The sequence below is a fragment of the Caloenas nicobarica genome, chromosome 8 (assembly GCF_036013445.1).
Source record: "Caloenas nicobarica isolate bCalNic1 chromosome 8, bCalNic1.hap1, whole genome shotgun sequence".
NCBI lineage: Eukaryota > Metazoa > Chordata > Aves > Columbiformes > Columbidae > Caloenas > Caloenas nicobarica.
This window is the reverse complement of record NC_088252.1, coordinates 16,059,169-16,177,981: the sequence shown is the minus strand read 5'-3', so window position 1 is coordinate 16,177,981 and position 118,813 is coordinate 16,059,169. Positions and strand designations below refer to the sequence as shown.

At 45.4% G+C, this 118,813-nt stretch overlaps 3 protein-coding genes across 6 annotated transcripts; 1 reads left to right on the top strand and 2 right to left on the bottom strand.

Annotated features, from left to right (window-relative positions):
* Positions 1-3,006: 3,006 nt before the first annotated feature.
* ATP13A3 (ATPase 13A3) lies at positions 3,007-61,496 on the bottom strand. Of its 4 annotated transcripts, none has more exons than XM_065639752.1 (34): positions 61,406-61,496; positions 60,149-60,202; positions 39,244-39,337; positions 37,142-37,315; positions 36,154-36,324; positions 35,769-35,839; positions 31,526-31,606; positions 29,693-29,762; positions 28,661-28,795; positions 27,850-27,922; positions 26,990-27,121; positions 25,797-25,976; positions 22,826-22,983; positions 22,002-22,190; positions 21,022-21,083; positions 20,281-20,431; positions 19,694-19,810; positions 18,634-18,651; positions 18,389-18,542; positions 18,182-18,302; positions 16,870-16,994; positions 15,765-15,943; positions 15,176-15,298; positions 15,012-15,091; positions 14,292-14,334; positions 14,085-14,194; positions 13,134-13,230; positions 12,442-12,514; positions 11,445-11,622; positions 10,595-10,782; positions 10,116-10,204; positions 9,837-9,917; positions 5,847-5,936; positions 3,007-4,110 (listed from the first exon to the last, which is right to left on the bottom strand). In XM_065639752.1, exons 2-34 carry the CDS (start codon positions 60,184-60,186, stop codon positions 3,913-3,915), a joined length of 3,843 nt encoding a protein of 1,280 aa, XP_065495824.1. In that variant the 5' UTR covers positions 60,187-60,202; positions 61,406-61,496; the 3' UTR covers positions 3,007-3,912. The 4 variants fall into 4 exon arrangements, with proteins under 4 accessions (XP_065495824.1, XP_065495825.1, XP_065495827.1 ...); XM_065639753.1 differs by having other exon boundaries at positions 26,990-27,115; XM_065639755.1 differs by lacking the exon at positions 31,526-31,606.
* Positions 61,497-77,310: 15,814 nt separating this feature from the next.
* On the bottom strand, positions 77,311-89,565 carry LSG1 (large 60S subunit nuclear export GTPase 1). The gene is made up of 14 exons (XM_065639606.1): positions 89,318-89,565; positions 89,118-89,235; positions 88,751-88,871; positions 88,104-88,190; positions 87,153-87,239; positions 84,948-85,008; positions 84,057-84,233; positions 82,436-82,858; positions 82,031-82,132; positions 81,071-81,214; positions 80,641-80,764; positions 79,937-80,016; positions 79,560-79,733; positions 77,311-78,221 (listed from the first exon to the last, which is right to left on the bottom strand). The coding sequence occupies exons 1-14, from the start codon at positions 89,396-89,398 to the stop codon at positions 78,042-78,044; spliced, it is 1,959 nt and encodes a 652-aa protein (XP_065495678.1). The 5' UTR covers positions 89,399-89,565; the 3' UTR covers positions 77,311-78,041.
* Positions 89,566-98,052: 8,487 nt separating this feature from the next.
* Positions 98,053-100,053, top strand: FAM43A (family with sequence similarity 43 member A). Its single transcript, XM_065640054.1, has one exon. The coding sequence runs from the start codon at positions 98,197-98,199 to the stop codon at positions 99,283-99,285; it is 1,089 nt and encodes a 362-aa protein (XP_065496126.1). The 5' UTR covers positions 98,053-98,196; the 3' UTR covers positions 99,286-100,053.
* The last annotated feature ends 18,760 nt before the right edge of the window (positions 100,054-118,813 follow it).

Sequence of the window (118,813 nt, the reverse complement as noted above, 5' to 3'; positions counted from 1 at the left end):
AGTTTGTTGAAAATAGCTTTAAAAACCTGAAGCTTTACTGTATAAAATCAACATATTCAAGACTCTAAAAATTGTCAAAACCCCACAGCTTGTCCTTAGACATACAAAAACCTAAGTTTACAATTCAGAATTTCATGGGAGAAATCCTACAGAACTTTAGCTCTCTCATTTTGTGATGACCAACAAAAGCGTTAAAAATTTGCAGCATAAAAAGGACTCCACATCTGCTCAGTATTATACTGTATACACACATACAGTACAGGATTATTTACCCAATTTGGGATGACTGTTCAGCACAACCTTCATGAAGAAAGAAAAAAATAAATAGAATTAAAAATCCAACAATTTTTTAAAAGTGCAGCAGTAAGAGCTTCCAATTTAAAGTTACGATGAATGTGGACAGTTAGTTCTGTGGGTGTTTTAGCTGCTTCTGCTCAAGCATTATTCGCAGCATTTTCTTTTTACAGTAGATTTAGTCATATAGTACATGAAACTAGAGTTACTGCTAATTGAGTCTGAAGGGAAGAGGAAAAAAAAAACTTTAAAAATAACCCTGAGGGATATACAATTTACTGATCTTGCAATTTATTTCTAAAAAGTAACATTTATTATTTAGCAATTGCTTTTCTGGATAGACCAGTCATTTAAGTATGTGCATAAATAATATTTAAAAATCAGTAATATTTACAAATCCTAACACATCAAAGTAAAATATCTACAGATTAAAGTCTGCATACACAAATAATTTAATAATAAATCAAACTCCTCAATGTAAGGCCAAAATATACAGCAGGAAGAAAATGTCTACCAGGTATCTAGTGGAGGAGCTCACTAAATTGGTTTGTTCACCTGAATTTAGACTTCCAAGATGAACATTAAAGAGATCTTTTCTCTACAAACTGAATTTCATCTTACTTCAAAGCAGAAACTGAATACGCTAGTGCAGATCTAGTTTGCTGCATTTCTGAAAACCAGAAAAACTAAACTGCTCAAAAAGAGAAAAATTATAGATGGCCCAACTCGGCTCTTGGGCAGGAAGGCATAAATCCCAATAATTGCAGAAGATGCAAAAGCTCATTTTGTGGCTGAACTTGCAACAACAAGAAGGATTCTCAGAAAGGCTGATTTATTTTTCTTGACTAAGCATCAGAAGCAAATAGGTCAGAGCTCAAGCATGCAACCTCAAGAACATTTACTTACTCTGAACACATACCTTGAGGAAACCAGCTTTCACTTGCAAAATACCCAAGTTTAATGGGCTCGTGACCCATTAGTCACTCAATCAAGTGGAGACACTCGGCAATTTCAGTTTTAGTAAGAGTTCCCTAAAATGTTCTCCAAAGACAAGCCCACCTTAATACGCTGTTTCCTCCTCACTTTCTAGATAAGTCTAATAAACCAGAGTAAGATTGAAAGAGTAGCTTCAGAAACCAAAGAGAGAAATTATCAGTTCAGGGAAAGTATTAAGCAAAAGCATATAAAAAAGGGAAAGACACAAATATTTTCTTTCATTTCTGATGGAACAACCAAGCTAAAATGGCCAATGAAATGGAAAGCAAAAGCTTATGCGTTTAAGGATAAGTCACAGCTCCCAGGTCCAAGATGCATAGCTTCACAACAATTTTCAACTAAAATATTATTTTTCTTTAAATTTGAATGTTACTTACGCAGCTAAGAATTATTCTTCATCAATTATTCCATGCTACAAAGATCTTGTAAAATCAACATCGCCAGAAATTAGCCAACAGATTTAAGTTCATGATTAATTGATTTATCCAAGTCCACAACTGCAGACCCGTTAAAAGCTACCGATGCTGTTCGATGTTTATGACCATAAGAAGCCACGATCATAAGACTTTTACATTGCTCTGTTGAATGAGTGCTAAGAAAACCACTTCCCCCTTCCTCCTGCTCCACTCCTCAAAAACAAACAACAACAACAAAATCAGGAAAAGAGTTGACGGCTGGACTGGAGGATAGTACAACATATGCATATTGTTTATGAGGAGCAAGTACTAATAACTTAAACACCCAAGTTCTAGGAAAAAGTCTTCCGAACCATTTAGCACCACTTTTAAATTCCCTGTTGGCACAGTGTGTTCAACGCTGCAGAAACCACAACCTGAGCAGTGGGGGCCACTGTCCTTCTGCCTCACAGAACAGAGCAAGGGAATTAGGCCTGACCTGAAAAACTGCCCGTATTAAAACAATGCTGGAAAGGAATTGTCTCCACAGGAATTTAAAAAAATAAAAATTGAAAAAAACCAAACCAAAACACAACCCACAAACACAAAACCTCAAATTCCATCATCAGAATACACACACTTCAAAATGACCCCGGCTAACCAGAAAGTTTGGGGCCCTCCTTCCATGACTACTCTAAAGGACTCGTCTTCCTTCTCCAAAGGATCTCTACAGAATTGTGACTTCTCCAGATCCCCTCCCAAAGCTGGGAGGACTCTGAACCAGTCAGTTGCATCTGGTCAAAACAGACTGATCAAGAGGCGGTATTTTATTATCTTCCCAAAGACAAGAAGACTTTTCTGAAAGTTTAGCAAGTTGAAGATGGCTTGGAGATACGTTTGTTTTGTGTTGGTTTTTTTTAATAAAAGTTTTAAGCTTTGAACATGAAGATGATGCCTGCCTCTATATCTTTGCAGACCTATTTTTCTAGTGGTCTTGTGTTTTGCCACCGCCTAATGGCAAAATGATGTATCACTACCCCAAGTGCTTAAGCAGCATTATTGGTGACGCAAGCGTTTTTTCTTTTTTTTTTTTTTTCTTCCTCAATACATAAAATCCACATAAGCCTTAGAGGTCTGCAGCAAGACAGATTTTAGCTCATCTATTTAATCTTAATTTTGTTTCATACAGCTACATATAATGCTTAAGACACTGGCAGAATCTTTGAAATGCGTAAGTTCTTAACATGCACAAATCCCAAGCGTGGGCATTTGAAAATATCCTCCCTCCCACCCCCACTTCCCTTGCAGCAGTAACTCTGGCCTTACTACTTCAAGGTATACAGGAAAATTATCTTAAGATTTACAAAAAAACCTGGTCCACAAAGGGATAATCCAACCCTTCTGCTGGAAAAAGCAAGGTCTGTGGAGAAATGCATAGCTAAATGTAATAAAACATGAGACAGAAGAAAGTGTTAAGATTCTCTAGCCTTCCTTATCCAAAAACTTTAGAGTGTAGCCAAGTGCCTCCTCTGGAGGCCACCTAAGCCCTTCCTTGGGGTTTAGCTAGAACAGAAGCAAAAAACCCACTTGAAAGCAATGTGCTTTCTTCTTAAGGACAGAGCATATTGCTTCTACAGCATTTCTAACTCCTGCTGTGGCAGACTAAAGAACTAAACTTAAAACCCAAACATGACACCTGGAAACACTCCTTACTAGCAGGGACAAACTTAAGAGGTACACACACCAAAATTTTAGAACCGTTCTGAGGCACAAAGCTTTTTGACAGTGAATATTAAAGAAAAAAAAAGGCATGACAAGGTTAACATGTGCCTCCAGAACTACCATGAAAGCATCACATCATAGGGTTTACATGAACATGTGCTCGGGTAAGCAGGTTAGAACAATGATTGAGATACTCCAGACAAAGAAAGTGAACCTGTTTTAACTGCCCTGCAGTTTAAACCTTCAAATACATCTCATTTAGGAATAATGAAATTCGAAAGAATGTGGAAGGAAACGCCATCATTTTTGTTCTGCCTAAGGTAACCTACATTTTTAAAATGTATAGCCGTAAGATGTCTGGCTCTGAACTTCGTATTCCGAGAGACAACACAGTTGGAAACATCTGCATTCAAATTTGACATTTAGTACATCGCAATTTCAAATAAAGCCTTACAATTACATTCTTCTGAACACTACTAAAGACACATGCCACCAAGATCCACTGCTACGTTACAGTGATGATTTGATATGAACCATTTTCTTGGGATGGTACTTTTGCTTCTGTTGTTGTTCTGGGTTTTGGTGGCCATTCTGGATCAACCAGCAGTTCCTGAGCTAGATGCATATACTTGGCTTTTGGTGTCCTCTCTCTACAACCAAACAGGGAAGAAAGGAAACAGGCTCCACAGCGAACCACAGACTCCTGCAGAAGTGAACAGATTTGAAAACTGGATTACCATGAGAACAAATTAATATAACTAAAAACACAGTAAATCTCTAGAAGAAAAACTATTATTTTAGTTTCTAATTTATTATTTCCTTGTCACATTGGACCTAGAAAGTACAGTACAGAAATTCATCTGTTATATCATCTCTTCTATACTATGGTAGCAATAACATTTTAAAAACATTAAGAAAAAACAAGAATTCTGCATTGTTGTAACATCGAAGGTCACCAACAGCTTTATTGCATATTTTATAATAGTTTCAATAAACACAGATATAACAGGCACCATTAAACGATGTTACTATTGAAGAATAAAAGCCTGGTCTAGAAAAAGAAGAAACTTCTTCTCAGTGAGGGTAACAGACACTGGAACAGGCTGCCCAGGGGGGTCGTGGAGTCTCCTTCTCTGCAGACATTCAAACCCGCCTGGACACCTTCCTGTGATAACCTCATCCGGGTGTTCCTGCTCCGGCAGGGGGATTGGACTGGATGATCTTTTGAGGTCCCTTCCAACCCCTAACATTCTGTGATTCTGTGAAAAAGCAGTTAAATTCACAGAGTCTCAAATCACTTTTTAAGCAATGACTTGTTTAACTGAAGGCAGCCAACCAGCTAAAAGTGGCTGATTTTAACTTGCTGATACTGTGAAACCTAAGTCCTACACACATTAATAATTAAAACAAACACAAATTATTGAACTTAAGTCTTCCTTCCTGTTTTTCCTCTCCCAGTCCCAAATGCATGCAGCTTAACCAGCTGGGTAAGAGAAGCACCATTCCTCATTCTCAAGACAGAACCAATCCCTCTCGTGTCCCAGAAAGCATCCAAAGTCTGCAGGGCTGACATTTTAATGCAGATCAATTCTATGGTTTTCTTCATGCTCTGAATTTCTATCAGTTGGTGAACTGAACCAAACACGAGCCTTAAGCAGAACTTCCATTCTTCAGTGAACACAAAGCAATTTGTTCTTGAACAGTCTCAAAAGGTCAAGCCTAAATCTCAAGTGAATACGTTTAATAAAATTTAGTGCTGATCAATAAACCATTGTAATTCTATCAGGAACAAATGTACAACCAGCTACAAGTAATAAGCTGACAGGCTTAAAAAAAGAGCTAGTTTTAATGGCATTTGCATAGATTTCCTTCACGTATTAATGACAGAGAGGCAGACCAGACCAAGATTCATGGTCAACCAAACAGCAGAAGTTAAATCCTTCCGTCTCCTAAACCATCTGAAGTAGTAACAACATACTTTCATTTGCCATTTTGTTTCATTTCATTTGTACATGTTAATTACTGCTCTCAGACGATGATCTAAAACTCTAAACCAAAATAATTTCATAAAGAACTGGATTAGACCCAGCAATTCTGCTTCCAAGCAAATCAAGATGTTTCCAGTCCTAGCATGACTCCTGACATCACAAACAAAATTTGCTAATGTGCAAACTGAAGATGAAGTGAGAAAAGTCTTAAAAGCAATTCTCTGGGTTTGCTTGGCAGTTCTTGTATACAGAGCTAAATTCTTTAAGAGTCAATAAGGAAAAAAAAAATTCAAAACCAGAAGCCTTTCCTTTTAATATTCTAGTTACAGAAATCTAATTTAAACAGTCCTAAGATTGAGATAAGAGAACAGATACTTATAGATCATAAAAAGACAAATCTGAATTCATCTGCATGCACTCAAATGATGACAGCAAAAGACTAGTCTCCAACCTGAGGCGGCTGGGGTATGGTGAGGCGATATTCTCCTTGTTTGTCTCGATTGAACACAACCTTCCAAAGGATCATATCAAGGAGGACATTCTGTGAGACATTGTAGTGAGCAGGAAGAATTAAAGAAACTAGCGATCATTAGTGTGCACATTACAAATAAAACCTGAAATACTGTGTTAGGCATAACTAATTCAGTGCCAGGTAAAAAGGAGAGTTTACATTACTTGTCAGTACTTAAGTGATAAACATTTTCATTCTTAAAGTGCTCACATGAAATTTCAGAATATGAACATGTACTTTAAACCAATAGCAACAATGACCAAAACTGCATCCACAGATACCGGTAAAAATCATAAATACACATTTTAAATGTGTTTCAATACTCTAAAACACCTGTGAAGCACCACAGACATGAATGCTTAAAGCGGTTTCCCGTCAAACCATCTTTAACGCGATAGTGTACTTCATGCTGGAGCTATGCTTTGTTTGTAGGCTGTTTTAAACCAGTGACATTCCCAGAAAACCTCCAGCGGGGTGGCAAAGCTGAGCCACCAGCAGGAAGCCTGAAGGAATTCTGCAGGAGTTGTTCCAGATTTTGGAAAAGAGGGCAGAAGTTGCACAGTATGTTCGGCACATCTGGTTATTTTCGTACAGCTGTGTGGGCGGACTCGAGAACCTCGAACAAATCCGGCAACACAGGTGTGAACCTGCATCTTCCGTGGCCTTGAGCCTACAACTCTGATCTTTGGCCAGATTCCATTTTGAACATCTGACCAATGCCTGCCATTGAGAAATGGGAGCTGATTAGCCAGACGTTTATAAAAGATTTTATAATGCTTATGATTTTATTATATATCCAAATTTTATAGTGCTTTTATACGGCATTTGCCAACAAACCTTCAGCTTGTTAGATGTTCATTTTTGAAGCCAGTCTGGTTTAAGTATGACTATACCAGGCATCAAGGCTAAGGAGGAACATCTGCTGGGATCTGCCTTTGTTGTGCAATATATTCTATCATCTGGTAGGAAGAATATGCGTATTTGGTGAACCTAGTCTGGCACCCGCATGGAAGGAGCAACAGTTTTACACAGCATTTCAGAAAACACGTCTGGGACACAGTCAGAAACTATTCCTGTCGTGGAAGCAATGAAGAAACTACATATGGGTAGTAGTGTGACACAAAAGCATCAAACTGGCAAGTGTGACAAAAGAAGATATCCAATCCCTCACGTATCTCATTATTCCGAGACATTTAATAAGGCAATTACTGAGGGATTAGTTTCAGCAGTACAAACTCTAGGTGACACACATACAGAGCACCTTGTTAAAATAAGGGGATGCCAGCAGCAGCTTTTCCTAGATACTTAGAATATGACCTGTGGTACCCAGTAACGCTGTAGTGAAAAGAGTAGGGAGGAGCAAATCCAGCCAGGCACACAAGGACAGAAAGGCGATGAGCTGCACTGGAACCGAATGATCCCTGTGGTCCCTTCCAACCGAGTATTCTATGAATGAAATAGCCTGTGATTTCTACACAACGCACTGGGCCCAATGAGTCGGCACCACACCAAAAAGCTTCAGGGAGCCTCAGGTCATGCTGCTGGAGTTGGACAAACAGAGTTCAAATGGAGGGACAAAAGCAGGTTGAAATTATGGAAGGTGAAGCGTGTATCATAAAACAAGGATTGGGATTTGAGATCACTAGCCAATGCTTCTGTTGGACGTGCTGTACAGCAAGACAACTTATCTCTGCCTAAGCAAAGCACTCAACTAGCAGTGAAAGTGGAAGAAACAGGTTTTAAACCAAAGCAGAACATCCCAAACAATTAATATCAAGAAAACTAAATTCTATAGGTTACTTCTGCTCGACTGCTAAAGTATGGGCAACAAGATAAATAGGAAAAGCCTGTCTAAAAGGAACGTGACAAATCACCCTACCAGTTTTGGTAATGACAGGTAAGTGAGTAAAGTGTTCAGAGATGCTAACGCAAACCTGCATAGGAAAAAGAGTGGGGTGGGGTTCGAAATACTGAGTGAAAGCAAATGCTCTACACTAATTATATTGCTTAGGTTACACTTAGTAGAAATTCAGAAGTTTACAAATTGATGTGGCAACCAACAAGGCCCAGGAGTGGAACCTTATGAACATTTAAACCAGAGAACCATCTGTCCTTGAGAGTACCTGGACTGACACACTGTACAGACTTTCTACCAGATCTCTTACACTTCCAGAACAGAAACATCACCAGGTTGTATAAAAAGTTAGAAAGATCACTGGCAGAACAAAGCAATTTTTCAGCAGAAGGTAGAGTTTATTTCACTCAGTAACATTTATCACTGGGCTGAAAATTGTAACCACCACCTATTTACACTCCACGTATCAACAAAAAGCTCAATTCCAGGGAATAATCTTAGTGCTTCAAAAAAAAAAATCTTAGTGCTCAAAAAAAGTTGAATTCCCAGAGATGGTAATAAAAATGTCAAAACTGACTAGAAAAAGTCAACAGGAAAAAATATTTCTCTCTAGGTTTGCTTTAAATTTATTGGAAGACAAAAAAGCCACAATTTTACAGCTTCAGCACAACTATTTTGTTTCAGTAGTAAAGATATCAATATACATAAAATTTAACTTTCAACAAAAAGGAGGCAAAAAGATAAAACTATTAAGAGTTTAGTAGTACAAAAGAACAAAATAATTAAAGGGCATAAAGGAAAACATCACAAGCAGCATTAGAGTAAATATAAGACAAGGTAAGAAAGGCACAGGATCTTAGGAGAGGATAAACTTGTTAACAAGGCAAAAGCCAAAGAAATTAGCATCTACTGCCATGTTTTGGAAAAGTCAAATTATTACCTATCATGTGAAAGCACTGAAAAACATGTTCCACTAGGCAGCAACATAATAGAATATATTGCAAATTCTATTTGGAACAATATTGTGAACACAAAGCCTTGATAATTTCGATCAAAGTATATAAAAAATTTGTTTTTATTTTTACTAAGTCACAAATAAAAGGGAAAAAAACTAGTCAACTGGAAAGAATATTAATGGCATAGTAATCTTCAAAGGCCAAAATGGTATGACCCAAGCAAACATTATGCTGGTTACTTTCATGGCGATCCGTCATACATTAATGGAAATACTTACTAGAAGCTGCAGAAAATGTTATTCAGTAAAACCAGGTAATTGTAGTGTGCAAGGGCTAGATAATGTTGAAAGGCTTTTTCAACTTGTGGAAAAAAAAAAAAGTGACTAATGGCTGCAACCAAAACCAAAATGTATTCAGGTTGGAAAAAAGTCATCAATTTAACAGGGAGAAGAACTAACCACAGGAATAAATTACTGACTTTGGATCCAGACTCCTTCTGGAAAATGCATCTGTCAAACTTTGATTCGTGGTAACAACACATGGGTACCTGGATGAAAGGAAGGGTCTGTTTCTGCCCACACTAACCCTGGAATCACAGCAGAAGAGGTCAAAATCCAGAGTGAATGACTCTGAACAAGCTCAGGGCTGGAAAAAGCAGATCTGCACGAACATCTGTACTTCTGGACTTGGATCAGATTAGATGAACAAGTTATATAGACCTGCATTATTCTGAACAATAGGCTATGCATATGATCCAATTGAATGAAGACAGGCTCTCCCAAGGATTTCATATAGCTCTTTCCTATGTAATGTTATTCTGAACTGAATTAACACAGCAAATAAATGCTGAGAGTATTGTCCTATGTAATAGTTGAAATAATGTATGTCTTTCAATTTTTTCCATCTTTTTAATTAAAAAAAGTTTAAAAATTATTCCTTTAACACAGAAATCCTTGATACCTTAAATCTAGCCTACAAGGACATTTTTAGGAATACAGTCTTAACAGTGGCCACTTACACTGGCATGCTGTGAAGAGAGACCTTCTAAACAAAAGATAAACACATACCCTGAAAAAACACATTCAACAGATAAGCATTTTTTCCATTTGATTTTCTTACCTCCATCAGCACAGATACAATTGCATTGAGAATAACAATGATCAGAATTCTTAGGCGCCACTCATATGGCACACACACGAGCTGTGAGAAAAAGTTGCCAGAGGTTAGCAACACACATACGAAGTGAACACACATTCAAGACAGCCTCAGAGTTATACATTCTCCCTTCCCCCCAACAGAGATGTGAAGTTAATGCTCTAAAGGGCCCAAGCTTGCCCAAAAGGCAGCCCATCCGTTACCCCAGGAAGTACAGACACCCGCACATCTGCTGAATCTTACCTCAAGAAATGTGTCAATAGATTCAACACGATGCAACATGATGAAAAATATGAAGACGTAAAGAACTATCACAGATATAACAAATAGAACTGTAAAAGAAGAAAAGGTATTTTAATCAGACCATCTCACAATCAGTTTTAGATAGTTGTCCCACATATCACAGATTTTGGCAACACAAATTGCACTGATAGCCATGAAGAGACAGAAGGCCAAACTCAATTTCTCACTGTCTCACTTGTGGAGCTAAAATTTATACACACATATACTTTTCCAAACAAAGCAACCATTAACACAAATTTCTCCATACAGTTTAATACTTTCCTATTTCTAACTCTGATTATCAGAGAATAGTTGTACTATGTTCTCCCAGCAACACTATTACTGCTGAAGTGGCACAACAGAATTCTGAGCCATGAATAAACAAGCGTGCAGTCACTTGGAGTTTTACTTAGAACTGTATACACTAAGAAAGGACTTACAATTTTTGTAGCATGGTTGTCTAAAGGGCTTTCCTTTAGAAAAGACAATTGCCACTATGAGGTACTGAAAACTGGATATAAAAAACAAAGTTGTGTTTTCATAATTTTTAATGTTATGTTCATCATGAAGAGTCTCATTCCCACCACCTGCAGAGCTGGTGTTTGTGGCATCCAATACATTACACGCACTACAACATAAAAAAAAGACATTTAACAGTGAGTTAAGGAGAAGATGAAAACAAGGCCTACTTAATAACAAAAGTAGTGACAGAACAAATTGCTACAGTAGTAAAAAAAGTTCATGCTTGAAAACCTATTTCAAGTAGTAAGAAATAACTCAAAACTGTGGCAGGGAGGCAGCGATTTCTGTGAATTCTGAGCTTTAAGTTCTTTCATGCTTCCAGCTTGTAAGTTAACTACATGAACTGTTTAGAAGCTATCACTGTACATACACTTTAAAGACAGGTAAGAAAATATTGCAATCTAAAACATCTCTTCGTTTTCACAACTATGAATTTGATTTACTGGAACTCTACCGGAAAACAAAACTTTATAATATAGAAGAGTTAAAATAAGTCTGAATCGTTAATTTAAAATTTTGATCTCAATTGTCCCAAGGTCGAGGAGTCTTCAAGACCACAGAGTCTGGCTTCGACCTAGTTTTGCATTTCAGCCATTGGTAACTCCTATGTATTAGTATGCTTTTCACAAAAAAATTCAGCTAACAAGCTGCCACACAGAAGCTTCATTTACAACGTCCCCAAAGGGGGGTCAATAAAGAAGAGAGCAATTATTGCCTCCAGCTTTCCAGTCATCAGTGTATCCTGCACGGAGCCACTGAAACACTTACTCAGAGTCCGGTGTCCAAGGCTCATACCAGGATTGCTGTTTAACCCAAAAAAACCCGAAGATTTGGAAAGAAAAGCTGATGATGATCTGAGACAAAACGGAACACAGAAGTGGACCTGAGATAAGCCCTGATGGGGGCCTCCGCGCAACAAGCTCCTTCCAAGCAGGGTTCAGACTCACTGCAAAGAGAAAGAAAAACAAATTACACATTACATCATTATGGTTTTCAAGAATTATCCTGTTCCCATTTTGTGGAATTAGAATGGCTTGCTCATGACATCACTTTAAAAACTAGTCCAGAACTGCAAGTATGAAACCACCTTGAAAAGATTATATACCGTGCTAGAATAATGTCACAGTGCCTTCTACAGGCTGGTGACCCCAGCAGCACAGGTCAGCAGGGGACAATAACAGAAGCCATGAGACTTAAGGAATTAGTAGTGTCTGGCCAAATTCCCTGTGTCTGGCACAAGGACTTACAGCTCGACTCCTCAGTTTTGGTCTGCCACTGCTTCAAAGTAGCAGTTTCTAATAAACCTGAAAATTTTACTGTTAGACAGTAAACTGAGTGGTAGGTTCATATGTGGAATCAAATGTTTCACTAGAGAATAGTTTTCAAGTATAACATCTTGTGGACAGAAGTGCAACTAAAAATGCAAGAAATCAAAACATTTGAGAAAGATGATATTGGGAAAACTCCTATTTTGATTGCAAAACCAGTTTCCCCATGTCAGTAGATATTTATAACTTCCTGTACTGTTAAGAACTACTTTTCACAACCTGCTTTTCGTATGAGGACATTTCACAAACTTTAGATTAATCTAATTCAGTACACAGTGGTTTGGCTTTTTTAATGCATGTGCTCTAGTACTTGTAACATCTTAACTGTATGTCACAGTGCTTACTCCAAACAGCATGTAATTAGCTATTAAAGAAAATCTGACCAAGCAAAAACTGCTTTATAAAAGCCAGCACTGGTAATTCAACACAATACTTACTAGTGAAGACAACCACCAAAATGATTGCCAAATCAATGAAGAGAAACTGGAAATCTCCCAAATTGCTCAGGATCTAGACAGAAATCACAACTGAAACATCGGTAATTTCTTCACACCAAGAAACACCCTACAGTGACACTTCTATGGCATTAATTCTTTAAATTTCACTCTATAAATGAGACAGTCTCTTGTCAAACTGGCTTCTTTTATCTGCAGGAGTCTTGAATACTCTACAGTTCATAGATGAATTCTTGAAGTATCAAGGTATGAAACAATTTTGAGTTTCAAGAAGCATAAGCTATTAGTAATTGAAATTTGTAATCAAACTTATATTACTGAATCTTACAAACCAATGAAATAATAGCTTAGGCCCAGTTCTCTAAACACCATAATCTTAATACATGGTCATACAGTTGTCAAAATTTCCACCTCGAAGGTCCTTTACTACTTTGCATGTTTAACTTACTCAGAATACAAATTAAAATACAGGATTTCTACCACACACCATATTGTGAAACCAATCATATTAACAAGAAATACTACACTTTTCCCCCCCTCCTAACTCAACACTTGCAAGTTGCTCTCTTTTCAATCTTTACATAAAAGGAAAGCATTGCTCTTTATTTAAAGTTAGGTTGTTTTAAAATGCTGTCAGTTTTTAAATAATGCTTAAGCACTTACAGAACACTTACAGAATATAGCAGAGTAACACTGATGTACTGGATAATGCTGTATAATGCCATGAATTTAAATACACAGAAAGATGTTATTAAAGCAGCACGGCCTTCCCTGTCAAAACAAATGCAATCACGTAACTAGAAAGCCTTCTGTGCATGCAGTTAAATTCTGCTTAGAAAAACGTTAGCTGCAATTAAACGCATCAACAAACCCTTTGAGGGACAGTAGGCTGAAGACATACAGAGAAAAAAGGGGTCAGAATGGTACATATTCGAGTACATCAAAGTTGTGAGCATTCCTTTTGAACCGAGCCACCACCTTACTTCAGTGTTCTTTGGACTTTATGTGGTTTTCCAACAGAGGTTTTAAAATGAAGGTCTGCTTGCAAAAGCTTCTATAAAGCGCTAGTTTACATCTTGGATTGATTGAACATGCAGCCAGCCACAGAGCTGCTGACTTCAGAGATGTTTCTGATTGTGCATTACTTCATCAGTTCCACACAGACTTAACTAGATTCTTCTCTGGCTGACCTTTATCCAAAATTACCACCTAACTTCTAACTCCTGAATCAGAAGTTGGTCAAACCCTATTTAGAAAATTTGTTTTCTACTTCATATGGTGCCGATCAGTTAACCGAAGAATTTTACGGCTTGCAATTACACACAGCCTTTATGGAAACTAGCATAGTCACTAAGACATCAAATCGCATGCTAATGTGTAGAAGCTTGCTTATGCTCTAAAAAATTAACTTTACATCGACAAAACAGTTTATAACAAAATATTGAACTATGTCATGCTATGGCAAGCCTTTGCTCAGAGTACCTTCAGTAAAGAAAGAGAACTACTAATGGCTCGTATGGCTTGTTGTTTAATTCAAACTGGCCTCCTACAGCAAACGTATACTAATATAGGGTATGCAAAATGAGTTACACGGATGCATTTAAGCGCACAGTAAGTTGCATTACCTGATCAGCTTTGGCACGCAGGAAATACTAGGTGTCCTGGAAGTGAACGGTGATGCCACAGAAGCCTCAAGTTCAGACAAAGATATACCACCATGTGCCCTCTTTAGTGCCTGCCAGGTAGCATTGAAATAGAGAACATTTTAAGACTTGCTTTCAGCTGTAAAATTTAACTGAACAGTTCTGTATGGAAAATAAAAATATACTTACACCACAGTCATTTGCTCCATCTCCACACATGCCCACATAGTAACTATAAAAACCAAACAGATGTCAGTATTCTGGACCATTCCCTAATCATAGTCTACTTAGCTCATTTCCTTAAACACTTCTATATTGTTTGACTTATTCAGGGTTTGCATAATAATGAGTGATTGTTAATGCTGAAAGCAATTACTGTTGCCATTATACATGTAAGGAAGTAGACAGAAAAGTAACATGACTTAGCCAGGTGAATCAAACCAATCCGTTTATCAGCCCTCCATCATTCCGAGGTGGTCTAAAGCATCCCTGCTCTGGGAAAAGAGACTTCCGTACCATTTTGTGCGGCTGCAAGGCCTGACACCAACAGACAGTGATGTACTGACCACACGTGAACAGGAGTCATCCCATTAATTCTTCTTTAACACACAAGAGACATTTGACAGATTTGTTTATTAGGCCAAGCAACAAGATTTATGAAACTTGTTAGTCAGTTTAGTTATTCATCATTTATAACTCCATGAAAAGTCTGAAGCTTTCACAAGCAGCCAGCAGATGGTACTACTCTCACTCCTGCTCAGCTAAGAGGCTGATTTACCAACTCAAGGAATTTATATTAGCCCAGTCTCTTTCATTTGGCAAAACAGCTATCAGCATACATAATTTCTTCCTCCTATCACACCAAACGCTGTCAACCCTCCTGCTTTCTATGCTTACGCAAATACTTACTCTACATTTTGTAAAGCTTCCACCAACTGAGTTTTCTGATCAGGAGCCATGCGAGCGAACACAGTGCCATGTAACACAAGCTGGAAGACAGAATATTTCTTAATGCTTACAGGGAAAAGTCTCTTCATCACCAAAAGTGCCCCACAGTCAAATGAAATGCTCACCTTGGGTACCAGGTCCTGAAAATGCTCCAAAATCACTGCAAATGACTTTCCATTCATTGCAAAATGGTATTTGGTCATCTGGAGATCCTCAAGGCTTTCATGGACCAATTTAACTGGAATATCCTGCCAAAAATAGTTTAATACTCTAGCTGCAGTGTATTTACACAGATACCTTGTAATTTCAAGCTAATACTCAGAGGGGTACTCCTAGAGATCCCACACGAGAGGAGGCTTCCAAGAATGTTACTTGAAAGAAAACCTCATACAATGAAAATACTTATTAAGTAATAAGAAAATGTGGTTTAATGTTTCAACAACAAGCAGCTAGAGCAGTCTTAACAGCTTAAAATGTGCGAAAAAACCTGTCTCCTGCATAACTAAAATGTCAAATGTTTTAGCACAGTTGAAAAACTAGCTCCCCTAGCTGTTTTACTACTCTTTGGTATTGAGAGATCTGAAAGTTAACTAGTAAATCAATTTTTATTTGACACTTAACAGTAGATTTGCTATCTAACAGATTAAGATAAAAAGAAACTCAACAGTGAAACTAACTGCTTACACTCCAACAGCCTAAGAATGCTCATATTACCTCTGAGTTTATGGCTGGTGATGAACTAGTGCATTTTGCGAGGGTATCTGCATAATGCCAGTTGATCCTGGCAGCCTGCCCGTCCTTTGGAGGTAGTGCTTCAGCAATAATGACCTTATCCTGAGGTAGAATCATTCCACAGTCTCTGGCCACAGAGATAGCAGTTAACATGTTATCCCCTGTTAAACAATCGCATTTAAAAAGTTTCACTTAGAAAAGGATCGATAGCATACACTGATATTCCACATAAGAGAAAAACTAACAAAGCCAGTTTTAAATGAGGAAGAGGACTGCCTAATGGATCAGTGACAGCCTCAGGGCAAACCAAGCCTAAAGACAAAATTCAAGGTCTAACCCGTTAAACCCCTCCTCTGCACTAACATCACTAGAAACTTTGTATGCTTCTTTCAGCCATAAAGATCTCTTAATTGACCAAATCTTAGTATATATTGAAAATTGGGCAGAAAACATGCAGCCATTTAAAATACTGCTTTTTAAACATGGTCACACAACATGCAAACACTGAGTTGCATTACCAGCCTATCAAAACATTATTCCAAAGTTGAAATACCTGTGATTTAAAAAACAAACATGCATACTACATGGGAAATATTGAGTAGATACCTAGCCCACTTACGGGGACATAAGACATTCTGAAAAAAAAAAAAAGGAATACAAAGCAACTTATAATTCAAAATGGTAGGGACCCTCGGGAGGCCATCTAGTCCAACCAGCTCAAAGCAGGGTCAGTCATAAGATCAGACCAGGACTTTGACTTGGTCTGATTTGAAAGACCTCTAAGGTTTTTCATCCTGCAATTCAGTATAAAGTAACTTGTGTACAGAGCTAGGGAGAGGAAGCTACAAAGTAGAATTAATCCCTATACTGGTTTCTGATGTCTGACTTTCCAAAGCAACCTTCACCCAAAAAGAAACAGACTGGTGTCTGAATATTCTCACGACAGTTTCTAAACTTCCCTATTGCTATAAATACAGTGTAATCCCAGCCTATTGACACTAAAATTTGACTTAATATACTATAATTAAAAATAAGACCAAAAAGAGACGGATTTTTATCTTTCAAGTATGAATGTTTACACGCTAACCTGTAACCATGACAGTGCGAATGTTGGCTTTATGCAATTCTTCAAGTACAGCAGGGGTTTCTTGCTTTAGCTTATTTTGCATTATAATCAACCCCAAAAAATCCATGTTACTTTCAATAGCATCTCTGTAGAAAAGGAGGCAAGGAAGAGAACATTAAAATTACAATTGTTAGATGGAGATTAAGAGCTTGATTTTTCTGTTTATCAAAGTAAAGAGAAACTGTTTATTTTTAACCATGAAAAGTGAAAAATTTGCTTTATAAAAAGTGACCTGAGAGACATCATCATTCACAATTATTTGTACTTATTTCCCTTGTTTTAGCTGAAAACCAGTATGAGAAAATGTTGTTTCTTCATAGTGCAATTTTTAATTTCTTCCATGAGAACTCTTTCTAAAAGAAATTCCATTCTCAAAAAGATTATTACTAGAAGAAATGTTCCGAAGCTAACTGCATTCTCAGCCAAATTTTAAGATTTGTTTAGAATGCACATCTCTAATTTCCAAATTAGCCGAACCTTAATGTAAAAGCTACTAAACTATGTTACCAATGCTAGTAAGATTAATAGACATCAGCTAATTGAGTAAAGCAACTAATTAACTTTGGTTTACACGGAAGTCAGTATATTTACAGGTCTTGGGTATTACACTGCTGCTATAGATTTTTACACTTTAAATTGGAAAACCCATTTCTCTGCTTTGCAAAAAGTTCATCTTGTACACAGAGCTGATAGAATAGAGTCAAAGCTGGCACTTTCAGACACTACGGAAAACATGCCATTATCTACAAAACTAGGACCAGCTGAAAAACAATTAACAGGAAATACTACTCTTCCAAGTTAGAAACCTTTCTACCTTCCAAAACATTGACAAGCTTTGCCATGAGAAAATGGACATGCTGCCTATAGCAGATGAAGAAACTAAATCGAACATGCACTAGAGGTTTCCACTATGTGCCATTATCTTTAATAGACACAGATTATATACGAGCATGTTGAAGTAACAATGAAATCAGATGATGTTTTCTGCCATGCAAGAATAAATTAAACACCATAAAATTAATATTACAGTTCATTTCAAGCTTAAGGGTGTTCCTCAGAATTCACATCTATTGCAGAAAAACATCCTTTTCTTAAATTTCTAAGTATTGTCCAGGGTACAAATAAAGAATTCAAAGAACTACATATGACAAGACAGAAGAAAGCTAAAGAAGAGTAGTAACTGATTTAACCATAAATAAACATTACATAATTCATCCAAAACATGCAGCTTTTAAAGCCAAGTTACTTATTAAAAAAGTGAAGTCACCCTTACCTATTAATAGTCTGGACTTTGTGCCATGTAAGCTTAGACTCCAGTTTTCTGTGAGCAAGAGCAATAACGCGGAAGCCCTGCTTAGTGTATTCTTCCAGGACACACTCAAAGTCAGCAGGAACTTTAAAAAGGTCAAGTTTAGAGTTATTAAAATTATTCGTATTACAGCTGAGCTACACAAGAAATAAAGAGAGTTTGTTCCATTACCTGTTTCCTGCTTACACAAGTTGGCGATCACTTCAGGGGCACCTTTCATGTAAGCATCCATTCTCTTCTCCCCTAGAACTCTCGCTATTACACACATCCGTTGCAAAACTGAAGAAAATGGAAACTGGCGCACAATTCCAATCTCGTAACTGGTCTGTGTCATACAGGAAGGAAGGAAGAAAAGGGTTATATCCATGTTCATTCTAAGAAAAGAGGTAGATGCTTAATTGCAAAAACATACTTACCGAAAGCTCAAACAATTCCTAAAAAAAAAAAAAAAAAGAAAAAAGAACATTTACTGTAAATATTTTAAAATATTTTTTCAGTTATAAACTATTTCAACATAAATCAGTAAACAGCTCCACATAGCACTCAATATTAAGTATTTGCAATGGATTTCATAAAAGCTGAATATACTGCATCTGTTTAGTATCCTTTAGGTGAGACATAGTAGAACTTTAGAGCTTGATTTCCTGATTAGAATTTGCAAGACCTTTCACAGTCCAACCTATGTCTGTTTAGCCTATGTAAATGATTAAAGTACTATGGCATTTCAGAACGAGACCATGATTATTAAGCATATCCCAAAAACATCATGTAATAAGTTTCAAGAATGTTCACGCCAACTATCGCACAGTAATTACTGCTGTGCATGTACACCAAGTTCTGAACAAAAAAAGATGCTTCTATCTACTATATAATACGACTCATGCAGAAGAACCAACTTGCTGTACCTGCTCACTACTCTGCTCCGTGATAACCTGGATATACAGTCACATGCTCAAATTTCCTCTCCTGAAGTATTAAAAAAATACTTCAAAATACAGATAGGAGAAAATTTTAAGTCTGCCAAGTACATTTTATTTTTAACTCGGCACTTAATTAAAGCATATAACCCTAAGGTACAGCAGTGGCAAGAATTCCATGCTGTGCAGTGACGCAAACAAATGACTGTTTTAACTGAAACTGCAAGGTGAGCACCCCATAGCACTTCATGAGCACAATAAGAATCTGGTAATGATACTAGTATTAAAATATGTAAGCTCAAAAGGCATTACAGCACTTTAGAATTAGTCCATAAGGGTAATAATGCTGACAAGTCAATCTGCTCATGTTGAAAGTGGCATATACTGAACTACGACCTCCAACAAGAGTTTAAACACGTCTGTTCTATCTTTGCCATCAAAAACCACAGAGTTTTGATCCTGTTTGAATTACATCAGCCAGAACACAACATAAGGTAACATGTATTTGTTTAACATGAAGGATTACTTTAAGTCAAATAATTGCTTTGAATTTTTATACCATTTCTTGATTTGTTGCTTGCTTGGACTCTGGGAAAAGTTGTTTGGAAGGTCGAACCACTGTTGGCATTATTTGATTATGAAGGGCTGTTTCCTCTTCAGTTGCTTCTTCTAAAATCTGTATTAAAAATAATCAACTAATTTATACATTTATTAACTTCGATTTTCTCATAATGTAATTTTCAGAAAAAAAACCCCACAGGCTTGGAAGTCAGCCCAAGGTGTGATGATCTTTCTAAACAAGATTTCCTACAAGAATTAAATGTCTTAATGTAGCAGTTAACTTAAGATCCACTTAGCTATTTCACACGTTTATTATATGCATCGAAACCTTGCCACACACAACATCAGAAAGCAGTAAATTCTCTCTTCAGATTCTTTCGGTTCTATGAATTGCTGCACACAACACGGTTTAGAAACATTTTCATACTAATACTTGCTTTGACACACAGGCATTGTGAAAGCCCACTGGTCTACAGTTACAGCTTGGAACAGCATTTAATGGCTGCTCTTGCATGTAACAGCATAGGAGATTTCAGATTACTGATCTTAAAAACATTGCTTGTCTTGAAACAAGCAGACACTTACCCATCCTATTGCTTCAAACATCTTCAAATCAAGTGGATCCCCAGAAAGTACCCCTTCAATTTTTGTAAGGGAATGACAAGTTGCCATGCAAGCAACAAACTCAGACTTGAGCAAGCTCTCACTGCAAGCCCTCTCTTCCGGCAAAAGGAAACTAAAACAATGAAGTAATAACATACTTAGCACTATAATTATTTATTATGAGCCAATTCAAAAGGTTTGTTTAGATTAACAGAAGCAAATTGACTGTACAAGTCTCTTCACTTGTATTTTCACACATCACAGAAAACAGATTAAGACACTGTGCTGGTATCTTCAGAAACAGTAACAAATTCTGACTCCTTCAAAAACTCTGTGTTAATTCACTGTCTCATTTGATTCCTCATACAGAGACCTCTTATCACTTTGTACTTATCTCAATTAGCTAAGCTAATTCATTTTAGCAGTCCAAAAAGTCATCAATTAGGAGGACAGGATTAAGGAAACATGTTACACTTTAACTGCATCATTTCTGTAGTATGAACCTAATGAGGTCTCAGACTCTAACAAATTAAATTCCACCTCAGCCTCATGAGAGTTTTAACTTTCCTAACACCTAAACCATATTTTCAGTTGTGTTCTTACACCTCATTACAGAAATGCAAACATATTTGAGCTCATATTGAATTTTCTATCCTATTCTGCTGAAGCTGTTGAAACACAATTAAATATCATATTTGCTGCCAGCCCTGAGCTTATCCTTACCGAGCATTTTCCACCCGTTGAATTCCCCAAAGATCCAAGCCATCCTCAGTAAGTGTGCCAGTCTGAAAAATGGCAAGAAGAAAAAGCCTTCAGAAACAAGTTATCCTCAGGTAAAGCAGAAATTAACACCTAATTAACCAAATTACACCTGAACAATATATTTTATCTTGTTTTCACTCAAAAATCGAGACTTTGGGACAGGAAATACGATCTGCCCCTCGCTTTTTGCTAGTAACTAAGTTCCAACTCTGTTAAGTAACTTTAAAAAAATCATTCAAAGCAATCACACACCTCCTTGCAGAAAGGACAAATGAAACAGACTCTGAAAATCCAAAGATGATAACTCAACATCTCTATATTCAGGGGTCGGGGGTAACAGAAAAAAGGTGTGAAACCCTCAGTACTACTTTCTTACATAGCTAAAACAGTAACTGGAATATATTTACAAGGGAAATAATAAATTTAGTGTGGGTACTTAAGATTTTAGACAAAAAAATCTAAGGATGAAAATGAATTTTATCTAAGAACTAGCTAAAAGCAAAGGATTCTGGCCTGTGTCATTACTGTCTTTCACTCATGTTTCTGTTAAAAAAAATAACAACATGCTGGTTTGGCTTTTCATTGAAACAAATGAAAATGAGAAAGAACTCTGACTTCACACTTCGACTTTCCAGAAGCCTGTGTACCAAGTACAACCCTTAACAGACCCCCAACTCTCACATTTCTGAGATACCAGTAATAGGTTAGGACTTGGGAGTCTTTGAGATAAGAAAGCAGCTCTGTATTGTAACAACTTTTCAGCACAGACTAAATTAACGGAGTTAACAGGTGGCAAACACTGAATACCTGGAAGCTAACAGGACAAAAATGATGTTATATGAAAGTAATGAATTTTCCTGTAGCTGCTAGTTTATAAAAATTCCTGTTTATAAACCAATACCTCTCCAGGTGGCAACACCAAGTTTCAAAATTCACCTAACCTTATCAAAACACACAAGATTCAGCTGGCCACAAATATTTATCCTTTGCGGGCTGATGCAGAAGATGCCAATTTTTTTCAACCTCCTTTGTGCATAAACGATGCCAGCAGTCATGGCAGCAGGGAGCGCTGGAGGCACCGTGATAGTGATAATGTCAAGAGACTCAATGATGATGGTATGAGCTGGAACCTGCAATAAAGTTCAGAGTTAACAAACAAGAACTCACTACTTAAAGATTCACTATCCCACTGAAACATTACATCACTGTTACCAAATCCAAAATCCACACATTGCTCTCCCCAGTACAGCACGTTCTGGATTGCCCAGAAACCCAGCACAATCTTCACCCATCAGCAGCAGCCATGATAATCCAGTCCTAAATTATCCACAACCCATAACTTCGAGTTTTCACTTTTCACCCTGCAAATATATTACTTTAAAACAATGACTGAATAATGCAAACCTTTTGGAGAGAAAAAATTTCTTGGCAAAGATTTTTTGCCTGCAGCATGTTTTAGATGTGCTGTATCTTATTTCTTCCAACTTGATATCAGTCAGGTGGTAATCTTGAATATAATCAAGATAAAAGTCTAGCAATTGGGTCAGTAGAAATTGATGTAAACTTGAATTTCACTGCAATATATTCAAAATCTTTGTTGAATTTTGTTTCCAGTAAGCTTGCCTTTCTAGTTCCACCGATACAAAATAAAGCAAAGAAATTTTCACTTAAAATCAAATTGTTTCTCATTATCTGAAGTGTGTTGGAAATCATGATCAACCCTTTACTAAAATACGGCAGTTCTGGTCAAGAAATGAAAACATACCTTATTTAAGATGCTATTGATAACCGTGTAAAGAAATCCAATGCCTGCCACCACTACCAGAGACAGGAGAAACAAATAGGCATCTCTGTAGAGTTTAAAATCAGTTGGCTTTGGATATAGAATGGAACGAACAAGCTGTCCTTTAGCAGTACTAAAGCCTATAAATAAAAAGGAGTCAGCTATTGAAAGCATGAACAAGAGCAAAGCTATTAAAATGTATTAAAAACCTCAGTGAAACCCTTAAGCTACTGATTTCATTAAGACTGTTTCTCAATATACAGTAACAGATGTTTTGCAATACTTTAATTAAGGTGTTTCAAAAATGTATGTGCACATCACACTAAGTGTTTCTCTCCCATGGCAAGGACCTGCAGCTGCTGCAAATGCTCTTCTACAGCAGCAGTAAACCCTCAAACGGTTTGGCCTGGACAAGTCTGTTGTATGGCATGCTGTCTCTCACAGCACAAAGCTAGTGGGTATACTTATTAGTTGTCTAATTAAGCCCGTCCTCGCAAAAAGCACATGAAGTTACTCACAGAGTCCAACCTTAAGTACTTAAATGGCAAGTCTTTGTAAGCTCCCTTGACAGTCAGAAAGATTCAGAAAAAACCTGCAGTGCACAGAGTCATCTTCTGGAGAAACCCACCTCTTGATTGCTTGTTGACATCTAAACAGTAGACTAGACTTCTACGGGTCTTAGAATCAGAGAACCAGCACATAGCCTGAGATCCTCCTTGAACCCTTGCCTCAACACCACTGCCCAATTCTGTAGGCCTGAAATATCTTGTATCTGCCTAGACTTCAAAGTCTTATTATTACAATCCCAAAATCAACGTCCACACTGATACTTGGCTTACAAGATTCCACCAGAAGGAAGCAGCTATTGCACCAGTCTTAAAGAGCATGAGTCCGTCACAAGAGGAACAAGGTACGAAGCCTCCAGGCTATTTGCTACTGCAGAATACAAACTATGGGCCTGTTCAGAGAAGTTCAACATATCAGCAGGTACTTAAGTATTTACTCAAAAATGCTTTGTAATTCGACACAGCAGTCAAAAAAAAAAATCAGAACTACTTTTAGGATTTTTTAAAATGGTTTTGCATAAGGTTCTGTAGCCACAGAGGCTAGGATGCACCATGGTAAAACAATAAATGAAAACCTCATGTGGTGTCTTCAGAACACACTGGACAGACAGACAGCTCCAGCAAACTGTTGTCTAAAAAAATTACCAGTTTTGAACTCTTTATAATTACAATAGGAGCCAAAATGACACACACACTAACACATCCATGAACTGAGCTTCAGAAGCAAATTTAGTTCACTGGTATTTTATGTATATTTCACCTGTAACATCAAACATTTCAGAGTTAAGCCTTTAACATGAGGAGTCTGTGAGTACAGCCCCAGCAGATCAATCCTATATCCTGATTTATGACAAAGACATGTCTTTGCATACAACCGTATGCAATTCTGCTCTCAAAGAATTCTTTTAAGGAATACATTTTCTAGTATCTTCAATTTTGTGGTATACCACTCCCTCAGATAAAGGCATTTTTACTTGTATCTCACTAGGTAAGAATTACTTTAGTTCCTACTATCAGACACCTTAGGAGTGACAAGCTACAAGCACTGTGACATCTATCCGGTTCTGTAGAGTGGAAAATTCCCTGCTTGCCTAAAAGCCATCCCTATAAACCAAACAGGAGAACAGAGGGGAGTTTATATCCCTTGGCCCCTCTCTCTATATATAGTCATAGCAGGAAAAGTGTTCTTGTTCATATGTGAAATCTGAACAAGGTCCACAGACCTAAATTCATCCTGTTTCCAACACAGGAGCTAACTCTGACCTGTCATGGGCAAAGAGCGGATTAAAAAAATGACTTCAGATGTCAGGGCAGTAAGACTCAGTGTGTTGGAAGCAATTGCAGTTCTCCTTGTAAGAGTTCCAGACCACAGTTTCAGACTAGAATAAAAGCATTATCCTTCCCGTGGAGTAGAAGAAATAAGTCTTCAGCAGTTAATTTCTGTTGCGGTTTGGGCCACCTATCTGTATAGACACATCAGGCTGTGCACATGAAATTGATTTTTTAAGAAACAAAAGAAGTTGAGATGGATATTATTAAAGGAGAGTTGAGTTCAAGGGAAGGGAAAAATTTTTCTTTGAAAGAAAAGTTAATAAAAGCCTCTAGAAAGACATTAATAAATTTGATTAAAAAATCAAAACACTTACTGCTACAACAGACTAACAGAAGGTGAAGAGAAGACACTACAGAAAGAAGAGGCTAATTAGCATGAAGTTACTTGTTGGAAAACTTGCTTTAAGTAGTATTCTAGTCAATGAGTCAGATTTATTCTATTCAATTCTATTGTAGCTTGGATGATAGCTTACATTTGTCTATTTTGCGGTGGTTTTCTTAAGATCATATTTGTAAAGCAGAATCCCACAGCTACAGTCTGCAATTGTTTTTAATAGAACATCTGTATCATTTAAACCAAACCTTTAACATATTAGCATGAGTAAGCACTTCTGTAGAAAAGCCTAGATCAAACACATTTTTTAAGCAAATGTTATGTGCTTTAGCAAAACTATGGGCAAAGAATATCTGCCATTGCCAATGACTCCACTAAAACAAGCCATTCCCCACTACCCGCCCAATCTAATGGGATGCCAAACCTTTTCAAAGAGGGATACGTAGTTCAACCAACATGGCGTAAAATACATCTCAAGGACCTGAAAATGCATTCAGGTAAGTTTTATATTGATGCTAAAGACTGATTCACTTTCTTGCTTGCCAGTTCTCCAGGCTACCAGCTAGTTCTATTATTGTCGTAAGACATTTATCAAACAATTTGGAGTATACTCATTTATCCAAGCGCAGCAACATTGAACACAATATTCCAAAGTAATAGTTGACATACACCTACAAAAATCAGTAGTATGTTAAAAAGTGACAAACTTAACAATCGATACCTGTTCTCACTACTAGAGCTTTGACCAATTCTCCAGTATAAAAACGGGTTTGAATGACATTGGTTCCACAGAACAGAGTATGCCGTTTGTGCACTTCTGGACTGTATATTTCATCTCCCGTTGCTTTTGGATCTTCTGAAGGATTTGGTAGGTTAATCTTTGTGACAGGAACACTTTCACCTTACATGAAAAAAGAGTCTCTAAGCAAGATCCAACAAGAACAGCCATTTTTTCCTTCATAATTGCAAGTATAATAGAACAATATAATCACACTTCATCAGCGCAGAAGCAGACTTATGGAAGAAGTCATCTTCCTTTCGACATGGTATTAGGTACTCTCACTCATTAGCCTCAGCTCACCAGATTCCTTAGCCAAATTCTACTTAACTCTGTTATTCATCAATACAGCTTTTGTGCCTCTTACAGCAAATCAGATAGGTGTAAAAAATGGTTCATAGAAAGAAAACAGGACAAGCTTTCTTCTCTTGCTGCAAGGCATCACCCCATCTTTACTCAGAAAAACTAGAAGCTGAAGAAAATTATTCTCAGCTTCTTTGGTGATGAAGTGCACTCAGGCTAGGGCTGCAATCAATTTTTATCAGTTGCTAGCAGCAGCAAGAGGCTCAAGTATAGGCAAAGAATTGAACATGATAAAACACAACCTCTGAACTACCATTTTCTAAATGCTGTCAGTCTGGACAGATTATCCTACAAGTAACAAAACGTCCATCCTATTTACTGAAGCTGTCCTTCAATACATCAGGTCCCTAGTTTCAGAGTATGCAGACACAACCTGAGATAATAATTTCTGTTTTTCAATACAGCGAATATTCTACTCACTACCTTCATTCCTGGAAAGAGCTAAAAAGTTTGGCCAAAAATTTTCTGAAGAAACATATTGCAGAACTCAATCTGCACTGAGAACACCAAGTCAAGAGGCAAGAAAAACTATCAAGAAGAAAGCTTTTCGACAAGAAACCATCACTCATTTTTGGAGTTGCCAAGCAGTTTCAGGCAGCTGTTGCAGATAAGCAGGAAACAAGTACGTAAGTACTTCAGAGCACATGTGATTGCAAGAACATACATGTTTCAAGCAAAACAAACATATCCACTTCAGCTAGAACAAGTTAAGCTTGCACACAGGTATAAATTAGTACATTTAGCCATGTAAAACTGTATAAAGTTTACATTACCTGTTAACATACTTTCATTTACAATGCAAGTACCACTGAGAAGTACTGCATCACAGGGCATAATTGTCCCATTAGATGGAATCAACATAATATCTCCAGGCACGAGGTCGGTGGAAAGGATTTCTTCTATTTCTGAGTGTTAAAACACAAACAAGTTTACCTGAAAATAGCCACCATCTACAAAACCTGATAAAGATCCTCATGGCCAAGATCACACGCCATTTTATTAATGGCATTATGAGAAGTTTTTTAAAAGATATAGAAAAAAGCCACTGATAAACCAAATTCCATCACAGATTAAACTCTAGAGCACATGGATATAGTTCAGCAGAACTAAAGAAATAAATCAATCTTGTACAAAAGATATTAACAATTAACTACAGTATAACTTCAGTATAAAGACACGAGTCCAACACAAATGCATGTCTTACAAAACACTATCACACACCACAACTTGTCTTCAACTACTGTATTATCTAAATGAGCAGAAGTCCAGAAATCAATTTGGAGCCCCTGCTGGGTAATAAATTGTAATGGAAACCCACCACAGGCACATCTTTAAGCCAAGAAAGAAACTACAATGACAGTTACATATGTGGAGTGGTAGATAATGAGAAACAGGAATAGAGCAAGCACTTAATCCAGAACAAACCTGATACTCACTAAAAACACCATCTAGAAGGGTAATCCTGAACAGATGATTATCCCATCCACATGCCACTTCTCCTTTTCCCATGCACTTTTGCTAAGAAATGCAAGCATTTCAAGCTGATCGAAACAAGAACTACTGAACACCAACTTTGCACTCGCACTTAATGAATGATTTCAATTCAAACCGCCAAACAGTCTGCAAAATTTACCTTGGTTTCCTCTGCAGACAGAAACCCTGACAATGCTGTGAGCTGCTACCATGTCATGTAACATAACATATTGCTGCAAAGGGGAGAGAACAGTTTGTTATTTAAAAGCACATCTTTTCTTCTAAATGCACATTCTATCTCTACAAGTAGAAAGGATGAGATTCCTTACTAACATTCTTTTACAGAAAATGTTACTCAAAACATTCTCTTGAACTTTTAGGAAACTTACGGGCAAAAAAAGTTTCAGTGCATCCACCTGTACAGGTTCCTACTTTCAGCATTCTGGAAGCAAAGATACACTGCTACGCAAAATGTTATAAAAACATTTGATCATTACACACATAAGTAAAAACTGCAGTAGTTATATGAACTTGGATTGAGGTTAAGAGGGTTTTTTTGTCTCAGGTCTGAATTCAGAGACTGCAGTTTAAGGATAATTACTACTTTGATTTCCATCAGCTCAGTTTTCAGAGAAAAAGGCATCACTAATTTAACAACTCAGCAAGACACAATGCAAGATGGAATCACTACTGTCAATACAACCTGGTAAACAGACTTGTGTTCGGGTTCTATTTAAGGGAGGTTTCTGTTATGTGAGGTCAACCTACTGATTCAACAGCACAGAAAGTCAACAGAGAACAGTCTCAGAGAGAACTGTAAATTGAAATTCTTTCAGATCAAAGAGGGAAACCCATAACTATTGCATCTGTATACCTCTCAAAAATTTCTTAAAGATTTGTAGGCAATTTCACATCAAAATAAACCAATCGGTAAAAAGCTGAAAAGATGCACCTGTTTTCTTTGAACTTACCTTTCTAATGGTGTAGAGTGAGCTAACAATGGATATTACAGACATGATCACAATTGCTAATGCATAGTAGAGATATTCATCAGTGATCCACAATATCACACTGAACAACTGAAAAATGTAAAAAGGGTTGAGAACCTAGAAGGGTGACAAAACATTGAAGTTACACCAAAAGTTACAAGCATTCTGTGTCAGAAGTCAGAATCGCCCTCCTCCATAAAGGAGATAAACCTTTCAGTTCTTCATGCATTATTTTTGTCTGTTTGGCAAACTGATCCCTCTTTTTCACTACTTCCTCAACCCCTCAAAAGCACTAGAATACTACACAAATACAAACTTTAAGATTGCGTGCATTTTCCCCTACAGCTCAAACCAAAATGAATGGAACATCTCATGCACCTTCAGTTACAACTCTTAAATTAGTTTGGATGTTATTATCTATTTCTTAACTATAATTATTTCTTATTAACTAATAATATATTGATAGTGCATTTACATTAATAACATCTTAAGTTCTTACTCTGTTAGTTCAGGTTGGAGAGTTTCTTTGTTCAAAAGTTTCTACCATGCATGACTCCAGCAAATTGATTAAAAGTCAGTTATTCAAATCTACCTCATACAAGGAAAATGGAACAAATCCAACAAAAGTATAAGCAAGAACACATTTGATTTTATGTGTATGTTGTAATGTATAAACCCTGGGCAGATACTGTAGAAAACTAGTGGTTGTTTCATGTCTGAATTTAACAACAAAATTAAATAAGACGCATACCCTCTCAAAGAATCCTGACACTTTTTCTAATGTCCTTGCTAAGGCACCAGGTTGTGAACTCTGAAGAGGCCACAGCTGAAGCCTCTTAAGTCTGAAGAGCTCAAAAAATAAAGGTCCATATCATTTTGCTTTACAGTGCTGGGCTTTGGGAGATGGTTTCTGTTTCACATTATTTGAAAACCAGTCTAATAATCATTGTATTTAAAGTCACTTTGAATGATGATACTTTTTTTTTTTTTAGTTTGTTAGGGAAAAGATCTTACCTCCTTAATCAGAAGCTTAAAAATGGAAGGCACTTTCACAGCAATTTCATTTACCCCATAGAAAACTTTTCTGCATTAAAAAAAAACAGCAGTCAGTTAAAATTTGTATTAGAAATCTTATTCAGTTCAAAGTAATTCCATGAATGAGAAAGTATAAAGTATTAATCTGTGGCCCTCTTTGTTTATCGTACTGTTTCAAAAGGTGTTTATTAGAAAACATTTACCCAGTGAGATGTTCCAATACAAAGACAATTATTTTATAGTTCAATTTAAACTGTAACTTAGTTTTTAGGTTCCTTCATAGTAAGATTTCCCTGTAAACTGTGTCTAGGTCCAACATTGTTAAACATGTCATTCTCATTAACTTAAAATCAAACAGGTATTAACTCATATCCTGCAGTAACACTGTTTTCATGGTTCTGCATCTTAATTTTACTCTTAGCATGAAGGCAAGTCATGAACGGGGGAGCAAGAAATTAACCTCTGATGGGATCTGAGCTGGTTAAATGACAGTGACATAACAAAGCACTTAAAGGATGTTCTCAAGGAAAAGGTTTTTATTGTAGGAAAAGACACAAATTGACAGAAAATGGAATGATGAGCAAGCAGATGCTTCCATATTTTAAACTCCAAGAAGGTCTCACTTGCAAAAAAAGAGGCAAGAATGCAACAGAACCCAAACTATTCTAGTTTGGGTAGTGTATCGATAAATTAGAATACCAATCATTAAGTACTTATCTACATTTTCACGGTATATATTCCGTCTTGCTGTTCACGTGAGAGAACTAAGAAATCACTCAACTATGTACCATTAAAGTTATATTTAAAGGTTTTTTTCTAGACTAAGTTCTTATCTACCTGTGCACTTCAGGTGAGTCCCTTGAAAGGCATATTTACTCCATTAGTCTAAAATAGCATGTTAAAGAATTAGTATTTTTCCCCAGTTATTTCTTGTCAACCAGCATTAAAACAAAAGGTGAGGAATGCATTTAGCCTCAAGCAACCACAGACCAATCCACAGAAGCTATGGGACACAATCACGATACTAACTAAGCTTTTAATATTAAAGCCAAAGCATAAGACCTGGGAAGTTTCAGCATGATCTTCCTAAAATAAGAAATTAGTTGCAGTTTAGGCCGGGTTTGCTGCTTCCTGGCATTCGATATTCCTTATTAGCCACCTAGCACACTATCCCCTCGCTCACAATGACCACCAGCAAGGTTGGGAAAGAAACAAGCAGCAGAGTGATCTGCCTCAGCATTCCCTTCCAGCCTTCAACAATCTGCAGCTTGAGACAAATAAGCATCTTTCCAGCTAAAGAACTCCTGATGGACTTTTCCACTGGGAATCAGTTTGACTCTGAACCCATACACACCCTTCAACAATGACAGCATGTTATGGGAACATTTATGTCAATTAGAGGTGAGTTATATGGAAAAAATAACTCCTTTGCTTTACCATCAACAGCCAAATTTCACTGTATACCTGCCAATATGGTTGAAAACATAACTGCTTGCTGTTCTTTTTGTACACTCATTTCATTTCAAAATGTTTAGTAAATACAACTGCAGAAACATACTCTGAATTGCTTTAAGCAATAGTTCCAATTCCCACGGTCAGTGTCATTCAAGAAAAGTAAGTCAACACAATATCAGTCTAGTTTCTACTCAACATATAGGTAAGAAAAACAAGAATTTCATACATCTAACAGCCTTCTTTGAAGCAAGTGTGAGAGCCTGCCTGTAAACACCCAATTGTCTTCTGCTTTTTTTAACAGTTTGAACACAAGTACTGGAATGAAAACAATTCTTCCCTCAAACACCATAACATCACCTGTAATCATGCATTCCCTTTGCCAGTCCTGTGCTGTGTTCCTTATGAATTGAAGAACAGAGTGTAGATTCATCTAGACCTCTAGGTAAAGGAAAAAGTCAATGAGTTATTCAAGAAACCTGATATTTAAAATGAAGTATTCAGTAACCCAAAAGAGCTAGGTCTTTGCCAAGTGTTACACTGTATTATACAAGCACAGTCTATGGGTTAACTTTTTTCTAGTTATTTTCATCACAACCATAGATACCAATGCGGTGTTAAACACAGTCCTCTCGTTGACATGTTTTACTCTGTAGGACAGTCACATTTCAGTCAAAATGGAGATACACTTAAATGAAGTAAAATACTAGTGTAACTAGTATTCAAAGGCCTCCAGATTAAAAAGTGAGCAAGTTTTATAAAACATAAAATCAATATGGATTAATATTTCTTCAAATTATCTTCATTTGTCTCTAAGTAGTAATGGAAACATTTTAGAAACAATTATTAATCAATTTATCAAATATATCTATACTGAAGCTATTTTGCAGCATCTTGCTATCGAAATTGTATCCATGAAATACAGACTATATTTTAAGTACTTGCTCATCACTGGAAGACTCATCTTCACAGGACTTTTCTACATGCTGTAAAGCAAATGCTATAATTTAGAAGATCTGCAGATAAGCAAGAACACCTGAAACATCACTATGTTTACAGCTATGGGATCGTTTCAACTACCAAACTCAGTAGATCAGACATATCATGCCAAATATCCAGGGATTTTCTAGCAGACATACTTTGGGTGCACAGGAAATTATTATTACCTTTCAAAAGGCTTTCACAGATGACATGACAAAACCAGCACTATTCAACACACGTCTTTTTTATATTGGATATCTGTTAAGTTATCTACTGAAAAGGATTCAGAGTTGTCCCAGTGAAGAAAACACTCTTTATTGTGCATATGTAGTAAGAATTATTTCCATTCTCTAGAACACAGGGAAAGCTTTAAACATCCTCACTACTGCAAAGGCTATGACCACGTTTCCATCCACTTCTGGTAAAAGAACAGGAGGTTAAAATGTTAATGTGTTAATCTGGCCACAGGTTTATAAGGTTTCCCTAAGATTTTTCAAGTCAAAGAATTTTAAGATTACAATTTTTAGATGAATAAATATACAATTCTCTGTTAATAACTGTGTTTCTCCTGCAATTCTATCCAAAATGATTCAATTTTTCTTTTCCTACACAAAAAGGAATTTACATGGTTTTAAGAAGGGTTCCTAAAACTAAATGCTTTATGGGTCACAACAACCCTAGGCAGTGCTACAGGATGGGGAAGAGTGGCTGGAAAGCTGCCTGGCGGAAAAGGACCTGTGGGTGCTGATTGACAGGTGGCTGAACACGAGCCAGCAGTGTGCCCAGGTGGCCAAAAAGACCAACAGCATCCTGGCTTGTATCAGGAATAGTATGACCAGCAGGAGTAGAGAAGTGATTGTGCCACTGTACTCGGCACTAGTGAGGCCGCACCTTGAATCCTGTGCTCAGTTTTGGGCACCTCACTATAGGAAAGACATTGAGGTGCTAGAGTGAGTTCAGAGAAGGGCAACGGAGCTGGTGAGGCGCCTGGAGCACAAGTCTGATGGGGAGCGGCTGAGGGAACTGGGGCTGTTCAGCCTGGAGAACAGGAGGCTGAGGGGAGACCTGATCGCTGTCTGCAACTGCCTGAAAGGAGGGTGTAGCGTGGAGGGGGTTGGTCTCTTCTCCCAAGTAACAAGTGACAGGACAAGAGGAAATGGTCTCGAGTTGCACCAGGGGAAGTTTAGATTGGATATTAGGAAAAGTATCTTCACAGAAAGGGTTGTCACACATTGGAACAGGCTGCCCAGGGAAGTGGTTGAGGCACCATCCCTGGAGGTGTTTAAAAGACATTTAGACAAGGCTCTTTGGGACATGGTTTAGTGCCAGAGTTAGGTTAGGTTATAGTTGGACTCAATGACCCTGAGAGTCTCTTCCAGCTGAAATGATTCCATGATTCTATATGCAAATATGCATATCTATGTGTGTCATGTCCATGCAAAGACAAAGCTTCTAGCAGGATGTTATCTGCTTTTTACAGTACTGTTACAGTACTGAATTCCCAGGGCATTTAAAAAAAAAAATCTGCGTGTGCACAGTTTATTACGTAAAGCACTCATCAACTCCGATTCAGTTGACACTAGCTAAAACAAAACAGACATAGGAGGTCAAAGTTGCATCCCCTTTGGCTATGTGACCAAGTCTGACTTAGTTGAAGAACAATTACACTTGCATTTCCTGTGTTTAAAACAGTGATCTTAATATTACCCTATTATAAAAAGAACAATGATATGAAACTCAAGCTCTCATAACCAAATTAGTTGCCCAAGTAATCTCAATTTGCTTCCCTTCTATATTGTGCTAAGGCTTTAATTACATGATCAAACTGTTCTGTCTCTGGATACTTGCACAATTGCACAGAGCAAATCTATCCTCACGATGCAGTCTTGTGCTTAGAGCACAACTACAACTGTCTTGCTTGCCTTATGGATTTTACTATAAAGCCCTCAGTCTCATAACACACCTCTTTACAAGTATTAACTTGATTCTCTACCATGTTATTAGGTAATACCAATTTCTGTTTTTTACATAAGCTGCAGAGCAGATTAAGAAAAAGTATCTTGATGAAGGCCAAATGTTTAAGACTTCTTTTCAGAATACTTATCATTCAAAAGTTCAGCTGTTATTTCAGAGGTGGTATTTAGTACTTCACTACATGATCATACCTAATTCACTTGAGAGAAAATTTACAGCAAACTCTCATTTTTATTTGACCTTGTGCAAAAGTGACTTTGTACTCTGCCAGTGTCAGATATGTCTCAGATCCAGCTGTTTCTCCTCTTTACTATCCAATTGCTAAATAACGGTGTCCAGCTCAGCTACAGTACCTGACTAAACAAGTGGTCAGGCTCAGTCATTGCTAATACATCAAATGAATGAAAGTTTGGCATATCAGCAAGAATGTGATTGAATAAATGCTCACATAACTTCACAGGCATATCTGAGATTTTTCCAGGGCTTATAAATTGGCCGAGTTATCACAAGAACATCAAAAGGCACAGTCAAAGAGCCAACAAATGCCAAGTTTCAAGTTACTGCTTTAATGCTAAGGAACAAAACTTTTTTCTAAACACGTGGAATCACGTGATTTTTTTTTTCCCCATACCTGTCCTAAGCTTAGAAGTATAGTTCTAATTTGAGGTTTTTTTACATCTCATCTGTGGGAAATACTCCCCTTGAACAGTTTAAATTAGCAACACTATAGGCATGAAAACAGGACCCTGCAATGCAAGCATCACTACCTGCACCACTGTGACTCATGGGAAGTTTAACATAAAAAATGCATTTAAAGCTTTTAATTATTTAACACATGAACTGAGACATTTCCAGTCTCCTAGGAGATCTCACTTTTATAACTACTCATATTGTGATAATTTCTTTAAATTGTTGTAATTTCTGGTAGCTTGCCATACTACTTGCACACATTTTTTGGGGGAAACAAACTTTTGCAGAGTATGTTTCTTCTTACAGAAATTTTGGCTATTTTTCTTTCCTTCAGTCACTGGCCATTAATTTTTTCTGTAGGTACTGCTTCGACTTTTCTACATGATGGTTCAATGCAGTGAACATTCATTTAAGCTTATAAAAGGTTGTACTTCTGATCTGAAGTTCTTATTTTAACAAGCAGTTGTCAAAAAGAGAGGTTTGCGTTCATTTAACTTGTTAGCACTATGAGAAGGCCTTATCAGTAGCAACAATGCATTTGGTGAACTCCCCTCTTCCTAGGTACTCCTTTTGGGTCTAGCTCAGCAGCAATGCAAAAAATGTAAGTTTTCCATCAGAAGGAAAGCTTTTAAGAGTTTATAGAAGAAGAATTACTGTCTATATACAGGTACTCTGATTCTCAAATAATACTCCAATAACAGGCAAAACGCTTGCAGAGGCATGCAGCCTGCCACCCTGTACGAATCATGCTTAATAAAGGTAGATTAAACAAATACATTCCTTCCAAAGTCACACCAAGTTAAAATCTCCCTGCCCTAACTATGGTTCAAAAAAAGACTCAATGAGCTAACACATCTGTTCAGAATATGATACCCATTTTCACCATGTTCTTAGGCATGCTATTGTATTTTTAAAAAATGCAGTTTGAAACACAACACTAAAGAAAAAGTATTCTTACCGTACAACATCAAAACTTTGAACCAAATCATTCCAGAAATACTTCACGCTGTGATGTGTGAAATAACGAATCTGCAAGGGCAGACACAGATGTTAAGATAGCACCACATAACACCTCTTACTGACTTTATTATGAACAGTGATAGAAAGTGAATTCAGGGAAACTTCACTGAAAAATTAATAGTTTTCTTTCAAAATAATCGTTCAAGCATTCCACAACTTCCAGTTACAGGCTATTGAGGAAAAGACTTGTGCTCCACCCAAAGAATGAGTTAGCCTTTTAGACAAAAGAAGTAGTTCACATGCACTGTATTGTGTGTGTTTGCTCTAGATACTACTTGAGATACTTTGATAATTAGCCAGCGTAGTATTGCAGGTTTACTTACAGGCAAATATTTTTTCAAATCATTTTTATTCTCTTCTGCAGCAGATTCACAGAGATGAACAGCATGGCCATTTGAAACCTTGTGTACAATAGGGTTCGGATTCTGTAAAGGATTGGCTCCCAAAGAAGGCATAATGTGAACCTTTGCACAAAACCATATCTTGAATTCATCCTTAAAAAGAGGGAGGGGTAAAAAAAAAAAAAAAAAAAAAAAAAGAAAAGACTTGGTTGAAATGGCATTTAAACAGTATTTTACTACAGTAGCCGTAGGAAAATGTGTCAACAACAGTTGCTGGATTAGCAGAGCCCATACATAACTACAGAAGATATCCCCAAGTTAATATCAGCTATCTTAAGAATACATTTTATTTCAACAATTCTAAAAGCATATTTTTGCACCGATTTATTTATTTTTAAGCAATGATTCTTGGTACTTGAATTTTGACATCTTAAGCCCATCACAATTTCATACAGTTGTTCAGGAGTAGGAGGAACTATGGGATTCCTATGCATTCAGCTGCACCCACCCTGCAACTTTAAATAACTGAGGACTTAACACAAGATCATATCCAAGGACTGTACACACAGCAATTGTGGAGGAAGAAATCAAACCAAGCTTGGGTCCACAGTTACACCTTAATTCAACAAATGTATCTTGCAGAACAAGGGAGAGAAAACCTGAAAATCATGTTATCAAGCTCTATGAACAAGGTATCTGTTCTGTAACTTTTGATGACAACAGCATTCGTGTGTTTAATTCTTAAAATCCAAAAGCAAAGACTTTCTTTTTGCTATGCCCTCTGCAAGCAGCTGTCAGTCTTCCCATATCGGCAGCAAAGCTAAGTACAGTACCAAGCAGCACAGCTCTGCGGTGCTGTAAAACAAAATCACGTCTACATTGCAGGGAAGGATTTGTGTATTTTAGCAAGCAGCAGGAGAGATGTGAAACAACAGCAAACTGAGAGAAGCACACCCTCCTACAGACTTACAGTTGTTCTCAGCAGAACCACTTCACAGTCTTTAAGCGTAGTCCTTCTGCACGTTGCTTTCACACGCCACTGAGGCATCCAGTAGAGGAGGAGGAGAAGAAAACCACCAGAACAGATCACTCCTACAGTAACTAGCACCAACTTCCAGCGACATAGATCATAGCCATAGATCTCCTGCATGGAAACAGAGAAACAAATAACAAACGATGGCCCTCTTAGTTACTCTGGCTTGGAAAAGCCAACATTAATTTTCCATAAAGTGCAGTATTTAAAGCGAATCAAATTTCAAAGCCATTTTCACCTTCTAATTTTCTGGGAGAAGGAAAGATTTTTAAACCTTAATATACAATAGAGTGACAACAAAAAGGAACACTGGTTTTCTTGGTCAGAAATACAATCAGTAAAAGCCTGACAAAGGCTGAACATCCACACTGTTTAAAACATTTCATTGCAGGACCTGCCTCTTCTCTGCATCACTCCCTGAGGACTGAGGTTGCAACACAACCTGCCTTAACTCTCAGTGAACAATCAAATTTTTGACCATGACACAGCACAAGCCAGCTAAGCATTTCAGAGCAAAAGCATATGTGGTTTTGTCAAATGCTGATGTTACCACATTAGAATTTAATTAGCTAGCACACATAGTTTTGAATTACTGGTGCGAGCAGAAATGCATATTTTCTAAAGAAGCACGTAAATATATTTGTCAAATAGTACTTTTTAGTAGACAAACTGGCTTATTTTGCCTGCCATTTAACAAGAAATGTTCCTGTGAAACATTAGAAACTGCACGCCACGCTGTCAAAGGTTCTGTAACTTGCACCAGCTGGAAAAATCCTCTTTTCCCACTAAAAAATCCACAAAGTATTAAGTGTGCCTCAAAGGCAAGTACCAACTTAACCTGATGACAGCCAGGAACAGAAAATAATTCAGTGACTTACTAGATGCTGTGCTACATTCCTGAGTTTCACATTACATCATTAGATTATATTTCCTGCTGCAAAAGGGCAATGAAGTTTCCCATTGAGTCCCACCCACATTGTTCATAATGACACCAACTTTTTGCAAATTTTTTTGTACTTTTCATTAAACAGTATTAGGAAAAGGGTTTAAACAATTTCTAAGAAAAGGCTTTTTAACAAGTTTGGTTTGCAGCCTTCTCAGCTGACAAAAAGCAGAGACAAAACCCATTCTCTGTTACTCCCAAAACACTGGAGCTGGTATTCACTCCTTACCAATAAAAACAGGTGGGTGAAAGATAGTGGGAGAGGTTAATGCTTCTTTTGGGAAAAATCCAAAATTATTTCCTCCAGAAAATGTTTATTTTAGTGATCAGACCATAAGCATCTCAGTTTCATTTTTGGTGCAAGATGTATTTGCCTGCTCTCCATGTTAGAGCTTTTCCTAGCAGTGTGCACAAAGATGGAACAAGGACTTCAATTCACATGAACATAACCATTTTTAAAAACAAAAATCCCTGTATACCTCAAATAGTTTCTGCTTTCTCTAGAATGGGCTAGAAATTTAAAAGATCAGCTGCCACTGTTTTCCTGTCAAAACTAACTGCTGTGTGTTCCAGGACATCATTGCTCTAGGAGAAAGCAAAGTTTATGTGCTACCAAACACCCGTAAAACTGCTCACCATGCTTCAGGGAGTGGGTCTTATCTGCATAAATATGAATATGCAAGAGTGTGCAGAGTACAGTCAGATTATGGAGCATTAACCTGTTTTAAATGACAAGAAAAAAGCTGCAGGATTGGAAGAAAAAAATAAGACAGACCAAACCCATAACCCACTTTGCTTCAATTTTCTTAAAAAAAAAAAAAAAAGTTGTTAAGTACCAAAATCTGTTATGTATTGGTCTACTGAGCTCAGTGTAGCCAATCCAGCACCTTTGCAAAGCCTTTCAAAAGAAACATTCCCTATCCCAAGACTAGATTTGTTAATACCAAAAAAGATTATCAAGGATAACCTTATAAAATTCTTAAACTGATTAAAGCCTAGACAGTCCACTTCCTGATGTAATATGCCCCATTTAGAGAGAAAACCATGAAAATGTGTTTCTTTCACTGTATAAAAATAGACAAACAGAATTCCTTACCATCTCATCTTCCTCTGCTTTATTGACAAATTTATTTTCTTCTTTCTCCATGTTTAGTATGATATGGAACTTCTCGACTTGAGATATGGAAGACCTTTAACAACATAAGAATCAAAAATTGAAGCATGATCTCCAATTTTATACCTAAATATTAGGTTGTTTTGAATTACTTCCTGTAAGTACATACCCATAAAACACACTGACAACATATTAATACAGATCTTAAATTTGCACTGTTACTAGTTTCCCGTAGTAACAACCCAAGGAGCTCTAATAAAGCTTTAAAAGACTGAGCACTAGATGAATACAGGTGAAATATTGCAGAAACAGCAGGTTTTGAGGGAGGGAAAAGAACCTGTACCAATTTAACTTGGTTACATGCAGCAAGCAGGTTTTGGTACATTCTACAAGCTTCATGATGGAAATGTAAATTAAACCTGTAAAAAAAGCTTTAAAGTAGGTCAAGATTATACATTTCTATCATTATATACATAAAAGCTCCAATCAGATACTTTCGGAAGCCAGGCTATCCTGCGAGAGGAAAGGTGTCGTACTCCCGAGACGTGCATTTCTCATCTGAGCAGAAAAATAAGTACATGCTAAAAAGAGTTTAATATCTCTAAGTCAAGACATGCTTAATGGTCTGTTAGTCTTCTTTCCAATTCTTTTACCATTCAATTTGTATCAATGGTTTAATTTCTTATTGTAAATCTCTCATAGCTACAAATCTTGAGGGGTGCTTTGAGGATAGATTCCAATCACAAGTTTCATAAATGGTAACAGGTATGAAAAAATATGAAGCTGCCTACGAGCTGAACATACTGCACACAGATCCCTATTCCAAAACGAAGAATTACAAACAAAAGCCTACAACATACTATGAGACTCACCAGAAGTTTCAACATGACATAAACAAAGAAAATCAAAGGTACCAAGTCAAAAAGTTCAGATTTTGAAATTAGCATCTAACCTTCATTTGGGCACCCCTGTAGATTCTAATTGTGTACAGTTTATAATTAATGCACCTGTATCATATTTCCACAGGACCACATACCACAGTTAAAACCACTGAAAAGCCAAAGCTCACCTGCCAAGGCTCAGTCTCAGTGTCAGTCTCTGCACTGACACTGTACAGCCTTTGATTTTATATACTGCACACCTATAAATCTCTCAAAAGACAGCACATAAGCAGTCCTCAAGTATTAAGAACTCACTGTCACAGCATTATTGTAAACGTGATCTTTCAGACAGAAGGCTGTTACCAAAAAAAAAAAAAAAAAAATCAAGGTGAAAGCCTTCCACTTCATCTCAGCTGTCCATTGAAGACTAGGATACTACTATTTAAAATACTTAGTATTAAGTAGTATTGTGATAAAAGCACAACAATTACCAAGTTCTTTTTGTCATTAACTCCCCACCGTTTTCGCAAATCAAATCCCCGGACTCCAAGTCAGATCCTCTCAGCGCCAGCCCCTGGATCCGGCATTCACATGCAGCAGCAGTGCCAACTTCCAAAGGTCCTTCCTTCCTCCTGACTCCTGCAGTTTATCAGCATCATCGCATGCCCCCGTGGTTTCTGCAAGTGTCCACCTCCTTTCCAATTAAGCCAACAACTGAAGCAGGAACCCAACAGAAAAGGTTTCTTTTGCTGCCCAAATCTGGGCCTCCCAGAAATCTATTCCCCATGCTGGACAAGGTCCTGGTGGAACAAACACAGGCAGGAAGCACAGAATTGCATCCCAGCCCAGGGCTCAGCCACAGGCCAAAAACCCAGCACCCCATAAACCGAATCTTAGTCTGCATGAAGGAAGCTAATTGATAACAACTGTGTCCTCTGACAGAAACATCAGCTCACATGCTCCTTGCCTTGTTAAACTGAAAATTTTCTATTACTATCCAATCCTGAACTATGAATACCTTTCTTACTGCAGATTAATTTGGAAATCGAGCCAGAAGATATGCACCACTGATACTTCCTTATCTGTCAAACAAGTCATGCAAGTTCTAAAACACATTTTTGTTTGAACTGCCACTTGTCTTCACTAAACAGCTTTTTATCCTGGGAAACACATATATATATGAAACCAGTTAAAATCTGTCCTAAGCCTATACAGGATTTCTAAGAAAGCTCCTGAGAACAATCTTGGAATTAATAACATCAAACAACTTTATGTACACTGTACAATCAAGTCATACAGCCAGAAAAAGTTTTGTGTATTTACAGAATTATACTTCTAATAGAGTTCACAGCTCCATAAGAGAATGATTCAATTTATCATGCTTGAAGTAGTCTGCTCTTAAACAAACACGCATTTCCCTGCTATAGTATATTGCAACATCAAAAACAGTGCCTGCAGGCAAAACTCCAATCTTGACAAACACATCTAACAACTGTACTTGATACAGGAAAGCACCAGGTGGCAAAATAAATGCAAACAGCCTCAAGATCAATAAATCTCAACTGAGATTTCCATATGGCCAGCACATCAGAACAGGCACCTTATGCGACACCACGGCAGCAAGAGAGAGAAGTGCAATTGCTTTAGTTTAGGGCTGTTCCACAGCTGGGAAGGAGCGCCAAGCTTCGGTCTGCAGAAGCATGAAGGGAAATCTCAGCACTGAGAGCACCAGCAATAATTCCTGCAATTCAATGGGTTCTTGGAACAGCTGGGTAGAATCGCACAAGGAATACACAAGAAGCATTAGGAGGCTATTTATGACTCACATCATTAGCTTCATCTGCATTATTTTATACAGACTCATTTACTGAGCGACCTTCAACTAACACATGCAATCTCAGTATTTCACATACTGCCTGTAATTTTCCATATTAAACTTAAATTCAAATATCTATAGTTAGGAAACATCAGAGATCTTTTCTTAGTTGATGGGTCATGAAAATCATTACTATTCATCAATGAAGAACAGCACACTTTCCCCAATCTTTTCCCTTTGGCACATCATCAGCCCGAGCTCACCATCAAGAGTTCAAATGCCTAACTGCTTTGGGTTTGTTTCTCAGGGCTCTGCTGCAACCTGGGGTTCCCCACCACCCCCCCAGGGCTTCAGAGGTGACCTCAGCCTGCCGGGGCAGACTGAAGAAGTAGCAGCATTTCACTGGGTCAGAAGAGACTGTAGCAATCTGCATTTGATCTTTATGTCTTTCTATAATATGGTGGGAAATTAAACATTTCAATACTTTAAATATTTAATATTTAAATATAAGCCATGGACTTTTCAGACTACAAGAGAGTATGACATTTTACTAGCACTCAAACTGAAGCGAGGTTGAAATGCACTCACAAGAAGCAACGTGGGCTCAGTAACATTCAAAGATAAAGTTCCTCTGATGCAAGAGCTGCCACTCGACCTCTCTCCGGCACAAGTTCTCTAGCTGTTCGCTCCAGAGAAGTCCTTTCCCCCTTTAACCAACTGAAAATAGCAACCAAAGAGCACTATTTATTCCTTGTAAAGAAAGAGGCCAAAACCAATGGAAATGGTGAAAGTTACTGTTGCTCCACTTACATAATTTTTACTCATTGAGCTACTATTGTATAGCTAAGCATATTTTAGACTCAGAAAAGTAGGAAGTATCGAAAAGCTCCATAAAAGAAATGCTGTTTGCCACTGAGACCACGAGAATGAAATAGCTTGCAACATCCTAGAACACAGGTATACACACACTGAACAGGTCTGAACTGTAAGTACTTCTAAGAGCAAACATTTGATCCACAAGCTTAAACAGTAAATCTGCAACTTTGAGGGAAAAAGTATTATCAAAATTAAGTTAAACTGCATTTGCTATTGCCTCTGTCCTGAAGAATATGTAGCTCTAAGGAGGACAACACCTGCAGTTTCAGATTTAAGTAGATATTATTTTGGAGCTAAAGTAGATCACCAATTGGATCACTGGAGAAACTACATCAGTCTACAGACCTTAAAACTACATGCATTCCCCACAGTGAGGAATATGCTGCACCTTTTTTTAATTACTACACTAATGTCTATTTGTTGATCTACCCTGACTAAACAACCAGGATACCAAGCAGTTCTACCAAAATATTTATAGGCAACAAACATTTGTTGCCAACAGTATAAAAGGTGCAAGTGAACTCATGGCATATTTATTAAGGAAAATGTTGTTGAAGAACTACACTAAGTCTCAATCACTATGCCTGAGGAGTTCTGCAAGCCACACTTCCAAAGGACCGCAAGCTCATCTGAAGTCAGTTTTCTAATAGTGAGCATAATTAACAAACCACTTCAGTACAGATTTTCCCCTTCAACTTTGACTTGTGGGGCAGGAAGCAAACAGATTTTCCCTCTGGTCTCCTCAGCATTTGTCCCAAGTCCGTAATCCTTAAAAACTAATTCTGCTTTAGCATACATACACTGTCGTCAGCAGCTTATTCTTCCAGTTTTCCATTTAAACTGGAAGTTTCACAATTTAAAGAGAAAAATTCCAATGTCTGGAAAGAAACTTTTGATATCTCCTGCAGTCACTGCGTAATTTAAATATCAAGTTTCTCAGATCAAAACAATTTTGACAGCTCAAGTCTTTAGTAAAATTCATGTATGGATATGCATTAAAAAATTAACAAGTTGTTACATATGCTTATGCTCTGTCATCATTTGTCTGCCTAAAATATGCAAGTAAATAAACTTACAAACTTGTACCTTAAACACTTCCTATTTTATTCCTTTCAGATATTCATAAAAATCCTGAGATAACTAAAAGAGTTTCTCTTACCAACAAGCAGTCCAGCAGCTGTCCCCTGCACTTGCTTTTGTTATCATCAGTTAGCGAGGCAGTTCTTAATAACCGAGACCCTATCTACAGGGGAAGTCCTGACAAATGAACTATTTTGTCTAAAATCTAAAAAAAGTCTCCAAGGGCTTTTCAAACTGTTATCAAAAGATTAACATATCAAAGAAAATTTGGCACTGCTTGGAATGCCTTTTTTTTCCCTCTTCCCTCCAGTGTGGCTGAACAATTACAGGACTGTGGCCGGGCTGGCGCGGAGGCTGCGCTTCCAGCATCAGCCGCCCGGTCCAGCTCCTTCTATTCAAACCACAAATGCCTCCCCAGGAGCCTGCCGGCAGATTCAGGTCTGTGCACGAGTCCTGATATTATCTGCCTGGCTAAAAGCATATATGCTTCTGGCCAAACCCTTCCTTGTATTTACAGCTGTTGGGAGTGAAGACAACAACATTGATTTTGAGGAGCTAACTGATGATAAAGGTGCCAGTTAAGAAATACATTTATTTCTCACTCTCAGCATTTTACAGTTTAGCACAGAGCATAATGAAGCAATCGCATACACCAAATCAGATGACCTTTAGAGATCAAGTACTGCAAAGCTAAGAAAGGGACTTGGTCACTATTGAACATTGCAGAAACAAGGATCAATCAGTGCTGCTTGGTGAGAACACAAGGGGGCAAATGAAAAGATCTAGCAAGGTGGACAGGAAAAGTGAGAGACATACATGAGAGAAGCCAAATTTAAAAGCCACCTATGTGCAGACATGAATACGAGCCAATCTTCCTCAGCTCCCTATGTAATCACTGTCATTAAATAAACCAGGAACCATAAACTTCTATGGGAAAAGAATTAAGATTAAAAAAAACCCTAAGTGACCCATCTAGAAAAAGATCACGGTATAGATCAAATTCCTGAAATCTGATCTAGTGTCCCACTAACTGACCAGTCTGGCTCTCCTGTGTCCAAAAGGATCAAATATGAATCCTTCAAAGGCTACTGAAAGACTAAAAATCCTTATCTATAACAAATATATCCTCCATTAAGAAACACTTTACTGCTCCGGAGTTGGAAATTAAGTTTCTAAATAGCTTGATGTCATTACAAGTCTTCCAGATTTCTGAATTAAAAAATATCTGGAACAGTCATTAACTGCAGATAGTGCCTGATGTATAGCAAACATCATCTTCACCAGTATCCTGACTAGCTGTCAAAACACAGAAAAACCCTGCTTTGTTTTGAAACTAGAAAGTCAAACACTTTTTCAGTCACTCAGGAATTAATCGCTTCTGCCCTTCAGAGCCGTACTTGCAACCCTCGACCATACCAAGGAATCAGCCTCGCAAGGTACGGCTGCTCACACAGGCCACGTTCACCACAAGCTCATTCCTGTTCCAGTCACACACTGTTCCCACACACAGACACCAGTTACCAAACAGTCAGTTTTTTCCACACATTATGGTAAAAGTTTTTAGCATTCATGCAATGGACCTACAGGAGGTAAGCAATCGCTTTACACAAAACACCAACTAGTGCTCAATCTCTGCCACACTGGCAGCTATGAAATTAAAAATTAAAGAAATACTCAAATCAGAAGAGCAGTAACAAGCCAGGAAGGGATATGAATGTATCTGCTCAGAAAGAAGTTCTAGGTATACCTTAAACGACTGTATTCTAGAAGAAGCATACTGTTAAGTGGAGCTATAAAAATAGAAGGAAAAGTCTTATCAGCTATTACTACTTGAGCTTGCAGCTCCTGCCCATGCAAGCTGCCAATGAGTTCCACATACAATACCTGAAAAGCCGAATCTAAAATACTGACTTCATTTAAAATGTGCTGCACCAATAAATAAACGGACAAGGACACAAGGCTAAGATGTAAGGATCAGAAAAAATAAAGATCAAAAATATTTAGGAGCACACTCTTCTCAAACAGTACCACATAACATGCTGCGCTCTTTAAAAATCAATCACTAAAATAAAAGTAACTTGAACAGAATATTTCAAGCTTTCAAGAGCTGAAATCGAAGCTTCTGTCCACAGTGTCTTGGACATAAGTCTCATATTTACTTCTCAGTTCTACTCCTTTATGTAAGAGATCCTACTTCAGCATCTATAAAAATAATGTACTGTTTTTCCTAAAATCTCTCCACTGGCTGCTTTTGAAAAGATTGGCAGAACCTACAGCCACTGAAAACGAAAAAAGGACCATTTTTAAATAGACTTGCAATTTGAAAAGCTAGGAGTTGATTTTAAAGGCTATAAGAATGCCTTGCTAAAATCCACATTATGACATCTTGTCTCCAGCCTGTTATCAGGATTCATCATCCCTCACTCATTAGTCTTAGTATCTCCTCAAACAAAAGAGTTTCTGAAGTTCCTTTTTATCAATTCTCACAATCTTCAAGGACCTTCTGAACACAGGTGTGCTTGCACTCAGCATTTTTGCATCTCTGACATTCATTGCCGTTGCAGTGGCAATTTCCACTTAGTCCCTAGGACCAGAGCCAGGATTTGGGTGAGATGTGATAACGCTGCACCCTGGACTCCGAGGGATCCCCGTATCTGCAGCACGAGGCTGGAGGCTCCTCGCCCCACCTGGCAAGCCTGACACCACGCACGAGATGCCGTCTTCGCCTGCCCCCAAAACACAAAAGCCACCTCACTCAAAGACCACTTCAAAACTGAAACAGATCACTTCATAGCTGATATAAAACTTAGCCAAAGTCTGGGGATATCACACCTTTATGATCATAAAAAAAAAAAGTTATTGCATTTTACTCCAACATACACTATCATGAGCTTATGTGTGTCAATTTAAATTTATTTGTAATGCTTTCAGCATCATTTTAGCATACTAATATTTATTATAAATAAACGCAAAAGATACTGTCCTTGAGAAGCACCTTCAATCTGAGATGCACCTTACATGAATGGAAGTCATTGCGATTTACGGTTCTCCAGTAGCTTGCAGCTGAACCCTTAAATGCAAAGTTATCCACATAATGTACAATAAATGTTTGGATTAGACATACGAGCTATAGGAACTATGGAAGATCAAAAACCCTCCAGCTGTATTTTTAAGGGAGTTAAGGTTATAATTTGTACCACAAACAAAGCTTAACACTTTAGTCAACTAACCAAGCTCTAACAATAAGAATGACATAATAGTTTAATGAATACATGGAAATTTTACAAGTACACGAGCTAAATTTTAACAAAGCCCTCCACTCAATACCTATTTTATCACTTCCCATCTTGGGCTTTCTGTTATAATACAAGCTTTTGTTTCTGTGTTTAGGCTTAAGGAAGACCATTGTATCCAACAATCACCAAACCAAAATTGTATTTACATTTGTAGAGTGTATTCTTTGTAAGTATACTTTTTGCAGGCTGCAATAGCAATTGCAATGTTTATAGAAAACATGCTACATTAAGGAAAGATAATTCTACATCTAACAATAAACTCAGTATCACAATTCATCATGATAACAAAGTACTGTAGCCAATACTGTACTCAAAACTTATTTTCTAACCGATCTTCAGATCATTATTTTCAGACCACTTAAACATTTGATATTAATGTAACAGCACATGCACAAGTTGAAGATGCGTCAGAAGAGACTTCAGGAAAGCAGTCACTCGTATCAAGGACAACCAGTCAAACGGTTCACCACCTAACCTTCCTGGCATCTCATTTATCTTACTTCAAGCAGCACCGATTTACATTAATGAAAGTTTGTAAGTGCTAAATCAAGCACCGAAAGTCAAAATTGCCCAAAGCTCATTCCTACTCTCTCAGGCACACAGAAACACAGTCTTTCCTTGTTTCCATTTCAGACTTCTGGATCTCCTACCTGGCTGCCATGAGGGAAAGGTCTGTTCCATGGTCAGGGAATCCAATACAGCATACACTTATTTTAGGTGCTCATTGTTCCTTTCCTCTCTTGGAAGAGTATACCAGACATTTGGGTTAGAATTCACAGACTGACAAGAGGGACAATGAAATGTTTTATTTGTTGTTGGAAGAGAAAGTTGAACTGTTCCAAATACCTTGGGTACGGCATGGCGCCATTACACCCAGCCTGAGGTTTCAATAGCTGAGCACTGAAGCTGTTTCCAAAAAGACATTCCTTTCTCACATGAGGCATGAACTTTACTCAGTCCTTCTATTTGATTAAATAACCAAGACTATTATGGTCAGATAATGGAGATGGCAAAGATGCCCCATTCCAGAACCAAGAAAACTGCAAGTATCCCAGCGGAGAACTGGGAGTCTGAAGACTCAAATCCAGCAACAATGGGTCCTTTCAAGGAAGCATTTCCCCTCAGGGGCCGTGCCAAGAGCCCAACCTTTCCTATGTGGCTGCCGCCTTATTGTGTGATGTAGAGTATCTGCTTCCTGGGATATATTTGCTTTTGTAGCATGGATGCTCAGTGAAGGAGGCAATGACTTTTTTTCCTCTTCCTCTAAATTCTTGGAAAAATATTTTTGAAGTTAACATAAGAACATCTGAATCAAATTTCTCATTGCCTACAAGAAGATCATCAAGGACAACCAGACTAATCACAAGAGATGAATTTTCCTCTGAAGTTTAGACTTTTATGTTTCCTCAAAAGCACGCATAGTTGGCATACAGCTGTGACTACAGCATAGTTAAGAGAACCAGTCATACTCATCATAAGCCAATCTGCTTTAGCGCCTTTATTTTCTCTCCCATCATATGACTTAGTACCTTTCATTGCTTTCAGCTGAGCATCCTGAGATAAAGCAGCAATATTTCTTCACGCTTCCTGAAGTCCTGATGTAAAACTCAGAATTTTCTTATAGTTTAACTATGTGAGTGCTAAATACACACGCAGAGCGCACCTTCCAGATTAACATCACCAAGTTGTACTCACTTCTAAAAGTTTATTCTGTAAGATTAATACATGTAAGCAGGTTAAACTTCTGCACTTAAACTTGGGTTTTCTAATGTTTACTAAAAGTATATTTATTAAGAAATTGATACAGAGCGTTAAGTATGTAACACATTCACTTAAATCAGAAACACTTCCAAGGAAAGAGCTCTTCTTGTATGCAACCAAACCACCAGTCAACAGAAATACTATATATGACAGAAATTGCTAAAACTCTAAATATCACATAACAACACTAAAAACTAAAGTTAAAAGGTTGCACAAAGGATTTAACACCATTTAAGATTTCAAGAAGGACAATTTATTTGCCTTGATCAAATTCTAATAACTGAAATAAGTAATAGAAACATCTGCAAACAAGTTCCATTTGGAGATTAGAACGCTGTAGAAGACTTTCTTCTTATGCACAGGAATTTATACACCCTGACAACTTAGCTCCTGAAAATTATTAATTTACTCTTGGAACTTCCATATGAGGTGAGATGAGAAAACCAAGGGGAAAAGTCATATTTTATGTCCACGAACTGAAGTTTGACAAAGACAAGAGACCAGACATACCGGGCTGTTACATTTAACTCAATTCCTCCACACCTGTAACGTAAACTTTGGCCCATGTCCATCTAATCACTATGTCCCAGCCATTCAGAAGTGTCCTATAAACCCAGAAGAGCTTTAGCAATTTGGCAAATGGTTATCCCTCAGAGAAGGACTTGTACAATCTCTGAAATTAAACAAACTCACAGCAGCCTGCTACAATACTTTCCACGATTGCCTTAAGCAGCTCATTCTAAATGGTACTTTGCAGCACTTGTGTATCTCTTGGGAATGATTTCCACAGCATCAACAGTGAGAGACATCTTCTGTGTGAGAGATTTGACTGCAAAAATCTGACACACGATCTTCTTTTAACTGCTGCAATCTTCTCAGCACTGATGACGGTCAGTAAAGGTCTTCAAACTTGCTTCTTCCAGTAAGCATTCGCTTTTGGCTATCACTCTATTTATAGTTAATTTTTATCCTGCACACTTATCTAAAAGGAGAAGCTCTCCTTTAACATATGTCTACAGCAATATTTATGACTGCATTTGAGCTACCATTTTTAGATTATTTTTTGTCATTCCTAGCCTATGAACTTTTTTATACCAGTACTAACAGATGTAATTGCATCTGTCTTCTCTGCCCTGAGGAAAGCTACTTTTCTTAAAACCAAGACTGAAATGTTGTAAGTGCATTAAATGTATCAAGGAGCGCTCTTTCCTCAAGCATTGACCTCACTAACTGAAATATCACCGCTATCTAGCCAAATATTCAGAAGTAGCCTCTTCTCAGATACCTCTTCTCCAGATGCTCCACTCAGATTTCCCCCTCCAGACTTGTTTTCACATAAATATTAGGTGAAAACAGAGCACTGATAAGGACTGCCACAATCCTCCACATACATGAAATGCTTAAGTAGCTTTTACTCTATAGCCTTTGAACAAAAGTAACCAAAGAATAGAAGGCCTGGCTGAAGGCTAATAGAGCAACAAAATAACAGTCCCCAAAAGGTCAGACAAAAAGTGCACTGGCCCAGCATCCAGAAGAGCAGCTGTCAAGGAGCCATCACGGACAGAGTTGTACAATGACACCGCCCAGCAGACTCTCTCCAATCCCACTGACCTGCAGTTCAAGAGCTTTGTCGGGCCAAATACCATATCGTCTTATTTACTACTAAATGGATTTTATTTTTATTATTCTTTTGGGGCACATTTTAAGCATGCTAACATCCTGCAGCAAAGAATTCCTGAGTTCACAGGGAAGGATTATTTTTTCCTTATTTTGACCCTCCATCTACTAGTTGCAGCTGAAGCTTCCTACTCCTTGTATTTGAAGGGACAGTGAAGTCATACCTTATTTACTCCCTCCCTGCCACCTGTGATTCTTCTATAAACTCTTTTATCCCCCATCCTCCATTCTCCATGCAGAAATGACCAACAGCTTCCCTTACAGAGGTCATTCCATACTCCTGATCATCCATGTCAACATCCTTCACAGTTCTGCTATGCACCTTTCTTACAACATCTCATCCTCCATAAGAATTTGCACATGGCCAACTAACACTACAAATTAATCAGAAAACAATACAGTACACAAAGAGCTAATTAAGATTTGTTATGAAAAATGGTTTCTAACCAAAGTGTCTGTTTGCTCTCATACATACTCAGTCTCTACAGGTAAGTGGAAGAGACGTCACACGTTCCAATAAGCACCTGCCGGTTACACTAAGTGCTGATGTTAAAAAAAGTCATCTATGAAATAGAAGCATTAAATATCATTAAGTATGTTACAAAAAGAATATAGTCCATGTGGACATGGTTCTGGACAACTGGCTCTAGGTGGCTCTGCTTGAGTAGGGGAGCTGGTGCCTTCCAACCTCAATGATCCTGCAAGTCTACAATTCCACTTACCATACCCAGTACATTTTCATAAAAGAAGATTCAAACAATGGTGGCTCACAAGATAAAAGATTTAAAACAAATATTTGAATGACTTTCATAAATAATCAAGGAATTGAACTGGCAATTACATAGGCACTAAATTCCTCATCAAATCCCAGATCACTGAAACATCTCTAGAAGATGAGAAGTTTGCACCAGGACTATCCCCACATGATGAGCATGAGTCTTTCTGGATTGATGAAATTAACACTGGACTGATGAAATTAACACTGCTATTCCAGATGGTGTCACAGCATCCAAATCCCCACCCCTGACTTACACTTCAAACCCCACAGTAAAGGGATCAAGGGCAGAGCACAGAATATATCCGAGAACGTTTCAAACACTAAGTAAGATATGGGTTTTTTTTAGCCGGGCTTTCTACACAAAGGAAAGGGGATGGACATTCAGAGTTTATGTAGAAGCAACCGCAGGGCAGCTCTGTCAAAGTTGACACCTCACCCTAAAGTTTTAGCTCAATCATAAGGCTTAAGTGTAAACCAAGCCCCTTGTAGAGGCCCTACAGAGTCCTTAAACTTGGATGCTCCTTACAGAAACTACAGCAGAGCAGCCTGATTCCATGTGCAGTAGGCTTTATTCGAGATACTTAACAAACCCTTGCGATTAATACAGTTAGAAATCCACACATGCAACTTTCTGACAGGCATTAACTTAACTCTCATCTTACCTGCAAACACATCAGCCACCTCAGAGTTTTTTAAAATGCCTTTATCTGTGAAGGTAGTACAAAAGAACTTGGGAAAGGTCTAATTTAAATGCTGTCAAAACTTACTGTATGAATATGCGATTTGATTTCTCCTTGGCCACAGCACTCAGGAAGGGAAATCTAGGAGCAACCGCTTTATCTGAATGAAAGCAAAACAATCAAAAAGGTTTTGAAACAGACTGAAGCTCTGAACATTAGCTTATTTCTACGGAACATTAAGAAGGGAATCAGCCACAAGTTACTGTATTATTACTATCTTTCAGGCTGATGTCATGGGTATCAATCCCATTTACATAACTGTATTTAATAAATACATTACCACACGTTCAAAATTAAGAAATATTAATTTAGCTAAAATCAAAATTATCATCTAAGGAACAAGGAAGTTCCCTGATGGAGGAAAACATAGATATAAACCACACACTTCAGCAGTCTAGCAAAGATAAGATGGGAGGATACAGTGAAACACCAAGCAGATGATTCACCGCAAAATATTGCCCCATGAACTTGCCAAACTCAGCTGCCTAGGTATAGCTCAATGGCCACAATATCAAAAATTTCAGTCTCCAAGACAAATGAGCTTTACAAAAGGTGAACTACTTCAATTTAGCAATAAGTCAACAGAAAGCATCTTCTCAGGGCGCACACCAAAATATTCTCAACCTGATAGAGCTTCATAGCAGCTAATCAACCAGCACAATAACTGTCTGACTACAGGCTGTATAGGTTCTCCTACCACACCTAGCAATGTTCCAGGTAACTACTGCTACTGACTTCAGCTGGACAGACAATTATGGCAGTTAACAAACTATTGCTTCCCAGAAATTTATGCCACAGGAGGATAACAGCACGTAGAAGAAAATGAGGCACTCTACGTTTGTTCCACACGTGAGATGCAGACTAGGCAAATCCTAATGACTTGCACTGAAACATGAACAAAACACTCTCTGATCCATTCTGCCAATGGAGTTATGTGGACTGATCTCCAGCAAAGAGACAGCAGCAGTTAAACACACCAGATCATCACTACTGAAATGACCACAGGCTAAGAACTGGTGTTACAAATGCTACTAGCATATCAGTACCAGCTTGAGGCACAAAAATCCTTTGTAACACATGCTCAGAACACAATTATGCCAGTAGTCTCACTACTGACAAAAGCTGTGTCCCTGGGGAAGGGATGTTGCTGCAAAAAAAGAAAGGGTGACACAGGGAAGAGCACTACGAGGATACCTACACTTGCATGCTACACAGTAAGGACTCTCAAGCTGACAAGATTATAAGTCATTTTTATTGTGCTCCCCCCCTACAAAAGGTGTACAATTTGTGTGGTGAAACACTATGTGTGTTCCTACATTTTTGCCTGTTCATTACTTTTGCAAAGATATTTCTACTAGAAAAGACATGGTCATAAGAAAATGCAATTTATATTGTAAACAAAAAATGAAATTTGTAGATGAACTAATGAAACTTAGGCTATCAGGAGCCTGAGCACACCTTCAACCAACAGTGGCTGCACAGTGGTTTTCCAAGCACTTCTGCTTGCTCGGAGACATCACGTCTGCCTCTGCTCCAGACATGCACCCTTCACCCATGGGTTTATCTCAACCAAGCACTGGATAACTGCTGCAGCAACACAACTGTACAGAATGACAAACAGGCAGAAGCTGTGTTTCATGCATATGCTGCTGGCATTTAAAGTCTGGCTATCCAAACTAGAGTCAAAACCATTACTCTTTTTCACACCACAAGTCTTCAATACTGCCAGTATTAATGCTCAGCAGATTGCCTCCTGCAATAAAGCATGGCTATGATGCAGGTGAGTAATGTCAAAACCCTCTCCTGAAGTACTAAACTTTTTTGGGGTCCTTACCAAATGGACCAACTGAAGATAGGGTTAATCCAAAGAATGCATTCTGCAAGACTGCACATTTGACAGCCCTTTTATGTTCCTGTTTGAATTACCAGTTGGTCTCAAAATAACTTCTTGCTGGCTTGTCAGATCTGGAGTACTACTATAGCGACAGAAGCACCAGTTTTAGACAGCAGCACCCTCAGCCAAAGACTGCTCAAGCCAGTGGCACAACCCTTTAAATTCACTGGGCTTTGGATCAAGCCTTCACCACTTAGTGATGATGGCAGATATGTTAAGATTCCTCCACTCCTCTAAGATAAAAAAGTTCCTCTGTTTGAGAAACAGGGGTAAGAAAAACTCTCTCTCTGCTCCGACAAAAGAATTCTCTAGCAATTCAGCAGTAATAGGACTTTCGGGAAATTCATCTGTTCCCACAAGTTATACAGTTCCATAAATACTGTTACGGGTTGAAGGTAAAGACGGGCAGGTAACGCAACATAACTGCCAACACACCGTACAATCTCGATATTGGAGGTCAACCCTTATCTGTGTCACTGAACTTTCAGCTCCTGCTATCTACTACTGCATTAAATGTATCCTCCAGAAGATAAGCTCTTGCTATTGTAGTTAAACACTGTGACAGATCTAAAGGCCACAGTTCACAAGGGAAACTGTACTTTTCTTCATTGATTTGGAGACACGGTATTATGGCAAAATTCACAGGATTAATTTCAATGTTTCCACACATTCCAGTTATCTTACAAATCAATCACCAAAACAGAAGGAATAGTTTAATCCTTTGTTTTGTCATACAGTCTACTGCAGATGATCAAAACCAATTATAAGAGTGCCTGAAAATAATGATAAAATAGCAAAATAAAATTGCAAATGGCTAAATTCAGAGTTGGACTTTCCACTTTGAAATCTGTCCATCTCACTTAGATTCCTTGTACTGGTGAATATACCAAAGTATGTGTCCTTCGAAAGATCTTCAAAGACAAAGGTGGACCTTTCTAAGTATGGATCAGAAGCATTAGGATTAGTCTGAAGTACTAATCTGAAACTACTAAGACTAGTAAAATGACTGAAAATTCCTCAGTGCTCTGCTACACCGAAGTCACACACACATTGTAGTATATCCACTATGGAGATTTCAAACATCTCAACAGCACAAGAAAACTTGCTCTATTTGCAGGAGGCAGCATCCCAGAGAAGCAATTAACATCTTGAACACCCTATGTTTCCAGACCAATACAAGCACCATAGTCTGGCCATTTGAACCTGTGCAAGGTCTAAACTCACATGAAGTGAGCCAGTGATGGATAAAAAGAATCCTATGTATTTCCCTCTCCTTGGCCCAAACTTGGCACAAACTAAAACCAGAATCCTATAAAATGGGATGAAAGGGTCATCAATAGACCAGTCTTTCTCAACACATGAACTTGCTCTTAACGGCCATCAATAACAGACTTCCTAAAGTACCATTTTTACTGTGAGAAAGTTAAAAGCCTAATCGGTGTTTTCCTTGATGAAACTTAATCCCATTTCAAACTGCCCATCATGGTCATTGAAAACAGCGTTTCCTTCTTGCAAATCTTTTAAATACTTGAAATTTCTTACAGTCCCCGTGACCTCTTCATCTCTTGCCAAAATAACTCCAATTTTCTTCCATCTTTATGAAGTTGTTTCCTTAAACTGTGATCATTTGCATTTCTCTCCTCTGAACTCTTTCCAAGTGGTCCAAATTCTCCTTGAATTCTGGCACTCAAAACAGATGCTGTCTCCACACTGACAGCAAACAACACTGATGGATTAGAACTTCACATCTCACAGACAACACTCCCGTTTAAACATCCCAGTAAGATATCTGCCTTTTCTGCAAACAGCATGACACTGACTCATGTTCAACTTGTGATCCAGCACACCCCCAGGTCCTTTTTCTAGTACCTAACTACTTACTCCTCATGCTGCATTTGCACAGCTGACAATTCCTGCCTAAGTGCAGTCCTCTGCATTTGTCCCTACTGAATGTCATCCTATTTGCAGGTCATTTTGAACTCTCATCATGTCCTCCAACACGTAGTCCCTGAGAATTTAATAAGCTCATTTAATCAGCCAGTTGACTGATGCTTTCATTAAAAGCAACTGTACCCAGGACAGAACCCTTCAACATAACCTCTCATTTCAACACTGAATCATTAATTACTGTTCTCCGAATAGAACCACCTACCCAATTTTGTATGTTTCCTAGACTACTTCCCCAGATCATGTCTCCATTTACTTCTGAGGCCATTAAAATTTGGGAAACCTTATTAAATAAATAAATCAATCGACCAGGAGACAAGACCTCCACTGCTTCTGCCACAGCCACAATGCCTTCTGCTCTGTGGTAAAAAGGTATTTGACTCTGGACAAAATCAGTTTTCCCACAAATCAGTTCATACTGTTATTCTTCTTGTAGTTATCTTCCAAGCACTTGAAAATAGAATGTTTGCGTATTAAACTCAGCTGATGGAAAAAACTGAGATAAAGTGACCTGTCAGACTTCAACTCTTCTTCCTCAGCTCTCTTCCATTACAACTCTCCAAAGACTCATCCTTTGGCCATCTTCTAGTACTTCTGAGTATTTCTAGATAATGTTTTTGCATTTTTGAGCTGTTTTGAGAATCACACAGTGAAGCTTATCAGGGCCAGCTGACACTGGAGCATCTAGCAGAAGCACGCTCTAGTGTAATACACTACCTCATCACAAATATTAATAAGATTAAGCACCTGCACGACACTATGTTAGAGAAGCAAAATAGGCATTAAGGACTTTAAATGCTCTGCACCTTCTGTAGATATATGCATTCTCCGCTGAATCAAGAGAGACATTTCCCAATCTTCCATCTGCTATTAACGATCTTCCACAGGAACCTTGCTTTTGTGCCTCTTGCTAGTCACAACTCAGTCTGCACTTCAGCCTTTCCATTATCTGCCTCCAGTATTCTTTTATACGTGTTCTTCATAATGTCACTTACTTTCACGTTCTACATATAATTTTCTTGCATCCAAAGTCAGTAAAAGCTCGTAATATAAGCTGGTCTTACTACTTACTTTATTTCTCAAAAGCCTTCCCATTTTGCTGTTCTGTCTCCCACCTTCTATAAGGACCACAAGCTCTGATTTCATAGCCACTGCCATTTATCACCTTTCATTTTGAAATCCTCCAGCTAAAACAAAATTATAAAAAGAAGAATAAAAGAAGTTGCCATTTTTCCTGCTGTATGTAGCTTTTAAACTGAAAACGTCACCATCACTTAACTTTGATAAAGGTCAAAAAAGAAAGAGTTGAGTATTTTGATTTTGAAGGATGGTCTTTTAGTCTTAAATACCACATAAAAATCTCACTCCGATGAAAGAAGTAATCGCCTTGCTACCATTTCCAGTACCTCTTCCAAAGAGCAGCTTTAAGATGAACGATGCAATGCCACAATTCTAATAAACCAGAACCACAAAAAAAGGGCTAAATTATTTCAAGGAAAAAATAAACAATGAAGAAAAAGATAATAGAGAACAAATGAAAAATACAGCTAATTCTGGTAGGATTGATGGGATTACGAACACTACGATTGACAACACTTCACAGCAAGCAGCTGGAATCCGCGGCCACGGAGACCCCTTCCCAATCCCGCCCCATGCACAGCACTCCATGCAGATGGTGCTGAAGTTACAGATTTTAGAAAAGAAGCAGCAACATACAGCACTTCAGATTTTTGTGCAGACCACATCCATGACTCCTGAACAGTAACTATGAATCACCTATCCTTTTTTATTTAAGCCTGCCTTTCAGCTACCAAAGATGAAATTTACACTCTATTTCAATTACGAATAAAGGTGTCAGACTTGAAGTCTAACTATAGTTTACTATAAAATGAACTTTTGTTCTCTGCTAAGTAGATTATTTAACAAAGGAAGTAGCTTTTTTATGAATGAAAACTATTTTTAGCTCACTGTCTAACAGTGAAAGGGACTAACACTTCAGCATTACTGTTATTTAGAATATTTTTTAAATCTCTAATTGGGAAATTAGGATTTTTGAACTAGATTTGTTTTGTACAAACTCTCTCATGCTAAACAACACCAGATCCAAGCACTAGTCAGAATGGTGGGGTTTTTTGTCCACTGAAAGAACCAAAACCTACTAATTTGCACAATACCATGCCTACAGACCAAAAGTACACTTGACTTGTGGAGACCGGTAATCCCTGCCCAAAAAAGCATACACTTACATACACACTCAGTTCTCCAGCACAAGTTTTTAAGCCATTCCAAATACGAGTCTAAATGTACACTGAAGAAGCACACATTGCTGATACTGTTTGGGCATTGAGAAAACAAAATCTAAAGAATCTTCTAATTCCCAAAACTCAGAGTTCTGGAAAAATTAACTAAAGGACTTTATTTCACAAGGTATTAAAGGAATGTAACCTCCTCCCTCCACACCAGGTACCTTCAGGTTCACAACAGACAGACATTTAGGGAGGAAAGCGTCAGAATAGTTCTCCCTGGCCCCTCTTGAAGATGATTAAGTGTACAACTCAGACCTACAACTTCTGTACAACTACAACAGACCTTTGACGAGCTAGGTCAAAGTAATCCACTGTTGGTATTTTACAGAAATAAAGCAAATAGTTCATTTCCAGAAAAAGGAGCAAGAGTGCAATGGTTAAGATGTTTAACAAAAACCTGGCCTTTCTACATCAGCTCCTAGTTCTAGTACAGATTTCCTCTATGACCTGGGCAACCCACTTGAACTTGACTTTAACAACAGAAAGGTATTTTACTCCCGCAAAATAAATGGAGTTTGTCTCCATACCACTGAAAACCTGTGTCTTGTCAACTGTTTTATACTCCACACAGGAGACAGTGGGGATACTACCTCCTCAAAGCAGATGAGAAAAATTAATCTTAGGGCTCCATGTCAATACCATTTTTTAATTTCTTTTTAAAAATAATTTATTAGGATGACAGCAAAACAGCTTGTCTGAAACACCATGCCTGTCACATGGCACACTAGCAGAAAAGGACTGAATCACAACGTTTCTCAATCACACTCAGCCATGATGCAACTTCCCTCCTTGCTGGGCAGCCCCCATGCTCCCCTACCAGGCCCTGCGCGCTGCCTGAGCAGGCAGCTGGGACCTTTCATCCCTCTCTCTTCAGGTTTGGGATGAATTAGTGCCTGTCCAAGTCACCAAGACTTCCATAGAGGAGAAAGGAATGAATGAAAAACAATTACAGGACCAGATACTTGATTCTAGAAGACAACTAACGAGAAAATTAAGGGGTGAGAGTGTAATGAGCTCCAAGTCTAGAAAGCACTACTGGGAGGCAGCAAGTGGAGCACTCAGAGCTCCTGGAAGGTGCACAGGAAGGCGGCAGCTGCTGCCCACTAGTTCCACTGGAGAGAGCGTCTACAGAACTGCTCAGATCCCCTTTGCTGTTTTCTCCTCCTTGAGCATGGACAGTCAGCTTTGGCCAAAACCAAAGTTAACAAGATCTCTCTTAGCCGTTTTCTGAAGTACTTCAAAAGCTGAGTACTCTGGAGCGCATCGGTCTTCCCTAGCTGACCTAGGTGCTCATGGTGGACCACTCCATGCTGCCAGACGTCAGTGTTCTTCCTCACAGGTGACTACACCAACAACACACAGCATTTTTATTTTACCAAGTCATCTTAATGATACACTTCTTGGAAGTCAGGAGAGTTAAGTCAGTACCAATAAATTTCCAAGTCAATTACACAGTTCAAAGTTTACACGGTACATCTTCTTTAGACTTCCTAAAGTTGTATTTGTAATCAGCCACCAAGCAAAAGCAGCTTACAAAACTAGCAGTATGTAGCCCTTACTGTCACACTACATATCAATACAAACATTTCCATAGTGTACCTGCAGTCGAGATCTATTGCTGTCATCAGTGACACTAAGTTGATGAGGGCCTGACTTACACCACAGAGTATATTTAAATAATGCCCAAAAAAGCTGTTTGTCCACAGGTTCAAGAAAAGCAATATTCTCCAGCAGATAATACAGCGCTGTACAAAAGCCAGTTTTATTTTAATAAAAGGTAAAAATAGGAACTCTTTCAGATACAAAGGAACTGATGGCAGAAAAATATTGCTAACCTGTCTGAAGAGCCAGTGTGTGGACAAATCTCATACATACAACGGCTGAGTCACCTACAATTAAAAAAAAATACAGTCAGAGGAAAGAACAGGCTAAATGAAACTTAATCTTAATTGCTCCAACTTAAAAAAAACACCGTACAGTTCTAGGGAGTGCACACAGCACAGAAAACACATCAACAAATTCTAAAACTGCCACATGTTTCTCAGCAAGCTCAGATGAAGAGGAATCAGTTGGTGCAGTCAGGCAACTATCAGCGCTCACATTAGAGCAGTTTGGAGTTAACCATCTCCCGCTGCTGCAGGCTACACTATCTCAGCTGAGGGAGGCAACAGCTTCTTGAATAGCTCCATAAGCTGCCTCCAACCACAGTACCTGCAGGGAGGGACACGCAGCTCCCCTGGGCAAGCCACCGCAAGCTCTTAGAGCCAGCACTGCAGATACTCAAGCTCCTCTTCATCTTAAATATCACTTCAGTTTCAATTCTGTGCCTAATTCACCTAGTAGTTGTTTAGCCCTGAGGAAGCACAAACAGGCCTCCTCTTCGGGACGAAGCCGTGGCTGTCAGAGGCGCCCGCAGTGCGACCACCATGTCCGCAGCTCAGCTGACAGACAAGCGCTCTGCAACCCTCGCCAGCAGCGCTGTAACGCGCTGACCCGCCGGCTGACAAACACATGAGGCGCACTGAGTCCTCGCCTTGTACTTTGGTACAGGGTCACTGACACCTCCCGCTGGCCCCACCGCTACCGAACACCGCGGCATGTGCTCAGCCGCGAAACGCTTTATGCACCGTGTCCGGTAACCGGGTCCCGCGGGCAGAACCAGAAGCCGGGCAGAGCAGACAGAAGCAACCGGACTGCTGCTGGAAGAGCCACCGGGAGCCCCGGGGCCGCACCGGCGCGAAGCCGGGCAGCGGGGCGGCGGGAACCCCGGGCCGCTGGGAAGGCGCCGCACTTGCCCCGAGCCCCCGGGCGGCCGCGCACGCTGCCGGACACACGCCCGCCCCTGCCCGGCCGCGGGGCTCGCTCCGAGGAGCGGGGGGGTCGCTACTCACGGCAGCGGCCCCGCCACGACCTCCGCGCCCGAGCCGGGCCGCCCTGCGGGGGCTGCTGCGGGCAGAGGAGAGGCCGGCGCGGCTGAAGGGCGAGAGGGCCCGGGCCCGAGGCAGCTGCGGGCGACGCTGGAAGCCCGGCCGGGCCCGCCGACCCTCCCTCACCTGCCGGGCCGGGCCCGCCGGCCCCGCGGCCCCACTCACCGGCGGCGGCCTCAGCTGAGCCCCATGCCGGCGGGGCGGGCGCGGGACCGGAGCGGGACCGGCTCTCCCCCGCCCCACCCCGCCCGGCGGCGCGCGCCCGCGGCTGCCTCGTGAGGCGCGACCGGATCCGCCGCCAACCGGCTCCACGCGCCGGCCGCGCTGGGCGCGCGCAGGGAGGGGCGCGGAAGTGACGTCGCCGCGACACCCTCCCCGCACCGCGTGTCACGCGCCGGAAGCCCGGGGTGCCGCGCGGCGCCGGGGATGGGCGGGGCCTCGGCGGGGGCGGGGTCCCGGGGGGCTCCGGGGGGCTCCGGGGGGCCGCGGCCTGCGGGGCTGCACGGCGCCCCCAGCACCGGGGCAGACTCCCCGTGGAGGCGGAGCGGCTCCTCCAGGCACCCCGTGGGTCACCCCCTGTCCTCAGCCACCGTAGGTCTGGCAGCAGCGTCCCCGGTAGAGTCACACAGGGACACCGAAACGGGCGCCGCTCTGCCTGCAGACCGATGGGCGGAGAGAAACAAAGGCAAAACCGTAAGCAGAAGCAGCAGATAGCGGTACAGACCTAGAAGCATGACCAGGATGAGGAGGAGCCAAGGAGGAGATTTTTTCTGGGCTGAGTATTGACTAGTTCAAAGAGCCTGCCATAGGAGTCAAAGGAAAAATATTACGAAGTTATTAGTGCTATTAAACAGAAGCTCTTATTCTGTCATTCCCTATTAGTAGTAAGAGTTAAGAGATTTGCTTTGATACATTTTCATGTTCATCAAAATTCCTTTAGTCATTTTCAATTAAAGATTAATTTCTCATCACATTTTTCAACCCATTGCATGTTCTAATGTATTACTTTTATCCCCATTAGAAGGTTTGCCTTAACACCTAATTGCTTTTCTTTTTCAGTCACTGGCAAATTCAAACTCGTTTATTGCTTCACAAACCTCGAGCCGTGCAGGTTTTTATTAATTCAGAGATAATTTTGTGGTTGGCACATTCCCTCCACCCATCTCCTTAAGCTGTTTCTCAGCTGCTTTCCAGCTCTGGTGGCGTCACGCGGGTTTGTGCAGCGCCTGGCGAGCTCCGCTCTCCACAGTATTGCTGGCAGCAGCTGCTCTGGGGAAGGGATGGGTCACAAGGCATCACAAAGTTATTTCTAGGTGTTCAGTCCTTTAAAAGCATCAGGTGTTCAAACTGCTAGAAACAGGGGGGGGAAAAATACAAAAGAAACAACAGTTTTTCACTGTGCAGTTCACCTCAGCGCGAGTGGGTAAGAGGAGGAAGCGAGCCGGAGCTCACGCTCCAGCACCGCCACCGCTTCGGGAAATGCCACAGCCGTGCCCAGCCAGCGCAGCTCCTCCAGGCTTCACTCAGCGGTGTGGGAGCAGGCAAGCAGCAGCCTGGGGCTTGAGGACAGGAGGAGCAGTGAGTCCTGCAGCCTTTTTAACGGGCTTCCCATGACTACTTGGATTTCATAGTTACATATATTCCACCTGAACCTGAACTGGGTACAAGTCCCACAATGAAACTTACCAGCTCATTTACAACTTTCTGCAGCTAGAAAATTTTCAACAGGTGATGTTTCTCAACTGCTTCCTCCCACCTTTTCCCCAGTGTTGAGGGAATACGCTGTTTTCCGTGTCGGGCTTTGCCCCACCAAACCCAGGCGAGGCACAGATGTGCTGAACGATGCTCATTATGTGTATGGCATTTAGTGAGTCTCAGCCTGACTATTCACATTTTATGTTCTTTCCCAGTCTGACTGTATCCACTGTTATCTCTCATCTTAAACTGTAAGTCCTTCAGGGCAGAGATCAGCTTTGTTACCTGTTATATATTACCTAGCTGACAGGGGCCAAGGGTTTTACATGCTTCAGCAGTACACAGCGTAAATATCATTTTGCTTTAAGAACATTTGCAAAGTTTTTCTCCTTTGCACATGATTTCTAAATCAGCCAGGACAAGAACCTATCTGGAGACCACGTTTGTGTATGAAATCTATCTCGTGCCAAAACTAAGATATCCAAGTAGCAGATAAAATAAATCAAAACCTACTGTTTATTTATTCAGTCTCTGTAGTGTGTATATCTTAGCGTGTTCCACCCTGCCTTTTCTGGTAGTGCCGTATAAATACATGCCTTAGCTCAGAGGAGGCTGTGGGACCCATCTCCACAGTGCACAGGCGCACAGCTGGCCACATCTGGTGCCAGATGCTGCGAGCACACCTCTGCTCGCCCTGTGCCACCAAGCCCTCCCTGGGGACAGCCGTGGGGGCCCCCTTGGGACACCTCTGGGCTTGCTTTTTGGCTTTCCTGGCAAGGGAGTTATATGCACAGGTGGTGAAGTGCCCTTGGCCCAATCTTTCTAATCCCCACACATCCTTAGGCAAATAAAAAGAGCCTCATGAGAAAAGAGGCTGAGAGTGGCCAAGGCTCCACACCTTCCTCCAGGCACAGAGGGGAAGAAATTAGCTGGGGGTGGACATGACATTCCTCCTCCTACCTTTTTTTGTTTTCCCTGACCTCAGCTGCTCACAGGCTCTGCCAGCTGAGGTTTTCAAGTTCGGTAGGTTGGCAACAGCAGTGTCGTCACTGCCATGCTGGGCTCTCAGACACGGACGTGGGATCTGCACGGGAACATCCGACTCTTGAACTGAGTGCCAGAGCTCATGAATGCACGGATGGGTGTATGGTGACCCATGAAATGGTGGTTAGCAATCTGCAATTACAGCTTTGCTCTTCAAGAAGATGAGTCACACTCAGTAGAAAGCCATAAGTCTTAAAGTCTCCTTTGAAAGCTCCTTAAACTACTTTGGCAAGCCTAAGTTTTAAAACAATTTACTGTTGCTTCTCTGCCAGAGAGCTTGTGAAACTGCTTGAAGAACAAATTGTACAAAGTGCCCAAGATTGTCACAGATGTAGACTCTCTTTTCTCTTGTACCACTCAATCTTTTTTCCCCCCGTTCCCCAGACATCCAATTCTTCTTGGTTTAAAATAGCCTGGCTAGTTATTTCCATTACAACGGCAGCATATCTAATAAGTCACATGCCTCCAGCCACAGTCAGAGTGAAAGGGGAATTCATTGCTCCATTTTCTAAATCTTAAATAGTCACTTTTTATAGTAGATGGAATAAATAACACTGTGCTTTGCCATTCCTCTCACCAGCCCCACGACTGCCATGGGAAGCAGTAAAGAAAGTCATGCCTGTCTCCAGGTTACTTCTCAGGCCCTTTGAAGGCAATTCCCTCCTCAGAATTACCATCCCCTCCCCTGGCTCCCTGATGCCACAAAGCTGTAGCTGAATCACTGTGCAGCTACTTGGCACAACCTTTTTGTTGGTACTTGTCCCTTTCCCCCCTCCTCTATTTTAAATAATGCAGAAGTCTTTCAGTCACTGGGACTGTCAGACTCTGCCTAACCTGTATCACACCTAAAGAAGGGTGGGATCTGAGTGCCTTTACCTGCTTTCACACCTTTACCGTATTATTTCTTAACTCTGCCATGTAGTGCGCACCAAAAAGCTCGCTGACGGATTGTCTCCACCAAGGACATCAGTTTCCTGATGGCTTGTACAGGGCTTGTCATGTCCAGCCCCCAGGCTGGGCTGAAATCCTTGGGCACCACGTCAGCACTGGTGATGGTGACAGCAGAGCAAAGGCTGTCGCACTATGAAGGAGGGTTGAGTTTGGTAGCAGTTGTCCCAACCAGAGGGGAAAGTTTCCAAGTGGACACAGTAGGTACCTGCAAAACTACTGACTTCACTGGGAAGTATTCCAGTAAATGGGAGCTCCACCCACACCAGCATAAATGTAGGTAACCTATTTACAGGTAAATTACCACAGCACGGCTAAGAAAAATAAAGCTACTATCTGAACAGAGCTTAAAAAAAAATGCAGGCAAACCTCAAATCCAAGATTCTTGAGAAGTTATCACTTTTACCTACCAGAGAAGAATTGGCAAAGGACAAGTGCTTGTGCATTTATTATTTGGCTGCAAGTAAGGGAACTGTGAAACGAATCTGCCTCTCACTGCCCGCCCAGGACAGAGGACAGATTCAAACCCTCTGGCAGCTTTCCTAGCTGGAAAAGGAGATATCGTCTCCAGCTGAAGAATGCACACACACCACTAATGGACCTTGCCATCTAGTAGAACGATGTTTTGATTTCATATTAGAATTGCTTGAAAATAGGGCCTGTAATACCTCTATTGTTGTACATTTCTCCCTCAAAATATGTTTAAAGGACTTAATCAGACTCATTTCCCTAATTTGAAGCATATCTCTGAAAATGTATTATCCCAGGCTGATGGCATCAAAGAGTGAATTAGGAATAAAGCCAAGCGAATAAAAACAAAGATATTTCCTTTCAGTTACTGTGGAGCCTTTACAGGCTGCAGAGCATTAGAGCTGCTGAAATACCACTGGCACATTCTTCAAGATCTGCGAATTAGTGCCTGGCTTTTATACCCTTGGCGGGAAGCGAGGACACGATCCCTGTTTCCCTTAGCCCGAGAAGGGCTATGCTGTGATGAGCCGCTTTAGATTTGCAGCACCAGAAAAATGTCTTTGAACTATTGCTGTTTGGATTCCCAGTTTCCCAGACATATTTATCTCAGCAACATTCCCCTATTGAAGCAAAAAACCCACAAAAAACCTGGATTTTATTTTTATGCAATGCTTGCTTTCACCTTCTGTCTTTCAACATCAATTGCAGAGAAGCAGCAGATCTTGTGGCTGTCTTGGGCCAGGCTGCAGGTCCACGCAGAGCACCGACCTGTCCATCTCTGATGGGAGCTGGCCCAGAGCAGGCCAGCATGAAACCCAGGGTGAGGAGACAGCTTGTGTACCCTCCCAGCAGGGAATCGAACACAAATCTCCCATTTACTGCCAAGTCAATGAGGACTGCAGCATGGGCAGGACAGGGGCATCTGACATCCACAGCTTCTCCAGGGGTTTATCACGGATCTCAAACCAAGATGCCCCTCTCCTGCCAGGCTGAGAGACCACTCCTGACCACTGCTGTGCCTGGAGACAAGACATGATTTGAACAGCACAAGCCAGGGCAGAGCAAGCAGAGTTATTGGCTGAAGTGACTTAGGCAACTTTGTTCTCACAGCACCTCCTGGGAAACTGCTCGGCAGACTGGCAGTCGGTGCTGTTACAACAAAGCAGAGGGCTGGGAAGCCTTTCTTCTGCTTCGTGCTCGCCAGAGCAAGGCCGGGCTGTGCCAGACTTCAGAGAGCACAGGGGACCAGAGCCTGTGTGCATCTCCTTGGCGCGGCGCCTTGGAGAAGGAGGCTGAGCAGGTTACACTGTCTGGTTATTTGGCCTGCCATCAGTCATCCTCGTTAATAACTTTTTCATCTCCCTTATTTCAACTAAAGGGGCAAAGTCCACAAGTTTATTACGGTCTGAGAAGCTATGCTTCTGCAATGCCTTCTGACGCCTTGGGGCACATTGCTGCCACCGGGACCAGGGTGCCCAGTCTGCGTGGCCCAGCACCAGCTGGAACAGAGCAGGAGCTCAATGTGCTGATGGGCAGAGAACATCTTGTGCAAGGGCCAGAGAAGATCAGCTCATCCGTAAGACACTGAAAAGCAGTCTCTAGGGCAGGCAGAAAGCCTTGGGAACACAAGCAGCACAGCCTGGTCGCTGCGGAGTGACAAGACATGGGCAGCCCTGCACAAGGGGTGGCTGCTATTGGCCTTGGCTCGAGGTACCTGCACCCTGCACTGTTGGGCACAGCAGCAGCCAAAGGCTCCTGCTTGCAAAAGGCTTGGAGAAATCCAGGGCTACCTGCCACGGAGCCCAGGCCTGGGGGTTCTGCCTCCAGTTCTCCTCCCTTCCTGAGCATCCCCAGTGCGGGAGCCCAGTTCCCCCAGGTCGAGGAGGCTGGGTTTGCTGGTGGGCAGCAGCACCGCAGAGCGCCAGGCAGGGTGGGCAGCAGGCAGAGCTGCAAGACTGTGGAAACCCGGGGCTACAGCCAGCCCCGTGCACAAATGTGCACAAACTAGCTTGACAAAACACAAGGCAAGATCACATTTGAAGCTTATTTTGCTGTTCTGAAGCTACAGACTCGAGAAGTTACCTGGTGTTCCCTTGCCCCCTGCTTTCCAAGCCATACTGTTTGGGCTCCCTCCATCTTTCTGGCCACTCCTCGGCAGCAGCTGGGCCTGTAGACAGTACTGCAAAGAAGCCAGGGAGGACAGTCACTTGCTGACAGGAGACAGAGTTTTCCATAACCAGCCATGATAGCACCGTGACAGACCTCAGCAGTGCTGCACACTGACAGAAACAGGCAGCTCTAAGATTTCTCCTTCCTCCAGCCCATGCCAGAAGATGACTTCCCCATGCTCTCCCTCCCACAGCTCAGCAAGGTAGCAGCTCCAAAGCCACCACTTCTAAGCAGCAGCTGGTGCTGAATGAGAAGCTGCTGGATGCTTTCCACCATCCCTTGCCCTCTGGGGTCCTTCCTTTTGCATCTGTAAGGTATTAGCATAAGAAACAACTAATTACTTTGGTAGCTCCACCCTAATGAAGCAAGATCATCTGCCTCCTCAGGACGGGTCATGCCCTGACAACCATCTGGCTGTTTGATTGCTCCAGACACCTCTTGGGGCTCTGCAGACAGCGTGGGCTCTGGGGCAGGAGGAGACAAGTGGTTGCTGAGCAGTTACAGGGTGAAGCAGCTTTCAAGCACCTGCCTGGGGCTGAGCAAGCAGCAGCATGCTCCTGGTGGCTGGGAAACTCAAGGGAGGACTACGCAAGGAAAAGGGGTGCTTGTGTGACAGCATGTCCCCCCTGCTCATACAGGCGTGCAAAGGAATACACCCATGTGCACACACCTCTGCACCGCTCTGGGCTTCCTGCAGCCTTCTTGACAGGCCGAAAGGCATGCACTGATGGAGACCTCCCCAAAGGGCTGTCTCCATGGGGAGGATTTCCTCGGGGCCCTTGAGGGCTTCATCCAAGACACATGGCCGCACAGCACCATCAGCTGTGCCTGACATCTGGGGACCTGGCTGTACCCTCCTTCCCTCCTGTTCACAGCTACAAAACCAGCAGATGTGAAAGTCCCTCTTTGAGCTCAAAGCAGGTGAGCTCAAGTCACCCTGTGAAGCAGAGGACACCCAGCAATCACACTGAAGCCACTAGGTCAGCCCAAGCCTGACCTGCGCCAGCCCTGTCCCCTGCACACCTCTTGAGGAGGGGGAGCTGAGCAGGCAGATGTGGCTGCAGCCCCTCAGGAAAAGCCTCCTCCAAAGCTGCGCCCGCTCAGAGCTTTCCCACCCTGGCCATTGTTTTGGAATGGCTGGAAAATGTCAGCAGGGCGCTGGGTGCGGGTGGGGGGTCAGGAAAAAGGAAAAACAGATGATTAGATTTTTTTTTTTAAATCAACCAATAAATTATATTAACTTTTCCATTGACCTTTTGTCAGGTCACATTATCAGACTGGTGAATGTGGTTCATGAAGATAGTATTATGCTCAGATTTCAAACTGTGCAGAAAGTGCATCCCAAGCAATATGCCAAAATGGAAACATCGGCTCCACCAAAGGGATGTGTTGCTCATTACCCTCCCAAGGAAGGCCAGATCCAGCACCTACAAATATTATGTATATAATTTAAAAGGTCTGGTTCCCAGGGGGACTGGGATTTCATAAGGTCTGGCTTTGTCAATGGTGCCATTTACTGCTTTCTTCTTGAGACTGTGGTGGCACTGGATCTGCCTGTGGAAGGACTGGCTTGCAGCAGGCAGCCGAGGTTGCCCTCCTACCTGTGCTTGGCCAGCAAGCTGCGGTGCATACAGCTGGGAACAGACAACTGGGAACAGGCAGCTTTCCTCGGCCAGGGCACGAACACTGGCCTCGCAGTGCAGTGATGCCTGTAGGACACGGTAACATTCAAAGCACGGGAGGGAAGAGGGTGTGAGAGTACAGCTACATGCCTTGGGTGCCTGCAAGGGTAAGGGGGAGCAACGCTGATCCTGGCCGCCCCAGCACCAGGTGGGGTTTACCAGACATCAGCAGGACTAGTGCCACATGGTGCTGGCAGCTCCTTCAGCAGCTGTGGCACCTTCCAGGAGCGCGGCAGGAAGAAGAGAACATGCCAGCCCGGGGGAGGCAGCGAGACCCCACTGCCCTCAGCCCTGTCCTGGTCCCTGGGGCTCAGAGAGCTGCTCTGCCCCTTGCACCACAGCCTCAGCACAGACCGAGGCCTCCTCTCACTCCCGGTCAGCCCAGCAGGGCCAAAATTAGCCTCCCCTGTGTGTGTGCCGGGTAGAAGAGCCACAATTGTATCTCAGGAAAGCATTATTGTACTCCACGAGCCCTATCTTATCAGGGAAAGGAAAATGGGACTTTGACAAATTGCCTTTGTCGCAGCTGGGTAAGCGCATGATTTTCGGTAATTGCCCACCGTGGCCACAGCAATGCCGCAGTAACTGCTGTTCCTGACCCAGTGCTGTGCAGGGTCCGGGCAGCTGCGACCCTCCCGAAGGTGAAAGAGCACCCAGGTCCCGGCTGCGCTCACTGTGGCTGCGCCCAGTACATTGTGTTTGCAGTCCCAGTGGGGATGCTGTTGGAGTTAGATTGATCCCTTTATCAGGAGCCTTCAAGTGCTGACAAGGTGACATCACCCTCCAGGAGCGGGGACTTGAACAAGGGCAGATGGTTATCAGTGGGCTTTGGCAGGGCTGTGCTCTTCGGCCCGCAGCTGGAAGCAGAGCCACCCTCACAAGAGGAAGGGTTTGTTTTGCTTTGCACAATGTCTGCTCAGATCCTGTCCAACGGCGGTGCAGAGTGCGGTGCAGGCCACTTCAGAAGTGCTCAGCTTTGCGCCACCACAGCATGGGGGACCCAGCACAGCCAGCAGCTGTCCTGCCCCCAGGACACTCGGCCTGACCCCAAGGACAGCTCGCTCCCTGAAACACCAGTTGCAACAGGAGCCACGTTGTTCCCAGTCCCAGGGCAAAGAGGATCCTCTCCTGAAGAGCTTGTGTCACCTCACCAGGAAGCCGAAGAGCAGCCCACGAGCCCATCTCCTCCTGCAGAGCATCTCCATCAGAGGTGCTGGTGCCAGTGGTAGCTCCCCAAATACCCCAGCCGTAGCAGCCACTGAGGGCTAAAGGGAGTAGGCAGAGGTTACAGCAAAGCACACTGCATGTATAATCCTGCCCAGTGTTATGGTGCTTTGTGCCCTTCTCTGGTCTGCTGCCAGGTCCTGCTGCCCAACACAGGACGAAGAGAGAGACTACTAGGTGCTGCAGACATCATAACTATCAAAACAAAGCTGCTGCCATCCTGCACGTCTCCCTTTGCCTACAGCTCAGCCCTCTGCTTTCCACAGCTGGGCCATCAGTGTAAAACCAGAGGGGAAAAAACCCAGGTGGACTGAATACAAGATCTGAAAGGGCTGAGACCAGTGATTTCCCCTCACTGCACTCCAGGGCAGAAAGCAAGTGCAGCCGCTGCAGAGCCGCACACCACAGTGACGCATGATGTGCCTGAGCCCCAGCACCCTCCCATGCAGCCTCTCCTTTCACCCAGCTCCCTGCAGCCTGCAACATCCCTTCTTGCCGCCTGAGCAACCACCACCGTGCCTCTTCACTGCTCGCACCCCAGGACCACTGGGCACAGCATCTGTCCCGCTGCTGTCTGCAGCCGAACACCACAGCAGCCCCTGGGGCAGCGCAGGGGCTCACACACCACTGGGGCCAAAGCGGAGCAGGGTGACCTCCTGCAGCCCACCCTACTGCTCCTGCGGCCACAGCCCGGGGGCTTCCTGAGCCAGAGGGGCAGCCCCCACCCGCTTCCTCAAGCTCCACTCATCCCAGTCTCATTGCCCAAAATAGCCCACAATGATTTCCGCAGTTAATTTGGGCTTTCTCTAAGCGTGCAGGCTGTAGTCTGAACTTTTCTCTGTCCAGTTCAATTTCAGAGCTCCCTGTACTCTGAGATGCAGCAGAGGCACTCATCTTCCTTCCATTCCTTTCTTTTCCTTTCCTTTCTTTCCACGTCTCCTCCTGGGGACAGGACATCTCTTCAGAGGCTCACCTCATTTAGCCATTCCTTATTCAGATGCAGTGCATACCGCTTGCTGTCCTTGCTCCTCACAGCCTACACAGCCGTGGGTGCTATGAGGGATGCCCAGCACTGCACACACAGCACGGATTCACTCGCCATCCATACCCTAGCAGCTCCCACACAGCTCCACACTCCCATAACCAGCATCCTCTCTGGCACCAGATAATCCTGCTCCCAGCCCTGTCCACACAGACACACTGTCACTCTGTCCCCCAGCCACTCAGCAGTCCTAAACCCCTTCAACATGTTTTTGCACCAGCTTTGGGATTTCATACACCAAATAATTACGTATCACTAGCAAATGTTTTGGCCTCACTTTTCTCAGCTCTTCCAGAGTATTTAAAGATTATCTTGTCAGGGTGTAAATGCAGGACATGGATGGGCCGGTGGGATGGAGCCAGAGCAAGGCCAGGTTACCTGTTGCTTCAAGACTCATTGCAAAGCACTGCAAACACCCATGCCAGGGCCAGGCACACCTGCTGTGCCCAGCTCTGGAGATCCTGGCTCATGCAGACATTGCAGACATCCTCCTGCCGCTTTCTACAGCAGCTGAGGTGCCCACCCCACCGGCTGCAGCGGAGACTTTTGTTTCACTTTAGGTTATCTTATCGCCATAGGAAAGGCAATACAGCAGAAGAATTTCCTTTCCTTTATGTTTCCAGCCTTTCCATTGTCTGGCGTCTGGATTTCTGAGCCTTGCCACTCAGCAAATCCCTCTGGCCTTTGGAAACACTAATTCAAATGCTTATCAGCAGGAGCTCCACAAAGGCTCCTCTTGCTGTAGCAAAGACTCTCCCCCTGATGTGCTCCTTGTAGGACCCAACACCATCCATCCTGGGGCAAAGAGCTAAGCTCCGGCTGCAGGGATCAAACTGGCCCCAGTTGTGCTCTCCTGTGCGGGAAGCTCTTCTCTTCCCCTCTGCTCTGTAACAGAGAGAAGCAGAAGAGCAGCCAGGCAGGTCCCCACGTTGCCATCCTGGATCCTCTTGCTCCAGCTGACTGTCCAGGGCATCGAGGGCTTCCTCACATAGCCCCCCAGGGCTTGGGCAGCAGATTTGAAAGATGCAGATGAGGTTTGAGACAAAGCAGCACTTTATGTGCAACGAATCCATCAGTGTGGGCTGCAGGGTCCTGGGGATCCCCGCACTGCAGCTGCAGCCTCACTGTGCACACAGGGCCCAAGGCACTTGAATGTGCCCAGTGCTGTGAATGCAAAGTGGCTGCTCCTTCCTGATCTTTGTGTGGGCTCCACATTTCTGCAGCTTCTTCTGTTCTGCACCACACACATTTTGTGGCACAAAATCATGCCAGGGCAAGAAATTCATCTCCCCATCACAGGAATTGGCAGCTCTCTCCTTTATGGGAGCAGACGGTACCTGCCAGGCAGACCACAAGCGATGGGCCAGACCCCCATGTATAGCACTTAAGATATGTATAGCTTTGCAGGGAGGTTTTTGTCTTGCTGGTCCCTGGCTTGCAGTGCTAGTGGTTGGCAGTCCAGGATGACCAGGAAGCATGGCAGCCACCAGTGTGAAAACATGGTGGGGCCTGTCCCCTTCTCCTGCTGTGCAGAGCAGATCAGCAGGCTTCAATTCCAGAGCCTGCAGAGCATGACTGGGCTGCCCAGGACTTGTAACCCCTAGTGCTGGAGAAGACACTAGCGCACCTGAAAGGAGACTGCTGGGTTTAAACCCAGCCGTGAGGCTGCACCTCTACCACAGCCTCAGTCCCAGGGAGCGCAGCCAACAGCGGTGGGGAAGGGGGACCCCCACACCCCACTGCAGCAGCACAAGGGTGAAAGGAGATGCTGGAAGCTGTCATCGCTCCACCCATGCAGCGCTCCAGGCACAGCAGCCCGTGATGGCACACTAGGCTTATCACTTCTCCCAGAGGAGCTCCAAGGAAGCACCTTCTGCTGTTCACTGCTTGCTTGGCTGAGGGATGGGTGCTTGGGGTGTCTCGGGGGGGCTGCAGGTTGTCCAAAGGTGCCTGTGCACAGCATGGAGCCAGGCTGAGCAGCAGGGCTGGGCCTGCTCCACTACACCACCATGTCTTCAAAGTCTCACTGCAAAGAGAAAGGATCAGGCAGTGCCACGGCCAGTGCAAGGGAGCCCTGGGCAGCACGGGGCCTGCGCTGCCTCCTTCCAGAAAGGGGAACTGGCCATGTTTGAGACTAGAAAGTATCTGGTTCTCCCTTTCTCCACAACAACGCAAGCAAAGCTCAAAGCAGAACAACCGCTGGTTTCCATTTTTCTCACACACTTCCCTCCCCACCCAGGTAACATGAGGAAAGGGCTCAGGGGCACACAGCGTGGTGGCCGAGTGAGATGTGGAGTGTGTCAAGAGAGGGAGAATCCCTTTTCCCTGGGATGCCCATGTGCTGCCACAAGCACGGCCAGTTCCGAGAGCCACCAAGCAGAGACAACTCTTGCTAAAAGCCCTGTGAGGCTCAGGCTGGTTCACCAACACCAGCTGACACAAAGGAGTTAGGCAGAGGCTTCCAGCTTCCCTGTGCAGGCAGCAAAGGCCTGGCTGGACTGCAGGAACTCCCCGGCAGGGACATGATGATGTTTCTGTTTCTTTGCTTCAACTGCTATGACTCCCAAGTGACGAGGGGCTGGGGATCAGAGAGGGATGTTTCCAGGAGTGCAAACCCAGGTCCGCTCCACCCAGCAAGCCCAGCCCTCCCACCACCCATGGGACAGACCCTTTTCCCATAGCTGCAGCAAGAAAAACCCCTGGGGCAGAGTTCCTCTGACTCAGGAGCAGTTTCTTTTCCTCTTGTCCTCACCCTGACCTCTCTCCATGTCCCAAGATGTCTTGGGCACCTCAGGCATTTAACCCTGTGAGATTATTCTCTGAGGTGCCCTGGGGAGCTGCTCCATGTTTCTCTTCCAAATGCCAGTGATATTTTTCCTCAATATTTTTGCTGGAAAAAACAAGAACAAACCACCACCACCAAAGACAAAAACAAACAAACCAACCAACCAAAACAAACAAAAAAACCAACAAACAACAAATGAACCAACCCCAAACACAACCTCAGAAAAAAAGCTGGACTAGATCCACCATGGAGGGGGATGACAGAGCAGAACACCGCTCCTCACAAATGTGGGGTAGAGGAACCTGCTGGGACCAGGCAATGGCATCAAGCTCACAGGAGCAGGGCAGGAGCTGTGAGCAGAGGAAAAAAGAAAAAAAAAAAATAGGCTGCTTCTTACTTTAAAACAACAGTGTTTCAGGACAACCAGGAAAGAGCTGCTGTGAACAACTAGTTCGTGTGCGGCTCTGCAGGGGTGTGCACGGCAGGAGTCCCTGGGGAGCTGCCCCTCTGCAGGGGTGCCCCCCGGGACAGGACCCAGCACTGGCACTGGGACACCTGCCTGCTGCTCTGCCTCTGCCTTGGAAAGACCGGCCCCTAACGGCAGGAGAGAAGGATTTCAGCCTCCTCCAGAGAAATAATGAAGTATTTTTGGACCAGGCTGTGACTGCAGGATGCTGGTGAGATGCACACACAGCAGCCCCTCACTGCAGGACTCCCTAGTGCAAAAGTCATCATCCCACAGACTCTTGTGCTGAGACATCAGGAAGAGATCAGAGAAACACGACCCTGACCCTGCTCAGCCACACTGTGTGGTCTGCAGATGGGAAAAAGACTTTCAGTGCAACGTCTCCCTGGTGCAACACTGGCTTCAGTTCTGCCCTGAAGGTCCAGAAGGCTGGGACTGTCCTTCACACACAGGACTTGCCATTGCATGTCAGAGCTGCCTAGGCTGTCCATCTATGAGCAAATATGCTTTGCAGGGTCTGTTTGGGGCGAGCAATATTTTTTTATTCTTTTGGGAAAGCACAATATTTTTTAGTCTATCTGTGAAAATGGAAGCATTGCAGGTGAGCAAGTGAGGGAGATGCCAGGATGCACTCACCGATTGCAAGTCCCTGAGCTACTCTGCTGTGGGGCATCATGGCTCTCCTAATGCTGTGGTCCATGGCAGGTGACATAACAAGTCTCACTTCCTTCAGCTTTAGCGTCACAAAGCCAAGCCCTCTAAAATGGGAGGCAGCCCGCTGGGGTGCTGAAAGTTATATGGATCCCGAAGAACAGACTGGAGCCGGTTGCAGCTTCCACGTTCCTTCTACATGCACAAGGCACTTTAAGAAAACAGCACTCAGAAGTGGAAACTTGCCTTCTGTTGAAAGCAACGGCAGCAGCAGAGGCTCATTCCGCAGGTGGCTGAGGTGAAACACATCTCCTTCATGCAGGCTCCTGCCAACAGCGTGGCCCCCACGTCACCTCACGCCTGCCAGCTGCTCGTACATGCTGCATTGAGCTGCCAGCACGGCCCGGCTGGCATTCCTCGGCAAGGGCGGGGTGGATACAGTTCAGTAATGGACCAAACCACCACAGGAAAGCATTAATTTAACCACAATCCTCGCCTGTTACGTAGTTTTCCCACCACTCAATAGCAGCATAAAATAGTAACAAGCCTTTAGGTCCACAACTCTTGTTTATGGTCCTTCTCTCAAGGCAAGAGTCCTTTAGCACAGCAAGGAGCTGTTTGCATTTAACAAACCTGAGCAAACATTTGCCCAGTCATATTTACATCATCCATTCACTCATGGAAATACTGCAGGTGGTTTGGCAGGTCTGGTGGCCAAAGCTTTTTGCAAGCAAGAAGCAGAGTTGCCCCAAGCCTCAGGCCCTGGGGATTGCTGTTACTCACTAGATTTGGAAGGGTCTACACCAGGACACAGCCTCTCCAGCAAGGAGACTCAGAGACCCAGCTGGCACAAAAGGGCTGAGAATGCAAAAGAAGATGACTCAGGTAAGTGCAATAAGAACCGAGAATTCAAAATGCTCTGAGAGAAACAGAATAGAAAAAATATTTTTAAACTTCAATAAAGGATACCTGAAACTTCAATTTGACAGATAACAGCTTAACAAAAGACAAACCAAAAAGAAATGAGCATTTCTGAGCAATCAGATCCCTAAAGTATTTTAAGGGACAAAAGCAGAAACCACCCCTTCAAGGAGGGTGGGGAACTCTGACCAGAGACCGTTTTGGCTAGGGCACAACCTTTTCAGGAAACAAAGGCAAAAATCATCTTCTCCAAGAGAACCAGATGAAATAGTCTCTCCTGAGAACTTGCTTTCTGCTATGGCACACCGACTTAAAATACCATTGACCATATTCATTCAGTATAATTATGCTTTAGTTTTAGAAGCGGCAGGGAAATCTTTTCCCTACAGTGATGCAATTAAGAACTTGAGAACAGGGAGTCCTAGGGAAGCAGAAGCCAAGGCAAGAGCTCTGCTCTCAGGGACCCCCTGCATACACAGAGCAAATCAGCTGTCCAGGACACTCAGACAAAGGGTCACAAAGCCAAAACCAGCTTGGTTGCCTGCCCCACATCTGCTGTGGCTTTGCTCAGCAGTTGCTTTCATCTCTCTATCCACACTTAAGGCCTGGCAAGGACAAAATTACAAGACAGCAATCCCTTTTTTAGTATCAAAGACCAGCATCATCTGTTAACTCTGCTTCACCACCTAAAAACAAAGCACAATTTGTCTTTGCGAGTCTTTCCAGTCTTACCATTACTCCCTGTGCTGTACTAAGAATGAAGAGCACTGACCAAGCGCACAAACATTTTCTCAGCAGAGTGACCAAGGTATAAATATCACTTAAGTCTGACCACAACTAAGTACAGTCTTTTTAGTGTCAAATACTAACGTATGCATTAAAATCTGCTATCATGACACTTCTGCGACCAGTTTGATGTCTAACAGGTCAGTGAGACAACATGACACCACATAAGAAGTAAAATCTCAAATATATTTAAGGACAAATTAGCACCAGATTTTTGGCCAGTCACACAGAGCTAATGTTTTAAAATACCGATGCTAAGTCACACAGAAAAACAACTGATACCAGCTCAGTGTGAAGGACATAAAAGCAGCATTTTCCTTGCACGGTGTGCTGTGCTGTGCTCTGCTTGAAACTGGGAGATTGGGAGTGGTTTCAGTACCAGGTTCTACAGAACAGGGCTGGTGTAGCAGAGAAGGAAGAGGGCAATAAAGATCCTTTCACCTCATTTTTCAACACACTGTTCTGTCAAATCAACAAACAAGCTTAATAAAAAAGAAATTATGAGCAATAGTGTCTCAAAACAAAACGTAACAAACATGACTCATTGAGATTCAACTGTTTAAAGATTTTAGTCAGTTTTACAGGGCTTGCTTTGATCCCAACAGCTACAAAACACATCCCTAGTGGAAGGAAAAACATTCCCGTATGGCTCCATCTGCTCCCATTGAAAGGATGTTTCAGCAAGAGTCAAACATCTGGGCTGGCTTCCAGCTAACACAAACAGCCAGGTCTCTTTTGTTCTCAGAAGGGATGAGCTCCAACTATCAGAGCCCACTCTCACTCCCTGCTCGGGCCACTCTGTAGCACGGAGCTCCCAGGTGAACTAGCGATGCCTGCTTATCCATTTTTTCCCCTCAGTTCAGGCCCACAGGCAAGTGCAGTCCCTGCCCCGGGAAGGGCAGACACCGGTGCCACAGCTAAGCCTCCAGGTGCTTGGTGATCCTGCGAATTTTCTCCTTCTTGTTCCTGTTTCCATGTTTTTTCCAGGGCTTTCCTACCATGCTCCCAGGATTGGGTGCAGTCACAGGCACGAGGCCACTGCCGGGCCGATATCCCATGGCAGCCCGGACCCCTTTCACCAGGGCACGAACATTCTCCTGGAAGAGGAGACATCATCAACAGTGACCGACAAGACGACATTTAACCACAAAGAACTATGATACGTTAACAAAAACAGACACAGGCAAGCCCAAACCCATCAAGACCTGCTCAGCACCCAGCTCCAGAGCTGTAGGAAAGGTCACACCACACAGCCGAGCCCAAGTGGGCCAGCACACTCTGGCTGTGTCCGCAGCCATGCCTTGCTGCACCAGGTCCTCAGCGTCTGCTGCTGCAAGCAGAGCACTGACGATACACCCAGTTCTGACAGACATTAGCTACGGCGCTAGGATTGATTCTCACAGTTTCCACTTTGCACACAAAGAATTGTCTTTGCAAATACATCTGGCGTCTGTGAAAGCCAGAGACTAAAATAACTTGCTCAAGTCTGGAGCGTGGGTAGTGCTGTGGAGCTCACAGCTTGTGCCAGCACTTTGGGCAGTCAGAGGAAGAGTCTGGTAATCCCAAAAATTCTTTTCAGGTCATAGCTTTCCGAAACAGCTCACTGTTTTTGAAAAGGGCCTGAGTTCTTAGTCTTGCATTTTGAAAACATCTTTAGCTGAACAAATACTGTTCATATCCAGCTAACCAGGCAGAATGGATCACACTATCAATGACCCATCCTTTTCACTGCTAAACACCCTGTTCCCATCTTTGTTGGGTATGCGGACCTATCAGTTATAGATTTGACATTTCAAGTCATTAGTAATTTTTTTCAGTAGCGTAGGGGCAAAACAGATCCCTGTGGGACCTAACAAGCAGCATATAAGTTCAGAGAAACTCCTATTTTCCACTTTGAGATTTCTCAATTAGATTTTAAACCTGTTTTTTGTGTTCTTTTCATCTGATTTCAGGTTCTGAGTCACAACCACCATGTAGTACTAATCAATGGTCTTAAAGAAGCTTATCATTGTTCCCTAAATATGTCATCTCAAGAAAGGAAAGTTAGTTTGAAGGACCTGTTTGTCCAAAACCATGTTCCTGGTTGGTTGCTGTGTCACATCACCCTCCTTCCTTGACTTTCTTCCCAGTCATTCTTCTATTTGCTCATGATTGATGTTAGGCCCATAATGATGAAGGTCACCTTGCTGACCTTTTAAAAATCAACTATGCACACTTCATTAGCTATCTTTCAGTCACCTAGGACATTCTCAGTGATTTAGGAGATAATAAAAAGAACAGAGTGCTCTTGGGTAGAAATTACATGCAGATGCCAATGGCATCTGACATCATTAACAACCCAGCACCCCTCCGCCCTCAAAGCTATTTTTTCCAGTAACTAGGACACACCAGTGCTGCAGTAAAAACCCCCAAAATAAATCTCCTCCAGAACCTACCTGGTGAAAGAATGTTTTGTCCACCACATTTTCAATTTGTTTTGCTTTGGTATTCTTCTCAGGCTTCACCTGTCCAGTAACCTGCACAGTTCTGCTCTCTGGGCATCTTTGATGCTGGTGCTGGAAATCATTTGGGTCAATGCCAGGAGGTGGATGGCAATATAACAGCTTCCCCTGTAAAGCAACAGGATACAATTATTACAAAAAAAACCTCACAGAGAGACCCAGAGAGGAAAGAAAACAACTGCAAAGTTATAGAGTATTTTAATATATGTTAATTTTATCCAGATAAATAGAATTAACCTTACCATGCTCCCTCCTGCTCCTTCAATTCACCTCCTAACAGGAAAGAAAACCCAGATGTAGGAAGCACTTACACTGACATAGTCTTTTAACACATATCGAGCTGATCTTGGCTGGTCTGGCTGTCCATGAGCTGTCATAAAGCCTCTCATATCTGGAAGACAAATCCAAAGCACATTCTGTGTCAGTACAATAAGATCATTGACACATTCTTCTCTGCTGCCTAACTGCACATCATATCCTCTCTCAAAAAAAACCTACCTGAGAAAGAGGCTTCTATTGGGGAAAGTGGGAAGGGAAGGAAAGGGGAACATTGCTGACTGTAGAGGTGCTACAGAAGCATCCTAATCTGAAAGGAATAAGACCGGACATCTTCCTTTTTGTTTTAAGGCCAGAGAAGATTAACTGCATCAGAGAATCAGAGAAGGGAGATAAAACTTCACTGCATTCTTCAGAGTCTAACTGAAGACACAGTTCACAGGAGGTGTCTAGAAGGATGAGAGCACCACACCACACTACACAGACTGGCAGGGCATTTCACTGACATCCTCAACACAACCACTAAATCTGTCGGACAGAGTCGGCAAAGCGCCACTGCAACAGACATGCAAGATGAGCCATTAACAAAGGCCCGTGCTGGGAGGAGGGCAAGTCCTAACGGGGAGGTTCAACGCATGACAAACCTGAGTCAGGCTCAACTTTACAAAGTTCTCCTAAGGCCGTGTTCAGTATCACATACACAGCGCAGGCGATAGGTGCTAAAGGGATCATCACTCACATCCATATGCTGTTAGCAGCTCTTCGGCTGTTGGCTTTCGATCTGGATCCTCATCTTCCCTTGGCCTTATGATATTTATTCCATAGGTTGCTTCCAAAACATTTCGTGGGATATGCTGGCAAACGTAAGCTAGTGAAGGAAACCACCTGGTGATTTTCAGCTACACAGGTAATTTTGCCCTAGTCACTCCCAGAGCACATAACAGGAGCAACTTTTGGATTTCACTGCAAACCAGAAAAATGATACAAGTCTGACAACAGGATAAACTTGACATGAGATGGGGAAAGACAACACAGCTGTGCCGTTTTATCCAATGTGTGTCCCCACCACCCGTGACACATAAGCACACATGCCCCTAGCAGGGCTGGGCCACTGCACAGTCCAGATCCAACGCTTGCAGACACTCCCACAAACCCCATGCAAAGGATATTAGAGAAATGGGTGGGACATGGTCTCTCATCTGGTCTATAGGCAGAATTCCAGAACAAATCATCTCTGCCTTGGTAGAGATGAAAGATGGCATCACCAGACCAGGACAATCACAAAGGCACAGGCCAGGTTCCACATACAGAGTCTACACAATAAAAAAACAATTAGTTCACCAAGGCAAGTCAGTGTTCATGGAGGGAAAAGGAATAAAAAAAATGAAATATATAGATGAAACATGGATACAAATGAGAATAAGCAGAAATTCTACTAAGAGACATCTGCCCTGCTGGCCCCAGCCAATGAATTAAGGAAATCTGATGTGGAAGACAGCAGCACTTCCGAAGTTCATAAATAAGGTGTCCAGATGGGGGCAGCAAGATCTCCAACTCTCCAACTGATGGGAGAGAAGAAAGCATTCCAGAAACCTTAAACTGTGTCTGACCTTTTGAAACAGGTAGGAGATTGCACAAGTACAAATCCCACAGTGCTCACTACCGCAGTGAAGTTGCTACTTCAAAATTAAGAGCTTGATCGATATGAAAATGGCAGCATAACTAGACTTATTCACAGCAATGACTGTGGACAAAAAGGACGGTTTGAAAGCTTGACATTAAGCTATTTGGAGGAATACTCACTTATTGGGGCTGGGTCACCTCATGGCTGGTGTTGAAAAAAAGAAGGGCTAAGCTACCTAAATAAAATCAGGACATGGAAAACATCTCCCAGTGCACAGCAACTCCTATGAGTGACTCTCAAAGTGTATCAAGAGTCTGGAAGCAAGAACTAAAGTTCAAAAATTACATACGCCAAGGCCAACCCTCTTCAATCTATTCTGCTGGGCAGAGTTCAGGGTGGCAGAGTTCTTAGTGAGTCCACATGGTTGTAACTAGCTCACGATGAAGGTCTCTTCCACTGAGGAAAAAGAAATCATAAGATCATCGATGTTCTTTGTTAGCAATACCTGAAAGTGTTTTGTACGGCCTGGTGTAGCAGACACCGACACCTTCTTATTTCCAAGGATTGTGTTGATGGTTGAACTTTTGCCAACATTAGGATAACCTACCTAGATGACAAAGAAAGGGAATGGTAACAGTGATATCAGGTAGGGTGACGCCAGGAGACTAGCAGATCTCTGACACAAAAATACTTTAATAAAAGGTACAAAATAATTAAGGCAAGTAGTGAGGAACACTGAGTTCCAGTAACTTCAGAATTAATCTTTGCACAAAACCCTCAGTGATTTGTGCTTGCTAATTTTTTTTACTCCTATAGGAAGACAGGCTACAGGATTAATTTTTCCATGGAAGGCATATGGAATTAAAATTTAGATTACGTAAGTTCCATTTAAGCACCAAGTCGAACTCACCAGCCCAACATTTACTTCCCCATCCTTCACCCTTGGTCCATTGTGCATGGCTTTGAATATCTCCAGCAGCTCATTTCTCTGTACCAGATGGCTGAAGTTCCTGATGTTCTTGTTCTGCTCCTGCGCTACATGCTGCACTGCAGCACCATCAGTCCTGCTTCCCATCCTCTCTGGAACAATGGCATTTACTTTGTCCCAACCTTCATCTTCAGAACAGGTCTGCCAGGCTTCCTCTTCATCATCTTTACAGTCTTCATATTCATCACTACTGTCATCATTAAGCAGAACCTGGGCTGCAGTTTGCAAAGCACTGTCTGTGGATGCACTTTCTGCACCATCTTGTTCTGTGTTGTCCTCTTCTTGACTGGAGCTTTCACCCTCAGAACCATTCGAGTCCTCTGCTACATCTTCAGGGTCTAGTTCCTGTGTGAGCAGTATTTCACAGGTGAAATGTAAAGACAATACCAAGTCTTGCTGTGACTGCAGTTGCTGCAGCGCAGTCACATGCCTTTTCATCAGCCGGATCCCAAGGACTGACAATTCACTCCTGACAACATCACATGGGGCTTTTAGGGGTCTTAAGTAGGATGTAGAAACACCTAGCCTGTCTTAGGAGAAGGATTCAAGTATTCCAAGAGGCATTGTTAGCTTCATTGTGAAGTTGTTAGAGGTTTCTCTCCAGAAGCACAACTGTGAATACGCACACACCCACAGCATCCTTACACACAGCAGCAGCAGCACCCAGCAATTTTTTTTTAAATGATCAAGTGTTCCTAGTAATAGGAATGAATGTAAATTTTTCAAAATGTTCAGAACACAAAACCATATTGTTTCAGATCTAAATATTTCATTAAAATAATGTCAATCTTTCTTTCAGTCCAGCTCCTTACATTTCTTCCCTGCAAACAGTTCACATGTAAAAGGAAAGATGTTTTCATAACAATAGTATCTTGAATTTTCTTTCAAAAAAAAAAAAACCCACCAGACCTAACACTTTCAATCTCACTTTTAAACCAATCTGTAAAAATACTTTATCCAAAAACTGCAAACCAGCTGAACAGAGTAGGTATTTTTGAAAAGAGTTGTGGGATATTCCACAGCTGAATAGCGATGTCTGTAACAGATGACCCCAGTAAAACCTGCACGTGGCATTTACTGATAATACATAACTTGAGGCAGCAGCACAGTCTGTTCCACTGGGCAGACTGGGAGAGAAAAACCCTCTGTATGGATAACCACATCCCTCACAGCATCCCTCTTGGAAAGGATTCCATTTCTTTCAATGAGTTACGAATTTGCAAACAGATCTGCAAGGGCTGTTTCTGTAGCTATTCATCAGCAGCCTCAAGGAACAAATTTACATTCTAGTTCAGTATTATTTTAACCTCCAAAGGGAAATTGCAAGCACTACAAACAGTGACTGAAGGGTGCACCACTTTATTCACCATTTTACTCTCCTCACTTTTGTCTCGAAATCATTCATTAAAACACTATTTTACAGCTGCATGGGTCCATAGAATAATCCTTCTCTGAGACAAGGACCATGCCTTTCCTAGAAAGGTACTCAGGTACATCGCAAGTGTAACTGCAAAGCAAGTTATCAGAGGCAGCCACCACATACCTTTGCTTCTCCAGACAGCCGTTTGCACTCTGCCAAAGCAGACCAGAACACCACCTTAACACCCTCGTTCTCAAAGAACCGAGCCCAAGCAGCCCGCTGCTCCTCACTCAGCAAATCTGCCTTGTTTATCAGGATCATGTTCTCCTTGTCATTGCTGACTTCCTTAACGTAACTTTCCTGCAGAAAACAAGGGAAGGATCAGTTCATACTCTGGTTTAGACGACTCCTCTCTGCAAGGTGATACAAGAGCAGCAAGACAAGTTACCCCATCCAGCTCCACATGACTGTAGCCAAGCTTACCATCCCCTGGGCTAGATGGAACTGGTGCTTAGCAGACAGCTACAAGAAAAAATTGGAGCATGTAACTACCACAATACAGGTTTTTTCTAGCCACGTGTGCAAACACCTTCTCTGCTTCCAGCTACAGCAAGATAGCACCTCACAGCAGGAACTCCTAAGATCAAGTGTTTGAGCAATTTCTTATCTCACCGATGCACAGTGTTCTATCATCTATCATTCCCAAGTTGTCACTTCAGTACTTCTTGATTCTTCACTTTCAGCCCAGTAATCCTCACCCATTTTATTCCACTATGCTTTTAAACAGAAGAATTCCTTTAAGTGTGGACACTTCTAGTGGGTAGTGAGGAGCAATATAATATCTGCAATACAACATCTGCAGAGCTGCCTCTAAATCCACAACACTGTGCAAAATATCAAAAAACAATGAAGAAAATATTCTGACGCCAGAATACTTGCATAACTAAATAAGATACCCAGTCAGGCACAACAGCAGAACAGCTTCAAGGTGACTGAATCTGTTAAACAAAAAATAAATCATATAAACTCTAAGAAATAAAATTAAGACAACATTCAATAAAGTCGTTTACTTACCAGATCTTGGCATCTAAACAGAAGAGGGTTCCTAGCATCTACTATCTGGACTACAATATCACTGCAAAAACAGAAGAAAGCCCCATGAAATACTGTTTATTGCCCTGCCTCAAAGCAACAAGATACAGCACATTACTTGCTTTTAGGTTTTGCCTGGAATTTTAGGGGTTTTAACTGTATTGCCCTACTAAGAACCTTTACTGAATTAACAAAGCATCCCAGCATCCCACACACCACAAGCCAGTTCTACTGTCCAGTGCTTCTGCCTCACTCAGCTAATCCCCCGTACAGCAGGTGAAGGGGAAAGCAAGCATTCAAGTTTTGCCCATCCATCCACCCTTCCAAAAGTGCTCAGCAGGCAAGACACAGACTGCTAGTATTCTGTCCTTTAGAATTTTGCTAAAAGCTGTGATAACACGACTTTACTTTTGTCTGTTCTCATCCCCAAACTTCGGCAGAGTGGCTACGGAGTGGAAGAAGAGGTGGTTTTCCAACACTATCAGCTATTCTGGAAACACTGTTGTCCCCTTTTCATGGTGCAAATTGTACTAGGTCTCCCACAAATGACCTGCATATTCTAAGCATCTGCTCTCAAGCATTTTCAAAATTTCCTTTGTGCTCTTCTTGTCACAAACAGCACAGAACAGTGAAAGAATAGTCTTAGACTCCAGTAAACATGTAGCTCCCCCATGCAGGCAAGGCCCTGAAAGTGTGCTTTTAGGAAACATCTTCCAAATGCAGACACCAGGCTGCCACTACATGTATGAGCAAGACCGATCAGTTCTACACGCAAATTAAATGCACTGGCTTCAGATAGCACAGGCGTCCATGTTCTTTTTTCAAAAGGAAGGAGAAAATTTAACTACACTCTCTCCCACTAGAACTTCTCAAAGCAGGTAATTTATAATACTGGTTGCCACATACTGATTCTATTTGACAGGGATTTCTGTCGACTCGGGGCAGCTTCAAAACACCATGGGGGTTGAATGGAAGAATTTCAAGCCTCACTAGGCAGTTGGTTACACATTAAAACAAAAAAAAACCCCACCACCCAAAAACCAACCAACCAACGACACTAACCAACCAACAACAACAGAGAAAAAAAAAATCATCAATAAAACCCCCAAGAGAGTAATTTTATAAGCCGCTTGGGTACAAAGAGGGACTGAACAGCTACAGAAATTCAAAAATCAATACGAGAACAGCTGGCACTATGGTACTGGGATGGGATACAGAGAAGTTACTGAATCTCACTGCTGGCAACTAGTTTGAAGCAAACAAGAAAATGCTGACAACAGATCAAATTATCTGGCAAGGTAAGAGCCTGGATCACTTCCCTGTTCGATTCTGAGACAGCATCCTCATTCTACATTAAATAAAAAGCTCTGACAAGAGCAGAAATAAATTAATAACACATTCCATCCACCTCAAAACACACAATACACTCACACTGCACATCATGATACCCCACAGTGGATGGTGCCAACCCAGCTCTCTCCCAGCCAAAGGCCCAGCAGCACCCAGTACAAAGCCACTTCTGTGAAAGGACCAGCTCACCATGACCTCACTGGTGAAGTATTTTTCAATTTTAGGAAAATCAGACGAGATGATCTCAAACTTAATTACTAGTGAAATTAAATGCCCCAGTTAGATTAATGTAGCAGATAGCACTCCTATTGTATTACAACCCGGCAGAGCAAACAAAGCCATTTCTGTGATATGACAGGCTGTTGTCTTTTGTGCACTGCTGCAACTTCTCTGCATGGTAAGAGGCCAAGGACCAAGAGGCTCTTTCTTTCCCAAGATTTAGTTGATCTCCTTGCCTCCTGCCCCTGAATGTCAGGCTGCAGCTGCCTGGCTGAGAAAGAGGGGAAAGGGTTAATCTTGGCAAAAGACCTTAAAGACACATTCTCAAGATGACTCCAACACATAGTTACCAGAAGAGGCCAAAGGCAGCAGCATCTGAAAAATCATTAGAGGCTCCCAGCAAACCACCTGCAGCATTGCAGTGCCGAGAGCCAGTTTGCACCACCAAGCAGCTGCCCCGATCACTTCAAAACAAAATCACTTCAGTGCTGATAATAGAACACTACTAACTGTAATTGTTTTTCTTGTGCTGAGACACTTGAAGCTTGACTCAAAAGCTTTAATTCAGGAAAACACATCAAACACTACTTTTAAAAAGCAGATAGGGATACACTTTACCTTCTTTCAATGACTCTCCAAAGCTGACGCCAAAATTCCAAGTTTCGTTCAAATGGGGTTAGAATTAACTTTTTTTCTTCCTCAAGGCTAAGGCAAAGCAGAAAATAGATGTCATATTTGGCCCACGTCGGGCAATAACCACACCACCAGGTCTTCCTTATATCCAGGAAGCTTTAATTCAGAGAGAGCTATCAAATCACACTCGTATACTAGGTATTATTTCTGCTAGCTCTGCAAACAGATCAAGTGCCTCAGGTAAACTAGTGTCAGGGACACTGGTTCAGCAGTAGCTGAGCAATGGCTCCTGATCCTGCAAATGGAGAAATAGTAGATGACAGAAAGAGCAAAAACTCATCCAAAGTCTGCCTAAGAAATTTCAGAGCCACAATAACAAACCAGAGAAGCTACCCCAAATGCCAGCCATTATTACTCCATCCAGTACCACCTGATAAAAATAATGAATTTGGGGATGGTACCTGAAATGGCTCTACACAACCCCTGACTCACTGTTACCCCCACCTGAAGGACTTTACTCTGGGCAAATGTGGGTTCACAGGTGTGAGCAGACACCACATCACCCTCCAGGCCAGCAGATGCAGCACAGGCTGCGGTACACAGGCTGGCAGCACCGCATGCTGCTCACAACAGCGCTGCTGCTCTTAGAAGCCACATTCACCATCTCTCCACAGGCAAAAGCAGATCATCACACTCCATCCTAAAGAATTCTAATTATAAACAGTACAAGAACATGCACACACAAGAGAGCTTTGCAGAGCACACAAAGATGTGTCTGGACTGTGGCCGAGCTGTCCGGCCTTCCAGAACAAGCACAGGGAGCTGCAACTGACCAGATGTTCATTTTATTGGTCCAGCAAGGAAAAATACAACCCACTGCTACCTGTGTCTCCAAGTGTCACCAACTACTTACCCAGACACAAGAGGCATACTCACTAGGCAAGCTGTCGCCTCCATTCAAGAAAGCTCTCCCTCTCAGCTTGCTGCAAGTCCTCCGCACTGGTTGTCCTATCCCAATGGGGCCTGTAACAAACACATTTTTGAGTGAGTGGTCAGAAGTAGCAGTTAGACCAGTTACATTACTGCAACAACCACCCACAAAGAACACAGGCACCACATGTTTAGGTACACTGCGACAGTTATGGTTCAGATGTGTGTGCACCTGTTTTCAATAGCTTTAAGTCCAGCTTTTTCCTTGTTCCTTCTAAACTCGACTAGCTGAGAGGACACTACGCACAACTGATCTCACAAAGCTGTTTTTTTGAGCCAAGATTTGTAGGACATTTAAGATGACAGATTCATCTGTCCACCACGCACAGAGCTCTGGAAAGGCTCACTAGGTGGCCTGGCTGCACCAGCTCCAGCAGTGCCAGGGTTTGAGCAGGAAACCCACACAACCAGGACAGACGGGCTGGGGATGGCAGGCAGGCACCTGTGCTGCGAGTTACAGCACGCTCATGCAGGCCAGACAGCGACTTCCCCAACAACAGAGCACTGACAAGGCAGAGGGCTGTCCCCAGGCTTGCAGCACCGAGGGGCTGAGCCCACTCAGCAGGGGCCAGGCCTGGCCCCGCAGGACTCACCTCCGCGGGATGCGCAGGAACTGCTGGTTCTCCTGGTGCAGCTGCCGGACGCGCTGGGCCTCCTGGGCCGTGAGCAGCCCGGTGCGGCTCTGGGCAGACACGATCTGGATGTTCAGGCGCTCTGCAGGAACGGAGAGACAGTCACCCAAACCGGCTGTTCCCGGCCCTGCCTCAGCACCCCATCCCCTGCCCCTGGCCCCCACCTGGCCAACCCCATTACCAGCCCCAGGCCTGCTCCCTCTGCCCCACTCCGGAGCCGGTCCCGGCTCCGCCCGGGCCCCTCTCCCCAGCCCTGGATCCGCCCCCGCCCGGCGCTGGGCCCCTCTCCGGGCCCAGCCGCACCCCAGGACCCGGTCCGGCTCCTCACCGGCCACGAAGCGGGTGCCGGCCAGCTCGGCCGTGGCCAGGAACTCCTCCAGCGGGCTCTGCTCGGCCGCCGACCGCAGCTCCGGGCCGCGCTCGCCGCCCACCTCGCTGGCGTGCAGCTGCCGGGACAAGACGCCGTGGTCAGCCCGGGCCGCCCCGGCCTCCCGCCGGGCCCCCGCCGCCCCGACCCCCCCGCCCTACCCATGCGGAGGTGCCGCGGCGCTCCGGGCCGCGCTGCCGCTGCAGGGAGCGGCCCAGCCCCGCGCCCCGCTTCTTGCCCATGCCGCCGCCGGAGCCGGAACGGGCGGGGCGGCCGTCCCGCTTCCGCGGCCCCGCGTGGGGCCCTCCGCCGCGCAACGCAGCCCCGCAGCAGCGTTCCGGGGAGGCGGGTTCCGGGGCGGCCCCGCGCTCCCCGCCGGGCGGCGCCACGGACCGGCCCCCGTGACCGGCTCCCCCGTGACCGGCCTGCAGCTCCATCGTTCACGTGCTCACAGCCCGTCCGTCCGGCACACAGCCACATGCTGCCCTGCTCGTCTGTCTGCTCACCAACACTCAGGCACATCCCTCTGTCCATCTCCACGCTGCCCTGCCCGTCTGTCCATCCATCGCTCCATCCATCCCTCCATCCATCCATCCCTTCATCCATCCATCCCCCCCTCCATCCATCCCTCCATCCATCCATCCTTCCATCCTTCCATCCACCCCCCCTCCATCCATCCCTCCATCCTTCCATCCATCCATCCTTCCATCCTTCCATCCACCCCCCCTCCATCCATCCCTCCATCCATCCATCCATGCCTCCATCCCCCCCTCCGTCCATCCATCCCTCCATCCCCATGGTGCTCAGCATGCACACGCACCTCTCCGGTGCTCCCCTCCCCAAACCCAGCTCTAACCCTCTCACTCCCACAGCAGCCCCCAGCCCCACCGTTAAGGTGCAGCACTAACAAAACCTGGGGCCCTCCTGAACACAAGGCCCAAGGTCTGCGCGGCTGTGGGAGGCCCGGGCGGCGGGGCGAGGCGCAGGGCTGTGAGCCCCGGCAGCGCCCATGGCTGCGGGGGCCAGTTTCACTCACCAGCTGGCCCTGGCGCAGATGCTATCTCTAGGAAGCAAACGCCGGCAGCGAGGCGTGCGAAATCCTGTCCCGGCAGCTGGCAATAGGGCAGCTCGGTTGCCCCCAAGTCCTGTAACACACCCAGCAGAAGGCAGGATGCCCGTCCCCTGTCTCCACCATCCCAACCCAGCAAACGGTGCGTATGAGGAACGACAGCGATGAAGAGGGATCCTGGATGCAGTGGTGAAAGGTGCGCTACAAGGTAGCTGCCAATATCTAGCCAGAGCCTGGGCATCTCTGCAGGATGGAAGACATTGCCTACCCAGCCATCAGAACCCAGAACCATCAAATGAGTTTTGGCAGCAACTGTTGCAGCCAGTCCAGGTCAAGATGGGACAGAAGGTTAAATTAATAAACAACTCAACCTGTTCTTGCACAGTGAACTGATTTATGAACCATTTCTCCTTTATGGGTATTGGGTTACGGCCAGACATTTTTGACTGTAACTTTGTAATGTGTATCAGTTGTTAATCGGAAAATAACCTGGCTAATCCCTGGAAAATGCAAGCACTGCCTATACAGGCAGGCAAAGCTCAGCTTCAGGTGTTGTCCGCCAGCAGCACGGCAGTGTGCAAAATTCCATGGGCAGGAGCCATCTTTTCTCACACTCAGCACTACATGATGCCTCCTCATGATAAACACTCTTTAGGAAGACGCAGTTCTTCCTTTCTTCTCCTTTTCAAAGCGGGCAATGGTACGGCATAAATTTCCCGAGTATGTCTGAACCCTTGCCATGCTTATCCCAGCTCTGCCACCACCACCAGGCTGGCCCAGCCCCGCCTTTGCTTCCTAAAGGCAAATAAGACAGATGAAAGCAGACTCAGCATTCACCTTTTCATTTACACAAGGTGCTTCAGTGGAAGGCTGGTGGGCTGCAGACAGCATGTGGTGATTTAGTAAATTCATTTTTAATCAAGTCATCTTTAATAAAACCATCTCGGGTCTTTATGTGGGCACCGAGGCAGTAATATAGGCGCTATTTTATTTCTTTTATAGTTCAGTTAAAAGTTACCTTCCTTCTACACTGCATAATCATCAACCAGAGCAGCCAGCCAGCCCGGCCTTTCCCCACGCCTTGGGTCTGGCAGCACTTCTAACCCCACAGCCAAGGCACACGTGATGCCGTTCACAGGCTGCCCAACCATGGGCAAAATGCTTTAATAATCCCATCAGTGCAGCCCCGGCAGCATGGTCTCGACACAGCCACCAGTCGGGAGCACAGAGCTTGGTGGCCCTCCATGGGACATGGGTAGCCATGGCTGGTGGCATGGACTGGAAACAGAAATGCCTGGGGACACACAGAAGTGCTGGCTTGGTGGGAGGAGACTCAGGTTTGCTCCACTGCCTGCAACCCTCTGTGCATCCTGGAGGCACTGAGGTTTGATGGTAACCTGAAAAGTGAAGAACTGTGCATTTCGATTGAGATGTTTTCCCCACACGTTGCCCTTTTTCCCATGATATTCCCTTTTTCCAGACTAAAGTGCTCCAGGCACAGTCACTGCAGATATTTCCCAACACCTTTGCGGGAGCTGCTGAAGAAATGCCCAAACTGCCCTCATTCTTGCTACAGATATGTTTCTGGGCATGTCATAAACAGCAAGGAATCATTTCTGTCTGCTGACACCAGCAGCACAATGAGGATTTCTTTGAGCAGAGCAGTGCTGAAGGAGATACAGATTGGGTGATCCAGGTGACAGACACCAGAGTTGTGGCTAGAGTCTTAATTGCCTGTTTTTAACTGCAACATTTCTCTGCTCACTCCTATTGCTCCACTGTGCCGACATGTGCAACACAGACTTTTTCTGGTTTTACCTAAACACAACCACCTGCTTCTCCTAGGAGACATTTATGCCTGGATTAATTGCATGCAGTGAAAAGGATCACCAAGGAAGAGATGGTGTTACAGGAGCTGTACAAAATTTGGCACCCGTGTGTGCATGCCAAGAGTGTAGACAGCCAAGGAGAGAGTGGAGGAGAGGGGCATGCTGCTGCCAAGTCAAATACACCTGTTGATTTGCAGCTTGCTCCTGTACGATGCGGCAGTGACCACGACATGCAAAACGAATGTGATTTTCGCTGCGGGGCCTTGTTTTCACTACTCAGCTCTTCGACAGCAGTGCTAGGGCCGGAGCACAACACTGTCCCTGGAGAGCAGGCACCCCCTGTGCATCACCAAACCTCTCACCGCTCCTTTGAGGAGCGTTAACTGAATGCCCAGCACTGCTGGCTCTTTGGAGGGTGGCCATGGCTTTGGGACTTCTCACAAAAGCCACTGCATAGATGAAATAAAATCTGCTGTCCTTCTCCTGCGCTGCAATCATTGACTTGTGTCAAAAGGGCTGGCTTCCCTCCCAACCTCTGCCTTGGAGCCAAACCACTGCTCCAGTTTTTGATGCAAATCCCGAGAATTATACAGCAGCAGCAGCAGCTCTTTTTCAAAAGCCAATGACACCCGTACATTTTTGCCTGAAGGAAACATTGTTCTTTCTGAACAACTTTTCCTCCATTTTCCTCTACGGCAGCACTGGGAGATTTCAGGACTGTATCTCTCAAATATTCATGTGATGGCTATTCATTATTCATATAGGCTCACAATGCTGGATTCAGTGGTACTGCCAGCCTCAGCCTGACAAGCAGACCCATTAAGAAACCCCTCCAAGGCACCCCTGCAAAGACACGAAGACAATTTTGCTCTGTGTGCAACTGCAGCTGCTTGAATCCCCTTCTTTCCAGCCACACACAGAAGCGTGCCAGCACCATAGGCACAGGAGGAGCCCGCTGTGTCCTGGGCCTCTGCACCTCCACAAGCTCCTTTGGGGACAGGCTTGGTCCCCTCTAGGAAGAGCAGCACCCCGGGGAGCTCTGAACCATGGCAGTCTGGCCAAGGCTGAGCCCTGAGAAGGCTCCGAACCCACCAGGGCCCTTGGGCGAGTTTTTTAGACTCCGCTTCTTCTGCCAGCGGTACGAAGATAAAACTGCCTCCCTGCCTGGCAGGGTAGGGGATGGTTAATTAGAGAGAGCTGCGTGTGTCTTTGAAGGCACGAAGCAGTGGGCAGAGAGCCAGCAGGGGATTTCTTTCTCCAGCTCTTGGAGTGCTGGCTCTGCCTGGGCAGGTTCAGCCCCGCTGCCCACCCCGGCTCCCCCTCTGCACAGGCAGGGATGGCCCCATGGCAGCAGCCCCACGGACAGGCTGTCAAGCAGAAGGTGCCGCCCCGACACCACCCCTGCACCCCTTGGCTGGTAGCATGGCGGGAGGACGGGTGCCTGGCATGGCCCTGCTGGCCCGGCGAGCCCCCCTGAGGGTGCTGTGACCCCTGAGGGATGGCTCTGCACCCCTGGCCGCCAGCTGCCCTTCTATTTATAGCTGTGGGTGCAGGAAGCACGGGGCCACTGGTGCCGGAAGCGGGGTGTGCCGCCCTCGGTGACTGAAAAACAACCGCGGCAAGGTGTGCCACCACTGCCACGGCCCCGACGAGCGGCACAGCCCCAGCTCTGGGGCTGGCCCCTGGCTGCGGCACCCCGACGTGCACCCAGGGGGGCCCCCCGGCAGGCCTCACACTGCCCCAGCATCACCCGTGCCCCCAGCACCGACCCCCGCCGCCTTGCTGGGGCAGGGTGGCTGGCAGGATGGGGTGCTGCTCCCCTTTGGAGAGGCAGGAGGGCAGCAGGGGCGGCATGAGGCATCCACCAAGGGCCGTTAAGGACCCTCCTCCCTGGGCAGGAGATGCTGTCCCCTGCCCTGCCGACTCTCACGCTGCCCCAGCAGCAGGCAGCCATCTGCAGTGAAACCTGGGTGACGGCCGGTGGGGCAGGGGCCATGACACCCCTGCCCTCACTGACAGCCACAGGGCCCAGGCACCGCTCAGCCGTTCCGTTTTGTGGAAAATCCTGACAGTTCAGTGTTTCCTTTGTCCCAGTTTCGAACAAAGAGTCAAAACTTCAGCGTTTAGCACAGTTACAGAGCCTCTGAAATACTTTGTTTTGGAAAATACTGAAATGCCAGTTCGAAATGTTTCACTTTGACTGTGCCACTCTGGCTGCTGCAGCACGATGAGCTCCATTGCTCTCTGAGAGGAGAAAGCCTGTGATGTTTTCACATGCTGACAAAATCAATACACGCCCGTTAATTATTTTGGTCTCATCATATCAACTTTTCCCAGTGCATTTTTCCTGTTGCTCTTCCCAGCCAGAGACCCGTATCAGCTCCAGCTCCAGCTGCTGGGCACAAAAGCCATCCCCAAAGCAGGGCTGCTCTCTGCAGGGCTTTACCGTGTCCGCTTGGGCAGGCCTGGCATCTCCCCACGCCGCAGCAGGGCAGCCAGCACGGGCAGCACGCCGCCCCCTTGCCTGCACCCCAGCAGGGCAGCGCGCACCCTGGAACCTACGCGGCGGGGTGCAACCACGAGCTCTGGCGCAGACTGGAGCTGCCAGGGGAGGAGGAGGATGGAGCGAGGCATGGAGGGGGGTCTGCCAAGGGCCAAGTGCAGCACTCGTCGTGCTGCCGGCACAGGGCAGGCAGGGCCGCAGGGCAAAGATGGTATCTCACAGACTTTCCCACGCCTTGCACAAGCTTTCCAAGTGTGCGCACGCAGGCAGGGGATGCTCTGTAGCTGCTGGGGTTTTGCATGACGAGAGAGCAGGCTGCTGTGCTTCCCCTGGGCTACAAGGCCGTGGAGATAAGCCTCCAGCATGCATGTCCTACACAGCACAGGTGCTGCTAGCCTTGCAGGCAGGTAGGGAGTCTCTCATTGTGCCTCAGCTTCTCCTCCTGGCACTGAAACACAGACATCCAATGTCACAGGAGTAGCCCCACACTTAGGTGAGGTGCCCTAAGCTTAACTGGGCTGCTCCTTGCTGTCAGACTTCACTCAAACACTGTGGCACAGCTCCTCAGCCCAGCACGGGACAAGGATGGATCATCATTTCATCCAGGAATTGTTGTCACAGGTCACCACAATTTGCAATGTGCTCTTCTGTTGCTGAAGCATGTGGCGATCTTCCATGCCCAGAACTGAAGCGGCTACCCCACAGCAGGAAAGTGGTGGTCCTGAAGCTCACGGGGCCCATTAACGAAGGACGGAAGGCTGCAATGGTCTGGCGCAGCAATTGGTGAGCAAGCATGGCGAGGAACTGAGCTGAGACCATTTCCATCCTCAAGCAGGGCTGTAACCATAAGACACCTTCCCTGCAACTGCAGTTCCAGCCAGCCCAGGGGCAGCGATGCTGGGGGTGCTGCTGCTCCCCGGCCTCCACCTGGAGCCCCCAGGAGGTCTCTGAGGGGCTGATAAGGAAACCTCTGCCTCGAGAAGGCAACGCAGAAATGGAAGTGCTGCTGACAACCAGGGGGGTTGTGGATTCTCCTTCTCTGGAGACATTCAAAACCCGCCTGGACGCCTTCCTGTGTAACCTCACCTAAGTTTTCCTGCTCTGGCAGGGGGATTGGACTAGATGATCTTTTGAGGTCCCTTCCAATCCCTAACATTCTGTGATTCTGTGTGATTCTGTGATTCTGACTTGGGGGCTGCAGAGGTGGTAGAGAGGGTAAGGGGGTTGGAGCTCCTTGTGCCCTCTGTCCCACCCCAAGTAAACACCTGCCTGAAGAGCCACCAGCCCGGGACCCAGGACAGGCTCCTCTCCCCACAGCCAGAGGCAGGCAGGGCTTTGGCAAGGCAACTCCCTCTCCCATGGGGAGGAGGCTGTGCCCACGCATCTGGGAGGAGCAGTCAGGTTTGCTCTCAGCCTTGCAGCTCACAGATGCCATTCAGGAAGGTGACAGCCACTGAGCACGGGGCAGATGTAGGTCTGGGGTCATGGGGCAGCAGCCGAGGGCTCTCAGGACAGTGGTTCATCAGGACAAGGGGAGAAGGCAGCTCTGGGGGCACTATGGGAGTGCCACACCATGTGTGGCTGTCACACGTCACCCTAAGCTGTTGGAGTTATTTTACGTGCACAGCAGCATCTTCTGGTTTCACCTTGCAAGACAAAGGAGACAAAGGAAGAGCACATTGGATGCTTCTGGAGGTGAAACAAATTAGCCATATAAACCAAAGTCTCTCCCTGCTCTGCAGCAGGATGGTTCTGCAGGCTGGCAGGAGCCGTCTGCAATGGGCTGCAGCATGGTGCACAGCCCCTCCTGCCCACCGCACCGGCAGCACCACGGGGGCTCCCAATGGGTGCCCAGCACCCAGCCTGCACCAGGCCAGGCAGGCACGAAAGCAGGGACCCCCCAGCTGGGGTGGGCTGCTGCTGGGCACCGCTGGCCGGGACAGACCTCAGCCCCTTGCCCACCCTCCTGCCGAGTCCCAGCGGGACTTTGCCCAAGAGGCAGAGGGTTGGTTCAGCATGGTGCTGACCCAGACAGGTATCTCCATGGGCGCTGGGCTTTATGCCAAATAGCCCAGCCAGCTTGCCCTGGCCATGCAATGGCTCATGTGCGCACTCAGCCCGTGCAGCTCTCCAACTGCAGTTTTCTCATAGGAAAACTGGAGTGTTAACATGTTCACTTCTCAGGGCCAGCAACAGCCTGCCTAACGCTGCAAAAGTGCTGTGCTAGAGCCGCCAAAGACAGGAAATGCAACGTGTTACAGATCCACACCCACCACCAGCCTCTGGAAACCAAAGATGCGGTCAGGCGACCCTGGTACCAGCTGTGGCTGAGCAGCCTCAGGGGACGGCGTTGACGACGCTGCCCTCCAATGAGGGGGTATTTTTGAAACATAAGCACATAGGCAAGTGCTTTTAATAATTTGATGCCAGTCCCTGTGGTTACTTGCAGTTCCCAAATAATCTGCTAGATGGCATAATGTAATAATAATGATAATAATAATGATACATGGGTTTGTTTTGATTGATGCAAACTCTAGAAATGATTTGTCAAATAATTTAAGCAGGCATTTACATATATTACTGCACAAATATGTACTGCTCCCCTTTTTGTTGAGCATTTATTCAAACCCTGATGAAGCACCATTCTCTGCAACCCTGGAATTTATATTCTTTCTGGCAGAGGATATGATACATGACAAGAGAAGCTATAGCAATGACACAGACACTAACTTTCTCATTATGTCTGTGACTGTACTCGAGCAACCCCAGCAAGAAATTACAAGACAGCTTCTTGTTATTTGGCTGCTGTGTATGAATAAAGAGCAAAGCATTACTCATACATAATAGCTTCTATTTGCTGCAGGCCCTTCAGCTCTCAGAGCCGGACTAACCAAACCAAAGGACAGCTTATGTTGCAAGAGGGGGACTCCTCCACGGCACACCCTGGCCGGGAAGGTGGCTGCATTTTGGGTTCTCCCGTTTGTGGGGACTGCCAGAGCATGGGAGCCCCACAGTGGCCCTGGGATTTTTATCAGTTTGGGAGGTTTTGAGCAGCCAGTTTCCCCTCGGCTGCCCTCTCCATCCTCCCCGCCCAAGTTGTCGCACCCACTCTCCACGCGTGATCCTGGGGACGGCTCCCGCGTGGGGACCCAGGACGGGCCGCGCCGTGGGGAGCGGGTCCGGCCGCCGGCGTTGGGGCCGCGGCGGGGGGGCGCACGGTGAGCCGGCTCCCCGCGCCACCCCGATCCCCCGCGCCCACCGCCCAAGCGGCAGCAACCGCTGTCCCCGCCGGGGGCCGCCCGGCCGGGCTGGCACCGCCCCGTGCCCGCCCCCTGCCCGCCCCACGGCGCGGCGGGGCCGGGGCTCGGGCGCCTCGGCGGGCGGCGCAGAGCGGCGGCGGCGGGCGGGCTGCGAGGAGGGCGCCGCCGGCTCGGCGGGCAGCGGGCGCTCCGCCCTCGGTGCGCGGGGCCTCCCCTCTCCGCGCCCGCGGAGCGCCGGCGCCCGCCTATATCTACGGCCGCGGCGGCCCGCCGCCCGCAAGGATGTGAGGCGGGCGGGCAGCCCAGCCGCCGCCGCCGTGGCATGCCCCCCCGCGCCCGGAGCCGTCGGCGCGGCGCCTAGCCGCGGCTCCGCGGGGCGATGCTGCCCTGGAAGCGGAGCAAGGTGGAGCTGGTGGCGGGCGAGGCGCGGCGGCAGAGCAAGCCCAAGGGGTACGCGGTGAGCGTGCACTACTCGGCGCTCACCTCGCTGGCCCGCGCCTGCCCCGAGAGCGCCCTGCACCGCGTGGGCAGCATGTTCCGCTCCAAGCGGCGGAAATTCCGCGTTACCAGCGAGGACCCCACGTACACCGTGCTCTACCTGGGCAACGCCACCACCATCCAGTCCAAAGGCGAGGGCTGCACCGACCTGGCCGTCTGCAAGATCTGGAGCAAGAGCGAGGCGGGCCGGCAGGGCACCAAGATGAAGCTGACCATCAGCGCGCAGGGCATCCGCATGGCCCACGCCGAGGACAAGGGGCTGCGCCGGCCCGGCCACCTCTACCTGCTGCACCGGGTCACCTACTGCGTGGCCGACCCGCGCCTGCCGCGCGTCTTCGCCTGGATCTACCGCCACGAGCTGAAGCACAAGGCGGTGATGCTGCGCTGCCACGCCGTGCTTGTCTCCAAGCCCGAGAAGGCGAAGGCCATGGCCCTGCTACTCTACCAGACCTCGGCCACGGCGCTGGCCGAGTTCCGCCGGCTGAAAAAGCGGGACGACGCGCGGCACCAGCAGCAGCAGCTGGTGGGTGAGCAGAGCATCCCGCTGGTGCCGCTGCGCAAGCTGCTCAACGGGCAGTGCTGCTACAAGCCGCCGGTGGAGCGGAGCCGCAGCGCGCCCAAGCTGGGCTCCATCACAGAGGACCTGCTGGGCGAGGAGCAGGAGGAGCGGGCCATGCACTGCGACTGCGAGGACATCCTGGAGGCGCTGGGCGAGCCCGAGGGCGACCTGCTGCGCGCCGGCGCCGGTCGCGGCGAGAGCCCGGAGCTGGGCCAGCTCCTCCGGGACCTGGGCGAGCTCAGCCTGGGCAACGACCTGCGCTCCCTGCGCGCCGACCTCCGCGTCCGCCGGCTGCTCTCCGGCGAGAGCACGGGCAGCGAGTCCTCCCTGGAGAGCAACGGCCCGGACGGCGCCGCCCCGCCCTGCAACGGCGCCGAGCAGCCGCCCCCCGGCGACCCCGAGACCGGCTGAGCGCTCGGCAGCGCCGGGGGTGCGCGGTCCCTTCCGGGCGTGCACGGCGCTGCTGCGGCCCCGCCGGCAGCGCACGGGCCCTTCCGGGCGTGCATGGCCCTGCCGAGGCCCCTCCGGGAGGGCACGGTGTCCCCCGGGGAGCACCCGGACCCCTCCGGCCCCGCGGAGGTTGCACGGACCCGCCGGGTGCAGCAGGGCCCCTCTGGGAGCGCACGGTCCCTCCGGGCACGCCGGTTCCCTGTGGCGCCCCCGCGTCCCGCAGCAGCCCGGGGAGCGGCTGCTCCTCCCGGTGCCGGTGGTCGCCGGAGTCGAGCCCTAGCCCGCCGCGGTCCGAGGAGGGGAGGCGGCCGCGGGCTGTTTACCTCCGGCTCAGCCCTTGAAGATCTGCCAAATTCCTGGAATAGCTTTCCCTGGGGAGGGCGGTGGGAGGGAGGTGTTGCGCCTTGTTTACAGTCAGAAATCTCACATCCGAGCGGGCCCCCCCCGCCTTTTTCTGCATTAAAGTCACTCCATCGTGCTGTCGTGTCCGAGAGGTTTGCACTGTTGTGATTTTTTTTTTTTAATTATTATTATTTTTAAGTTAGACCCTTTTTTTTGGGCCCTGGTCCTGTCCCCGGTCTCAGTGCTCTAGATCTTTTGCTGTGCAAAAGAAAACTCTACTTGTGGCTGTTCACCTGTACATAGGGAAATGTATGCAAATACATTTTGTTATTTTTAAGAACACCACCATTGCGATCTCTGTTTGCACATATGTGAAGAAAAATAAAGATGACAGTAATTTAAAAGAAACTGGGGTCGCTGTGGCGATTTGGCCTCTGTGTGTGTGTGTTTTTGTAAGGAGATGGCGGGAGGGGGGAAGATCCCTTGAGATGTGTTGTAGCTGCAGGAGGACACTGTGCTGCAAGGCCCTCGCAAACACCAAGTGTGATTCCTGAACCAGCTGGAAATATTACACTGCAGGGAAACACACCTGGTGCTTAAGGTCTCTCGTAAAAGACACAAGAATGAGATTTTCTCTCTACAGCCTCTTAACAATGGGCAGGAATGTGCGGGAAGCCTTGTGTCTGGGCTCTCTCGCTGGATTGTAGGCTCAACAAACACAACTGCGCATCTCTGAGGCTGCCACGGGGCTCACACGTGGGGCAAGCTGCCCCTTGGCAGTGTGCTCGTGGGTGCTGGGAGCACCGCGCAGCGCTTGCTGGGTTTGCATTCGGGCGCTGCAGCTGCTCCCTCGCCACTCGCAGCGCCAGCCTGAGACAATTTCATAACCTCACCCAGGGTAAGCAGTGAAGTTGATTAGCCACAGGACTACCGTGGTATTTTTAGCTGTAAATCTGTTTGTAAGTGGCAGTCTCCCAGAGCAGTAGAGATGTTCCGGTTTCATTTGTCCCCAAGTGGAGGTATCAATTAAGAGATAATTAATGTGGCATTTCTGATGTCTAAATGTTTTCCACCGTGCCTGTGCTGCAATCGGGAGAGTTGCAGGAATGTCATTGAAAAGCCCAACCAGCTGCTGGGGCCAGGCCGCACTCCTTGTGCAAGGAGCCAGCCTCCGAACTTGTAAATACCTCATTAAAACAGATTGCAAAATCGGCCACCGCACCAGTTAGAAGCTTTTCCCATTGTTTCGGTGTGAGTCAGTGTGAGGAGGGAGGCACATCGGGGTGGTTTGCATGGGAAGGGGGTCACGGCGAGAGGGGGGAGACCCCTCAGAGGGGGCACCTTCTTGCCCACTATGCAGCCCGTGACAGCGAGATGCAGCAGGGGACAGTGGCCACTGCTGGATTTGAGCGTGCTCAGGCTAGCACTGCTGAGACACACCTTGCAAAAGAAAATGTGGATCTTGCAGCTCTTTCTCAGGCAAAGCTCCTCTTGCCTTTCCCAGGGAGGGAAGAGGCAGATGATGAAGGAGAAATGAAACGCCAGGAAAGGTTATCCTGCAGTGCTTCTCTGGGGTGTGGGCTGCGAGGCTACGTTGCCCACAGCAGGGGACCTTCAGTGCTCTGGAGATCACAAGTGTCCCCGGTCTATGCCCAGGGCTTTTGGTTACAGCTTGTTCTCCTCTGGGCTGGAGGGAGCAGGCAGTGCTTGGAACAGGACAGTGATAAGGCACCCCAAGACCAGTGCACGCTGGAGAATTCACAGGCTGGTTTGAGCTAACCCCGGCTGCTGAATGACCAGGTGGTGTTTGCTTCTACATCCTCTGTGTGTGCTCAAAGGCAGTTAGTGGCATTAGCTCAGTCAATGCCTTTCCTCTCTCCAGAAGAGCCATCGTGTCTGCAACAGTAAGGAAAGGTGTTTATCGCACACTGGAGCTGAATGAAGAATTCCCTGAGCAGCACCAGCAGCAGCCAGGGCCTGAAGCATTTCCCCTTGAAGCCATTAGCAGGGCGACTGTGCAGTTTCCTCAGAGGCCTGTACAGATCATTAGCTGTAAATGTAGGAGTCCAAATCCCCTTGTGCCTGGGATATTTTGGTACTAGAACCATTGAAAAAAAAAATCATACAGATGTCTGCAAGTGCTCATGTGAGGTTATTCATGTGTGCTTAACTGCTGTGCCCTCGCCGTAGCAGCACGCATGGGCCTGCAAATAAGAACAGGTGCATGTGAGGAGAAAAAGGTCATTGTATTTTCTGCACAGCAAATTTGAAGGAGCATGTCCCTAGGATAAGGAGAAGAGGAGAAAACAAGACCTTTTCTGCAATACGTTCAAGTAAAGGTCTGATCTGCAAATGATTTTCCTTTGAAACAAGGAGCTTCTTGCTGAGCTGAGAAGCCTGCTGCCAGCTGATGGGGCGGCAGCCCGGGAGAAACGCAAGGCTTTGGGAAAGGTCTCTGGGGCGTGCAGGGTCTGCTGACTGCCGTGAGGCTGCTCCTGTCTCGGGCAGTGCCTCCCAGCAGTAGGGGACAAACTGTTCTGTGGTCTCTGCTCAGCACTGGGGCTGATGCCAGCTCCGGTGCCAGGGCTGCTCCCCGCAGACAAGGTGCAGTGTCCCACCAAGCCTGGCATGGCCCCTGCTCAGGCTGTCGGCAGAGATGCGCATTCCCCCCTTGATAGGGCTCCATCCGTCAGCACTAACTCAGCTCTGCAGCTGGGGATGGTGAATCAGCCCCTGATGCAGCTGAGGTGCGTGGGCTGTGCAAAGAGCAGTGCAGTCCCTGAAACGCTGCTCCCCAGCAGCCCTGTCCCACCACCACTTTCCCAGAGACAGGCCTGCAAAGGAAGGGCAAAGGCAGCCTGATTGCTCTGCCAGTACATTTGGTCTGTATGGGGAGAAGTCAAACGTGGGAGCAGGTGTCTTCAGAATTACAAGTCAAGCATCGCTATCTGCCACTGGTGCAAATAACTGCCCTGCTCACCGACCCATGGGCCAGGGCTCTGCACACCATGCTCCTGCCTGGGCAGCCCTTGGAGGTTTCCAGCACAGCAAGGTTGAACACTGAGATCCACACAACACCTATCTAGCAGACAGCATGTGATGAATTGGCCAGAAAATACCCATAACAAATGATACAACACCAGGAAAGGCAACGATCCTGCTCCAAAGGCTTCAGCTGCTGGTCTGAATCTGGCACATGAGGCAGATGCTCTGGCAAGTCAGTTTAGGAACCACACCAGGTGCCTGAGGTTTCCAGAGTGAGTTATGGCTAAACAGAGCATGTGATTGTTCCAGGCAACAAGGATTCCCAGAATATGAAGACATTAAGAGAAAAAGAGCACTTGTTACAAATACTATCTGTTTGCCTTGTGTCTTTTCTGGTGGACTCCAGACTTGCTCCTGGACATGGGTAATGAGGCCAAGGGGGGCCACACAAATGTGGAAGTATTTGCAGGATCCTTTGTGCAGCTTCTTGTTTCTCCACCCTTTACATGCCCTTCTCCTGTCCTTAGATATTCCTCATCCACAACAGGAAAAAATATCATTTACAACCAGAAAAATTAGCCAGTGGCCAAGTGGAGTGAGCCAGGTCATGAAATTACTTTTAGCCTAGACTGCAGAACTGATTCACACCCAGAATTATTTACACTTCCGTCCAGGGACATGCCCTGCACAGGGAACATCCAGTTTGCTTGGCCAGGGGTGATGCTGTGACCATTACTGGCTGAGAGGCTGCTTTGCACTCCCAGGTGCGAGGTCTTGTTTCATGTCACCAGGCCAAGGGTGAAATTTGCTTTTTGGAGTACACAGCAATAGCAGGTATCGAGTACAGCTCCAGCCCCGGGACGGTTACGAGTCACCTTCAGCACACACACTGTGACTGCCATGGGGAAGCAGGAAGGCATCAGGATTTCCTCCTCAGTGGTGTGTTGGAGAAGAGCAGCTGACCTGTCGCACGGCTGTTAGTCATCCCCAAAACACCACAACTGCCCTATTGCTCAATTTTTAGCCATGACACCAAAACACCCTATTAATTAGTGGGAATGTCCCCAAATCTCAGCCTGCAAAGGAGGCGAGGGCCAGATCTGCCTTCATACCTTCCGAGGGGGTGTGGGTGACAGCAATGCACAGCCCCCCATGAGGACCCATTTCCTGGGCAGGGGTGGCCAGGGTCCCACTGGTGACTGGAAAAACCTGCAGGACTACAAGCAGTGCCCAGCATTGGCTGGCTGTCCCTCACCTCCCGCTTCTTCTGGAGCTAGGAGGAAAAAAACCCTGCATTTCCAAGGCCAGCAGCAGACCCAGCTCCCACAGAGCCTTCGTGCTGCAAAGGCGGCTCCCCCTCCACCTTCCAGATGCTGGTGGCAGCAGGGACTGTTTTCCCCAGCAGCTGGAGGGGGATGATGTGTGGGGACAGGAATGCGAGGGCAGGCAGCCAGGGCAGAGCACGGACAGCGTGGGGTCTCAGAGGCCAGGCCAGGTCAGCTCTTTGAGCCCCACGGATGAACCTACCTGACCTCTGGGGTTCTGCTTCTCCCTGCAGCTCCAACACCCACCCCAGGCAAGGTGACACCTCCAGCTTGCTGGCTAGTGGCTCATAGGGGGATGCGTCTTGGTTAGTGCCCGGCAAGGTGCATGAGCTGGGGGTGGGATGGAATTGGCCGCTGCTACAACCCAGCGTGAAATCAAAGCTATGCATTCAAAAAAACATGACATTCCCCCTTGTCGGTGGGGGCTCTGCCCAGCGGGAGGGCTGAGTGCTTTGAAAACACTTGCAGAAACAGTTATATAATGAAGGACACGGGTCAAATCCTGCCCTCAGCTTGACACGGCAGCTCTGCAAGGAGCTGAGCTCCAGGCGCAGCTACCCAGTACCTTCCAGGATCTGGCCTTGGTCACTGTGCTCCATGCCACTGCTGAAGGGTGGAGGCAGGAGAAAGGCTGCAAAATGCTTTTTGCCAAGCTGGGAGATGCTCTGCATGCTCAGTCTTGGTAAGCCAGAGTCCAGCTCCCATCTGCAGGCTTAAACCAAACCCCATTGATGGCCCAAGCTGGACAAGGTATGGGATGGGATAGCGCCGGACTGCCAAAGGGCAGAGGCTGCTTGCTGCTGGCACCGGGGCTTCCATGCTACTGCCCTGCAGCTCCGTCCCAGGTGCCCTGGACGCAGTGGTGGCACATCACGGAACACATCATCTGTCCCCATGCCCCAAACATGTCCTCAGCTCCATAGGAAGGACCTTAGCTCTCCCCTGGAGAACTGGCCCCAGCAAAGGCCTGTGCCTATAGAGCTCGGCCCATGCTCTCCTGCTCCAAAATGGGGGACAACTGGCCAACCTGCACAGACGAGCGACACTCTCGGCATCACGTCTGGATTTGGAGATCTCCACTGCTCCAGTGCGGGCGCTCTGCAGACCCCTGGGAACACAAGGAAAGGCTGTGGGACGGGATTCATCGCTTTTCCCGTGGCACCGTGAAGTTGCACACAGTCTGCTCGCATGCATGAGCAAGCTAAACTGTGACATTAATTAGAGCTGACAGCACTCCTGGAGGGAGCCAGCAAAGCAACAGTGCTGAAGTCGCTGCTGCTAGGTCTGTGCACAGAGCCGAGCTTTGCACCAGGCTGGTCTGGGCAAGCCACAGCACTCGTGTCCTGCTCTGCTGAGCTCTGTGCACACTCTGGCTCCAAAACTCAGGGTGGCAGGTACAACCACAGCCCGAAGGGACAGGAGATGGAGTGCCTGAATCCAGCCCTGGCAGCCGCCTCCTGCTGAGAGTCTGCCCAGCATCACTCTGCCCTTTCCAGCCAGCCCTGCCTGCAGCTGGGCGCTGCCTTTCCCAGCCCTGCACACTCCCCTCCGGCTCTCCCCTCTTGCTGTGGCTCCTGGCTCCCGGAGCACTCCAGCCTTCGGGGCTGCTGTCTCCCACATGGCTCTTTTCCCATCCCAGTTTCATGCTGAGTAAGAGCTGCCACTTGCTGCTGTTTCAGCAACTGCTGGTGAGGATTGCCTGCTCTGGCACACAGTGTGGGCAGCCCAGAGGAGTCAGGGCTCCTCCTCCTCTGGGCAGGGAATGGTTAAGGAAATTAGGATGAAAAGTTGATATAAATAATTTGGTAGCTCCTGTAGGAAGATTGCGATTCAGCTTAATCATCATAATTACATTTTCAGTCTCTCTGCTAATGATTATGAAACAATAGAGCCAAATATGCGTGCAGCCGCCTGCTTTCCCTACCAGCAACTTCTCATTCTGCTGCATGAAGCAGGTCTGTGAGGACAGCAAGGCAGTTGGCAGGGATGACAGGTAGGGACACGGTATTTTCCCAGCACCTTGTTCTGGCCATTGGGAAGCCTCATTGCCATCTGCCTGGCACAGGGATTTTAACTTCAGCTGCAGAATCAGCAATCTCAGCAATCATCTGAGAGCAGCCTGCTTTGGTGCAAAACCATCTTCCCCTGAAAGTGAGGGAGAATGCTTTGGAAATCTTTGTTTCTGAGCAGCGAGACCTGTGCTTTCTCTGCCTGTGCACACTGTGTTTGCTGACCCCCAGGGGCAGCTCCTTTCAAGCAGCGAGATGGGCCTAGTCAGGAACATTCACTGGCAATAGCTAATTAAAGCTGAACTTTAGCAATGCTAGCTTTTGAATGTGGACAGGAGAATGCTCACCCTGCAGCCTGCTTCTGCTTTCGCCCACCTGGGAGGAAACAGAGGCTTCCCAGTGGCAGTGGCAGGTCCTGGCCTCTGTGCTCTGCTGTGGGGCAGCCTGACACCTTCTCTGGGGCTCCCAGCTGAGCCTGAACCAAAGGCAGCCTGCCATGGCCCTGACAGCAACAGACACCATGGCCAAGAGGCAACAAGAACAAAGGGAGGATGTGCTACATCTCTATCACACACAGGTGCCTGAGGAGCAGCTGGGGCCATAGGGAAGCCCTTCCTGGTCCCACCATCTGCCCTCGTCTGGGACAGAGCCTGACCCACCTGGAGGCATCCCTGGTGCAGGAACAGCAGACAGGTTTCTACCCTGCTCCACTCTGGATCCATGGAGGCAGCAACAACACCCCATGTTCATGTCCTGCATCCACCCAGCATCCCCAATACCTCCACACATCACTGCAGGGCTGGGACAGGTCTATGAGAATGGGCTCTCCTGGGGCAGTCTGCCAGTGTCCCTGCAGGTGACACTGTGTCCCGTCCTGCCTCCTGCCTGCCACACTGCTCCAGCAAGGTGCGGGATGAGAACTGAGCCGCTTATCCTTAGTGCTGCTTTGATCTAATTTTACTTTCTTAAGCAATAGCTAGGCTTTAGATAGTGTCTCATAATGCAAAGTCTCCGCATGGCAACAAGGGGAGTCCCTGCACCAGTGCGGCAGTTCTCTCACACACACCAGCTATCCCCTACACATGACTTTGCTGCAAAAAACCTCTGGCTCCAGTCCTGGCCAGCAAGGTCTCAGCAGATGTCTAGCAGAGCATATAGCATGGTACAGCCATACAGGGGAACCCAGGATCTGTTGGAGCTAGTGGCCAGGAGGTACACAGTCATTGCTAGCAAAGGCCACCAGAAGATCTGCCTTCTCCCTTTTTTGACTCCTACCCCAATCCCATAGAGACCTTTCAATCACAAATGAGCTGAACCTGCTGCCTCACGCCAGGTTTCACTGGTGCTACTGAAGAGAGAAACGCCAAGGAAACCAGTGAGTGGTGAGTGAGGCAGAAGGGTGAGGACCACTGCAGACAGGGTACTGCAAAAACCTGCTGCACAGCAGTAAGAAGACTGAGTCTTTATCCCTAACTCACACTTGGGGTTCATCAGCCATGCCACGACAGTCGTTAGTCCTGCTCCCCAGTTTGGGCTGCTGGGACTTGAGACATGGTCAGTCCTTGGGTGCGCTGCATGGCCACGCAGCATCCCAGCGCCTGCCAAAGCTGCTCCGTGGACATTTACACCCACGCTTCCTCGTGGCACCTTTGTGAGTAACTCCGTGCAGAAAGCTATTTCAGGACCCAACGTGACTCTCCCTGATGTCAGGTCTAATCAGTTATATCCTGCAAGTGTAAAAAGTCCTCTAAAGCCAGCTCTGGTGGAACAATGACATTAAGACATCCCAGGTGCTCATCTGGGTTCCCCAAGCAAACCAGGAGCTAAACATAGCCCTGGGAAAGTGGCAGGAGGGGGTGGCTGTGGCCTATGCACTGAGGTCTCCTGGGGAGGTCAGCTCCTGCACTGGCCATCCCTTCTATTTCGTAACCTGACCTCACTGTGATCCATGCCTGGACAGGCAGCAGGCAGGATTCACCTGCCTGCAGTGGGACTAAAGCAGGGATCAGTCTGGGATCATCTTGGTGGGGCTGACCTGTGCATTACCCCCCTCCAACTGGGCTCATCAAATATCACCGTAGTTTTTCAGGGAAAAACCCAGTTGAATTAAAAACAAAAAAAGTCAAAATAGTGAGAGACAGAGAATTTCAGGCATTTAATATTCTCATTGTCCTCCCCCACAATGGCATTATCCTTCTCTAAATAGACGCTGAGCTGAAGACATAACAACATAGTACTTCCCCCAAACAGCTCAAGCGAAACAAATGCAGGAAGTTTGGAGGGCTCGGAGCAGAGCCGTGGCCGGGGGGAGCCCAGGCACCCCCACGGGCTCCTCGGGGCCACCGGGGCTTCAAGAGGCTGCTGGCTGTTGCTGCAGTGAGCCGAGACCCAGGGTCCTGCCCTCCACGAAACGGCAGTGCTGCCCTCACACTGCAAAGTGCAGATACGGGGGCTCCTGGCCCTCAGTCCCCATGCCCGGCCCCTGTGCTGCCCCCCGTCCCTGGGGAGACACCAGTGGGGCAGCCCTGAAGGATGAGACCCAGTGGGAGCAGTGCAGCAGACACGGACCCCGCACGCAGCAGGAGCTGGCGTGGTTTGGTGCTCAGAGCTGGTGACGGCCCCAGTGCCAGCTCCTGCTGTGGGGCGATGGGGAGGAAACTGGTGCCCCCCAGTTTGGTGCAGCCAAGCTTCACTGCTGGCATTGCCACCCGTGCAGGGAGCCGTGCTCCTCCCGCTGCGCCGTGCATGGGGTGACAGGGATGTCCTGGGCCGCGTGTACTCACTGCAGGGAGTTGCTTCATACGGAGGCTTGCGGTTCCCCCATAACAGCTGTGTGCCATGGGGACAGCCCTGCCTTCTGCCCTAGAGCAGGGCAACGCTCCCCCTCCCGCACTGGTGCCGAGCCCCCGCCAAGCACCCAGGGTTGTGCTGGGACTCCCAAGCACATCAGGACCGGGGGCTTTCGCCCGCAAAGACAGAGTCCTCAGCAAGAGCCACACTCAGGCAGACAGGTTTCAGCCCTGGGGAGAGGCAGCCGAAAGGTGGAGGGCTGGCACCTGAGGTGACCGTCTGCCTGCAACTCCGGTGAGCATCACCTGGGTTCGACTCTAGTGCAAGGCACAGAAAAGCTGCTCCCGGCAGTTACGGCACTTAAGCAACTTTTCACAATCATCTGTAATGGCAGAACCAGCACTAAGTCACTCAGAGGTGCAGTTAGACTTTCATCCCCGAGGAATACTGTTAACTGAAACCGAAGTGCAGAGGCAGGGTAATTGCTCGATGAAGTGGTTTGGTAATTGTGAAAAAGAAGAACTTGTTTTCTTTGTCTTGCGACACCAAATTGCACAATGTGACCTGCAGCAGCTTCAGCTCGGTAGGTTTTCAGGAGGAGGCTGCGAGGCAATTCAAAATTCAGATTGTAAGGAGGGAAATAATTCCAAGGCTGTTATGGACCATATGGTATCCATAAGGAATGTAGTGGTGGGAGACTGAGGTGGCAGTGATTGTGCTTGCTTTGCTGCATGGGTGACCCCTCCCCTCCTGTTTGGGGAGCAGCTCAGAGAGGAGCTGGCTCAGCCCCAGAGCTTGCCCGTGTTCCCAGGGGTAAGTGTAACAGCCCATGTACGAGAGATGCATTAAGCAAGAAGAGCTTTTAAGAGCTCAGTTCACTGAGTTGCCATAAGAACCATTACGGTAATGATGACTTTTAGCCATTTAACACAAAAACGTTCTTTGGCAAGGTGAAGAGATGCTCTGCAGGTCAGCGCAGGGCGGAAGGAGAGCAAAAGCCAGCAGGCCAGCTCCAGAGCTGTGTAACAGCCCTGGCTCAATTAGGATTAATTGCTTGTCTTGGTGTCACTCCTATGTACCCCAGGCCCAGACATGAGCTGGATGTGCTAGGTGCAGACAAAAAACAGAAGAAAAAAATAGTAGTGCTGAGAGGAGCTGCAGCAGAAACCAGGATGAGCCCCAGCCAGAAGAACAAGCCCAAGTTGAAGTCCCTCTCCTCTCCACCTTCTGCTTCTTTTCCTCCCCAGGTGCTGCTGCCCTGCCCTGGCTTCGTGATTTGCATGCCAATATGAATGCTCCGGTGTGAGGCAAAGCCCACAGATACTGTATATTTAATTCAACTCAAAAAAGGCTATTGGGTGTTAAAAGGAAAATGAAAAAAAATAACCCCACAAAAACCTTCCAGCTCTGTTTTGTCCCAGTTTTAAATGGTAAAATCTGTACTTTATTCTCAGCTATTGTTGCAAAATTGAACAACTTTCAGCCTCTCACCTTACTCAGCCACAGGCTACCTTCACGCAGAGCTGCTGAGTGCAGCACAGAATCAAAGCTCTCACTTGGCCTAGAAACCTGAAGTGTGAGAACATCACAAAAGTGCACATAAGGAGCCCAGGCTTTGAAGTGGAGCGAAGTCAAAAGCCAGCAAGCCCCCAAAGAATAGCTGGCATGTGCAGGTCCCAAGCCAACGAGTGCACCTCCAGCTGAGAGACACATTGTACTTCACAGCCTCGTAATGCCTTCCCAATAACTGCCGTGGCCTAGAAATAACTCGCTGCTAGACGATGCTCTTAGGAGGCTGGTGGATGTTGCTGACTTTTTGCAGCAGCTGCTCTCAGCTGGCTGTGCCACCCCACAGCTCAGCAACACTAATGACCTGGCTTGAGGACCTGCAGCACCCATGTCTGATGAATGCTGAGCTTTGCTCAGCTGGCCAGGTGAGCAGCTCCTCTCCTGGGACGGAGGAAAAACATCTCCAGTCCTGCACATTATGCAGGTGCATTGGCCTCCCCAGGGGCTCTGCCTCTGTAAACAAGTCCAACACGCAATGCTACCAGGATAGTGTTTCCATTTCTCTTTGGAGACATGGCCCTGGGAGGGGACCGAGCTCTGGCAGCTCCTCCAGCTGGGAAGATGCCAGTGCACAGCATAAACATCCCAGAAATGCCATCTGGTGCCCTCCCAGTGTCACTGGGTTGTGCTCAGCCTTGTGCTGCACACACCGCTGGACTCTGCAGGGCAAGGGATGCTCCAGCAAAGAGACCCGCAGCTGCTCCAGCCCCATGCCCAGCCCTCCACATACTCCTTTTGCTGCTGCCACTCCCCTGAACTGGCCATGGGGCAGATGCTCTCCAAGCTCCTCCAGGGTTCTGCACCCAGTGGCTGCTGGAGAAGCCCTGACTCCTGCCAGGAGCAAGATGGTTGCTCAGCCCTGGACAGATGACAACAGAGGCCATTGCAGCCTGTCAAAGGAGCTCCCACTGCCACTCCAGCCAGATCCACACTCTCAGCTGCTGTGCGGGATCCCTGTGCAGTGCTGAGCAGCTGCTGCACTTCATTGCCCAAACAGCCACTATTTATCAATGAACAAAGTGAGTCCTCTCCCATGTGAGCACTGTTCACAAGTGTTTCTGCGTGGAGCAAGCAACCAGCAGCACTGGAGGATCAAAGTCAAGAAAGCCAAGCTCCCGGCCATCCACCACTCTCTGCAGAGAAAACACGGATGGTCCCGCTGCCATCAGGCGACGTAGGGAGGATAATTCACTTATCAAGTAATTTAGGGCAATTCTCAGTTATTAATACCATGGTTTCTATTTCTTTTAGGCCTTGTGTAATCTCTCCCCTGCTCTGACTCATGCTACCCCAGAGTCAGACCTGTGCACTGCATTAGCACTGCTTGTGAGATGCGTGAGCTCCTTAGCTGCTGTGCAGCCTTGCCAAGGGGACCCTCTCCCCTTTCTCCTTCAGCACCAGACCCTGACCTGTCACCTGCAGTGCAGCAGGAACAGTCCAACCTCCACAACCTTCCCCAGCCCATGTCCCCAGGCTCATGGGGCAGCACAGATTTGTCTGCAGTCACTCTACAGGGGAAGCAAAAAGCTCCCTGGTGTCTGTTTTATCTGCATCCATCTTAAACACTGGAGACAGGTGTTATTCAAGCTCAGCAGAAGGGCAATTTTATTTTTTATGTGATTGAAACTAGAGTGCAAAGCCATAAACTGTGCACGACACTTGTTTGCTCTTGTTCACCCACAGTATCTTTCAAATACAGGGTCCCACATCAGCACCATGGGGTTCCAATTTGCACACACAGATCCCCAGGCTCTGGGTACTTTCCTCCTCTCCAGCGTTCCATCTGCGAGGCCTGTGGCTTGGCTCCCAGAGGCTGGGGAGGCGAGGGCTGTGTCCCAGCAGCCTGGCTTCTGACCCAGGCTCCAGCCCTGCAGCAGGACTCCCTGCCACTGCCTCCCGTTCAGGGAGTTAATTGAGTTCCCACTGTCCGGTCCCTCCCTCCCAGACAGCACATCTTGCTCAGTTGCAGCTCTCATAGCTTAATTATAATATAAATGGCAGATCGCATATCAGAGGGGATGCTGTTTACACAGCAGCTCTCGCCATCTGACATCTGCATTAAGATGACAGCGTTTCCATAGAGCGCAGCACAGCACGTTTGTCTCACTGCTGCTGCTGCCTCAGTTTCCCTTCTTGATGATCAAGCCAGGAGCTGGTCCCCACAGCCCTCCATGCTCTTTCCACAGGAGCACAGCAAAGCCCCTGCCATTTGTGCACTTTCCTTTTGGCTCCTTGGTCACATCATCCTGTCTGCGGGCAGGGAACCACAACCCACACCAGATGCTGTGGGAAGAACCAGTGGGACCTGCAGGGATGTTCATAGATGCAACCCACATCGAGGCCAATGCCACCCTGCATTGCCACCTTCCGCCAGCCCCCTATTTGGCAGGGCCTGGAGGCAAAGGATGCTCTGCCTGGGTGGGGTGAGATGCCCCGAGCTGGTGTGCAGTGGCAGCTGGAGCTGCTTTAGGTAGCTGGCCACAGGCTGTGCTGGGCAACCAGGCTTCTTAAGTTATTTATAAGCTACAGGAGGGAAGCAGCAATAAATAATACATTGGCACTCTCACATTCTGCACGCGTGTGTCTATAGATAAATATTTCATTCTCTAGGAATACGTGTAGATGCTTGTTGATAAATAAAAATTGGAAAATGTTCTATTGGATGGTTTTAAATGTGACACTCAACTTGCAAAGAACAGAGTGTACCTTGTGTACAGCACAAAGATGCTAATTTCCCTCAGCAGAGGCTGCCTTAAATGTATCAGTGCAGCACACTGGGCACAGTGCCTGGTGTAACATACACATCCCAGAAACATACGGCCCCAGCTTTTCCTTCGACACCATTATTTTAACATCACTTTATAACAACACTATTCAAGTAGCTTCTCTAATTACACCTTGTACCAACTGGGCTCAGGGCACAGCTGTCAGACTTCTAAATATTAGCAGAGAGACCCAGAAGGCAGCACATTCCTTCTAAGTATCATTGGAGTTCGCAGTATGCTCAGGCATGGCTGCCAATGCCAAGCTCGTTACTGCTGTTTAATTAGGCAGATGGTTTCTTCCGTTAGAAAAGCATGACATACTGAGTAGTATGTGAGAAAATCCATGGGTCCCACCAGTCCTGCCACCATCATGGATCCACCGTGTGCTGTTCCCTGTGCCAGCCTTGGGGACACAGGGACCTCCTGGGCTCGCAGAGTGACACAGCCCCGTACCTGGGGAGCACAGGCAGCACCTGCCCTCAGTGCTCGCTGCTCGGGAAGCCCCAGAGCCTGCACGCCAGGACCAGCCCCTGCGCTGCAGCATCAGCTCCTGCCAGCCTGGCACCAAGGGCAGATGTAGGGGTTGCTTTTCCCAGAAATATGGCAGGATTTGGTTTCTAGAGCAGGTCACTCTCAGCAGGCTCCAAGAAGTGGAACATTTTATCAGGGCCATGAACTGCATGGCGCTGATGCCCCTGTGGCACAGCCGGATTGCAGAGGCAGCAGCCCCAACCAGCAAACACACCAAGTGCTGATCATAGAATCATTTTGGTTGGAAGAGACCCCCAAGATCCTCAAGTCCAACTCTTCACCTAATACTGTCACTAAACCATGTCCCTAAGAACCTCATTTACTCATCTTTTAAACACCCCCAGGGATGGCAATTCAACCACTTCTCTGGGCAGCCTGTTCCAGTGCCTGACAATCCTTTTGGTGAAGAAATTTTTCCTAATGTCCAAACTAAACCTCCTCTGGTGCAACATGAGGCCATTTCCTCTCTATCCTAAGTCGCACTGTTCCTGGCTGGTTCACCTGGTAGGCACCAATGTAACATACTGATATATTTGGACTTTCTCTAGCAGCTGGGTTTGGCTGTGCTGGCTTGTGATTTTTTTGAGTAACCCTTTTTCTCTCCCGCGCCCAGTGATCAGTAGCTGGGTGCTGTGCCACGCTGGCTCCCATCCCCATGGCATGCAGGCAGCTCCCAGCACTCACCACGGTGCCATCTGTGCCACCGCCCAGAGCAACACCAAGGGATTTCCCACCTGGAAATCCCAGGGACTGGCCCAGGCTGCAGCGGCAGAGCTCAGCACGGAGACTTTGATCATCAGCCAGGGCTCATCCCATCAGCAGCCCTAAGCGGTGGAGTGCAGCACATCAAAGGGCAAAGAGGAACAACTCCAGTTGAGCACAGCAAGGCTCTGTGCCACGAGAGACAGTAACAGTCTGCTGGGAAGGGCAAGGCACAGGGAGCCGCTGCCCCAGGGAGGGGAGGCTCTGAGGAGCTGCAAGGCAGACCCAGGCTCAAGGAGAAAACACAGGGAAGAGGGTCTGGGGAGCGGAGCAAAAAGGCAGTGGCGGGGAAGGCAGGCAGGACGCTGACAGGATGTCTCCAAGAGCACAGCTTCTGCAACCACCAGACACTGGGCTTTTGTCTTCTGCAGCCCCTCTCCTCATCTTCAGCTTGGCTCCCTCACCAACAAGGTGTCCACTCAGTTGGCGATTAAATCACAGCTATGTTGCTCACTCAGCATGCTCAGCTGGGCATTTTACCCTGGGCTCCCCCCAGCAAACTGCCTGCCTGGTGCCTGCTCCAAGGGGCAGGCTGGCCCCATCGTACAGCTGGAGCAGGTAGAAAAAACACGCGACTCCAAAGAGAGCAGGGCTATTCAAAGGGGTGCTGCAAGCCCCAGGTTTTGGAAACTGCACTGCTGACTGGACACACTTGTCAGCATGCCAGAGATGCCAGAAGCACCCCAGAACCTGCCCAGCCCACATGAACGTGGTGGTGCAGGATCACACCATGCGAAACATGACTTGGCAGGTAGCGCTGGTGTAGAGAACTGCTTTGATGTCGTGTCAGCCAGCTGGAATTACAGCCTCCTTGGCTCTTTCTCAGTGGGAAATCTACATCTCCAGGAGGAGCCTTCGTGACAGCCGCACAACAGGAGGGTACCACATCAACACTGCCTGCCTGCTCAGTCTGGCCATGTGCCACCATCCTCGCTCACACTGCACCTTCATCCCCCAGCTCCTTCTCCTGCTTATTACACAGCATCACTACTGTCTGCCAGGAGAGATTAATTTTCCTTCATCCTCCTCCTTAGCAAAGCTATTTGTGTGGTAGCACCTTTTGCTTTTCCCCGACCTGGTCCTTGCATGAAGCATACAGGGAGAAAGAATTTTGTTAAGCCTAAGAAGTCTGAAACCACAGTAAATGTACCTCTAACATAGGAAGTGAGGAAATTTTATTTCTAGTCTGATCTAATCCCTATGCTGCAGGTCCCCACTTCTTCCAGCCCCATTAGGAAATCTCCAGGCTGTGTTATATGGCAAGAAATAGGTTCAGAAGGAAGACACATGGCTCTTTAATACTGGTTTATCACCCTGAATAAACTGGAGTAATTGTGCAGAAAATTGCTCCATCCGCATCATGCCTATGAGGAATTTTTGCTCTGAGTAACCACTGGCTGTCACCAGTGGCCAGACCCACCACCACCAGCAGTTTCCTGGGAACATGAAGCAGTGTTAAGGGTGGTGTGGGGGCCAGGGGCTCTACCCCTGGGGGCAGCAGGGCAGGACCTCACAGCGGGCCCATCCCACTGACCCGCAGCCGGGCGCTGGGGGCAGCCCCATGGGTAAGGCCAAGGCGGGAAGCCCACCTGCAGGACTGGACTAGGGGAGCCCAAGGCTGGGCAGGCACAGCATCTCGGTGCTCTCCTGCTCCCTGCTGCTCTGGAGAGCAATGCCGTCACGGGTATGGGGTAGAGACAAAAAGATGTCTCCCCAAAAGCACACATCTCCTCCTAGGCAGGCAGGGCAGGCTCTGAGCAGTGCCCAAAAGCCTGGGGCTTTGCTCCCTGAAGGTCACTGCTCAGGTGTCCTCTCCCTGCTGGTCCCAGTGTGCTGGGCTGGCAGGGACAGGCACAAGCAGGGCATGAGGACAAGTGGCTGAAGTGTCCTACATAACAGCATGAGGGAGGAGATTCAACACCTCAAGGACTTTTGTGCTGCCTGTGACAACCAGAAATGGAATAAAAATAGCACCTATTGTAGTGTGCAGGCAGCAGCGGGGTTGTGTAACGGTGCCAGCCAGCGCAGGCTGGCTCTCCCGGGGACGCTTGGGCTGCCATAGGGATGTGGGTCAGCAGGACACAGCCCAACATTGGGCTGGGTGGGAGAGGAGGGATGTTCCAACCACTGTCCTAAAGCCCAGCTGGACACCTCCAGCCTGGGACTGCTGCCCATTGCTGCCTGACTGCCAGGAGCAGCCAGCTCCATCCTCAGCCATCCCCTACCACCCACCTGCAGTGAGAACTGCTGACTGCACCCACATCCCCCCAGCCTGCTCTTTGCTGGAGCCACCCAGCTCCTGCAGCTTCTCTGCTCCCCACTCTCCAGCCCCAGCCTGTATGCCAGCTCTCCTCTGGATGTTCTCCCATTCCTCCGCCTCCTCTAGAGCTGGAGAGCCCAAAGCTAGCCAGGAACAGCCTTACCACTGCACAGGAGAGGAGATGCTCTCTCCCCACTGCACCCTGCTTTGCACTTTTCCCTTACTGCTTGTCTGCAAAGCCATAAGATTAGAAAGGAAAAAGCATTAACCTCTCTCCAGCAGACAGCACGGCAGTGGCAGGAGCTGGGCACGCTGGACCCACAGCTGTGCCAGGCATTATGTCCTTGTCCTGCAAGCTGTCAATGTGCCCAATTTTGCAGCTGGTGTGCTGCCATGCTTTGCCAATTGGCTTGCAAGTTGTTTTCTGATACCATGGTTCTGTCAAGTGTTTTAGCAAAATCTATATTCTGCTTTTTTGTGGCTTAAACACAGGTCCATCGGCACCAGCAGGAGCTGGTCCCTCTGGCAAGACAAGTGAGTCAAGGAAAGAGCTTTGGCGGATGCCAGCCAGAGCTCAGAGCACTCTGCTTTCCTTGCAGACAGACTCAGAAATCACCTGCAGATGTGGCTTAGTGCAGACAAGCACCAACAACCCAGGCAGTTGTGATTTCTGATGCACCACTATGTCTGACCTAGTCTATGTACCTGACCACAAAGCTACTGGTGTCACTCCTTGGTGGGAGCAAGGCAAGGGTCCTGAAATAAGTTCAAAGCAGGCTGGCATGACTGTCACATCCAGTGAGCACCAACCTGACCTGCACTGGGAATGCAGGAGGGGTGAACACACACATCTGCAAGGCAACAGGAGCTCTCCCCAACACTGATCCCAGGCAACTTATCTTGACCTGACCCACATCTGGCTCCTCTGCTCTCCCTAGTGATGGCAAAAAGCAAAGAGCTCAAGTAAAAAAGGCAGAAACACCAATATCTGACTGCATCTGAACCATCCCTCAACCTGCGGCAAATTGTCCACCAAGGACAGGCACCATCTTGGTCAGTGTTTTGCTCATTTTCCCCCTCTAAACCTAGCCAGGTTGTCAGTGAGTAATCAGGATCATGCCAAGAGAAAAAACTATTTGACACTGCCCACCCAGAATACACAACAATTTTCACTGCCTCACCCCACCTTTGGGTGCAGACCAGAGCAGACCCAGTCAGAGGAGAACCACTGCTAAGAGAGGTGGCTCAGGCCAGTGTTTAAGACATTTACCCCAGCAGCAATCCCTGTTTTGCTGCTCCCTGACAGCCCTGGGCACAACTTCTCTTATAGAGCACCAGAAGAACATCTCACTGTAAACCTCCACTGCCCTCACCAGCACTTGAAGTTCGTCCCTACTTAATCCCTGTGTGGCTCTTTCCCTCCTTCTGTGGAGCACGCAAATACCTTTAGAGCTAATAAGTCCTCTCTATGTTAACTTTCAGGTTTATTTATACAGCAAAATATCACTTCATTATTATGCAAATGAAGGAATCCCTGGGAAGCAATCAAAGCCAGCAGGAAGGTTTTTTTGCACCATTTCACGTCAGACAAGCTGGGATGAAAGGACCGGCTGGCAGGAACCGCTGCCTACAAATGCCACCGCACTTTTGCAGTTCCTGTGCTGATCGTGCTTACAGAGGCACAGTGCTGGAGTGAGCCGGGGCTCTTCTTCACACTGGCTCTGGCACAAAACCTGCCTTCCCTTTCACCTGGCTCGCTACCTGATCCATTGGTACCACTGGAAAGAATTCCCATTATTGCAGCACTTTCTGCAGCAGATGCCAGTGTGGTATGTGCTGCCTGGCTGGCTCTGCAGCTGCTGGCATCAACCAGGCACTCTGCAACCCTGTGCCCAGCAGCATCCCAGCCCATTGCCTGACATCTCTTCCTGCTCCACAGCCTCATGTTCAGTCCTGTCTCCTTGTCGTGTCTCCTCATCCTTCTCCTGCATCTCTATTGCCACTAAAGAGCAAAGCCCACCATATTAATAAGCCAGAGAATCTGGAAATCAGGTCCCTGGGGAGAGAGGGGCTGTTGGTCCCCTGCCCATGCACACAGCAGGGCAGCGCGGTGGGCAGCGGGAGGGAGAGGGACAGCAGCAGCAGGACCAC

Bases quoted from the DNA above. Each gene is read 5' to 3' on its own strand.
- ATP13A3 (XM_065639752.1), bottom strand. From the start codon at position 60,186: ATGTATGAGATTTGTCCACACACTGGCTCTTCAGACAG. The intron at 39,338-60,148 runs GTTAGCAATATT...ATGTTGTTAAAG, and splicing joins CACACTGGCTCTTCAGACAG to GTCTTCCATATCTCAAGTCG. The intron at 5,937-9,836 runs GTAAGAAAATCA...AATGTCTCACAG, and splicing joins TTGTATCTGTGCTGATGGAG to AATGTCCTCCTTGATATGAT.
- LSG1 (XM_065639606.1), bottom strand. From the start codon at position 89,398: ATGGGCAAGAAGCGGGGCGCGGGGCTGGGCCGCTCCCTGCAGCGGCAG. The intron at 84,234-84,947 runs GTAAGTAAACGA...TGTTTTCTGCAG, and splicing joins TGTTTAGATGCCAAGATCTG to GAAAGTTACGTTAAGGAAGT. The intron at 79,734-79,936 runs GTAAGTGCTTCC...GTTGCTTTACAG, and splicing joins TGTTAAAAGACTATGTCAGT to GGGAAGCTGTTATATTGCCA.
- FAM43A (XM_065640054.1), top strand. From the start codon at position 98,197: ATGCTGCCCTGGAAGCGGAGCAAGGTGGAGCTGGTGGCGGGCGAGGCG.